We start from the raw sequence: 136,662 nt of genomic DNA, 5'->3' as shown, positions 1-136,662 counted from the left end.
CAGCCTCAGTGCCTGATAGGCCAGTGGCAGGCCAATGGCTGTTGGCTGTGCTTGTGAGGTCACAGCAGCCTCAGTGCCTCATAGACCAGTGGAAGTCCAATGGCTGCTAGCTGTGCTTGTGAGGTCACAGCAGCCTCAGTGCCTCATAGGCCAGTGGAAGGCCAATGGCTGCTGGCTGTGCTTGTGAGCTCACAGCAGCCTCCGTGCCTGATAGGCCAGTAGCAGGCCACTGGCTGCTGGCTGTGCTTGTCAGGTCACAGCAGCCCCAGTGCCTGATAGGTCAGTGGCAGGCCAATGGCTGCTGGCTGTCCTTGTGAGGTCACAGCAGTCACATTTCCTCATAGGCCAGTGGCAGGCCTCTGGGTGCTGGCTGTTTTTGTGAGGTGACAGCAGCCTCAGTGGCTCATCGGCTGGTTGGATGCCATGGCTGCTGGCTGCTGGCTGTGCTTGTGAGGTCACAGCAGTCCTGTTGCCTCATAGGCCAGTGACAGCTGCATGCCTGCTGGCTGCGTTATGAGGTCACGTTTGTCTCGGGGCCTCATAGGGCAGTTGAATGCCCATGCCTGCTGGCCGTGCTTGTGAGGTCACAGCAGTCCTGTTGCCTGATATGCCAATTCGAGGCCAATGACTGCTGGGTGGGCTTGTGAGGTCAGAGAAGCCTCAGTGTCCTATAGGGCAGTGGCAGGCCCATAGCTGCTGGATGGGCTTGTGAGATCACAGCAGCCTCCATGCCCTTTAGGGCAGTGGCAGGCCCCTGACTGTTTACTGTGATTCTGAGTTGACAGCAGCACCAGCACCTGATCGGGAAGTTGGAGGCCGATGGCTGCTGGCTGTGCTTGTCAGGTCACAGCAGCCTCAGTGCCTCATAGGCCAGTGGCAGACCCACAGCTGCTGGCTGTGCTTGTCAGGTCAGAGAAGCCTCAGTGTCTTATAGGGCAGTGGCAGGCCCCTGGCTGCTGGCCGCGTTTTCAGGTCACATTTGTCTCTGTACCTCATAGGGCAGTGGCAGGCCCCTGGCTGCTGGCTGTGCTTGTGAGGTCACAGCAGTCCTATTGCCTCATAGGTCAGTGGCAGGCCCCTGGCTGCTGGCTTTGCTTGTGAGGTCAGAGCAGCCTCAGTGCCTCATAGGCCAGTGGCAGACCCACAGCTGCTGGCTTTGCTTGTGACGTCACAGCAGCCTCAGTGTCTTATAGGGCAGTGGGAGGCCCCTGACTGCTGGCCGCGTTTTCAGGTCACATTTGTCTCTGTATCTCATAGGGCAGTGGCAGGCCCCTGGCTGCTGGCTGTGCTTGTGAGGTCACAGCAGTCCTATTGCCTGATAGGTCAGTGGCAGGCCCCTGGCTGCTGGCTGTCCTTTTGAGGTCACAGCAGTCCTGTTGCCTGACAGGCCAGTGGCAGGCCCTTGGCTGCTGGCTTTGCTTGTGAGGTCAGAGCAGCCTCAGTGTCTTACAGGGCAGTGGGAGGCCCCTGACTGCTGGCCGCGTTTTCAGGTCACATTTGTCTCTGTACCTCATAGGGCAGTGGCAGGCCACTGGCTGCTGGCTGTGCTTGTGAGCTCCCAGCAGTCCTTTTGCCTGACAGGTCAGTGGCAGGCCCATGGCTGCTGGCTGCGTTTTGAGGTCACCTTTGTCTCTGTGCCTCATTGGCCAGTGGGAGGCCAATGGCTGCTGGCTTTGCTTGTCATGTCACGGAAGTACCAGTGCCTGATGGGCCAGTGACAGCTCCATGCCTGCTGGCTGCGTTATGAGGTCACGTTCGTCTCGGGGCCTCATAGGGCAGTTGGACGCCCATGCCTACTGGCCATGCTTGTGAGGTCACAGCAGCCTCAGTGCCTCATAGGCCAGTGGCAGGCCCGTAGCTGCTGGCTGTGCTTGTGAGGTCACAGCAGTCCTATTTCCTGATAGGCCCGTGGGATGCCCCTGTCTGCTGGCTGCCTTTTGAGGTCACATTTGTCTCTGTACCTTCTAGGGCAATGGCAGGCCTCTGGCTCCTCGCTGTGCTTGTGAGGTCACAGCAGCCTCAGTGCCCTATAGGGCAGTGGCAGGCCCCTAGCTGCTGCCTGGGCTCGTGAGGTCACAGCAGCCTCAGTGTCTTACAGGCCAGTGGCAGGCCCCTGGCTGCTGGCTGTGCTTGTCAGGTCACAAGACTCCTACAGCCTGAGAGGCCAGTGGCAGACCCACAGCTGCTGGCTGTGCTTGTCAGGTCACAGCAGCCTCAGTGCCTGATAGGCCAGTGGCAGGCCAATGGCTGTTGGCTGTGCTTGTGAGGTCACAGCAGCCTCAGTGCCTCATAGACCAGTGGAAGTCCAATGGCTGCTAGCTGTGCTTGTGAGGTCACAGCAGCCTCAGTGCCTCATAGGCCAGTGGAAGGCCAATGGCTGCTGGCTGTGCTTGTGAGCTCACAGCAGCCTCCGTGCCTGATAGGCCAGTAGCAGGCCACTGGCTGCTGGCTGTGCTTGTCAGGTCACAGCAGCCCCAGTGCCTGATAGGTCAGTGGCAGGCCAATGGCTGCTGGCTGTCCTTGTGAGGTCACAGCAGTCACATTTCCTCATAGGCCAGTGGCAGGCCTCTTGGTGCTGGCTGTTTTTGTGAGGTGACAGCAGCCTCAGTGGCTCATCGGCTGGTTGGATGCCATGGCTGCTGGCTGCTGGCTGTGCTTGTGAGGTCACAGCAGTCCTGTTGCCTCATAGGCCAGTGACAGCTGCATGCCTGCTGGCTGCGTTATGAGGTCACGTTTGTCTCGGGGCCTCATAGGGCAGTTGAATGCCCATGCCTGCTGGCCGTGCTTGTGAGGTCACAGCAGTCCTGTTGCCTGATATGCCAATTCGAGGCCAATGACTGCTGGGTGGGCTTGTGAGGTCAGAGAAGCCTCAGTGTCCTATAGGGCAGTGGCAGGCCCATAGCTGCTGGATGGGCTTGTGAGATCACAGCAGCCTCCATGCCCTTTAGGGCAGTGGCAGGCCCCTGACTGTTTACTGTGATTCTGAGTTGACAGCAGCACCAGCACCTGATCGGGAAGTTGGAGGCCGATGGCTGCTGGCTGTGCTTGTCAGGTCACAGCAGCCTCAGTGCCTCATAGGCCAGTGGCAGACCCACAGCTGCTGGCTGTGCTTGTCAGGTCAGAGAAGCCTCAGTGTCTTATAGGGCAGTGGCAGGCCCCTGGCTGCTGGCCGCGTTTTCAGGTCACATTTGTCTCTGTACCTCATAGGGCAGTGGCAGGCCCCTGGCTGCTGGCTGTGCTTGTGAGGTCACAGCAGTCCTATTGCCTCATAGGTCAGTGGCAGGCCCCTGGCTGCTGGCTTTGCTTGTGAGGTCAGAGCAGCCTCAGTGCCTCATAGGCCAGTGGCAGACCCACAGCTGCTGGCTTTGCTTGTGACGTCACAGCAGCCTCAGTGTCTTATAGGGCAGTGGGAGGCCCCTGACTGCTGGCCGCGTTTTCAGGTCACATTTGTCTCTGTACCTCATAGGGCAGTGGCAGGCCCCTGGCTGCTGGCTGTGCTTGTGAGGTCACAGCAGTCCTATTGCCTGATAGGTCAGTGGCAGGCCCCTGGCTGCTGGCTGTCCTTTTGAGGTCACAGCAGTCCTGTTGCCTGACAGGCCAGTGGCAGGCCCTTGGCTGCTGGCTTTGCTTGTGAGGTCAGAGCAGCCTCAGTGTCTTATAGGGCAGTGGGAGGCCCCTGACTGCTGGCCGCGTTTTCAGGTCACATTGGTCTCTGTACCTCATAGGGCAGTGGCAGGCCACTGGCTGCTGGCTGTGCTTGTGAGCTCCCAGCAGTCCTTTTGCCTGACAGGTCAGTGGCAGGCCCATGGCTGCTGGCTGCGTTTTGAGGTCACCTTTGTCTCTGTGCCTCATTGGCCAGTGGGAGGCCAATGGCTGCTGGCTTTGCTTGTCATGTCACGGAAGTACCAGTGCCTGATGGGCCAGTGACAGCTCCATGCCTGCTGGCTGCGTTATGAGGTCACGTTCGTCTCGGGGCCTCATAGGGCAGTTGGACGCCCATGCCTACTGGCCATGCTTGTGAGGTCACAGCAGCCTCAGTGCCTCATAGGCCAGTGGCAGGCCCGTAGCTGCTGGCTGTGCTTGTGAGGTCACAGCAGTCCTATTTCCTGATAGGTCCGTGGCAGGCCTCTGTCTGCTGGCTGCCTTTTGAGGTCACATTTGTCTCTGTACCTCATAGGGCAATGGCAGGCCTCTGGCTGCTCGCTGTGCTTGTGAGGTCACAGCAGCCTCCCTGCCCTCTAGGGCAGTGGCAGGCCCATAGCTGCTGCCTGGGCTCGTGAGGTCACAGCAGCCTCAGTGTCTTACAGGCCAGTTTCAGGCCCCTGGCTGCTGGCTGTGCTTCTCAGGTCAGAGAAGCCTCAGTGCCCTTTATGGCAGTGGCAGGCCCGTGACAGTGTGCTGTGCTTGTGAGGTCAGAGCAGTGTCAGCGCCTCATTGGGCAGTGGAAAGCCAATGGCTGCTGGCTGTGTTTGTGAGGTAACATCAGCCTCCGTTCCCTATAGGCCAGTGGCAGGCCCTTCACTGCTGGCTGTGCTTGTGAGGTCACAGCAGCCTCAGTGCCTGATAGGCCAGTGGCAGGCCCCTGGCTGCTGGCTGTGCTTGTCAGGTCACAGCAGCCTCTGTGCCCTATAGGGCAGTGGCAGGCCCCTGGCTGTTTGCTGTGCTTGTGAGGTCACAGCAGTCTGAGTGCCTGATAGCCAGTGGGAGGTCCATACCTGCTGGCTGTGCTCATGAGGTCACAGCAGTCCTATTGCCTGATAGGCCAGTGCGAGGCCATTGGCTGCTGGCTGTCCTTTTGAGGTCACAGCAGTCCTATTGCCTGATAGGCCAGTGGCAGGCCTCTGCATGCTGGCTGCATTTTGAGGTCACCTTTGTCTCAGTGCCTCATCAGGCAGTGGGATGCCCATGGCTGCTGACTCTGCTTGTGAGCTCACAGAAGTACCAGTGCCTGACAGGCCACTGGCAGGCCCCTGGCGGCTTCCTGTCCTTGTGAGGTCACATGAGCCTCTGTGTCTGATAGGGCAGTGGAAGGTGTTGTAGAGGCCTCCAAGTGCCTTTTTTTGTGCTGCAGGGGCCACCGAGTGCCTTTTTTTGTGCTGCAGGGGCCACCGAGTGCCTTTTTTTGTGCTGCAGGGGCCACCGAGTGCCTTTTTTTGCGGTGCAGGGGCCTCAGGGTGCCTTTTTTTGCAGTGTAGTAGCCTCCAAGTGCCTTTTTTTGCAATGTGGGGGCTTCCGAGTGCCTTTTTTTGTGGTGCTGGGGCCTCCAAGTGCCTTTATTTCCAGTGTACAGGCCTGCAAGTGCCACTTTTTCCAGTGCAGGGGCCGCCAAGTGCCTTTATTTCCAGTGTACAGGCCTGCAAGTGGCTCTTTTCCCAGTGCAGGGGCCTCCGAGTGCCTTTTTTCGTGGTGCTGGGCCCTCAGAGTGCCTTGTTTCACATTGTAGCAGCCCCCGAGTGCCTTTTCTTGTGCTGTATAGGCCACTGAATGTCTTTTCTTGTGGTGCAGGGGCCTCCGAGTGCCTTCTTTAGTGGTGCAGGGCCCTCCGAGTTCCCTTCTTTCTGGTGCAGGGGCTTCCGAGTGCCTTATTTTGCAGTGTAGCAGCCCCCAAGTGCCCTTTTTTGTGCTGTAGGGGCCTCCGAGTGCCTTTTTTTGTGCTGTAGGGGCCTCCGAGTGCCTTTTTTGGTGGTGCTGGGCCCTCAGAGTGCCTTGTTTCACATTGTAGCAGCCCCCGAGTGCCTTTTCTTGTGCTGTATAGGCCACTGAATATCTTTTCTTGTGGTGCAGGGGCCTCCGAGTGCCTTCTTTAGTGGTGCAGGGCCCTCCGAGTTCCCTTCTTTCTGGTGCAGGGGCTTCCGAGTGCCTTATTTTGCAGTGTAGCAGCCCCCAAGTGCCCTTTTTTGTGCTGTAGGGGCCTCCGAGTGCCTTTCTTTTGTGCTGTAGGGGCCTCTGAGTGCATTTTTTTTTGCGGTGCACTGGCCTCCAAGTGCCCTGTTTTTCAGTGCACTGGTCTCCGAGTGCCTTTTTTTGCGGTGCAGGGGCCACCGAGTGCCTTTTTTTGCAGTGTAGGGGCCTCCGAGTGCCTTCTTTTGTGGTGCAGGGGCCTCCAAGTGCCTTTATTTCCGGTGTACAGGCCTGCAAGTGCCTCTTTTTCCAGTGCAGGAGCCTCCGAGTGCTTTTTTTTGTGGTGCAGGGCCCTCTGAGTGCCTTTTTTCGCGTTGTAGCAGCCTCCGAGTGCCTTTTTTTGCATTTTAGCAGCCACCAAGTGCCTTTTTTTGTGCTGTAGGGGCCACTGAGTACCTTATCTTGTGGTGTAGGGGCAGACGAGTGCCTTTTCTTGTGGGTCAGGGGCCTCCAAGTGCCTTCTTTTGTGGTGCAGGGGCCACCGAGGGCTTTTTTTTGCGGTGCAGGTGCCACCGAGTGCCTTTTTTTGTGGTGCAGGGGCCTCAGGGTGCCTTTTTTTGCAGTGTAGTAGCCTCCAAGTGCCTTTTTTTGCAATGTGGGGGCTTCCGAGTGCCTTTTTTTGTGGTGCTGGGGCCTCCAAGTGCCTTTATTTCCAGTGTACAGGCCTGCAAGTGCCACTTTTTCCAGTGCAGGGGCCGCCAAGTGCCTTTATTTCCAGTGTACAGGCCTGCAAGTGGCTCTTTTCCCAGTGCAGGGGCCTCTGAGTGCCTTTTTTGGTGGTGCTGGGCCCTCAGAGTGCCTTGTTTCACATTGTAGCAGCCCCCGAGTGCCTTTTCTTGTGCTGTATAGGCCACTGAATGTCTTTTCTTGTGGTGCAGGGGCCTCCGAGTGCCTTCTTTAGTGGTGCAGGGCCCTCCGAGTTCCCTTCTTTCTGGTGCAGGGGCTTCCGAGTGCCTTATTTTGCAGTGTAGCAGCCCCCAAGTGCCCTTTTTTGTGCTGTAGGGGCCTCCGAGTGCCTTTCTTTTGTGCTGTAGGGGCCACCGAGTGCCTTTCTTTTGTGCTGTAGGGGCCACCGAGTGCCTTTTTTTTCCAGTGTAGGGGCAGCCGAGTGCCTTTTTTTGCGGTGCAGGGGCCTCAGGGTGCATTTTTTTGCAGTGTAGCAGCCTCCAAGTGCCTTTTTTTGCAATGTATGGGCTTCCGAGTGCCTTTTTTTTGTGGTGCAGGGGCCTGCAAGTGCCTTTATTTCCAGTGTACAGGCCTGCAAGTGCCTCTTTTTCCAGTGCAGGAGCCTCCGAGTGCCTTTTTTGGTGGTGCAGGGCCCTCCGAGTGCCTTGTTTCACATTGTAGCAGCCCCCGAGTGCCTTTTATTTTGCTGTATAGGCCACTGAGTGCCTTTTCTTGTGGGTCAGGGGCCTCCGAGTGCTGTTATTTTGGGATGTGTGGTCCTCCATGTACCTTTTTTTTGCGGTGTAGTGGCCCCGAGTGCCTTCTCTTGTGGTGCAGGGGCCTCCGAGTGCCTTCTTTTGTGGTGCAGGGCCCTCCGAGTTCCTTTCTTTCTGGTGCAGGGGCCTCCGAGTGCCTTTTTTTGCATTGTAGCAGCCCCCAAGTGCCTTTTTTTGTGCTGTAGGGGCCTCCGAGTGCCTTTTTTGTGGTGTAGGGGCAGCCGAGTGCCTTTTTTTGTGGTGTGGTGCTCCAAGTGCCTTTCTTTTGTGCTGTAGGGGCCTCTGAGTGCATTTTTTTTTGCGGTGCACTGGCCTCCAAGTGCCCTGTTTTTCAGTGCACTGGCCTCCGAGTGCCTTTTTTTGCGGTGCGGGGGCTACTGAGTGCCTTTTTTTGCAGTGTAGTAGCCTCCAAGTGCCTTTTTTTGCGGTGAAGGGCCCTCCGAGTGCCTTTTTTTGCAGTGTAGGGGCCTCCAAGTGCCTTTATTTCCGCTGTACAGGCCTGCAAGTGCCTCTTTTTCCAGTGCAGGAGCCTCCGAGTGCTTTTTTTTGTGGTGCAGGGCCCTCTGAGTGCCTTTTGTCGCGTTGTAGCAGCCTCCGAGTGCCTTTTTTTTGCATTTTAGCAGCCACCAAGTGCCTTTTTTTGTGCTGTAGGGGCCACTGAGTACCTTATCTTGTGGTGTAGGGGCAGCCGAGTGCCTCTTTTTCCAGTGTAGGGGCAGCCGAGTGCCTTCTTTTGTGGTGTGGTCCTCCGAGTGCCTTTCTTTTGCGGTGTCGAGGCCTCTGGGTGCATTTTTTTTTTGCAGTGTGGAGGCCTCCGAGTGCCTTTTTTTGCGGTGTGGAGGCCTCCGAGTGCCTTTTTTGCGGTGTGGAGGCCTCTGAGTGCCTTTTTTTGCAATGCAGGGGCTACTGAGTGCCTTTTTTAGTGGTGCATGGGCCTCAGGGTGCATTTTTTTGCAGTGTAGTAGCCTCCAAGTGCCTTTTTTTGCAATGTGGGGGCCACCGAGTGCCTTTCTTGGTGGTGTAGGGGCCTCTGAGTGCCTTCTTTTGTGGTGCAGGAGCCTCCGAGTGCCTTTTTTGGTGGTGCTGGGCCCTCTGAGTGCCTTGTTTCACATTGTAGCAGCCCCCGAGTGCCTTTTATTGTGCTGTAGGGTCCACCGAGTGCCTTTTCTTGTGGTTCAGAGGCCACCGAGTGCCTTTTCTTGTGGTTCAGGGGCCTCTGAGTGCCTTTTTTCACATTGTAGCAGCCCCCGAGAGCATTTTTTTGTGCTGTAGGAGCCACCGAGTGCCTTTTCTTGTGGTTCAGCGGCCTCCGAGTGCCTTTTTTCACATTGTAGCAGCTGAGTGCCTTTTTTTGTGCTGTAGGAGCCACCGAGTGCCTTTTTTTCCAGCGTAGGGACAGCCCCCGAGTGCCTTTCTCTGCGGTGTAGCGGCCTCCAAGTGCCTTTTTTTCTGGTGTACAGGCCTGCAATGCCTCTTTTTCCATTGCAGGAGCCTCTGAGTGCTTCTTTTGGTGGTGCCGGGCCCTCCAAGTGCTTTGTTTCACATTGTAGTCACCCCCGAGTGCCTTTTTTTGAGGTGCACTGCTGTCTGAGTGCCTTTTTTTTGCAGAGAAGGGGCATCTAAGTGCCTTTTTTTCCGGCCTAGCGGCCTCCAAGTGCCTATTTTTGCGATGTAGGCTCCCAAAGTGCCTTTTTTTCCAGTATAGTGTCCTCCATGTGCATAGTTTTGCAGTGCATCGCCTCCTAGTGCCCTTTTTTCCCAGTGCTCATGCCTCCAAGTGCCTTTTTTTCTGTTATGGTCCTTCAACGTTCTGTGATATCACTTTACCCTCTGCCTGAAATGATATTGTCAGGTCCACCACTGCTGGATGAGATAGTCATGTCACTTCTGCCTCACGGCCTGGTAGGCCAGTCAGGCCCATCAGTCCTTGCTCTGCTTGTGAGGTTGCTTCTGCCTCTGTGCTTGATAGGCCAGTGGCAGGGCCATGCCTCCTGACTGGGCGTGTGAGGATACTTGTGTCTCCATGCCAAAAAGGGCAGTGGCAAGCCCATGGTTGCTGGTTGTGTCTTATGATGTCACTTTGACCTGCATGCCATTGCATGCATGGCATGCATGGGCATGCACTGCCACGCCCATGGCTGCTGGTCTGCTTGGGTGTTCCCTTCTTTCTCCGTGGTTGATGCGCCATGGCAGGCCCAGAGCTGCTGGCTGTGCTTGTGAGGTCACAGCAGCCTCCGTGCCTGATAGGCCAGTGGCAGGCCCCTGTCTGCTTGGCTGTGCTTGTGAGGTCACAGCAGCGTCAGGACCTGATAGGCCAGTGGGAGGCCCCTGTCTGCTGGCTGTGCTTGTGAGGTCACAGCAGCCTCCGTGCCTCATAGGCCAGTGGCAGACCCACAGCTGCTGGCTGTGCTTGTCAGGTCAGAGAAGCCTCAGTGTCTTATAGGGCAGTGGCAGGCCCCTGGCTGCTGGCCACGTTTTGAGGTCACATTTGTCTCTGTACCTCATAGGGCAGTGGCAGGCCCCTGGCTGCTGGCTGTGCTTGTGAGGTCACAGCAGTCCTATTGGCTGATAGGTCAGTGGCAGGCCAATGGCTGCTGGCTGTCCTTTTGAGGTCACAGCAGTCTGAGTTACCGATAGGCCAGTGGCAGGCCTCTGGGTGCTGGCTGTTTTTGTGGGGTGACAGCAGCCTCAGTGCGTCATAGGCCAGTGGGATGCCCTGGCTGCTGGCTGCTGGCTTTGCTTGTGAGGTCACAGCAGTCCTGTTGCCTGATAGGCCAGTGGGATGCCCATAGCTGCTGGCTGTGCTTGTCAGGTCATAACACTCCTACAGCCTGATAGGCCAGCAGCAGGCCCCTGGCTGCTGACTGTGCTTCTGAGGTCAGAGCAGCCTCAGTGCCTGATAGGCCCGTGGACGGCCCCTGTCTGCTGGCTGCCTTTTGAGGTCACATTTGTCTCTGTACCTTCTAGGGCAATGGCAGGCCTCTGGCTCCTCGCTGTGCTTGTGAGGTCACAGCAGCCTCAGTGCCCTATAGGGCAGTGGCAGGCCCCTAGCTGCTGCCTGGGCTCGTGAGGTCATAGCAGCCTCAGTGCTTCACAGGCAGTGGCAGGCCCCTGGCTGCTGGCTGTGCTTGTCAGGTCACAGCAGCCTCAGTGCTTCACAGGCCAATGGCAGGCCCCTGGCTGCTGGCTGTGATTGTGAGGTCACGGAAGTACCAGTGCCTGATTGGCCCGTGACAGTGTCAATGCCTGCTGGCTGCGTTATGAGGTCACGTTTGTCTCGGGGCCTCATAGGGCATTTGGATGCCCATGCCTGCTGGCCATGCTTGTTGAGGTCACAGCAGTCCTGTTGCCTCATAGGCCAGTTTGAGGCCAATGACTGCTGGGTGGGCTTGTGAGGTCAGAGAAGCCTCAGTGCCCTATAGGGCAGTGGCAGGCCCATAGCTGCTCGCTGGGCTTCTGAGGTCACAGCAACCTCCATGCCCTTTAGGGCAGTGGCAGGCCCCTAACTGTTTACTGTGCTTCTGAGTTGACAGCAGCGTCAGCACCTCATCGGGCAGTGGGAGGCCAATGGCTGCTGTCTGTGCTTGTCAGGTCAAAGCAGTCCTACTGCCTGATAGGCTAGTGGCAGGCCCCTGGCTGCTGGCTGTGCTTGTGAGGTCACAGCAGCCTCAGTGCCTCATAGGCCAGTGGCAGGCCCATAGCTGCTGGCTGTGCTTTTCAGGTCACAGCAGTCCTATTGCCTGATAGGCCCGTGGCATGCCTCTGTCTGCTGGCTGCCTTTTGAGGTCACATTTGTCTCTGTACCTTCTAGGGCAATGGCAGGCCCCTGGCTCCTCGCTGTGCTTGTGAGGTCACAGCAGTCTCCTTTTCCTGTAGGCCAGAGGGATGCCAATGGCTGCTTGGTGTGCTTTTGAGGTCACAGCAGCCTCTGTGCCTCATAGGCCAGTGGCAGGCCCCTGGCTGCTGGCTGTGCTTGTGAGGACACAGCAGCCTCCGTTCCCTATAGGGCAGTGGCAGGCCCATAGCTGCTGGATGTGCTTGTAAGTTCACAGCAGTCCTATGTCCTGATAGGCCCGTGGAAGGCCTCTGTCTGCTGGCTGCCTTTTGAGGTCACATTTGTCCCTGTACCTTCTAGGGCAATGGCAGGCCTCTGGCTCCTCGCTGTGCTTGTGAGGTCACAGCAGCCTCCTTTTCCTGTAGGCCAGAGGGATGCCAATGGCTGCTTGGTGTGCTTTTGAGGTCACAGCAGCCTCTGTGCCTCATAGGCCAGTGGCAGGCCCCTGGCTGCTGGCTGTGCTTGTGAGGTCACAGCAGCCTCCTTTTCCTGTAGGCCAGTGGCAGACCCATAGCTGCTGTCTGTACTTAGGTCACAACACTCCTACAGCCTGATAGGCCAGAAGCAGGCCCCTGGCTGCTCACTGTGCTTGTGAGGTAACAGCAGCCTCCGTGCCTCATAGGCCAGTGGCAGACCCACAGCTGCTGGCTTTACTTGTTAGGTGAAATCAGCCTCAGTGTCTTATAGGGCAGTGGCAGGGCCCTGGCTGCTGGGTGCGTTTTGAGTTCACATTTGTCTCTGTACCTCATAGGGCAGTGGCAGGCCCCTGGCTGCTGGCTGTGCTTGTGAGGTCACAGCAGTCCTATTGGCTGATAGCTCAGTGGCAGGGCAATGACTGCTGGCTGTCCTTTTGAGTTCACAGCAGTCTGAGTTACTGATAGGCAAGTGGCAGGCCTCTGGGTGCTGGCTGTTTTTGTGAGGTCACAGCAGCCTCAGTGCCTCATAGGCCAGTGCGATGCCCTGGCTGCTGGCTGTGCTTGTGAGGTCACAGGAGTCCTGTTGCCTGATAGGCCAGTGGGAGGCCCATGGCTGCTGGCTGCATTTTGAGGTCACCTTTGTCTTAGTGCCTCATTGGCCAGTGGGATGCCCATGGCTGCTGGTTGTACTTGTGAGGTCACAGCAGCCTCAGTGCCACATAGGCCAGTGGGATGCCCTGGCTGCTGGCTGCTGACTGTGCTTGTGAGGTCAGAGAAGCCTCAGTGCCCTATAGGGCAGTGGCAGGACAATAGCTGCTGGCTGTGCTTTTCAGGTCACAGCAGTCCTATTTCCTGATAGGCCCGTGGAAGGCCTCTGTCTGCTGGCTGCCTTTTGACGTCACATTTGTCTCTGTACCTTCTAGGGCAATGGCAGGCCTCTGGCTCCTCGCTGTGCTTGTGAGGTCACAGCAGCCTCCTTTTCCTGTAGGCCAGAGGGATGCCAATGGCTGCTTGGTGTGCTTTTGAGGTCACAGCAGCCTCTGTTCCTCATAGGCCAGTGACAGGCCCCTGGCTGCTGGCTGTGCTTGTGAGGTCACAGCAGCCTCCCTGCCCTCTAGTCAGTGGCAGGCCCATAGCTGCTGCCTGGGCTCGTGAGGTCACAGCAGCCTCAGTGCTTCACAGGCCAGTGGCAGGCCCCTGGCTGCTGGCTGTGCTTGTGAGGTTACAGAAGCCTCCCTGCCCTTGAGGGCAGTGGCAGGCCCATAGCTGCTGGCTGTGCTTGTCAGGTCACAACACTCCTACAGACTGGTAGGCCAGAGGCAGTCCCTTCACTGCTGGCTGTGCTTGTGAGGTCACAGCAGCCTCAGTGTCTTATAGGGCAGTGGCAGGCCCCTGGCTGCTGGCTGTGCTTGTCAGGTCAGAGAAGCCTCAGTGCTTCACAGGCCAGTGTCAGGCCCCTGGCTGCTGGCTGTGCTTGTGAGGTCACAGCAGCCTCCGTGCCCTTTATGGCAGTGGCAGGCCCGTGACAGTGTGCTGTGATTGTGAGGTCAGAGCAGTGTCAGCCCCTCATTGGGCAGTGGAAGGCCAATGGCTGCTGGCTGTTTTCGTGAGGTAACATCAGCCTCCGTTCCCTATAGACCAGTGGCAGGCCTCTGCGTGCTGGCTGCATTTTGAGGTCACCTTTGTCTCAGTGCCTCATCAGGCAGTGGGATGCCCATGGCTGCTGACTCTGCTTGTGAGCTCACAGAAGTACCAGTGCCTGACAGGCCACTGGCAGGCCCCTGGCGGCTTCCTGTCCTTGTGAGGTCACATGAGCCTCTGTGTCTGATAGGGCAGTGGAAGGTGTAGAGGCCACCGAGTGCCTTTTTATGCGGTGCAGGGGCCACCGAGTGCCTTTTTTTGCGGTGCAGGGGCCTCAGGGTGCCTTTTTTTGCAGTGTAGCAGCCTCCAAGTGCCTTTTTTTGCAATGTGGGGGCTTCCGAGTGCCTTTTTTTGTGGTGCAGGGGCCTCCAAGTGCCTTTATTTCCAGTGTACAGGCCTGCAAGTGCCTCTTTTCCCAGTGCAGGAGCCTCCGAGTGCCTTTTTTGGTAGTGCAGGGCCCTCCGAGTGCCTTGTTTCACATTGTAGCAGCCCCCGAGTGCCTTTTATTTTCTGTATAGGCCACTGAGTGCCTTTTCTTGTGGGTCAGGGGCCTCCGAGTGCTGTTATTTTGGGGTGTGTGGTCCTCCATGTACCTTTTTTTTGCGGTGTAGTGGCCCCGAGTGCCTTTTCTTGTGGTGCAGGGGCCTCCGAGTGCCTTCTTTTGTGGTGCAGGGCCCTCCGAGTTCCTTTCTTTCTGGTGCAGGGGCCTCCGAGTGCCTTTTTTTGCATTGTAGCAGCCCCCAAGTGCCTTTTTTTGTGGTGTGGTGCTCCAAGTGCCTTTCTTTTGTGCTGTAGGGGCCTCTGAGTGCATTTTTTTTTGCGGTGCACTGGCCTCCAAGTGCCCTGTTTTTCAGTGCACTGGCCTCCGAGTGCCTTTTTTTGCGGTGCAGCGGCTACTGAGTGCCTTTTTTTGCGGTGCAGGGGCTACTGAGTGCCTTTTTTTGCAGTGTAGTAGCCTCCAAGTGCCTTTTTTTGCAATGTGGGGGCTTCCGAGTGCCTTTTTTTGTGGTGCTGGGGCCTCCAAGTGCCTTTATTTCCAGTGCACAGGCCTGCAAGTGCCACTTTTTCCAGTGCAGGGGCCGCCAAGTGCCTTTATTTCCAGTGTACAGGCCTGCAAGTAGCTCTTTTCCCAGTGCAGGGGCCTCCGAGTGCCTTTTTTGGTGGTGCTGGGCCCTCAGAGTGCCTTGTTTCACATTGTAGCAGCCCCAGAGTGCCTTTTCTTGTGCTGTAGGGGCCACCGAGTGCCTTTTCTTGTGGGTCAGGGGCCTCCGAGTGCCTTCTTTTGTGGTGCAGGGCCCTCCAAGTGCCTTTTTTTGCGGTGCAGGGGCCTCAGGGTGCATTTTTTTGCAGTGTAGCAGCCTCCAAGTGCCTTTTTTTGCAATGTGGGGGCTTCCGAGTGCCTTTTTTTGTGGTGCAGGGGCCTGCAAGTGCCTTTATGTCCAGTGTACAGGCCTGCAAGTGCCTCTTTTTCCAGTGCAGGAGCCTCCGAGTGCCTTTTTTGGTGGTGCAGGGCCCTCCAAGTGCCTTGTTTCACATTGTAGCAGCCCCCGAGTGCCTTTTATTTTGCTGTATAGGCCACTGAGTGCCTTTTCTTGTGGGTCAGGGGCCTCCGAGTGCTGTTATTTTGGGGGGTGTGGTCCTCCATATACCTTTTTTTTGCAGTGTAGTGGCCCCGAGTGCCTTTTCTTGTGGTGCAGGGGCCTCCGAGTGCCTTCTTTAGTGGTGCAGGGCCCTCCGAGTTCCCTTCTTTCTGGTGCAGGGGCTTCCGAGTGCCTTTTTTTGCATTGTAGCAGCCCCCAAGTGCCTTTTTTGTGCTGTAGGGGCCTCCGAGTGCCTTTTTTGTGGTGTAGGGGCAGCCGAGTGCCTTTTTTTGTGGTGTGGTGCTCCAAGTGCCTTTCTTTTGTGCTGTAGGGGCCTCTGAGTGCATTTTTTTTTGTGGTGCACTGGCCTCCAAGTGCCCTGTTTTTCAGTGCACTGGCCTCCGAGTGCCTTTTTTTGCGGTGCAGGGGCTACTGAGTGCCTTTTTTTGCAGTGTAGTAGCCTCCAAGTGCCTTTTTTTGCGGTGCGGGGGCTACTGAGTGCCTTTTTTTGCAGTGTAGTAGCCTCCAAGTGCCTTTTTTTGCAGTGTAGTAGCCTCCAAGTGCCTTTTTTTGCAATGTGGGGGCCACCGAGTGCCTTTTTTTGCAGTGTAGGGGCCTCCGAGTGCCTTCTTTTGTGGTGCAGGGGCCTCCAAGTGCCTTTATTTCCGGTGTACAGGCCTGCAAGTGCCTCTTTTTCCAGTGCAGGAGCCTCCGAGTGCTTTTTTTTGTGGTGCAGGGCCCTCTGAGTGCCTTTTGTCGCGTTGTAGCAGCCTCCGAGTGCCTTTTTTTGCATTTTAGCAGCCACCAAGTGCCTTTTTTTGTGCTGTAGGGGCCACTGAGTACCTTATCTTGTGGTGTAGGGGCAGCCGAGTGCCTCTTTTTCCAGTGTAGGGGCAGCCGAGTGCCTTTTTCTGTGGTGTGGTCCTCCGAGTGCCTTTCTTTTGTGGTGTCGAGGCCTCTGGGTGCATTTTTTTTTTTGCGGTGTGGAGGCCTCCGAGTGCCTTTTTTTGCGGTGTGGAGGCCTCCGAGTGCCTTTTTTGCGGTGTGGAGGCCTCTGAGTGCCTTTTTTTGCAATGCAGGGGCTACTGAGTGCCTTTTTTAGTGGTGCATGGGCCTCAGGGTGCATTTTTTTGCAGTGTAGTAGCCTCCAAGTGCCTTTTTTTGCAATGTGGGGGCCACCGAGTGCCTTTCTTGGTGGTGTAGGGGCCTCTGAGTGCCTTCTTTTGTGGTGCAGGAGCCTCCGAGTGCTTTTTTTGGTGGTGCTGGGCCCTCTGAGTGCCTTGTTTCACGTTGTAGCAGCCCCCGAGTGCCTTTTATTGTGCTGTAGGGTCCACCGAGTGCCTTTTCTTGTGGTTCAGAGGCCACCGAGTGCCTTTTCTTGTGGTTCAGGGGCCTCTGAGTACCTTTTTTCACATTGTAGCAGCCCCCGAGTGCGTTTTTTTGTGCTGTAGGAGCCACCGAGTGCCTTTTCTTGTGGTTCAGCGGCCTCCGAGTGCCTTTTTTCACATTGTAGCAGCTGAGTGCCTTTTTTTGTGCTGTAGGAGCCACCGAGTGCCTTTTTTTCCAGCGTAGGGACAGCCCCCGAGTGCCTTTCTCTGCGGTGTAGCGGCCTCCAAGTGCCTTTTTTTGCGGTGTGGAGGCCTCCGAGTGCCTTTTTTTGTGGTGCAGGGGCCTCCAAGTGCCTTTATTTCCAGTGTACAGGCCTGCAAGTGCCTCTTTTTCCAGTGCAGGGGCCTCCAAGTGCCTTTTTTTCTGGTGTACAGGCCTGCAATGCCTCTTTTTCCAGTGCAGGAGCCTCTGAGTGCTTCTTTTGGTGGTGCCGGGCCCTCCAAGTGCCTTGTTTCACATTGTAGTCACCCCCGAGTGCCTTTTTTTGAGGTGCACTGCTGTCTGAGTGCCTTTTTTTTGCAGAGAAGGGGCATCTAAGTGCCTTTTTTTCCGGCCTAGCGGCCTCCAAGTGCCTATTTTTGCGATGCAGGCTCCCAAAGTGCCTTTTTTTCCAGTATAGTGTCCTCCATGTGCATATTTTTGCAGTGCATCGCCTCCTAGTGCCCTTTTTTCCCAGTGCTCATGCCTCCAAGTGCCTTTTTTCTGTTATGGTCCTTCAACGTTCTGTGATATCACTTTACCCTCTGCCTGAAATGATATTGTCAGGTCCACCACTGCTGGATGAGATAGTCATGTCACTTCTGCCTCACGGCCTGGTAGGCCAGTCAGGCCCATCAGTCCTTGCTCTGCTTGTGAGGTTGCTTCTGCCTCTGTGCTTGATAGGCCAGTGGCAGGGCCATGCCTCCTGACTGGGCGTGTGAGGATACTTGTGTCTCCATGCCAAAAAGGGCAGTGGCAGGCCCATGGTTGCTGGTTGTGTCTTATGATGTCACTTTGACCTGCATGCCATTGCATGCATGGCATGCATGGGCATGCACTGCCACGCCCATGGCTGCTGGTCTGCTTGGGTGTTCCCTTCTTTCTCCGTGGTTGATGCGCCATGGCAGGCCCAGAGCTGCTGGCTGTGCTTGTGAGGTCACAGCAGCCTCCGTGCCTGATAGGCCAGTGGCAGGCCCCTGTCTGCTGGCTGTGCTTGTGAGGTCACAGCAGTGTCAGGACCTGATAGGCCAGTGGGAGGCCAATGGCTGCTGGCTGTGCTTGTGAGGTCACAGCAGCCTCCGTGCCTCATAGGCCAGTGGCAGACCCACAGCTGCTGGCTATGCTTGTCAGGTCAGAGAAGCCTCAGTGTCTTATAGGGCAGTGGCAGGGCCCTGGCTGCTGGCCACGTTTTGAGGTCACATTTGTCTCTGTACCTCATAGGGCAGTGGCAGGCCCCTGGCTGCTGGCTGTGCTTGTGAGGTCACAGCAGTCCTATTGCCTGATAGGTCAGTGGCAGGCCAATGGCTGCTGGCTGTCCTTTTGAGGTCACAGCAGTCTGAGTTACCGATAGGCCAGTGGCAGGCCTCTGGGTGCTGGCTGTTTTTGTGGAGTGACAGCAGCCTCAGTGCGTCATAGGCCAGTGGGATGCCCTGGCTGCTGGCTGCTGGCTTTGCTTGTGAGGTCACAGCAGTCCTGTTGCCTGATAGGCCAGTGGGATGCCCATAGCTGCTGGCTGTGCTTGTCAGGTCATAACACTCCTACAGCCTGATAGGCCAGCAGCAGGCCCCTGGCTGCTGACTGTGCTTCTGAGGTCACAGCAGCCTCAGTGCCTGATAGGCCCGTGGACGGCCTCTGTCTGCTGGCTGCCTTTTGAGGTCACATTTGTCTCTGTACCTTATAGGGCAATGGTAGGCCTCTGGCTCCTCGCTGTGCTTGTGAGGTCACAGCAGCCTCAGTGCCCTATAGGGCAGTGGCAGGCCCCTAGCTGCTGCCTGGGCTCGTGAGGTCATAGCAGCCTCAGTGCTTCACAGGCCAGTGGCAGGCCCGTAGCTGCTGGCTGTGATTGTGAGGTCACGGAAGTACCAGTGCCTGATTGGCCCGTGACAGTGTCAATGCCTGCTGGCTGCGTTATGAGGTCACGTTTGTCTCGGGGCCTCATAGGGCATTTGGATGCCCATGCATGCTGGCCATGCTTGTTGAGGTCACAGCAGTCCTGTTGCCTCATAGGCCAGTTGAGGCCAATGACTGCTGGGTGGGCTTGTGAGGTCAGAGAAGCCTCAGTGCCCTATAGGGCAGTGGCAGGCCCATAGCTGCTCGCTGGGCTTCTGAGGTCACAGCAGCCCCCATGCCCTTTAGGGCAGTGGCCGGCCCCTAACTGTTTACTGTGCTTCTGAGTTGACAGCAGCGTCAGCGCCTCATCGGGCAGTGGGAGGCCAATGGCTGCTGGCTGTGCTTGTGAGGTCACATCAGCCTCCGTGCTGTATAGGCCAGTGGCAGGCCCTTGGCTGCTGTCTGTGCTTGTCAGGTCAAAGCAGTCCTACTGCCTGATAGGCTAGTGGCAGGCCCCTGGCTGCTGGCTGTGCTTGTGAGGTCACAGCAGCCTCAGTGCCTCATAGGCTAGTGGCAGGCCCATAGCTGCTGGCTGTGCTTTTCAGGTCACAGCAGTCCTGTTTCCTGATAGGCCCGTGGCATGCCTCTGTCTGCTGGCTGCCTTTTGAGGTCACATTTGTCTCTGTACCTTCCAGGGCAATGGCAGGCCTCTGGCTCCTCGCTGTGCTTGTGAGGTCACAGCAGCCTCCCTGCCCTATAGGGCAGTGGCAGGCCCATAGCTGCTGGCTGTGCTTGGGAGGTCACAGTAGTCTCAATGCGTCATAAGTGAGTGTCAAGCGCCCCCTGCTGCCTCTGCTTGTGAGGTCACAGCAGCCTCATTGCCTCATAGGCCAGTGGCAGGCCCCTGGCTGCTGGCTGTGCTTGTGAGGACACAGCAGCCTCCGTTCCCTATAGGGCAGTGGCAGGCCCATAGCTGCTGGCTGTGCTTGTAAGTTCACAGCAGTCCTATTGCCTGATAGGCCCGTGGAAGGCCTCTGTCTGCTGGCTGCCTTTTGAGGTCACATTTGTCTCTGTACCTTCTAGGGCAATGGCAGGCCCCTGGCTCCTCGCTGTGCTTGTGAGGTCACAGCAGCCTCCTTTTCCTGTAGGCCAGAGGGATGCCAATGGCTGCTTGGTGTGCTTTTGAGGTCACAGCAGCCTCTGTTCCTCATAGGCCAGTGACAGGCCCCTGGCTGCTGGCTGTGCTTGTGAGGTCACAGCAGCCTCCTTTTCCTGTAGGCCAGTGGCAGACCCATAGCTGCTGTCTGTACTTAGGTCACAACACTCCTACAGCCTGATAGGCCAGAAGCAGGCCCCTGGCTGCTCACTGTGCTTGTGAGGTAACAGCAGCCTCCGTGCCTCATAGGCCAGTGGCAGACCCACAGCTGCTGGCTTTACTTGTTAGGTGAAATCAGCCTCAGTGTCTTATGGGGCAGTGGCAGGGCCCTGGCTGCTGGGCGCCTTCTGAGGTCACATTTGTCTCTGTACCTCATAGGGCAGTGGCAGGCCCCTGGCTGCTAGCTGTGCTTGTGAGGTCACAGCAGTCCTATTGGCTGATAGGTCAGTGGCAGGGCAATGGCTGCTGGCTGTCCTTTTGAGTTCACAGCAGTCTGAGTTACTGATAGGCAAGTGGCAGGCCTCTGGGTGCTGGCTGTTTTTGTGAGGTCACAGCAGCCTCAGTGCCTCATAGGCCAGTGCGATGCCCTGGCTGCTGGTTGTACTTGTGAGGTCACAGCAGCCTCAGTGCCGCATAGGCCAGTGGGATGCCCTGGCTGCTGGCTGCTGACTGTGCTTGTGAGGTCAGAGAAGCCTCAGTGCCCTATAGGGCAGTGGCAGGCCCATAGCTGCTGGCTATGCTGGTGAGGTCACAGCAGTCCTATGTCCTGATAGGCCAGTGGCAGGCCCCTGTCTGCTGGCTGCCTTTTGAGGTCACATTTGTCTCTGTACCTTATAGGGCAATGGTAGGCCTCTGGCTCCTCGCTGTGCTTGTGAGGTCACAGCAGCCTCAGTGCCCTATAGGGCAGTGGCAGGCCCCTAGCTGCTGCCTGGGCTCGTGAGGTCATAGCAGCCTCAGTGCTTCACAGGCCAGTGGCAGGCCCGTAGCTGCTGGCTGTGATTGTGAGGTCACGGAAGTACCAGTGCCTGATTGGCCCGTGACAGTGTCAATGCCTGCTGGCTGCGTTATGAGGTCACGTTTGTCTCGGGGCCTCATAGGGCAGTTGGACGCCCATGCCTGCTGGCCATGCTTGTGAGGTCACAGCAGCCTCAGTGCCTCATAGGCCAGTGGCAGGCCCGTAGCTGCTGGCTGTGCTTGTGAGCTCACAGCAGTCCTATTTCCTGATAGGTCCGTGGCAGGCCTCTGTCTGCTGGCTGCCTTTTGAGGTCACATTTGTCTCTTTACCTTACAGGGCAGTGGGAGGCCCCTGGCTGTGCTTGTGAGGTCACAACACTCCTATAGCCTGATAGGCCAGCAGCAGGACCCTGGCTGCTGACTGTGCTTGTCAGGTCAAAGCAGTCTTACAGCCTGACAGGGCAGTGGCAGGCCCATAGCTGCTGGCTATGCTTGTGAGGTCACAGCAGTCCTATTTCCTGATAGGCCCGTGGCAGGCCCCTGGCTGCTGGCTGTGCTTGTCAGGTCAGAGAAGCCTCAGTGCCCTTTATGGCAGTGGCAGGCCCGTGACAGTGTGCTGTGCTTGTGAGGTCAGAGCAGTGTCAGCGCCTCATTGGGCAGTGGAAGGCCAATGGCTGCTGGCTGTGTTTGTGAGGTAACATCAGCCTCCGTTCCCTATAGGCCAGTGGCAGGCCCTTCACTGCTGGCTGTGCTTGTGAGGTCACAGCAGTCTGAATGCCTGATAGCCAGTGGGAGGTCCATACCTGCTGGCTGTGCTCGTGAGGTCACAGCAGTCCTATTGCCTGATAGGCCAATGCGAGGCCATTGGCTGCTGGCTGTCCTTTTGAGGTCACGGCAGTCCTATTGCCTGATAGGCCAGTGGCAGGCCTCTGCATGCTGGCTGCATTTTGAGGTCACCTTTGTCTCAGTGCCTCATCAGGCAGTGGGATGCCCATGGCTGCTGACTCTGCATGTGAGCTCACAGAAGTACCAGTGCCTGACAGGCCACTGGCAGGCCCCTGGCGGCTTCCTGTCCTTGTGAGGTCACATGAGCCTCTGTGTCTGATAGGGGAGTGGAAGGTGTTGTAGAGGCCACCGAGTGCCTTTTCTTGTGGTGCAGGGGCCTCCTAGTGCCTTTTTTCGCATTGTAGCAGCCCCGGAGTGCCTTTTTTTGTGCTGTAGGGGCCTCAGGGTGGCTTTTTTTCCATTGCAGGTGCCTCCAAATGCCTTTCTCTGCGGTGTAGCGGCTTCCGAGTGCCTTTTTTTACGGTGTACAGGCCTGCAAGTGCCACTTTTTCCAGTGCAGCAGCCTCCGAGTGCCTCTTTTGGTGGTGCCAGGCCCTCTAAGTGCCTTGTTTCACATTGTAGCAGCCCCCGCGTGCCTTTTTTTGCAGTGTAGGGGCCACTGTGTGCCTTTTTCTGGTGTGTAGAGGCCTCCGAGTGCCTGTTTTTCCAGTGTAAGGGCAGCTGAGTGCCTTTTTTTGTGCTGCAGGGCCCTCCAAGTGCCTTTCTTTCCGGTGTAGGGGCACCGGCGTGCCTGTTTTCGCATTGTAGCAGCCCCCGAGTGCCTTTTTTTGCAGTGCAGGGGCCTCAGGGTGCAATTTTTGCAGTGTAGTAACCTCCAACTGCCTTTTTTTGCAATGTAGGGGCTTCCGAGTGCCTTCTTTTGTGGTGCAGGGGCCTCCGAGTGCCTGTTTTGGTGGTGCAGGGACCTCCGAGTGCCTTGTTTTACATTGTAGCAGCCCCCGAGTGCCTTTTTTTGTGCTGTAGGAGCCTCCAAATGCCTTTTTTTCCAGTGTAGGGGCAGCCGAGTGCCTTTTTTTGTGGTGTGGTCCTCCAAGTGCCTTTCTTTTGTGGTGTCGGGGCCTCTGAGTGCATTTTCTTTTGTGGTGCACTGGCCTCCGAGTGCCTTTTTTGCGGTGTGGAGGCCTCTGTGTGCCTTTTTTTGCTGTGCGTGGACCTCAGGGTGCATTTTTTTGCAGTGTAGTAGCCTCCAAGTGCCTTTTTTTGCAATGTAGGGGCTTCCAAGTGCCTTTTTTTGTGGTGCAGGGGCCTCCAAGTGCCTTTATTTCCAGTGTACAGGCCTGCAAGTGCCTCTTTTTCCAGTGCAGGAGCCTCCGAGTGCCTTTTTTTTGTGGTGCTGGGCCCTCAGAGTGCCTTGTTTCACATTGTAGCAGCCCGCAAGTGCCTTTTTTTGTGCTGTAGGGGCCACTGAGTGCCTTTTCTTGTGGTTCAGGGGCCTTCGAGTGCTGTTATTTTGGGGTGTGTGGTCCTCCATGTATCTTTTTTTTTTGCGGTGTAGTGGCCCCGAGTGCCTTTTATTGTGCTGTAGAGGCCACCGAGTGCCTTTTCTTGTGGGTCAGGGGCCACCAAGTGCCTTTTTTTGCATTGTAGCAGCCCCCGAGTGCCTTTTTTTGTGCTGTAGTGGCCTCCTAGTGCCTTTTCTTTTGTGGTGTAAAGGCCGCCGAGTGCCTTTTTTTGGGGTGCACTGGCCTCCAAGTGCCTTTTATTCCAGTGTAGGAGCCACCGAGTGCCTTTTTTCCATTGTAGCAGCCTCCAAGTGCCTTTTTTGTGATGCAGGGGCCTCCAAGTGCTTTTTTTTCCAGTGCAGGGCCTCCAAGTGCCTGTTTTCGCATTGTAGCAGCCTCCGAGTGCCTTTTTTTTGTGCTGTAGGAGCCACCGAGTGCCTTTTTTTGCGGTGCATGGTCCTCCGAGTGCCTTTTTTTGCAGTGTAGAGGCCCCCAAGTTCCTTTTTTTGTGATGTAGGAGCTTCCGAGTGCCTTTTTTTGCAGTGTTGCGGCCTGTGAGTACCCTTTCTTGTGGTTCACTGTTCTCCGGGTGCCTTTTTTTTGCAGTGCAGGGGCCTCCAAGTGCCTTTGTTTGAGGTGCACTGCTGTCTGAGTGCCTTTTGTTTGCAGTGAAGGGGCATCTAAGTGCCTTTTTTCCGGCCTAGCGGCCTCCAAGTGCCTACTTTTGTGATGCAGGCTCCCAAAGTGCCTTTTTTCCAGTATAGTGTCCTCCATGTGCATATTTTTGCAGTGCATCACCTCCTAGTGCCCTTTTTTCCCAGTGCTCATGCCTCCAAGTGCCTTTTTTCTGTTATGGTCCTTCAACGTTCTGTGATATCACTTTACCCTCTGCCTGAAATGATATTGTCAGGCCCACCACTGCTGGATGAGATAGTCATGTCACTTCTGCCTCACGGCCTGGTAGGCCAGTCAGGCCCATCAGTCCTTGCTCTGCTTGTGAGGTTGCTTCTGCCTCTGTGCTTGATAGGCCAGTGGCAGGGCCATGCCTCCTGACTGGGCTTGTGAGGATACTTGTGTCTCCATGCCAAAAAGGGCAGTGGCAGGCCCATGGCTGCTGGTCTGCTTGGGTGTTCCCTTCTTTCTCCGTGCTTGATGCGCCATGGCAGGCCCAGAGCTGCTGGCTGTGCTTCTGAGGTCCCTTTGACCTCAGTGCCTGATGAGGCACTCAGAGCTCCATGAGTCCTGCCTGTGCTTCTGAGCTCACTTCTGCCTCAGTGCCTGATTGGCAAGTGGCAGGCCACTGGCTGCTTGCTGAGGTAGTGAGGTCATTTTTACCAGCAGCCCTAAACTTAGCGCTATGGGATGTTCAGCATCCTCCGTGACAGCCTCTAAGACTGTTGCCAGTGGAAATTCTTTTGGGGAGACCTTTAGCCACAGTGGGCAACTCAGGCTAAAAGCAACCGCTTGGGTGGAGATGAGCGAATTACACTTACAAAAGGTAGGGGAAAAGCTCAGTGGGCCCACTCAGTACCAGGTGACGTGCAAGCACACGCTAGCCAGCCTGGACATAAGGGTTGGTACAGATAGTCACCTGAAAGTCCGAAGTGCAACCAAATCTCGGGAGGCCCCTACACTGTACTGTTGAGTTCTTATTTCACTGTTAAACTTCCAGGTAAAGAAAATTGGCTCTAGTCAGATGTAAAGCGGCTGAGTGGACCGGAAGCTCTTGGAAGCACCACATGAGCTAAGCCGTCCGGGTCATTAAATGTTACAAAGTGTGGCGTGTAACACTTGCTTGTGTTGTTAGTTGTTGTCGTGACCTTTGTGCTCGCACTGGAGTATTCTTTAACGGCCCTAGCGAAAAACCAAGCTGCGAGTAAAATGTGTTGCAGCCAAAATCGAGGAGAAGCAATTTGGGAAGCAAATGAGGAATGCTCTTGTTCCTACTTGTATCAAGTAGCGCATCCACAGAGTTGACAGCATGTTGCAGTGCCTACCACGTTGAAGGTGAGGCAAAAGCCCTGGAGGAGCATCCCATACGGCTAGAAATGGGACCAAGACGTTACCCAAACTGAGAAGTCCAGTGTGTCACTAACTACAAATTGTAGTGACTCTCGCCTGGTGCCGGAGAGACGATTTCACTGAAAACTTCCGCCTTCCATTGCCCGGGTCCCGGCAGACCCCGGTGATGTGTTCTAACGACCGCTCTTGTAATGGGAGTGTAACTTGTAAGTCTACTCCATTAGTTCTACCCTGCACTCTCAGGAACGGGCTTTCAACACTCTCTCCTGCTTTAACCACTTCCCCAATGCTCTCCATTTTAACTTTCCCTGCGGTCACTGCAGGAACAGCCCGACCATCTCCGCAGCGCTCCCACGCAGTTAAATCAACCGGAACACAAAAGTTACTGTTGAACCCTTTGTGGTCTCTAAAACTTGTAGCGTTACTCAGGCAAGAGAACATGTCTATGATTAAACCATCCTGTCTGCCATTTTTAAATATAGCTTACACCGCATGGCTGGAATGGTTACGCAAGCGGACCTGAAGCGCCAAATGGCGAGAAAGAAAGGATGTCAGGGGTGTTACAGGGCCAGGATTAGGAGTTCTAAATAGCATCGATGCTGAGGCATTAGTGAACAAGTGCCACAAACAGAGATGTGTCTACATTAGCAAAGCAAAGCCATTACGATCATCTCTGTTACCTCTTGGAAGTAATCAACGGTGCTCCTCTCAGATTTCTACCTCAGTGGGAGTTCAAAGAAGGAAAGCTCATCAGCTTCCTTAGTTGCATCAGGAGGAGCTCAAACTAATGTTTCTTTGGCGGTCCATTGTATCCAAGCCAACTGGACACAATCCGGACCAGTTGCAACAACTCGGGCAGGTGAGAAAGGGCTCCTACCCAGTGAAATTCGCAAAGCAGGACTCCTTCCAAAGGAGTTCAATATGAAGGAATCTTGGACTGCCACCATCTAGAGTTAATCAGAGTCAGGCTAGGGCAGCCCCATGACATTGCCTCCCGTGCCTCACTTACACCACGTCCACGCACAGCTGCCTCCTAAGAATGCCCGCCTGCTCAGCTGCCTGTCTGAACAGCCCACGCTGACTGGCAAGAGCTGTTGCCAAGCAAGCTTGACCTGCATGCGTAGGGCAGCCCCACAGCACTTTCACAGCTGCCTTCCTCGCCGGTTGACACTTACAGCAGGGCTATTCCCTCCGAACGCCTAGGAGTGCCACACTGCTCCAACGCCGCCACTGACAGTCAGGGCTCACAGGCAGGAGCTAGTCCCAGCCAAGCTTCCCCTGCATGCCTACGGCAGTCCCACAACAGCATAACGGCTTGCCTTCCTTTCCTGTCGACATTAATAGCACCGCTATTCCCGCCTTCCTCCTAGCAATGCCACGTTGCTCAAATGCCTGTCCAACGAGCAAGGGCTGCTAGGCAAGAGCGCGGGTATGCGAAACTAGCCTTGGGCAGCCCCACAAGAGGTACCCATCTCGCCTTCCTCCCCCGTCAACAATTACAGCAGGCATACTCACAGCTTCCTCCTAAGAATGCCCAGCTGCTCAGACGCCTGTCCGAACAGCAAGGGCCGCTAGGCAAGAGCTCTGGGCATGCCAAGCTTGCCTCGGGCAGCCCACAGCATATTCCCTGCTCTCTTTCTAGGTGAGGGCCTTTTGGCCTTTACCCCCCTGGCTACTCCCAACTTAGTCCTAAGAATGCCAAAATGCTCAGACGCCTTTGCGAGCAAGCAGGGCTCAAAAGCAAGAGCTCGTCCCCACCACACAAGACCTGCTAAGCCACAGCAGGCCCACAACACGTTCACAGTTGCCTTCCTCTCCTGGCCACACTTAAAGGATGCGTACTCACGCCTTACTCCGAGGAGTGCCACATTGCGCAAACGCCTCTCTCTCCTGTCAGTCCTCACAGGCAAGAATTCTGGACACAAGTTGGAAAAGAGCTTCTGGCAGCCGCACAAGATAGGCGCAGCTCACCGTTCACTTGTGTCGCCGATCACACCAGGCGTACTCAGCGCTTCCTCCAATGAATGCCAGAATAGTCAGTGGCGCGTCCGAGCAGCCAGGGCTCACAGACAAGAGCCTTCATCCCTAAGGCCACCGCACAGTATGTTCCTGAGTGGCCATCCTCTCCTGGCAAAACAGAGGGGCTTGCTCGCTCTAAGTGTGGAGGGAAGAGGTGGGCAAACTGCGAACCTGTTGTAGAGCTGCCTTAGATATGCAGCTCAAGCCTGTGAGCGCTGGCTGTTCAGACAGCCATCGGAGCAGTCTGTCGGGCTTAGGAAGAAGCTGTGAGTACGCCTGGTGTAACTGTCGACAGGGGAGGCTGGTGAGCCCGGCTCGTTTTGTGGCCCTGCCAGAGACAATCTTCTCCTGCCCAGATCTCTTGCCTATGCGTGCCGCCTCTCCGGAGAAGCCTCTGAGCAGCCGAGCCCTCTTAAGAGTAAGCATGGTGTAATTGTTGATGGGGAGGATGGCGAAATGTGACTTCCTGTGGGGATGCCAGAGACAAGCTTGTTGTGCCAAGGACGCTCGCCTGTGAGTAATGAAAGGCAGAAAGGCATTTGAAGCAGTGTGCCACTCCTAGCAGTAGATTGCGAATCGGCGCGCTGTAACTGTCAGCAGGCGAAGGCGGCAAGTCATGAAGGTATTGTGGAGCTGCCCTAAGCATGCAGTGCAAGCTTGTTGGGGCAACACTTTTGCTCTGAGCTCTGGATGTTCGGACAGTCGTCTGAGTAGTCTGGCATTCTTAGGCAGAAGCTGTGAGTACGCCTGGTGTAATTGTCGATGGGGGAGGATGGCGAGACGGGCTCATTTTGCTGTGCTCCCAGAGACAAGCTTGTCGTGACCAGCACTCTTGCCCGTGAGTGCCGGCTGCCAGACAGGTGTCTGAGCAGGCCAGCTTTCTAAAGCGTAAGCCTGGTGTAATTGTCAACAGGTCTCACAGGAAAGAGTGCTGGACTCCCCCATGATTGCTCTGCGTGCATAGGGCAGCCCCGCAACGCGTTCACAGCTGCCTTCCTTGTCGGGCGACACTTACAGCAGGGCTATTCCTCCCGAACGCCTAGGCGTGCCACACTGCTCAAGCACCTCCACCGAGAGACAGGGCTCACAGGCAGGAGCTAGTCCCAGCCAAGCTTCCCCTGCATGCCTATGGCAGTCCCACAACAGGATAACGGCTTGCCTTCTTCTCCTGTCGACATTAAAAGCACGTCGGCTCCCACCTTCCTCCTAGGAATGCCACATTGCTCAAATGCCTGTCCAACGAGCAAGGGCTGCTGGGCATGCCAAGCTTGCCTCGGGCAGCCCCACAAGACGTACCCATCTCACCTTCCTCCCCCATCGACAAACACACCATGCGTACTCACAGCTTCCTGCTAAGAATGCCAGAGTGCTCAGATGCCTGAGCGAACGACAAGTGCAGAGATGTAATAGCTCTGGGCATGCCAAGCTTCCCTTTGGCAGCCCACAAAATATTCCCTTGCTCTCTTCCTAGGTGCGCGCCTTTTGGCCCTTTACACCACGGCTACTCACAAGCCTTATTCCCGAGAATGCCGGCCGGCTCCGACACCCGTCGTGGCAGAAGTGGATTCAGAGGGGAGAGCTCTGGGCACTACAGGCTTGCCTCGGGCAGCCTCACCAAAAAGACAAATCCAGGTCTCGCTTTCCTTCCCTGTGGACACTTACAGCAGGACTCTTCCCACCTCACTTCTGGCATAGGCACAGGTATCACATGCCTCTCCCACTTGTCAGCACTCACAGGCAAGAGTTCTAGGCACTCCAAACTGGCTTCCCGCAGTCTCGCAATAAGTCCCCCTCTCGCCATCCTCTCCCCTCGATAAGAAGACCAGGCCAACTCAAAGCTTCCTCCTATGCATGCCAGAAAACTCAGATACAGCCAAGGCTCACAGGCAAGAGCTCTTCCCAAGCAAGCAGGCCCTTCATCCCTAAGTCCACCGCACAGCACGTTCACAAGTGGCCTTCCTCTCCTGGCGCCGCTTACAGCGGGGCTTGCTTGCTCTAAGTGTGGCGAGACGACGTAGGCAAAGTATACATCTATTGTAGAGCCGCCTTAGATATGCAGCTCAGGTCTGTGAGCGCTGGCTATTCGGGAAGGTGTCAGAGCAGTCTGGCATTCTTAGGCGGAAGCTTTATCGATGGGAGGATGGCGAGACGGGCTCGTCTTGTAGGGCTGCCCGAGACAAGCTTGGCATGCCCAGAGCTCATGCCTGTGGGAAAAGACACAGGAGAGACGTTTAAACAATGTGACACTCCCAGCAGTAAGGTGCAACAGTTTCACACTTTGCCTACCTCCACACAGCGTAAGCAAGCCCCGCTGTAAGTGTCGCCAGGAGAGGAAAGGCCCCCCCGCCCGTGAATGGGCTGTGCGGCTGCCTGTGGGATAAAAGTCAAGCGTGCTTGGGAAGAGCTCTTGTCTGTGAACGCTGGCTGTTCGGGCAGGCGTCTGAGCATTTTGGCATTCATAGGAGGAAGCTTTGAGTTGGCCTGGTCTTGTAATCGAGGGGGAGGATGGCGAGAAAGGGGCGCTTCGCGAGGCTGCCGGAAGCACAATTGGCGTGCCCAGAGCTCTTGCCGCTGAACCCCTTTCTGTTCGGACAGGTGTCTGAGCAGGCTGGCATTCTCAGCAGTAAGGCTTGTATACCTGTCAAACAAGGGTAATATGGGAATTTGGCTCTTCTTCGGGGCTTCCGAATGGAAGCTTGTCCTGCCCAGAGGTCTTGCCTGTGAGCGCTGGCTGTTCGTACAGGCAGCAGAGCAGGCGGGCATTCTTTGGAGGAAGCTGTGAGTGGATGTGGTGTAAGTGTCCACGGGGAGGATGGCGAGATGGGCAGAGCTCCGAGAGACAAGCTTGTCGTGTCCAGAGCGCTTGACTTGAGTACTGACAGGGGCGAGATACACGTTTGAGCAGAGTTGCACTCCCAGCAGTACGATGCAACTGCAGTGTCGACAGCGTCTGCGAGGCCTCTGTGTTCGGAAGTTGTCTGAGTAGTCTGGCATTCTTAGGAGGAGGCTTTGAATACGCCTGCTGTTAAGTGTCGACGGAGAGCCGGGTCATCTCGCAGGGCTGCCAGAGACAAGCTTGGCGTGCCCAGACCTCTTGCCCATGAGTGGCGGCTCTCTGGACAGGCGTCCGAGAGGAAGGCTTTCTTAGGAGTCATCCTGGTGAGGTTGTCGACTGCACTCACAGGCAAGAGCTCTGGGCACGGCCAGCTTGCTTCGAGCTGTCTCGCAAAAAGTTCCCCGTCTCGCCTTTCTGCTGTGTGGACAATTACACAGGGCTATGCCCACCTTACTGCTAGGAGTGTCACATTGTTTAAACGTCTCTCCTGTGTCTTTTCCCACAGGCATGAGCTCTGGGCATGCCAAGCTTGTCTCGGGCAGCCCTACAAGACGAGCCCGTCTCGCCATCCTCCCATCGATAAAGCTTCCGCCTAAGAATGCCAGACTGCTCAGATGGCTGTCCGAACAACCAGAGCTCACAGCGTTGATCTGCGGCTCTCCAACAGGTTCGCAGTTTGCCTCCCTCTTCTCTCCCCACTTAGAACAAGCAAGCCCCACCTTACGTGCTGCCAGCAGAGAACGGCCACTCGGGAATGCGCTGTGCGGTGGCCAGAGCCCAGGCTGTTCGGAGAGGTGTGCAACCTTTGACCTCAGTGCCTGATGAGGCACTCAGAGCGCCATGAGTCCTGCCTGTGCTTCTGAGCTCACTTCTGCCTCAGTGCCTGATTGGCAAGTGGCAGGCCACTGGCTGCTTGCTGAGGTAGTGAGGTCATTTTTACCAGCAGCCCTAAACTTAGCGCTATGGGATGTTCAGAATCCTCCGTGACAGCCTCTAAGACTATTGCCAGTGGAAATTCTTTTGGGGAGACCTTTAGCCACAGTGGGCAACTCAGGCTAAAAGCAACCGCTTGGGTGGAGATGAGCGAATTACACTTACAAAAGGTAGGGGAAAAGCTCAGTGGGCCCACTCAGTACCAGGTGACGTGCAAGCACACGCTAGCCAGCCTGGACATAAGGGGTTGGTACAGATAGTCACCTGAAAGTCCGAAGTGCAACCAAATCTCGGGAGGCCCCTACACTGTACTGTTGAGTTCTTATTTCACTGTTAAACTTCCAGGTAAAGAAAATTGGCTCTAGTCAGATGTAAAGCGGCTGAGTGGACCGGAAGCTCTTGGAAGCACCACATGAGCTAAGCCCTCCGGGTCATTAAATGTTACAAAGTGTGGCGTGTAACACTTGCTTGTGTTGTTAGTTGTTGTCGTGACCTTTGTGCTCGCACTGGAGTATTCTTTAACGGCCCTAGCAAAAAAAAAACCAAGCTGCGAGTAAAATGTGTTGCAGCCAAAATCGAGGAGAAGCAATTTGGGAAGCAAATGAGGAACGCTCTTGTTCCTACTTGTATCAAATAGCGCATCCACAGAGTTGACAGCATGTTGCAGTGCCTACCACGTTGAAGGTGAGGCAAAAGCCCTGGAGGAGCTCTTGTAATGGGAGTGTAACTTGTAAGTCTACTCCATTAGTTCTACCCTGCACTCTCAGGAACGGGCTTTCAACACTCTCTCCTGCTTTAACCACTTCCCCAATGCTCTCCATTTTAACTTTCCCTGCGGTCACTGCAGGAACAGCCCGACCATCTCCGCAGCGCTCCCACGTAGTTAAATCAACCGGAACACAAAAGTTACTCTTGAACCTACTGTTGTAGAGCTGCCTTCGATATGCAACTCAAGCCTGTGAGCTCTGGCTGTTCAGACTGGCAGCTGAGCAGGCTGGCATTCTTAGGAGGAAGCTGTGAGAACGGCTGGTGCAATTGTCGACGAGGGAAGATGGAGACTCAGGCTTGCCCATGGGCCCTCCCGAGACAAGCTTGTTGTGTCCAGAGCTCTTGCCCATGAGTGCCGGCTCTCCGGACAGGCGTCCGAGCAAGCTTACTTTCTTAGGAGTCAGCCTGGTGTAACTGTCGACTGCGCTCACAGGCAAGAGAGCTGCCCCCAAGCAAGCTTGCGCCTCATGCTCAGGGCAGCCCAACAGCACGTTCCCGGCTCCCCTTCTTTGCCTGTCGGCACGTACAGCAGGCCTATTCCACCTTACTGCTAGGAGTGCCACACTGCTCAAACGCTTCTCTCCTCGTCAGTACTCACAGGCGAGCGCTCTGAAAATGACAAGCTTGTCTCGGGCCGCTCCACAAGACGAGCCCGTCTCGCCATCCTCCCCATCGACAATTACACCAGGCGTACTCACAACTTCCTCCTGAGAGTGCCACACTGCTCATCTGCCTGTCCGAATAGCCAGCGCTCACAGACCCGAGCTGCATATCTAAGCCAGCTCTCCAACAGTGTCGGAGTTTGCCTGCCTCTTCTCCCAACACAGAGCAAGCAAGTCCCTCTGTAAGTACCGCCAGGAGAGGACGGCCACTCCTGGTTATGTTGTGCGGCTGCCTTAGGGATGAAAGTCAAGCGTGCTTGGGAAGAGCTCTTGCCTGTGAGCCCTGGCTGTATCTGAGTCTTCTGGCATTCTTAGGAGGAAGCTTTGAGTTGGCCTGGTCTTCTTATCGTGGGGGGGGGATGGCGAGAGGGGGGCTTTTTGTGAGGCTGTCAGAAGCCAGTTTGGTGTGCCCAGAGCTCTTGCCTGTGAGTGCTGACAAGTGGGAGAGGCGGGTGATACTTGTGGCACGCCTAGGAGTGAGGTGGGAAGAGTCCTGCTGTAAGTGTCCACAGGGACGGAAAGCGAGACCTGGACTTTTTGTGAGGCTGCCGGAAGCAAGCCTGTCGTGCCCAGCACACTCGCCTCTGAACCCATTTCTGCTCTTTGGACAGGCGTCTGAGCAGGCTGGCATTCTTAGGAGCAAGCCTTGTGTAATTGTTGACTGGGGAGGATGGTGCGATGGTATATCTTCTGGAGCTGCCAGAAGCTCTTTTCCAGCTGGTGTCCAGAATTCTTCCTGGTGCGTACTGACGTGGAGAGACGCATTGGAGCAGTGTGGCACTCCGAGCAGTAAGGTGGGAGTAGGCCTGCTCTAAGTGTGGACAGCCAAAGAAGGCGAGCCGTGGACGCATTGTGGGCTGCCATAAGCATGAAAATACGCTTGGTTGGCATATCTCTTGCCTGTGAGCCCTGCTGACAATTACATCAGTTTTACGCCTTAGAAAGGTCGCCGGCTCGGAACCTGTCCGGAAGTGGGCACGCACAGGCAAGAAGGCTGGGCACGACAAGCTTGTCTCTGGGAGCACAACAAAATGAGCTCGTCTTGCCATCTTCCCCTGTTTCCACCAGGCGCACTCATGCTTCCAGATTGCTCAGCTGGCGCTCCAAACAGCAAGGGTGCACAGGCAAGGAACCTGCCCCACCAAGCTTGCTTTTCATGCTTATGGCAGTTCCGCAACACGATCACAGTTTGCCGACATCGCCTGCTGACACTTACAGCCTGCCTCTTCCAACCTACTGCTAGGAATGCCACACTGTTCAAATGCTTTTCTCTTCATCAGTATTCACAGGCGAGCGTTCTGGGCACAGGAAAAGCCTGTCTCTGGCATCCCCACAGGACGTCCACATTTCGCCATCCTCCCCATGAACAATTACACCAGACTAACTCTTTAGAAACGTCGCCTAATCAGAACCTGCTCCAGAGAGCGAGCACTCGCAGGCAAGAGCGCTGGGCACGACAAACTTGTCTCTGGCGGTGCCACAAGATGAGCCCGTCTCGCCATCCTCCCTCGTCGACAACTACACCAGGCGTACTCACAGCTTCTTCCTAAGCACGACAGACTGCTCAGTGGCCCGGTCGAACAGCCAGAGCTCACAGGTTCGATCAGCATAGCTAAGGCAGCCCTACCAGAATTTTGCAGTTTGCCTGCCTCTCCTCGCCACAATTAGAGCAAGCCCGCCCCCGGTGTAAGTCATGCCGGGAGAGGAAGGCCTTCCTCGTGAATATGCTGTGCCGCGGCCTTAGGGATGAAGATCAAGCTTGCTTGGGAAGAGCACTTGCCTGTGAGCATTGGCTGTTCGGACAGGCGTCTGAGTCTTCTGGCATTCATAGGAGGAAGCTTTGAGTTGGCCTGGTCTTCTTATCGGGGGGGATGGAGAGAGGGGGACTTTTTGCGAGGCTGTCAGAAGCCAGTTTGGTGTGCTCACAGCTCTTGCCTGTGAGTGCTGACAAGTGGGAGAGGCATGTGATACCTGTGCCTATCCCAGGAGTAAGGTGGGAAGAGTCCTGCTGTAAGTGTCCACAGGGAAGGAAAGCGAGACCTGTACTTTTTGTGAGGCTGCCCGAGGCAAGCCTGTAGTACCCAGAGCTCTCCCCTCTGAATCCACTTCTGCCACGACGGGTGTCGGAGCCAGCCGGCATTCTCGGGAATAAGGCTTGTGAGTAGCCGTGGTGTAAAGGGCCAAAAGGCGCGCACCTAGGAAGAGAGCAAGGGAATATGCTGTGGGCTGCCCGAGGCAAGCTTGGCATGCCCAGAGCTAGTAACTCTCTGCACTTGTCGTTCGCTCAGGCATCTGAGCACTCTGGCATTCTTAGGAGGAAGCTGTGAGTATGCCTGCTGTAATTGTTGACGGGGGAGGAAGGCGAGATGGGTACCTCTTGTGGGGCTGCCCAAGGCTAGTTTCGCATACCCGCGCTCTTGCCTAGCAGCCCTTGCTCGTTGGACAGGCATTTGAGCAACGTGGCATTGCTAGGAGGAAGGCGGGAATAGCGGTGCTATTAATGTCGACAGGAAAGGAAGGCAAGCCGTTATGCTGTTGTGGGACTGCCGTAGGCATGCAGGGGAAGCTTGGCTGGGACTAGCTCCTGCCTGTGAGCCCTGACTGTCAGTGGCGGCGTTGGAGCAGTGTGGCACTCCTAGGCGTTCGGAGGGAATAGCCCTGCTGTAAGTGTCAACCGGCGAGGAAGGCAGCTGTGAAAGTGCTGTGGGGCTGCCCTGCGCATGCAGGTCAAGCTTGCTTGGCAACAGCTCTTGCCAGTCAAGCGTGGGCTGTTCAGACAGGCAGCTGAGCAGGCGGGCATTCTTAGGAGGCAGCTGTGAGTGGACGTGGTGTAAGTGAGGCAAGGGAGGCAATGTCATGGGGCTGCCCTAGCCTGACTCTGATTAACTCTAGATGGTGGCAGTCCAAGATTCCTTCATACTGAACTCCTTTGGAAGGAGTCCTGCTTTGCGAATTTCACTGGGTAGGAGCCCTTTCTCACCTGCCCGAGTTGTTGCAACTGGTCCGGATTGTGTCCAGTTGGCTTGGATACAATGCACCGCCAAAGAAACATTAGTTTGAGCTCCTCCTGATGCAACTAAGGAAGCTGATGAGCTTTCCTTCTTTGAACTCCCACTGAGGTAGAAATCTGAGAGGAGCACCGTTGATTACTTCCAAGAGGTAACAGAGATGATCGTAACGGCTTTGCTTTGCTAATGTAGACACATCTCTGTTTGTGGCACTTGTTCACTAATGCCTCAGCATCGATGCTATTTAGAACTCCTAATCCTGGCCCTGTAACACCCCTGACATCCTTTCTTTCTCGCCATTTGGCGCTTCAGGTCCGCTTGCGTAACCATTCCAGCCATGCGGTGTAAGCTATATTTAAAAATGGCAGACAGGATGGTTTAATCATAGACATGTTCTCTTGCCTGAGTAACGCTACAAGTTTTAGAGACCACAAAGGGTTCAAGAGTAACTTTTGTGTTCCGGTTGATTTAACTGCGTGGGAGCGCTGCGGAGATGGTCGGGCTGTTCCTGCAGTGACCGCAGGGAAAGTTAAAATGGAGAGCATTGGGGAAGTGGTTAAAGCAGGAGAGAGTGCTGAAAGCCCGTTCCTGAGAGTGCAGGGTAGAACTAATGGAGTAGACTTACAAGTTACACTCCCATTACAAGAGCCGTCGTTAGAACACATCACCGGGGTCTGCCGGGACCCGGGCAATGGAAGGCGGAAGTTTTCAGTGAAATCGTCTCTCCGGCACCAGGCGAGAGTCACTACAATTTGTAGTTAGTGACACACTGGACTTCTCAGTTTGGGTAACGTCTTGGTCCCATTTCTAGCCGTATGGGATGCTCCTCCAGGGCTTTTGCCTCACCTTCAACGTGGTAGGCACTGCAACATGCTGTCAACTCTGTGGATGCGCTATTTGATACAAGTAGGAACAAGAGCGTTCCTCATTTGCTTCCCAAATTGCTTCTCCTCGATTTTGGCTGCAACACATTTTACTCGCAGCTTGTTTTTTTGCTAGGGCCGTTAAAGAATACTCCAGTGCGAGCACAAAGGTCACGACAACAACTAACACCACAAGCAAGTGTTACACACCACACTTTGTAACATTTAATGACCCGGACGGCTTAGCTCATGTGGTGCTTCCAAGAGCTTCCGGTCCACTCAGCCGCTTTACATCTGACTAGAGCCAATTTTCTTTACCTGGAAGTTTAACAGTGAAATAAGAACTCAACAGTACAGTGTAGGGGCCTCCCGAGATTTGGTTGCACTTCGGACTTTCAGGTGACTATCTGTACCAACCCCTTATGTCCAGGCTGGCTAGCGTGTGCTTGCACGTCACCTGGTACTGAGTGGGCCCACTGAGCTTTTCCCCTACCTTTTGTAAGTGTAATTCGCTCATCTCCACCCAAGCGGTTGCTTTTAGCCTGAGTTGCCCACTGTGGCTAAAGGTCTCCCCAAAAGAATTTCCACTGGCAATAGTCTTAGAGGCTGTCACGGAGGATTCTGAACATCCCATAGCGCTAAGTTTAGGGCTGCTGGTAAAAATGACCTCACTACCTCAGCAAGCAGCCAGTGGCCTGCCACTTGCCAATCAGGCACTGAGGCAGAAGTGAGCTCAGAAGCACAGGCAGGACTCATGGAGCTCTGAGTGCCTCATCAGGCACTGAGGTCAAAGGGACCTCACAAGCACAGCCAGCAGCTCTGGGCCTGCCATGGCGCATCAAGCACGGAGAAAGAAGGGAACACCCAAGCAGACCAGCAACCATGGGCCTGCCACTGCCCTTTTTGGCATGGAGACACAAGTATCCTCACAAGCCCAGTCAGGAGGCATGGCCCTGCCACTGGCCTATCAAGCACAGAGGCAGAAGCAACCTCACAAGCAGAGCAAGGACTGATGGGCCTGACTGGCCTACCAGGCCGTGAGGCAGAAGTGACATGACTATCTCATCCAGCAGTGGTGGGCCTGACAATATCATTTCAGGCAGAGGGTAAAGTGATACCACAGAACGTTGAAGGACCATAACAGAAAAAAAGGCACTTGGAGGCATGAGCACTGGGAAAAAAGGGCACTAGGAGGCGATGCACTGCAAAAATATGCACATGGAGGACACTATACTGGAAAAAAAGGCACTTTGGGAGCCTGCATGGCAAAAATAGGCACTTGAAGGCGGCTAGACCGGAAAAAAAGGCACTCGGAGGCCCCTGCACTGCAAAAAAAAGGAACCCAGAGAACAGTGAACCACAAGAAAAGGTACTCGCAGGCCGCTACACTGCAAAAAAAAGGCACTCGGAAGCTCCTACATCACAAAAAAAGGCACTTGGAGGCCTCTACACTGCAAAAAAAGGCACTCGGAGGGCCCTGCACCACAAAAAAGGCACTCGGAGGCTGCTACACTGGATAAAATGGCACTCGGAGGCTACTACACTGGAATAAAAGGCACTTGGAGGCCAGTACACCCCAAAAAAAGGCACTTGGAGGCCTCTACACCAAAAAGAAAAGGCACTAGGAGGGCCTTACACTGGAAAAAAAGGCACTCAGAGGCCAGTGCACTGCAAAAACAGGGCACTCGGAGGCCACTACACTGGAACAAAAGGCACTCGGAGGCCAGTGCACCACAAGAAAAGGCACTTGGAGGCCCCTACAGCACAAAAAAAGGCACTCGGGGGCTGCTACAATGCAAAAAAAGGCACTCGGAGGCCCCTGCACCAGAAAGAAAGGAACTCGGAAGCCCCTACATTGCAAAAAAAGGCACTTGGAGGCTACTACACTGCAAAAATTGCACCCTGAGGCCCCTGCACCGCAAAAAAAGGCACTTGGTGGCCCAGACACCACAAAAAAAGGCACTCGGGGGCTGCTACAATGCGAAAAAAGGCACTCGGAGTGCCCCTACACCAGAAAGAAAGGCACTCAGAGGGCCCTGCAGCACAAAAAAAGGCACTCAGCTGCCTTTACACTGGAAAAACAGGCACTCGGAGGCCTCTACACCCCAGAAAAAGGCACTCAGTGGCCCCTACACTGCAAAAAAAGGCACTCGGGGGCTGCTACAATGTGAAACAAGGCACTTGGAGGGCCCGGCACCACCAAAAGAGGCACTCGGAGGCACCTGCAATGGAAGAAAAGGCACTCGGAGGCCCCTACACCACAAAAAAAGGTACTCGGAGGCCCCTACACTGGAAAAAAAGGCACTTGGAGGGCCCTGCACCACAAAAGAAGGCACTCGGAGGCCCCTGAATCACAAGAAGAGGCACTCGGGGCCACTACACCGCAAAAAAAAGATACATGGAGGACCACGCACCCCAAAATAACAGCACTCGGAGGCCCCTGAACCGCAAAAAAGGCACTCGGTGGCTCCTACAGCACAAAAAAGGCACTCGGGGGCTGCTACAATGTGAAATAAAGGTGCTCAGAGGGCCCAGCACCACCAAAAAGGCACTCAGATGCCCCTGCACTGGAAAAAGAGGCACTTGCAGGCCTGTACACTGGAAATAAAGGCACTTGGAGGCTCCAGCACCACAAAAAAAGGCACTCGGTGACCCCTGCACCGCAAAAAAAGGCACTCGGTGACCCCTGCACCGCAAAAAAAAGGCACTCCGGCGCTGCTACAATGCGAAAAAGGCACTCGGAGGCCCCTGCACCACAAAAAAAGGCACTTGGAGGCCAGTGCACTGAAAAACAGGGCACTTGGAGGCCAGTGCACCGCAAAAAACAAGGCACTCAGAGGCCCCGACACCGCAAAGGAAAGGCACTTGGAGGACCACACCACAAAAAAAGGCACTCAGCTGCCCTTACACTGGAAAAAAAAGGCACTCAGAGGGCGCTACACCCCAGAGAAAGGCACTCGGAGGCACCTGCAACGGAAAAATATGCACTCGGAGGCCCCCAGACCACAACAAAAGGCACTCGGGGGCTGCCCCTACACTGGGAAAAAAGGCACTCGGAGGCCCCTACAGCACAAAAAAAGGCACTTGCGGGCTGCTACAAAGCAAAAAAAGGCACTCGGAGTCCCCTGCACCACCAAAAAAGGCACTCGGAAGCCCCTACATTGCAAAAAAAGGCACTCGGTGGCCCCGATACCACAAAAAAGGCACTTGGGGGCTGCTACACCGCCAAAAAAAGGCAAAAGGCACTCCGAGGCTGCTAAACCGCAAAAAAAGCCACTCAGGGGCTGCTACAATGCGAAAAAAGGCACTTGGAGGCCCCTGCAGTGGAAAAAAAGGCACTCGGAGGCATCTACACCACAAAAAAAAGGCACTCAGAGGACCACACCACAAAAAAAAGGTACTGGGTGGCCCCTACAGCACAATAAAAGGCACTTGGGGGGCTGCTACAATGTGAAACAAGACACCCGGAGGGCCCGGAACTACCAAGAAAGGCACTTGGAAGCCCCTACATTGCAAAAAAAGGTAGTTGGAGACTACTACACTGCAAAAAAATGCACCCTTAGGGCCCTGAACCGCAAAAAAAGGCACTCGGTGGCCCCGACACTGGAAAAGAAAGGCACTCAGAGGGCCCTGCAGCATAAAAAAAGGCACTCGGAGGCCCCTACACTGGGAAAAAAGGCACTCGGAGGCCTCTACACCCCAGAAAAAAGGCACTCGGAGGCCCCTACACTGCAAAAAAAGGCACTCAGGGACTGCTACAATGCGAAACAAAGCACTCTGAAGCCCCTGCACCACCAAAAGAGGCACTCGGAGGCTCCTGCACAGGAAAAAGAGGCACTTGCAGGCCTGTACACTGGAAATAAAGGCACTCGGAGGCACCTGCAATGGAAAAAAAGGCACTCGGAGGCGTCTACACCACAAAAAAAAGGCATTCGGAGGACCACACCACAAAAAAAGGTACTGGGTGGCCCCGACAGCACAAACAAATGCACTCGGGGGCTGCTACAATGTGAAACAAGGCATTCGGGGGGCCCGGCACGACCAAAAAGGCACTCGGAAGCCCCTACATTGCAAAAAAAGGCACTTGGAAGCTACTACACTGCAAAAAAATGCACCCTGAGGCCCCTGCACCGCAAAAAAAGGCACTCGGTGGCCCCAACACCACAAAGAAAGGCACTCGGGGGCTGCTACAATGCAAAAACAGGCACTACGATGCCCTACAGCGGAAAGAAAGGCACTCAGAGGGCCCTGCAGCACAAAAAAAGGCACTCAGCTGCCCTTACACTGGAAAAACAGGCACTTGGAGGCCTCTACACCCCAGAAAAAGGCACTCAGTGGCCCCTACATGACCAAGAAAGGCACTCGGTGGCCCCACATTGCAAAAAAAGGCACTTGGAGGCTACTACACTGCAAAGAAATGCACCCTGAGGCCCCTGCACCACGAAAAAAGGCACTTGGTGGCCCCTACAGCACAAAAAAAGGCACTCGGGGGCTGCTACAACGCGACAAAAGGCACTCGGAGGGCCCTGCACCACAAAAAACAGCACTCAGAGGCTCCTGCACAGGAAAAAGAGGCACTTGCAGGCCTGTACACCGGATAGAAAGGCACTCGGAGGCCCCTGCACCACAAAAAAAAAGCACTCGGAGGCCCCTACACTACAAAAAAAGGCACTCGGAGGCCCCTGCACCACAAAAAAAGGTACTCGGAGGCCCCTACACTGGAAAAAAAGGCACTCGGAGGCCCCTACACTGGAAAAAAAGGCACTCGGAGGCCCCTACACTGGAAAAAAAAGGCACTCGGAGGGCCCTGCACCACAAAAGAAGGCACTCGGAGGCCACTACACCGCAAAAAAAAGGTACATGGAGGACCACACACCCCCAAAATAACAGCACTCGGAGGCCCCTGACCCACAAGAAAAGGCACTCGGTGGCTCCTACAGCACAAAAAAAGGCACTCGGGGCTGCTACAATGTGAAATAAAGGCACTCAGAGGGCCCAGCACCACCAAAAAAGGCACTCGGAGGCTCCTGCACTGGAAAAAGAGGCACTTGCAGGCCTGTACACTGGAAATAAAGGCACTTGGAGGCTCCAGCACCACAAAAAAAGGCACTTAGGGACCTGCCAGTGGCCTATCAGGCACTGGTACTTCTGTGAGCTCACAAGCAGAGTCAGCAGCCATGGGCATCCCACTGCCTGATGAGGCACTGAGACAAAGGTGACCTCAAAATGCAGCCAGCACGCAGAGGCCTGCCACTGGCCTATCAGGCAATAGGACTGCTGTGACCTCACGAGCACAGCCAGCAGGTATGGACCTCCCACTGGCTATCAGGCACTCAGACTGCTGTGACCTCACAAGCACAGCAAACAGCCAGGGTCCTGCCACTGCCCTATAGGGCACAGAGGCTGCTGTGACCTCATGAATACAGCCAGCAGCCAGGGGCTTGCACTGGCCTGTGAAGCACTGAGGCTGCTGTGACCTCAGAAGCACAGCAAACAGCCTTGGGCATCCCACTGGCATATCAGGCAATGGGACTGCTCTCACCTCACAAAAAAAGCTGTCTCACAGGATCCTGCACTGGCCTATCAGGCACTGAGGCTGCTGTTGTTGTCCAAAAAGCGGATTCGTTGCCCGGTGTGCAATAAGCCAATAATTACACACTCAGGAGAGACATTTGCTTATTTATTTCAGAGTTGCACAAGCCTGGGTGCTCGGTGGTTTCCCACAAATCAAGCACACCCCCCAACTTTTCAAGTAGCATTTATACAAACAAATTGCCAGATTTGCAGTTTTCCCTTTTACACTGATTGGTTAGTGATTTCTTCATTCCCGGGTCCCACCCCTGTCTCTCAAGGTCCTGATGAGGGGAGATCATTTAACACTGCCCCAGCAGGGACAGTAGGTGTTATCTCCCAAAGTCCTGACAAGGGGGAGATAGTCCAGACCACTTAATTAACTTTGTTTCAGCAATGAGAGGAGGTTTTGCTCCCCAAGGTCCTGGTGCCCAAGCAGGCCTTATTTCAAAGCCTTGATATCCTCCCTTTCGGAGTGTGGGGCACCGGAATGCAGACTGCTTGTAACTCCCTTATCTTTCCAGCCTGCACCAGCTCTGGGGCCCTTTCTTACTGAACTAGGAGGGCGGCCTAAGGCTTCAGCAAATTTAGCTGCTCATGAAGCAAGTTTTATCTAAGTGGCTACCTCTAGACCACTTCAGGCTTAATGTTAGAAGTTATCCTAATCTACCTAGTTCAAACATTCTTTCTGAGCTTCCCAGGGTTGTCTTGTAACAATTCCCCCCCCCTTTGAGACTTATATGATCATTTTCATATTAGTCTCACTCTTTTAAAATCTTTCCCATATTAATTTTGTACAACATCTACAAATGCATTGAATCACTACATAAACGCATACAAAAACTACTAACACCATTCCCAAAATTGTTCAACACTTTTTAACCCATGAGCTCACGTCAGGGAACCAGGGAGTCAACCATTTCCATGTTTCTTCAAATCCAAAAGAGGTATCATCTTTCTGAACCCCATGTAAGATTTCAGTCTGCTTCCAGATTTCATTTAGATCGGTAGAAATTCTCCCGCTTTGATCCACATATACACAGCAACTAGTATTTATTATTGTACATACTCCTCCCTGAGATGCCAATAACATATCTAGAGCCATCCTGTTTTGGGTAGTTATTTTCGCAGTTTCTGAAACCTCCTCTTGCAAAGCTGCAGTGGCATCAGAGGTTTTATTCCCTATTTTTTTCAATAACTGCTGAAATATTTACTATTGCTTTTTCAAGTTCACTCACTCCCAGTTGTGGAAACAGCCACCTTACGAATGACTGCAACCTAGTAGGTCGATCTATTAAAGGATTATTGACCCTCTTTTGTCTCCTCATGAATGTTCTTAGCCAGGATTTTTGGTATTTATTACTCAATTCTTTTCTTATAGTAACATTAGGGATTATTGCCCCTAAAGTACATGTCCCTGACCAATTAGGAGGTAGCACTTTTCGTGCCTTGTTTCCACACAACCAATACCATCCACTACCTTTTGGAACATGCCACCCATTTAGTTCCTTACTTGGCCACTTATAACCTATTCAGGTATCTGAGAGCAATCTTTATAACCTCCTACCTTAATGGCTCCAGTATAGTTGATCGGTTGCTTTCCATAAAGTATAGTTTTCTCCCACCATTTATTACTATTATTACATCTTTGGATACATTGATAATAATCTCCTGTCACACTCTGGACTTCCCATTCCTGTTTGGTTGTTTCATAGGCACTCCAATTAGCGGGAAGCCCTTGTTGGAATGTTCAGGGAAGTGGGTACACACCCAGCAATCCCTCTGGTTAACTATCTTCATAGATTTCGTAATTACTTCCAAATGGAGATTGTGACTCCAAAATCCTTCCTGATTCCCTTTAATTGTTTGGCTCAGGTAACCTAGAAAAACTAACCACCACATTTCTCCCCTGGTTGTTAAGGAGAACATCATTTTTACACAGATACCATAACAACAATATTAACCCTATTCCTAAAAAACAGATTAAAGTATTTTTTCCCTGAATACAATCTAAATTTAAAACTGATTCGCTTCTAATACAACTCATATATCTTTATATATTTTTAACTTTAGAGGTTGAACTTGTTCAGCTTTCCACGTCTCTCGAGGTACTGCTTTCACTCGGGTGTAACCTAAAAGTATAACTGGATGTACCTATGGAGAGAAGAACCTTTGCCATAGACAAGAGATAATCACTTAAAATTTGATCACCCTTAACGTGCATTTGAATTTCATTTCCAGTTAAATTTACAGTGTAAGGTTTACCATACAGAATCTCAAATGGACTAACTTTCTCCCTAACCCTTGGGGTTATTCTGATTCTTAATAATGCCAGAGGTAAAACATCAGTCCATTTCATCTGAGTCTCCTGACACAATTTTCCTACCTGTCTCTTGTTTGATTCACTCTTTCCACTTTTCCACTGGATTGTGGCCTCCAGGGGGTATGTAAGTCCCATTTAATTTGTAGTATTTTTGAGATTTGCTGTACTATTTCTGCTATAAAATGAGGTCCCCTATCTGAAGAAAACCCTTCTGGTACCCTAAATCTTGGTATGATTGCTTTTAATAACATTTTCACTACCTCCCTTGCTTTAGTGGTACGACACGGGAAAGCCTCAGGCCATCCTGAAAAGGTGTCAACAATTACCAACAAATATTTCTATCCATTACAGCTTGGTAATTCAGAAAAATCAATTTGCCAGTAATCCCCAGGCATGAAGCCCCTTTTTACTTCCCCTGGGGGGCTTCTTCTGAATCTTGGGATTATTTCTAAGACAGATTTCACATTTTTGTGTAATACCCTTTGCAATTATTAACATACTAACTCCCACAGCAAATCTTTTAACTGTTTCAACCAATGCCTCAGCTCCCATATGGGTACTATCATGTATTTGCTTCATCAGCTTCTTCATTATCAGCAAAGTTACCACACATTGTCCAGTAGATGTCACCCACCATCCTTCAGGAGTTGTTATGCATTTCAGTATTTCTGCTAATTTATTTTCTTTTTCAGTGTATACTGGAATTTCCATTTTTAACATTCTCTCTGGAACTAATGCTGCCACTGACACGGAGAATGCTGCCCTTTTTGCAGCCTCATCGGCCTGTTATGGAAATTAGGCTTGTCAGCCACCGTAACAGAGTTCGACCCTAGGTTCCCGCAAGTAAAGTTCAGAGCCAAATCAAAACAAATTAAATTTTAATCACACGCGTGCCGTAATCACAGCTCGAGCTGGGTGCCTCTAAAGAGGGACCCTAACATAAACAAATCCTGGGTAATTATAGTCTTTTCGACTTCCATTTCCCACCCCTCACGCAATAGTTAGACCAATAGTAATTTTTTGGTCTGGGGTCTCCTGCTCCTCATTGGGTCTCATCGTCATTCTGACGCAAGCTGTTTTTCTCCTTATTCTTGTTTTTTACAGTCTCTGATGACGGTTGTACTTCTGTTTTTGTTGGGTCTGGCGGTTGCCTCCCAAGGTCTTATTTTTCCCCATTGTTTTGGCGTCTTCCCTCTCGGAGTCGGTGACACAGGTGTGCCGACTGCATGTGGCTCCCTTATCTTCCCAGCCTGAACGAGCTCTGAGGCACTATTTTTTATTAAACTAAGTAAAGATTCGTTACTTTTCCCATGCTCGGCCTAAGGCTTCAGCAAATCTAGCCACTCATGCTAAGCAAGTTTTATGTAAGTTGTGCCAAGCAGCTATTTCTAGACAGTTTCAATTCACTATTCTTTAACAGTTTCCCCCCTTTGTTTTTATGAAGCATCCCTGCTAATATTTTAAACAGAGTTCTCGAAGCCTTTCGAGGCGTACTATCACTTTCCATACTCATATATAATATGATCGTAAGCAATAGGCATAACACAGTTAAACTGAACACAGCTACTACCGGGTGCAATACATGATTATAAATCCCTGTTGCAGTTGGTGACCACCCTAGAAGAGTTTCCCAGCCGTGATGTTCTCCGTCCCTTTTTACCCTTTCTAAGATATGATGTATCTCTTTTGCATCATGGGGAACAGTGATTAGAGTTTTCTGTCCACTCTTCTGGATGTGCTCTAACAGTCGATGCAAATCATCATGTTGTAGTAGTTTCCTTACCAGGGTGAGATTCATCCCAATGGGGGTAGGTAGTAAATTTTGAATTAATGTATAATTACATTGTAACAATTGATAAGACGTGATAGGAGCTGAATAATTGAAATCACATCCCATGATTTTGGTAAAGCTACAAATACAAATATTTGAATGATTACTCATATCTACTACAATGCCATCTATAACTATAAGACTACAAAAGGTTCTCATACATATACACCCTCTCCCAATATATACAAGTATAGTTTCAGGTGTTTCATCAGGGTGTATTTCAAAATGACAAACATTTTGCTCAGTGTCAAGACAAATGTCTCGGGCTTTGATAGTATTACTTTCACAAATAAACCCTTGCTGTTCCCGTACAATGCATGCGCTAACGTCCACAGCTTGCCATTTATTTCCATTTCGTTGGGCCCATACTCTATGTTCCAATGGATAGAGTATAGCTCCATTGTGATTTAATCCTAACGCAATGATTGGATATATTGTATATGTTGAAGCATTACGTATTGTTGAAACAAAGGCTGTGGCCTTAGTGTTGATAGGATCATAAGTAAAATTGACCAGATACCACCAGGATTGGAATTCCTTTTCAAATTCGGTCGCAGGAGGCAATCCCCCCTTTGTTTTTATCGAGACTGGACTGGCTGATTTCAGTAGTCCCACATCCATTCCTGAAGAGCTCCATATTTTTTTAGAAACTGATTCTAAACCTGTTGGAATTTGCAGATTAGTTGACTCTGGTTCTGGTGTCTTAGCCAGAACACACGAACCCATAATTATTAGCTTTATCCCTTCCGGCTGTAAGCAGATCTGAGTATCCAAGGCTTGCAGGAGATCCCTCCCCAAAAGGCATATAGGTGCGTCTGTGGAAATTATAAAACGTCCCCACACTGTTTTACCCCCAATAGTGAGTAATAAGGGCTTAGATAACTTCGTTCGCCCTTTCCCATCACTCCTTGCATCACTATTTTATCTGATGATTTGCATCCTTTAGGCTCAAAATTTAAAAGGGAAAGGGTGGCTCCAGTATCCACTAGAAAGGGAACGTCTAAACCTTCTGTATTTGCCATTACGTGACCCTCAAAATCCAAATCTACATCCCATAAATTTACTCCAATTTCCACAGTATTTTCTGAGTCTCCTGTTTCCTCTCATTGTGGATTGACTGGGAATCGCCTGGTCTCCTCCTTAGTGTTTGATTGTCTCATGCCGGTTCCTCTGTTCCTAACTACACGGGGCCTCACTGGGCACTCCCGCTGCCAGTGTCCTTGTTCCCCACAATAATAACAAACATCATTAACTCCTGACTGTACAGCACGTTCACTTTGACTCCATCTATCTCTCCTGGCTCTTTCACGTCCCCTCCCCCTGGGTCCTCTAAATCCATCTCTTAACACAGCTGCTAACACACTAACTTCCTCTCTTTTTTGCTGTCTCTTTTCTTTTGCCCTCTCCTCCTCTCGACTGTTATACACAAATGTGGCTAAACGTAATATTTCATCCATTCGCTTTCCTGGCCAGTCAGGGACATGTTTGGAAAACTACTTTTTAATGTCCGGGGCTGCTTGGTCTACAAATGTGGAAATCATTAGCGGCCTGTTAGCCTCAGCTTCTGGGTCTAGTCCTCCCCCATACATTCTGACTTGCTTAATTAGCCTAGCAAAGTAAGCCGAGGGGTGTTCCTCTGCCTGTTGCTGACACTCCCTCACTTTAGACCAATTTGCAGTCTTTTGTCCTGCCAAAGGTATAGCTTCTTCTAAGCCCTCTCTGGCTAATTGCAACTGCCTGTAATCTGCATCTACATTATGATTCCATCCGGGGTCCACAGCTGGCCAGGCTGTTTGAGCAGTCCCGACACCCCCCTCTGCTGCCCAACGGCGGTTTGCATCCAAAATTGAGCACCTTTCATCTGGAGTGAACACAGATTCAAGGCGTGTTTATACATCTCCCCAGGTAGGGCCATACGCCCGCATAATTCCCCTTATGATTTGTAACACTCTTTCTGGATCATCCCTAAGTCTGGGGAGCCGTTGACTCCATATAATTAAATCTTGGGGTCTCCAGGGTCAGTAAACTCGTGTAGTGGCGACCCGAGGTACCCCTTCCAGATCGGGTGGGGGCACTCCTGGCACAGGAAGGCCTTCCAGAGGAGCTTGAAAGGCGGGGGCGGAAGGCAAGCGGGGGTATAGGGAAGCTGAAGCAGAGGGTAGCGCATAGGGTGGAATAGTTTCCACAAGCGTTTCAGCAGCTGCGGTACTTACAGCATTCTGAGGAAAGATTCTCTCTTTCCTAGGCGCCTCTTTTCGTCTAGCAAATGCCCAGTTGTCCCATAGATACCAGTAATCCATTTGTCTGGGGAACCTATTCTCCAAATGATGACGCAGGAAAGTTAGTTCCTGGTAACTGAAGGTCCCCTGGGGCGGCCATCGCTCTGCCAGATTACCTTCCTTAGTCAGGAACGGCCAATCCTCCTGACATAGTTGGAGTAACCTTTTTCTCCCTAAAGTTTTGGTACCATCAATCTTACTCCAGTTTACCAAAATTTCGGCTAAGGGCGTCCCCTTTTCTATGCCGAAATTATTTCCCATATTGAGTTCCTGAAAAGCGCATCTTAAGCAAATCAGGCAGTGCACTTCCTTACCGGTAACACCAGATGCTGTAGCTGGTGTGATCACACGCACTATTTCTCTCTTTCTCTTTCTCTCGCTCCCTGGGAACCGCACTCACACCACCCGAGTCTTTAACTGCTAGGACTGCTGTCCCTTCGCAGCGGGCGGCTTCTCAGCCGACGGGTGCCCCAATCGGTTCCCAGGCTACACGCACTCACACACACACACGCAAACACACAGTACTGTTTACACTCACACCAGTCACAGTGACTCTAGATTTCGGTCTTATAGTTTTGCAGTGCGCCTTATGCTGATCAGGCTGCACACCCCTCCTCTGGCCGAACCGAGCTGGGACTTAAAACCCACTCTGACCCTGGGGATGGGACTCCTACCTGTCCCCCTGGTATGCCTTACAGTGGCCAGCCCGCGTACCCCCCCACACACCTGGTACGCCTTACGGTGATCAGCCCGCGTACCCCTTCAGTGCACTGTTACCAGACTAGATTTTAGAATTTAGGCGGGAGTTTAAGACTCACCTTCTCGGTGCCTCTCGTTGCCAAAGATCCCAGGTGAACTCACCCGATGGCGCCAGATGATTGTTTGGAGATGAGAGGCCCCGACAGTGGTCGCCTAGGGTCCCATCTGGGGTGCCAAACTGTTATGGAAAATAGGCTTGTCGGCCACCATAACAGGGCTCGACCCTAGGTTCCTGCAAGTAAAGTTCAGAGTCAAATCAAAACAAATTAGATAATATTAATCACGCGCGTGCAGTAATTACAGCTCGAGCTGGGTGCCTCCGAAGATGGACCCTAACATAAACAAATCCTGGGTAATTATAGTCTTTTCGACTTCCAGTTCCCACCCTTCACGCGATAGTTAGACCAATAGTAATTTTTTGGTCTGGGGTCTCCTGCTCCTCATTGGGTCTCATCGTCTTTCTGAGGCAAGCTGTTTTTCTCCTTATTCTTGTTTGGCTACTGGCTGTACTTGTGATGTCTCAGCAGCCTCAGTGTCTCATAGGCCAGTTGCAGGCCCATGGCTGCTGGCTGCGTTTTGAGGTCAGCTTTGTCTCAGTGCCTCATACTCCAGTGGGATGCCCATGGCTGCTGGCTGTACTTTTGAGGTCACAGAAGGACCCTTTCCTGATAGCTCAGTGGCAGGCCCCCGGCTGCTGGCTGTCCTTGTGAGATCACAGCAGCCTCAGTGCTTCACAGGCCAGTGGCAGGCCAATGGCTGCTGACTGTACTTGTAAGGTCACATAAGCCTCCGTGCCATATAGGGCAGTGGAAGGCCCATAGCTGCTGGCTGTGCTTGTGAGGTCACAGAAGTACCAGTGCCTGATAGGCCAGTGGCAGGCCTCTGGGTGCTGGCTGTGCTTGTTAGGTCACAGCAGCCTCCGTTCCCTATAGGCCAGTGGCAGGACCCTGGCTGGTGGCTGTGCTTGTGAGGTCACAGCAGTCCCATTGCATGATAGGCCAGGGGCAGGCCAATGGCTGCTGGCTGTTTCTGTGAGGTCACAGCAGCCTCAGTGCCACATAGGCCAGTGGGATGCCCTGGCTGCTGGCTGTGCTTGTGAGGTCACAGCAGTCCTGTTGCCTGACAGGCCAGTGGCAGGCCCATGGCTGCTGACTGTGCTTGTGAGGTCAGAGAAGCCTCAGTGCCCTATAGGGCAGTGGCAGGCCCATAGCTGCTGGCTCGGCTTGTGAGGTCAGAGCAGTCCTATGTCCTGATAGGCCCGTGGCAGGCCCCTGTCTGCTGGCTGCCTTTTGAGGTCACATTTGTCTCTGTACCTTATAGGGCAGTGGGAGGCCCCTGGCTGCTCGCTGTGCGTGTGAGGTCACATCAGCCTCCTTCTCCTGTAGGCCAGTGGCAGACCCATAGCTGCTGGCTGTGCTTGTGAGGTCACAGCAGTCCTATTTCCTGATAGGCCCGTGGAAGGCCCCTGTCTGCTGGCTGCCTTTTGACGTCACATTTGTCTCTGTACCTTCTAGGGCAATGGCAGGCCTCTGGCTCCTCACTGTGCTTATGAGGTCACAGCAGCATCAGTGCCCTATAGGGCAGTGGCAGGCCCATAGCTGCTGTCTGTGCTTGTGAGGTCACAGCAGCCTCAGTGCTTCACAGGCCAGTGGCAGGCCCCTGGCTGCTGGCTGTGCTTGTGAGGTTACAGAAGCCTCCCTGACCTTGAGGGCAGTGTCAGGCCCCTGACTGCTGGCTGTGCTTGTCAGGTCACAGCACTCCTACAGACTGGTAGGCCAGTGGCAGACCCATAGCTGCTGGCTTTGCTTGTGAGGTCACAGCAGCCTCAGTGTCTTATAGGGCAGTGGCAGGCCCCTGGCTGCTGGCTGTGCTTGTGAGGTCACAGCAGCCTCAGTGCCCTTTATGGCAGTGGCAGTCCCATGACAGTGTGCTGTGCTTGTGAGGTCAGAGCAGTGTCAGCGCCTCATTGGGCAGTGGAAGGCCAATGGCTGCTGGCTGTGTTTGTGAGGTAACATCAGCCTCCGTTCCCTATAGGCCAGTGGCAGGCCCTTCACTGCTGGCTGTGCTTGTGAGGTCACAGCAGCCTCAGTGCCTGATAGGCCAGTGGCAGGCCCCTGTCTGCTTGGCTGTGCTTGTCAGGTCACAGCAGCCTCTGTGCCCTATAGGGCAGTGGCAGGCCCCTGGCTGTTTGCTGTGCTTGTGAGGTCACAGCAGTCTGAGTGCCTGATAGCCAGTGGGAGGTCCATACCTGCTGGCTGTGCTCGTGAGGTCACAGCAGTCCTATTGCCTGATAGGCCAGTGCGAGGCCATTGGCTACTGGCTGTCCTTTTGAGGTCACGGCAGTCCTATTGCCTGATAGGCCAGTGGCAGGCCTCTGTGTGCTGGCTGCATTTTGAGGTCACCTTTGTCTCAGTGCCTCATCAGGCAGTGGGATGCCCATGGCTGCTGACTCTGCTTGTGAGCTCACAGAAGTACCAGTGCCTGACAGGCCACTGGCAGGCCCCGGCGGCTTCCTGTCCTTGTGGGGTCACATGAGCCTCTGTGTCTGATAGGGCATTGGAAGGTGTCGTAGAGGCCTCCAAGTGCCTTTTTTTGCGGTGCAGGGGCCACCGAGTGCCTTTTTTTGCGGTGCAGGGGCCTCAGGGTGCCTTTTTTTGCATTGTAGCAGCCCCCAAGTGCCTTTTTTTGTGCTGTAGGGGCCTCCGAGTGCCTTTTTTTCCAGTGTAGGGGCAGCCAAGTGCCTTTTTTTGCGGTGCAGGGGCCTCCAAGTGCCTTTATTTCCAGTGTACAGGCCTGCAAGTGCCTCTTTTTCCAGTGCAGGAGCCCCGAGTGCCTTTTTTGGTGGTGCAGGGCCCTCCGAGTGCCTTGTTTCACATTGTAGCAGCCCCCGAGTGCCTTTTATTTTGCTGTATAGGCCACTGAATGCCTTTTCTTGTGGTTCAGGGGCCTCCGAGTGCTGTTATTTTGGGGGGTGTGGTCCTCCATGTACCTTTTTTTTGCGGTGTAGTGGCCCCGAGTGCCTTTTCTTGTGGTTCAGAGGCCTCCGAGTGCCTTTTCTTGTGGTTCAGGGTCCTCCGAGTGCCTTTTTTTGCATTGTAGCAGCCCCCAAGAGCCTTTTTTTGTGCTGTAGGGGCCACTGAGTGCCTTTTCTTGTGGTGCACTGGCCTCCGAGTGCCTTTTGTTCCAGCGTAGTGGCCACCTAGTGCCTTTTTTTTGTGGTGTAGAGGCCTCCGAGTGCCTTTTTTTGCGGTGCACTGGCCTCCGAGTGCCTTTTATTCCAGTGTAGGGGCCTCCGAGTGCTTTTTTTATGGTGCACTGGCCTCCAAGTGCCTTTTTTTCCAGTGCAGGGGCCTCCGAGTGCCTTTGTTTGAGGTGCACTGCTGTCTGAGTGCCTTTTGTTTGCAGTGAAGGGGCATCTAAGTGCCTTTTTTTCCGGCCCAGCAGCCTCCAAGTGCCTATTTTTGCAATGTAGGGGCTTCCGAGTGCCTTCTTTTGTGGTGCAGGGGCCTCCGAGTGCCTGTTTTGGTGGTGCAGGGACCTCCGAGTGCCTTGTTTCACATTGTAGCAGCCCCGGAGTGCCTTTTTTTGTGCTGTAGGAGCCACTGAGTGCCTTTTCTTGTGGTTCAGGGGCCTCCGAGTGCTATTGTTTTGTGGTGTAGGGCCCTCCAAGTGCCTTTGTTTCTGGTGCAGGGGCCTCCGAGTGCCTTTTTTGCATTGTAGCAGCCCCCAAGTGCCTTTTTTTGTGCTGTAGGGGCCTCCAAATGCCTTTTTTTCCAGTGTAGAGGCAGCCGAGTGCCTTTTTTTGTGGTGTGGTCCTCCAAGTGCCTTTCTTTTGTGCTGTAGGGGCCTCTGAGTGCATTTTTTTTTGCGGTGCACTGGCCTCCAAGTGCCCTGTTTTTCAGTGCACTGGCCTCCAAGTGCCTTTTTTTGCGGTGTGGAGGCCTCTCAGTGCCTTTTTTTGCGGTGCAGGGCCTACTAAGTGCCTTTTTTTGCTGTGCGTGGGCCTCAGGGTGCATTTCTTTGCAGTGTAGTAGCCTCCAAGTGCCTTTTTTTGCAATGTGGGGGCCACCGAGTGCCGTTCTTGGTGGTGTAGGGGCCTCTGAGTGCCTTCTTTTGTGGTGCAGGAGCCTCCGAGTGCTTTTTTTGGTGGTGCTGGGCCCTCTGAGTGCCTTGTTTCACGTTGTAGCAGCCCCCGAGTGCCTTTTATTGTGCTGTAGGGTCCACCGAGTGCCTTTTCTTGTGGTTCAGAGGCCACCGAGTGCCTTTTCTTGTGGTTCAGGGGCCTCTGAGTGCCTTTTTTCACATTGTAGCAGGCCCCGAGTGCGTTTTTTTGTGCTGTAGGAGCCACCGAGTGCCTTTTCTTGTGGTTCAGTGGCCTCTGAGTGCCTTTTTTCACATTGTAGCAGCCCCCAAGTGCCTTTTTTTGTGCTGTAGGAGCCACCGAGTGCCTTTTCTTGTGGTTCAGCGGCCTCCGAGTGCCATTTTTTGCATTGTAGCAGCCCCCAAGTGCCTTTTTTTGTGCTGTAGGGGCCTCCGAGTGCCTTTTTTTCCAGCGTAAGGGCAGCCGAGTGCCTTTCTCTGCGGTGTAGCGGCCTCCAAGTGCCTTTTTTTCTGGTGTACAGGCCTGCAATGCCTCTTTTTCCAGTGCAGGAGCCTCTGAGTGCTTCTTTTGGTGGTGCCGGGCCCTCCAAGTGCCTTGTTTCACATTGTAGTCCCCCCCGAGTGCCTTTTTTGCAGTGTAGGGGCCACTGAGTGCCTTTTTCTGGGGTGTAGAGGCCTCCGAGTGCCTGTTTTTCCAGTGTAAGGGCAGCTGAGTGCCTTTTTTTGTGCTGCAGGGCCCTCTGAGTGCCTTTCTTTCTGGTGTAGGGGCATCGGAGTGCCTGTTTTCGCATTGTAGCAGCCCCCGAGTGCCTTTTTTTGTGGTGTTGGGGCCACCGAGTGCCTTTTTTTGCCGTGCATGGTCCTCCGAGTGCCTTTTTTGCAGTGTATTAGCCTCCAAGTGCCTTTTTTTGTGATGCAGCGGCCTCCGAGTGCCTTTTCTTGTGGTTCACTGTTCTCCGGGTGCCTGTTTTTGTGGTGCAGGGGCTTCCGAGTGCCTTTGTTTGAGGTGCACTGCTGTCTGAGTGCCTTTTTTTTGCAGTGAAGGGGCATCTAAGTGCCTTTTTTTCCGGCCTAGCAGCCTCCAAGTGCCTATTTTTGCGATGCAGGCTCCCAAAGTGCCTTTTTTTCCAGTATAGTGTCCTCCATGTGCATATTTTTGCAGTGCATCGCCTCCTAGTGCCCTTTTTTCCCAGTGCTCATGCCTCCAAGTGCCTTTTTTTCTGTTATGGTCCTTCAACGTTCTGTGATATCACTTTACCCTCTGCCTGAAATGATATTGTCAGGTCCACCACTGCTGGATGAGATAGTCATGTCACTTCTGCCTCACGGCCTGGTAGGCCAGTCAGGCCCATCAATCCTTGCTCTGCTTGTGAGGTTGCTTCTGCCTCTGTGCTTGATAGGCCAGTGGCAGGGCCATGCCTCCTGACTGGGCTTGTGAGGATACTTGTGTCTCCATGCCAAAAAGGGCAGTGGCAGGCCCATGGTTGCTGGTTGTGTCTTATGATGTCACTTTGACCTGCATGCCATTGCATGCATGGCATGCATGGGCATGCACTGCCACGCCCATGGCTGCTGGTCTGCTTGGGTGTTCCCTTCTTTCTCCGTGCTTGATGTGCCATGGCAGGCCCAGAGCTGCTGGCTGTGCTTGTGAGGTCACAGCAGCCTCCATGCCTGATAGGCCAGTGGCAGGCCCCTGTCTGCTGGCTGTGCTTGTGAGGTCACAGCAGCGTCAGGACCTGATAGGCCAGTGGGAGGCCAATGGCTGCTGGCTGTGCTTGTGAGGTCACAGCAGCCTCCGTGCCTCATAGGCCAGTGGCAGACCCACAGCTGCTGGCTGTGCTTGTCAGGTCAGAGAAGCCTCAGTGTCTTATAGGGCAGTGGCAGGCCCCTGGCTGCTGGCCGCGTTTTGAGGTCACATTTGTCTCTGTACCTCATAGGTCAGTGGCAGGCCCCTGGCTGCTGGCTGTGCTTGTGAGGTCACAGCAGTCCTATTGGCTGATAGGTCAGTGGCAGGCCAATGGCTGCTGGCTGTCCTTTTGAGGTCACAGCAGTCTGAGTGACTGATAGGCCAGTGGCAGGCCTCTGGGTGCTGGCTGTTTTTGTGGGGTGACAGCAGCCTCAGTGCGTCGTAGGCCAGTGGGATGCCCTGGCTGCTGGCTGCTGGCTTTGCTTGTGAGGTCACAGCAGTCCTGTTGCCTGATAGGCCAGTGGGATGCCCATAGCTGCTGGCTGTGCTTGTCAGGTCATAACACTCCTACAGCCTGATAGGCCAGCAGCAGGCCCCTGGCTGCTGACTGTGCTTCTGAGGTCAGAGCAGCCTCAGTGCCTCATAGGCCAGTGGCAGGCCCCTGTCTGCTGGCTGCCTTTTGAGGTCACATATGTCTCTGTACCTTATAGGGCAATGGTAGGCCTCTGGCTCCTCGCTGTGCTTGTGAGGTCACAGCAGCCTCCCTGCCCTCTAGGGCAGTGGCAGGCCCATAGCTGCTGGATGTGCTTGTCAGGTCACAACACTCCTACAGCCTGATAGGCCAGTGGCAGACCCATAGCTGCTGGCTTTGCTTGTGACGTCACAGCAGCCTCAGTGTCTTATAGGGCAGTGGCAGGCCTCTGGCTCCTCGCTGTGCTTGTCAGGTCACAGCAGCCTCCGTGCCCTTTATGGCAGTGGCAGGCCCGTGACAGTGTGCTGTGCTTGTGAGGTCAGAGCAGTGTCAGCCCCTCATTGGGCAGTGGAAGGCCAATGGCTGCTGGCTGTTTTCGTGAGGTAACATCAGCCTCCGTTCCCTACAGGCCAGTGGCAGGCCTCTGCGTGCTGGCTGCATTTTGAGGTCACCTTTGTCTCAGTGCCTCATCAGGCAGTGGGATGCCCATGGCTGCTGACTCTGCTTGTGAGCTCACAGAAGTACCAGCGCCTGACAGGCCACTGGCAGGCCCCTGGTGGCTTCCTGTCCTTGTGAGGTCACATGAGCCTCTGTGTCTGATAGGGCAGTGGAAGGTGTTGTAGAGGCCTCCAAGTGCCTTTTTTTGCGGTGCAGGGGCAGCCGAGTGCCCTTTTTTGCGGTGCAGGGGCCTCAGGGTGCATTTTTTTGCAGTGTAGCAGCCTCCAAGTGCCTTTTTTTGCAATGTAGGGGCTTCGGAGTGCCTTTTTTTGTGGTGCAGGGGCCTCCAAGTGCCTTTATTTCCAGTGTACAGGCCTGCAAGTGCCTCTTTTTCCAGCGCAGGAGCCACGAGTGCCTTTTTTGGTGGTGCAGGGCCCTCCGAGTGCCTTGTTTCACATTGTAGCAGCCCCCGAGTGCCTTTTATTTTGCTGTATAGGCCACTGAATGCCTTTTCTTGTGGTTCAGGGGCCTCTGAGTGCTGTTATTTTGGGGTGTGTGGTCCTCCATGTACCTTTTTTTTGCGGTGTAGTGGCCCCGAGTGCCTTTTCTTGTGGTGCAGGGGCCTCCGAGTGCCTTCTTTAGTGGTGCAGGGCCCTCCGAGTTCCTTTCTTTCTGGTGCAGGGGCCTCCGAGTGCCTTGTTTCACATTGTAGCAGCCCCCAAGTGCCTTTTTTTGTGGTGTAGGGGCAGCCGAGTGCCTTTTTTTGTGGTGTGGTGCTCCAAGTGCCTTTCTTTTGTGCTGTAGGGGCCTCTGAGTGCATTTTTTTTTGCGGTGCACTGGCCTCCAAGTGCCCTGTTTTTCAGTGCACTGGCCTCCGAGTGCCTTTTTTTGCGGTGCAGGGGCTACTGAGTGCCTTTTTTTGCAGTGTAGTAGCCTCCAAGTGCCTTTTTTTGCGGTGAAGGGCCCTCCGAGTGCCTTTTTTTGCAGTGTAGGGGCCTCCGAGTGCCTTCTTTTGTGGTGCAGGGGCCTCCGAGTGCCTTTATATCCGGTGTACAGGCCTGCAAGTGCCTCTTTTTCCAGTGCAGGAGCCTCCGAGTGCTTTTTTTTGTGGTGCAGGGCCCTCTGAGTGCCTTTTGTCGCGTTGTAGCAGCCTCCGAGTGCCTTTTTTTGCATTTTAGCAGCCACCAAGTGCCTTTTTTTGTGCTGTAGGGGCCACTGAGTACCTTATCTTTTTCCAGTGTAGGGGCAGCCGAGTGCCTTTATTTGTGGTGTGGTCCTCCGAGTGCCTTTCTTTTGTGGTGTCAAGGCCTCTGGGTGCATTTTCTTTTTGCAGTGTGGAGGCCTCCGAGTGCCTTTTTTTGCGGTGTGGAGGCCTCCGAGTGCCTTTTTTTGCGGTGTGGAGGCCTCTGAGTGCCTTTTTTTGCAATGCAGGGGCTACTGAGTGCCTTTTTTTGCTGTGCGTGGGCCTCAGGGTGCATTTCTTTGCAGTGTAGTAGCCTCCAAGTGCCTTTTTTTGCAATGTGGGGGCCACCGAGTGCCTTTCTTGGTGGTGTAGGGGCCTCTGAGTGCCTTCTTTTGTGGTGCAGGAGCCTCCGAGTGCTTTTTTTGGTGGTGCTGGGCCCTCAGAGTGCCTTGTTTCACGTTGTAGCAGCCCCCGAGTGCCTTTTCTTGTGGTTCAGGGGCCTCTGAGTGCCTTTTTTCACATTGTAGCAGGCCCCGAGTGCGTTTTTTTGTGCTGTAGGAGCCACCGAGTGCCTTTTCTTGTGGTTCAGTGGCCTCTGAGTGCCTTTTTTCACATTGTAGCAGCCCCCAAGTGCCTTTTTTTGTGCTGTAGGAGCCACCGAGTGCCTTTTCTTGTGGTTCAGCGGCCTCCGAGTGCCATTTTTTGCATTGTAGCAGCCCCCAAGTGCCTTTTTTTGTGCTGTAGGGGCCTCCGAGTGCCTTTTTTTCCAGCGTAGGGGCAGCCGAGTGCCTTTCTCTGCGGTGTAGCGGCCTCCAAGTGCCTTTTTTTCTGGTGTACAGGCCTGCAATGCCTCTTTTTCCAGTGCAGGAGCCTCTGAGTGCTTCTTTTGGTGGTGCCGGGCCCTCCAAGTGCCTTGTTTCACATTGTAGTCCCCCCCGAGTGCCTTTTTTTGCAGTGTAGGGGCCACTGAGTGCCTTTTTCTGGGGTGTAGAGGCCTCCGAGTGCCTGTTTTTCCAGTGTAAGGGCAGCTGAGTGCCTTTTTTTGTGCTGCAGGGCCCTCTGAGTGCCTTTCTTTCTGGTGTAGGGGCATCGGAGTGCCTGTTTTCGCATTGTAGCAGCCCCCGAGTGCCTTTTTTTGTGGTGTTGGGGCCACCGAGTGCCTTTTTTTGCCGTGCATGGTCCTCCGAGTGCCTTTTTTGCAGTGTATTAGCCTCCAAGTGCCTTTTTTTGTGATGCAGCGGCCTCCGAGAGCCTTTTCTTGTGGTTCACTGTTCTCCGGGTGCCTGTTTTTGTGGTGCAGGGGCTTCCGAGTGCCTTTGTTTGAGGTGCACTGCTGTCTGAGTGCCTTTTGTTTGCAGTGAAGGGGCATCTAAGTGCCTTTTTTTCCGGCCTAGCGGCCTCCAAGTGCCTATTTTTGCGATGCAGGCTCCCAAAGTGCCTTTTTTTCCAGTATAGTGTCCTCCATGTGCATATTTTTGCAGTGCATCGCCTCCTAGTGCCCTTTTTTCCCAGTGCTCATGCCTCCAAGTGCCTTTTTTTCTGTTATGGTCCTAAAACGTTCTGTGATATCACTTTACCCTCTGCCTGAAATGATATTGTCAGGTCCACCACTGCTGGATGAGATAGTCATGTCACTTCTGCCTCACGGCCTGGTAGGCCAGTCAGGCCCATCAGTCCTTGCTCTGCTTGTGAGGTTGCTTCTGCCTCTGTGCTTGATAGGCCAGTGGCAGGGCCATGCCTCCTGACTGGGCTTGTGAGGATACTTGTGTCTCCATGCCAAAAAGGGCAGTGGCAGGCCCATGGTTGCTGGTTGTGTCTTATGATGTCACTTTGACCTGCATGCCATTGCATGCATGGCATGCATGGGCATGCACTGCCACGCCCATGGCTGCTGGTCTGCTTGGGTGTTCCCTTCTTTCTCCGTGCTTGATGTGCCATGGCAGGCCCAGAGCTGCTGCCTGTGCTTGTGAGGTCACAGCAACCTCCGTGCCTGATAGGCCAGTGGGAGGCCAATGGCTGCTGGCTGTGCTTGTGAGGTCACAGCAGCGTCAGGACCTGATAGGCCAGTGGGAGGCCAATGGCTGCTGGCTGTGCTTGTGAGGTCACAGCAGCCTCCGTGCCTCATAGGCCAGTGGCAGACCCACAGCTGCTGGCTGTGCTTGTCAGGTCAGAGAAGCCTCAGTGTCTTATAGGGCAGTGGCAGGCCCCTGGCTGCTGGCCGCGTTTTGAGGTCACATTTGTCTCTGTACCTCATAGGTCAGTGGCAGGCCCCTGGCTGCTGGCTGTGCTTGTGAGGTCACAGCAGTCCTATTGGCTGATAGGTCAGTGGCAGGCCAATGGCTGCTGGCTGTCCTTTCGAGGTCACAGCAGTCTGAGTGACTGATAGGCCAGTGGCAGGCCTCTGGGTGCTGGCTGTTTTTGTGGGGTGACAGCAGCCTCAGTGCGTCATAGGCCAGTGGGATGCCCTGGCTGCTGGCTGCTGGCTTTGCTTGTGAGGTCACAGCAGTCCTGTTGCCTGATAGGCCAGTGGGATGCCCATAGCTGCTGGCTGTGCTTGTCAGGTCATAACACTCCTACAGCCTGATAGGCCAGCAGCAGGCCCCTGGCTGCTGACTGTGCTTCTGAGGTCAGAGCAGCCTCAGTGCCTCATAGGCCAGTGGAAGGCCCCTGTCTGCTGGCTGCCTTTTGAGGTCACATTTGTCTCTGTACCTTCTAGGGCAATGGCAGGCCTCTGGCTCCTCGCTGTGCTTGTGAGGTCACAGCAGCCTCAGTGCCCTATAGGGCAGTGGAAGGCCCATAGCTGCTGCCTGGGCTCGTGAGGTCATAGCAGCCTCAGTGCTTCACAGGCCAGTGGCAGGCCCCTGGCTGCTGGCTGTGCTTGTCAGGTCACAAGACTCCTACAGCCTGATAGGCCAGTGGGAGACCCACAGCTGCTGGCTTTGCTTGTGAGGTCACAGCAGCCTCAGTGTCTTATAGGGCCGTGGCAGGCCCCTGGCTGCTGGCTGTGCTTGTCAGGTCACAGCAGCCTCAGTGCTTCACAGGCCAATGGCAGGCCCCTGGCTGCTGGCTGTGATTGTGAGGTCACGGGAGTACCAGTGCCTGATTGGCCCGTGACAGTGTCAATGCCTGCTGGCTGCGTTATGAGGTCACGTTTGTCTTGGGGCCTCATAGGGCATTTGGATGCCCATGCCTGCTGGCCATGCTTGTGAGGTCACAGCAGTCCCGTTGCCTCATAGGCCAGTTTGAGGCCAATGACTGCTGGGTGGGCTTGTGAGGTCAGAGAAGCCTCAGTGCCCTATAGGGCAGTGGCAGGCCCATAGCTGCTCGCTGGGCTTCTGAGGTCACAGCAGCCCCCATGGCCTTTAGGGCAGTGGCAGGCCCCTGACTGTTTACTGTGCCTCTGAGTTGACAGCAGCGTCAGCTCCTCATCGGGCAGTGGGAGGCCAATGGCTGCTGGCTGTGCTTGTGAGGTCACATCAGCCTCCGTGCTGTATAGGCCAGTGGCAGGCCCTTGGCTGCTGTCTGTGCTTGTCAGGTCAAAGCAGTCCTACTGCCTGATAGGCTAGTGGCAGGCCCCTGGCTGCTGGCTGTGCTTGTGAGGTCACAGCAGCCTCCGTGCCTCATAGGCCAGTGGCAGGCCCATAGCTGCTGGCTGTGCTTTTCAGGTCACAGCAGTCCTGTTTCCTGATAGGCCCGTGGCATGCCTCTGTCTGCTGGCTGCCTTTTGAAGTCACATTTGTCTCTGTACCTTCTAGGGCAATGGCAGGCCTCTGGCTCCTCGCTGTGCTTGTGAGGTCACAGCAGCCTCCCTGCCCTCTAGGGCAGTGGCAGGCCCATAGCTGCTGTCTGTGCTTGTGAGGTCACAGCAGCCTCCGTACCCTTTATGGCAGTGGCAGGCCTGTGACAGTGTGCTGTGCTTGTGAGGTCAGAGCAGTGTCAGCGCCTCATTGGGCAGTGGAAGGCCAATGGCTGCTGGCTGTTTTCGTGAGGTAACATCAGCCTCCGTTCCCTATAGGCCAGTGGCAGGCCTCTGCGTGCTGGCTGCATTTTGAGGTCACCTTTGTCTCAGTGCCTCATCAGGCAGTGGGATGCCCATGGCTGCTGACTCTGCTTGTGAGCTCACAGAAGTACCAGTGCCTGACAGGCCACTGGCAGGCCCCTGGTGGCTTCCTGTCCTTGTGAGGTCACATGAGCCTCTGTGTCTGATAGGGCAGTGGAAGGTGTTGTAGAGGCCTCCAAGTGCCCTTTTTTGCGGTGCAGGGGCAGCCGAGTGCCCTTTTTTGCGGTGCAGGGGCCTCAGGGTGCATTTTTTTGCAGTGTAGCAGCCTCCAAGTGCCTTTTTTTGCAATGTAGGGGCTTCGGAGTGCCTTTTTTTGTGGTGCAGGGGCCTCCAAGTGCCTTTATTTCCAGTGTACAGGCCTGCAAGTGCCTCTTTTTCCAGTGCAGGAGCCTCCGAGTGCCTTTTTTGGTGGTGCAGGGCCCTCCGAGTGCCTTGTTTCACATTGTAGCAGCCCCCGAGTGCCTTTTATTTTGCTGTATAGGCCACTGAATGCCTTTTCTTGTGGTACAGGGGCCTCCGAGTGCTGTTATTTTGGGGTGTGTGGTCCTCCATGTACCTTTTTTTTGCGGTGTAGTGGCCCCGAGTGCCTTTTCTTGTGGTGCAGGGGCCTCCGAGTGCCTTCTTTAGTGGTGCAGGGCCCTCCGAGTTCCTTTCTTTCTGGTGCAGGGGCCTCCGAGTGCCTTTTTTTGCATTGTAGCAGCCCCCAAGTGCCTTTTTTTGTGCTGTAGGGGCCTCCGAGTGCCTTTTTTTGTGGTGTAGGGGCAGCCGAGTGCCTTTTTTTGTGGTGTGGTGCTCCAAGTGCCTTTCTTTTGTGCTGTAGGGGCCTCTGAGTGCATTTTTTTTTGCGGTGCACTGGCCTCCGAGTGCCTTTTTTTGCAGTGCAGGGGCTACTGAGTGCCTTTTTTTGAGGTGCAGGGGCTACTGAGTGCCTTTTTTTGCAGTGTAGTAGCCTCCAAGTGCCTTTTTTGCGGTGAAGGGCCCTCCGAGTGCCTTTTTTTGCAGTGTAGGGGCCTCCGAGTGCCTTCTTTTGTGGTGCAGGAGCCTCCGAGTGCCTTTATATCCGGTGTACAGGCCTGCAAGTGCCTCTTTTTCCAGTGCAGGAGCCTCCGAGTGCTTTTTTTTGTGGTGCAGGGCCCTCTGAGTGCCTTTTGTCGCGTTGTAGCAGCCTCCGAGTGCCTTTTTTTGCATTTTAGCAGCCACCAAGTGCCTTTTTTTGTGCTGTAGGGGCCACTGAGTACCTTATCTTTTTCCAGTGTAGGGGCAGCCGAGTGCCTTTATTTGTGGTGTGGTCCTCCGAGTGCCTTTCTTTTGTGGTGTCGAGGCCTCTGGGTGCATTTTCTTTTTGCAGTGTGGAGGCCTCCGAGTGCCTTTTTTTGCGGTGTGGAGGCCTCCGAGTGCCTTTTTTTGCGGTGTGGAGGCCTCTGAGTGCCTTTTTTTGCAATGCAGGGGCTACTGAGTGCCTTTTTTTGCTGTGCGTGGGCCTCAGGGTGCATTTCTTTGCAGTGTAGTAGCCTCCAAGTGCCTTTTTTTGCAATGTGGGGGCCACCGAGTGCCTTTCTTGGTGGTGTAGGGGCCTCTGAGTGCCTTCTTTTGTGGTGCAGGAGCCTCCGAGTGCTTTTTTTGGTGGTGCTGGGCCATCTGAGTACCTTGTTTCACATTGTAGCAGCCCCCGAGTGGCTTTTATTGTGCTGTAGGGTCCACCAAGTGCCTTTTCTTGTGGTTCAGAGGCCACCGAGTGCCTTTTCTTGTGGTTCAGGGGCCTCTGAGTGCCTTTTTTCACATTGTAGCAGCCCCCAAGTGCCTTTTTATGTGCTGTAGGAGCCACCGAGTGCCTTTTCTTGTGGTTCAGCGGCCTCCGAGTGCCTTTTTTTGCATTGTAGCAGCCCCCAAGTGCCTTTTTTTGTGCTGTAGGGGCCTCCGAGTGCCTTTTTTTCCAGCGTAGGGGCAGCCGAGTGACTTTCTCTGCGGTGTAGCGGCCTCCAAGTGCCTTTTTTTCTGGTGTACAGGCCTGCAATGCCTCTTTTTCCAGTGCAGGAGCCTCTGAGTGCTTCTTTTGGTGGTGCTGGGCCCTCCGAGTGCCTTGTTTCACATTGTAGTCCCCCCCGAGTGCCTTTTTTTGCAGTGTAGGGGCCACTGAGTGCCTTTTTCTGGGGTGTAGAGGCCTCCGAGTGCCTGTTTTTCCAGTGTAAGGGCAGCTGAGTGCCTTTTTTTGTGCTGCAGGGCCCTCTGAGTGCCTTTCTTTCTGGTGTAGGGGCATCGGAGTGCCTGTTTTCGCATTGTAGCAGCCCCCGAGTGCCTTTTTTTGTGGTGTTGGGGCCACCGAGTGCCTTTTTTTGCCGTGCATGGTCCTCCGAGTGCCTTTTTTGCAGTGTATTAGCCTCCAAGTGCCTTTTTTTGTGATGCAGCGGCCTCCGAGTGCCTTTTCTTGTGGTTCACTGTTCTCCGGGTGCCTGTTTTTGTGGTGCAGGGGCTTCCGAGTGCCTTTGTTTGAGGTGCACTGCTGTCTGAGTGCCTTTTGTTTGCAGTGAAGGGGCATCTAAGTGCCTTTTTTTCCGGCCTAGCGGCCTCCAAGTGCCTATTTTTGCGATGCAGGCTCCCAAAGTGCCTTTTTTTCCAGTATAGTGTCCTCCATGTGCATATTTTTGCAGTGCATCGCCTCCTAGTGCCCTTTTTTCCCAGTGCTCATGCCTCCAAGTGCCTTTTTTTCTGTTATGGTCCTAAAACGTTCTGTGATATCACTTTACCCTCTGCCTGAAATGATATTGTCAGGTCCACCACTGCTGGATGAGATAGTCATGTCACTTCTGCCTCACGGCCTGGTAGGCCAGTCAGGCCCATCAGTCCTTGCTCTGCTTGTGAGGTTGCTTCTGCCTCTGTGCTTGATAGGCCAGTGGCAGGGCCATGCCTCCTGACTGGGCTTGTGAGGATACTTGTGTCTCCATGCCAAAAAGGGCAGTGGCAGGCCCATGGTTGCTGGTTGTGTCTTATGATGTCACTTTGACCTGCATGCCATTGCATGCATGGCATGCATGGGCATGCACTGCCACGCCCATGGCTGCTGGTCTGCTTGGGTGTTCCCTTCTTTCTCCGTGCTTGATGTGCCATGGCAGGCCCAGAGCTGCTGCCTGTGCTTGTGAGGTCACAGCAACCTCCGTGCCTGATAGGCCAGTGGGAGGCCAATGGCTGCTGGCTGTGCTTGTGAGGTCACAGCAGCGTCAGGACCTGATAGGCCAGTGGGAGGCCAATGGCTGCTGGCTGTGCTTGTGAGGTCACAGCAGCCTCCGTGCCTCATAGGCCAGTGGCAGACCCACAGCTGCTGGCTGTGCTTGTCAGGTCAGAGAAGCCTCAGTGTCTTATAGGGCAGTGGCAGGCCCCTGGCTGCTGGCCGCGTTTTGAGGTCACATTTGTCTCTGTACCTCATAGGTCAGTGGCAGGCCCCTGGCTGCTGGCTGTGCTTGTGAGGTCACAGCAGTCCTATTGGCTGATAGGTCAGTGGCAGGCCAATGGCTGCTGGCTGTCCTTTTGAGGTCACAGCAGTCTGAGTGACTGATAGGCCAGTGGCAGGCCTCTGGGTGCTGGCTGTTTTTGTGGGGTGACAGCAGCCTCAGTGCGTCATAGGCCAGTGGGATGCCCTGGCTGCTGGCTGCTGGCTTTGCTTGTGAGGTCACAGCAGTCCTGTTGCCTGATAGGCCAGTGGGATGCCCATAGCTGCTGGCTGTGCTTGTCAGGTCATAACACTCCTACAGCCTGATAGGCCAGCAGCAGGCCCCTGGCTGCTGACTGTGCTTCTGAGGTCAGAGCAGCCTCAGTGCCTCATAGGCCAGTGGAAGGCCCCTGTCTGCTGGCTGCCTTTTGAGGTCACATTTGTCTCTGTACCTTCTAGGGCAATGGCAGGCCTCTGGCTCCTCGCTGTGCTTGTGAGGTCACAGCAGCCTCAGTGCCCTATAGGGCAGTGGAAGGCCCATAGCTGCTGCCTGGGCTCGTGAGGTCATAGCAGCCTCAGTGCTTCACAGGCCAGTGGCAGGCCCCTGGCTGCTGGCTGTGCTTGTCAGGTCACAAGACTCCTACAGCCTGATAGGCCAGTGGGAGACCCACAGCTGCTGGCTTTGCTTGTGAGGTCACAGCAGCCTCAGTGTCTTATAGGGCCGTGGCAGGCCCCTGGCTGCTGGCTGTGCTTGTCAGGTCACAGCAGCCTCAGTGCTTCACAGGCCAATGGCAGGCCCCTGGCTGCTGGCTGTGATTGTGAGGTCACGGGAGTACCAGTGCCTGATTGGCCCGTGACAGTGTCAATGCCTGCTGGCTGCGTTATGAGGTCACGTTTGTCTTGGGGCCTCATAGGGCATTTGGATGCCCATGCCTGCTGGCCATGCTTGTGAGGTCACAGCAGTCCCGTTGCCTCATAGGCCAGTTTGAGGCCAATGACTGCTGGGTGGGCTTGTGAGGTCAGAGAAGCCTCAGTGCCCTATAGGGCAGTGGCAGGCCCATAGCTGCTCGCTGGGCTTCTGAGGTCACAGCAGCCCCCATGGCCTTTAGGGCAGTGGCAGGCCCCTGACTGTTTACTGTGCCTCTGAGTTGACAGCAGCGTCAGCTCCTCATCGGGCAGTGGGAGGCCAATGGCTGCTGGCTGTGCTTGTGAGGTCACATCAGCCTCCGTGCTGTATAGGCCAGTGGCAGGCCCTTGGCTGCTGTCTGTGCTTGTCAGGTCAAAGCAGTCCTACTGCCTGATAGGCTAGTGGCAGGCCCCTGGCTGCTGGCTGTGCTTGTGAGGTCACAGCAGCCTCCGTGCCTCATAGGCCAGTGGCAGGCCCATAGCTGCTGGCTGTGCTTTTCAGGTCACAGCAGTCCTGTTTCCTGATAGGCCCGTGGCATGCCTCTGTCTGCTGGCTGCCTTTTGAAGTCACATTTGTCTCTGTACCTTCTAGGGCAATGGCAGGCCTCTGGCTCCTCGCTGTGCTTGTGAGGTCACAGCAGCCTCCCTGCCCTCTAGGGCAGTGGCAGGCCCATAGCTGCTGTCTGTGCTTGTGAGGTCACAGCAGCCTCCGTACCCTTTATGGCAGTGGCAGGCCCGTGACAGTGTGCTGTGCTTGTGAGGTCAGAGCAGTGTCAGCGCCTCATTGGGCAGTGGAAGGCCAATGGCTGCTGGCTGTTTTCGTGAGGTAACATCAGCCTCCGTTCCCTATAGGCCAGTGGCAGGCCTCTGCGTGCTGGCTGCATTTTGAGGTCACCTTTGTCTCAGTGCCTCATCAGGCAGTGGGATGCCCATGGCTGCTGATTCTGCTTGTGAGCTCACAGAAGTACCAGTGCCTGACAGGCCACTGGCAGGCCCCTGGTGGCTTCCTGTCCTTGTGAGGTCACATGAGCCTCTGTGTCTGATAGGGCAGTGGAAGGTGTTGTAGAGGCCTCCAAGTGCCCTTTTTTGCGGTGCAGGGGCAGCCGAGTGCCCTTTTTTGCGGTGCAGGGGCCTCAGGGTGCATTTTTTTGCAGTGTAGCAGCCTCCAAGTGCCTTTTTTTGCAATGTAGGGGCTTCGGAGTGCCTTTTTTTGTGGTGCAGGGGCCTCCAAGTGCCTTTATTTCCAGTGTACAGGCCTGCAAGTGCCTCTTTTTCCAGTGCAGGAGCCTCCGAGTGCCTTTTTTGGTGGTGCAGGGCCCTCTGAGTGCCTTGTTTCACATTGTAGCAGCCCCCGAGTGCCTTTTATTTTGCTGTATAGGCCACTGAATGCCTTTTCTTGTGGTACAGGGGCCTCCGAGTGCTGTTATTTTGGGGTGTGTGGTCCTCCATGTACCTTTTTTTTGCGGTGTAGTGGCCCCGAGTGCCTTTTCTTGTGGTGCAGGGGCCTCCGAGTGCCTTCTTTAGTGGTGCAGGGCCCTCCGAGTTCCTTTCTTTCTGGTGCAGGGGCCTCCGAGTGCCTTTTTTTGCATTGTAGCAGCCCCCAAGTGCCTTTTTTTGTGCTGTAGGGGCCTCCGAGTGCCTTTTTTTGTGGTGTAGGGGCAGCCGAGTGCCTTTTTTTGTGGTGTGGTGCTCCAAGTGCCTTTCTTTTGTGCTGTAGGGGCCTCTGAGTGCATTTTTTTTTGCGGTGCACTGGCCTCCGAGTGCCTTTTTTTGCAGTGCAGGGGCTACTGAGTGCCTTTTTTTGAGGTGCAGGGGCTACTGAGTGCCTTTTTTTGCAGTGTAGTAGCCTCCAAGTGCCTTTTTTGCGGTGAAGGGCCCTCCGAGTGCCTTTTTTTGCAGTGTAGGGGCCTCCGAGTGCCTTCTTTTGTGGTGCAGGAGCCTCCGAGTGCCTTTATATCCGGTGTACAGGCCTGCAAGTGCCTCTTTTTCCAGTGCAGGAGCCTCCGAGTGCTTTTTTTTGTGGTGCAGGGCCCTCTGAGTGCCTTTTGTCGCGTTGTAGCAGCCTCCGAGTGCCTTTTTTTGCATTTTAGCAGCCACCAAGTGCCTTTTTTTGTGCTGTAGGGGCCACTGAGTACCTTATCTTTTTCCAGTGTAGGGGCAGCCGAGTGCCTTTATTTGTGGTGTGGTCCTCCGAGTGCCTTTCTTTTGTGGTGTCGAGGCCTCTGGGTGCATTTTCTTTTTGCAGTGTGGAGGCCTCCGAGTGCCTTTTTTTGCGGTGTGGAGGCCTCCGAGTGCCTTTTTTTGCGGTGTGGAGGCCTCTGAGTGCCTTTTTTTGCAATGCAGGGGCTACTGAGTGCCTTTTTTTGCTGTGCGTGGGCCTCAGGGTGCATTTCTTTGCAGTGTAGTAGCCTCCAAGTGCCTTTTTTTGCAATGTGGGGGCCACCGAGTGCCTTTCTTGGTGGTGTAGGGGCCTCTGAGTGCCTTCTTTTGTGGTGCAGGAGCCTCCGAGTGCTTTTTTTGGTGGTGCTGGGCCATCTGAGTACCTTGTTTCACATTGTAGCAGCCCCCGAGTGGCTTTTATTGTGCTGTAGGGTCCACCAAGTGCCTTTTCTTGTGGTTCAGAGGCCACCGAGTGCCTTTTCTTGTGGTTCAGGGGCCTCTGAGTGCCTTTTTTCACATTGTAGCAGCCCCCAAGTGCCTTTTTATGTGCTGTAGGAGCCACCGAGTGCCTTTTCTTGTGGTTCAGCGGCCTCCGAGTGCCTTTTTTTGCATTGTAGCAGCCCCCAAGTGCCTTTTTTTGTGCTGTAGGGGCCTCCGAGTGCCTTTTTTTCCAGCGTAGGGGCAGCCGAGTGACTTTCTCTGCGGTGTAGCGGCCTCCAAGTGCCTTTTTTTCTGGTGTACAGGCCTGCAATGCCTCTTTTTCCAGTGCAGGAGCCTCTGAGTGCTTCTTTTGGTGGTGCTGGGCCCTCCGAGTGCCTTGTTTCACATTGTAGTCCCCCCCGAGTGCCTTTTTTTGCAGTGTAGGGGCCACTGAGTGCCTTTTTCTGGGGTGTAGAGGCCTCCGAGTGCCTGTTTTTCCAGTGTAAGGGCAGCTGAGTGCCTTTTTTTGTGCTGCAGGGCCCTCTGAGTGCCTTTCTTTCTGGTGTAGGGGCATCGGAGTGCCTGTTTTCGCATTGTAGCAGCCCCCGAGTGCCTTTTTTTGTGGTGTTGGGGCCACCGAGTGCCTTTTTTTGCCGTGCATGGTCCTCCAAGTGCCTTTTTTGCAGTGTATTAGCCTCCAAGTGCCTTTTTTTGTGATGCAGCGGCCTCCGAGTGCCTTTTCTTGTGGTTCACTGTTCTCCGGGTGCCTGTTTTTGTGGTGCAGGGGCTTCCGAGTGCCTTTGTTTGAGGTGCACTGCTGTCTGAGTGCCTTTTGTTTGCAGTGAAGGGGCATCTAAGTGCCTTTTTTTCCGGCCTAGCGGCCTCCAAGTGCCTATTTTTGCGATGCAGGCTCCCAAAGTGCCTTTTTTTCCAGTATAGTGTCCTCCATGTGCATATTTTTGCAGTGCATCGCCTCCTAGTGCCCTTTTTTCCCAGTGCTCATGCCTCCAAGTGCCTTTTTTTCTGTTATGGTCCTAAAACGTTCTGTGATATCACTTTACCCTCTGCCTGAAATGATATTGTCAGGTCCACCACTGCTGGATGAGATAGTCATGTCACTTCTGCCTCACGGCCTGGTAGGCCAGTCAGGCCCATCAGTCCTTGCTCTGCTTGTGAGGTTGCTTCTGCCTCTGTGCTTGATAGGCCAGTGGCAGGGCCATGCCTCCTGACTGGGCTTGTGAGGATACTTGTGTCTCCATGCCAAAAAGGGCAGTGGCAGGCCCATGGTTGCTGGTTGTGTCTTATGATGTCACTTTGACCTGCATGCCATTGCATGCATGGCATGCATGGGCATGCACTGCCACGCCCATGGCTGCTGGTCTGCTTGGGTGTTCCCTTCTTTCTCCGTGCTTGATGTGCCATGGCAGGCCCAGAGCTGCTGCCTGTGCTTGTGAGGTCACAGCAACCTCCGTGCCTGATAGGCCAGTGGGAGGCCAATGGCTGCTGGCTGTGCTTGTGAGGTCACAGCAGCGTCAGGACCTGATAGGCCAGTGGGAGGCCAATGGCTGCTGGCTGTGCTTGTGAGGTCACAGCAGCCTCCGTGCCTCATAGGCCAGTGGCAGACCCACAGCTGCTGGCTGTGCTTGTCAGGTCAGAGAAGCCTCAGTGTCTTATAGGGCAGTGGCAGGCCCCTGGCTGCTGGCCGCGTTTTGAGGTCACATTTGTCTCTGTACCTCATAGGTCAGTGGCAGGCCCCTGGCTGCTGGCTGTGCTTGTGAGGTCACAGCAGTCCTATTGGCTGATAGGTCAGTGGCAGGCCAATGGCTGCTGGCTGTCCTTTCGAGGTCACAGCAGTCTGAGTGACTGATAGGCCAGTGGCAGGCCTCTGGGTGCTGGCTGTTTTTGTGGGGTGACAGCAGCCTCAGTGCGTCATAGGCCAGTGGGATGCCCTGGCTGCTGGCTGCTGGCTTTGCTTGTGAGGTCACAGCAGTCCTGTTGCCTGATAGGCCAGTGGGATGCCCATAGCTGCTGGCTGTGCTTGTCAGGTCATAACACTCCTACAGCCTGATAGGCCAGCAGCAGGCCCCTGGCTGCTGACTGTGCTTCTGAGGTCAGAGCAGCCTCAGTGCCTCATAGGCCAGTGGAAGGCCCCTGTCTGCTGGCTGCCTTTTGACGTCACATTTGTCTCTGTACCTTCTAGGGCAATGGCAGGCCTCTGGCTCCTCGCTGTGCTTGTGAGGTCACAGCAGCCTCAGTGCCCTATAGGGCAGTGGAAGGCCCATAGCTGCTGCCTGGGCTCGTGAGGTCATAGCAGCCTCAGTGCTTCACAGGCCAGTGGCAGGCCCCTGGCTGCTGGCTGTGCTTGTCAGGTCACAAGACTCCTACAGCCTGATAGGCCAGTGGGAGACCCACAGCTGCTGGCTTTGCTTGTGAGGTCACAGCAGCCTCAGTGTCTTATAGGGCCGTGGCAGGCCCCTGGCTGCTGGCTGTGCTTGTCAGGTCACAGCAGCCTCAGTGCTTCACAGGCCAATGGCAGGCCCCTGGCTGCTGGCTGTGATTGTGAGGTCACGGGAGTACCAGTGCCTGATTGGCCCGTGACAGTGTCAATGCCTGCTGGCTGCGTTATGAGGTCACGTTTGTCTTGGGGCCTCATAGGGCATTTGGATGCCCATGCCTGCTGGCCATGCTTGTGAGGTCACAGCAGTCCCGTTGCCTCATAGGCCAGTTTGAGGCCAATGACTGCTGGGTGGGCTTGTGAGGTCAGAGAAGCCTCAGTGCCCTATAGGGCCGTGGCAGGCCCATAGCTGCTCGCTGGGCTTCTGAGGTCACAGCAGCCCCCATGGCCTTTAGGGCAGTGGCAGGCCCCTGACTGTTTACTGTGCCTCTGAGTTGACAGCAGCGTCAGCTCCTCATCGGGCAGTGGGAGGCCAATGGCTGCTGGCTGTGCTTGTGAGGTCACATCAGCCTCCGTGCTGTATAGGCCAGTGGCAGGCCCTTGGCTGCTGTCTGTGCTTGTCAGGTCAAAGCAGTCCTACTGCCTGATAGGCTAGTGGCAGGCCCCTGGCTGCTGGCTGTGCTTGTGAGGTCACAGCAGCCTCCGTGCCTCATAGGCCAGTGGCAGGCCCATAGCTGCTGGCTGTGCTTTTCAGGTCACAGCAGTCCTGTTTCCTGATAGGCCCGTGGCATGCCTCTGTCTGCTGGCTGCCTTTTGAAGTCACATTTGTCTCTGTACCTTCTAGGGCAATGGCAGGCCTCTGGCTCCTCGCTGTGCTTGTGAGGTCACAGCAGCCTCCCTGCCCTCTAGGGCAGTGGCAGGCCCATAGCTGCTGTCTGTGCTTGTGAGGTCACAGCAGCCTCAGTGCTTCACAGGCCAGTGGCAGGCCCCTGGCTGCTGGCTGTGCTTGTGAGGTTACAGAAGCCTCCCTGCCCTTGAGGGTGGTGGCAGGCCCATACCTGCTGGCTGTGCTTGTCAGGTCACAACACTCCTACAGCCTGATAGGCCAGGGGCAGACCCACAGCTGCTGGCTTTGCTTGTGAGGTCACAGCAGCCTCAGTGTCTTATAGGGCAGTGGCAGGCCTCTGGCTCCTCGCTGTGCTTGTCAGGTCACAGCAGCCTCTGTGCCCTTTATGGCAGTGGCAGGCCCATGACAGTGTGCTGTGCTTGTGAGGTCAGAGCAGTGTCAGCTCCTCATCGGGCAGTGGAAGGCCAATGGCTGCTGGCTGTGCTTCTGAGGTCACAGCAGCCTCCATTCCCTACAGGCCAGTGGCAGGCCCTTGGCTGCTGGCTGTGCTTGTGAGGTCACAGCAGCCTCAGTGCCTCATAGGCCAGTGGCAGGCCCTTGGCTGCTGGCTGTGCTTGTGAGGTCACAGCAGCCTCAGTGCCTCATAGGCCAGTGGGAGGCCAATGGCTGCTGGCTGTGCTTGTGAGGTCACAGCAGCCTCAGTGCCTCATAGGCCAGTGAGAGGCCCCTGGCTGCTGGCTGTGCTTGTGAGATCACAGCAGCTTCAGTGCCTCATAGGCCAGTGGGAGGCCAATGGCTGCTGGCTGTGCTTGTCAGGTCACAGCAGTCACATTGCCTCATAGGCCAGTGGGAGGCCAATGGCTGCTGGCTGTGCTTGTGAGGTCACAGCAGCCTCAGTGCCTCATAGGCCAGTGGCAGGCCTCTGGGTGCTGGCTGTTTTTGTGAGGTGACAGCAGCCTCAGTGGCTCAACGGCTGGTTGGATGCCATGGCTGCTGGCTGCTGGCTGTGCTTGTGAGGTCACAGCAGTCCTGTTGCCTCATAGGCCAGTTCGAGGCCAATGACTGCTGGGTGGGCTTGTGTGGTCAGAGAAGCCTCAGTGCCCTATAGGGCAGTGGCAGGCCCATAGCTGCTGGGTGGGCTTGTGAGATCACAGCAGCCTCCATGCCCTTTAGGGCATTGGCAGGCCCCTGACTGTTTACTGTGCCTCTGAGTTGACAGCAGCATCAGCACCTGATCGGGAAGTTGGAGGCCAATGGCTGCTGTCTGTGCTTGTCAGGTCACAGCAGCCTCAGTGCCTCATAGGCCAGTGGCAGACCCACAGCTGCTGGCTGTGCTTGTGAGGTCACAGCAGCCTCAGTGTCTTATAGGGCAGTGGCAGGCCCCTGGCTGCTGGCCGCGTTTTGAGGTCACATTTGTCTCTGTACCTCATAGGCCAGTGGCAGGCCCATAGCTGCTGGGTGTGCTTGTGAGGTCACAGTAGCCTCCGTGCCTCATAGGCCAGTGGAGGCCCGTAGCGGCTGGCTGTGCTTGTCAGGTCACAGCAGCCTCAGTGCCACACAGGGCAGTGGCAGGCTCCTGGCTGCTGGCTGCATTTGTGAGGTCACAGCAGCCTCAGTGCCTCATAGGCCAGTGGCAGGCTCATGGCTGCTGGCTGTGCTTGTGAAGTAACAGCAGCCACCGTGCCTCCTAGGCCAGTGGCAGGCTCATGGCTGCTGGCTGTGCTTGTGAGGTCACAGCACCCTCAGTGCCTCAAAGGGCAGTGGCAGGCTTCTGGCTGCTGGCTGTGCTTGTGAGGTCATAGCACCCTCCGTGCCTCCTAGGCCAGTGGCAGACTAATGGCCGCTGGCTGTGCTTGTGCGGTCACAGCAGCCTCACTGCCTCATAGGGCGGTACCAGGCTCATGGCTGCTGGCTGTGCTTGTGAGGTCACAGCAGCCTCCGTGCCTCATAAGCCAGTGGCAGGCTCATGGCTGCTGGCTGTGCTTGTGAGGTCACAGCAGCCTCCGTGCTTCCTAGGCCAGTGGCAGGCCCATAGCTGCTGGCTGTGCTTTTCAGGTCACAGCAGTCCTGTTTCCTGATAGGCCCGTGGCATGCCTCTGTCTGCTGGCTGCCTTTTGAAGTCACATTTGTCTCTGTACCTTCTAGGGCAATGGCAGGCCTCTGGCTCCTCGCTGTGCTTGTGAGGTCACAGCAGCCTCCCTGCCCTATAGGGCAGTGGCAGGCCCATAGCTGCTGTCTGTGCTTGTGAGGTCACAGCAGCCTCAGTGCTTCACAGGCCAGTGGCAGGCCCCTGGCTGCTGGCTGTGCTTGTGAGGTTACAGAAGCCTCCCTGCCCTTGAGGGTGGTGGCAGGCCCATACCTGCTGGCTGTGCTTGTCAGGTCACAACACTCCTACAGCCTGATAGGCCAGTGGCAGACCCACAGCTGCTGGCTTTGCTTGTGAGGTCACAGCAGCCTCAGTGTCTTATAGGGCAGTGGCAGGCCTCTGGCTCCTCGCTGTGCTTGTCAGGTCACAGCAGCCTCTGTGCCCTTTATGGCAGTGGCAGGCCCATGACAGTGTGCTGTGCTTGTGAGGTCAGAGCAGTGTCAGCTCCTCATCGGGCAGTGGAAGGCCAATGGCTGCTGGCTGTGTTTGTGAGGTCACAGCAGCCTCCATTCCCTACAGGCCAGTGGCAGGCCCTTGGCTGCTGGCTGTGCTTGTGAGGTCACAGCAGCCTCAGTGCCTCATAGGCCAGTGGCAGGCCCTTGGCTGCTGGCTGTGCTTGTGAGGTCACAGCAGCCTCAGTGCCTCATAGGCCAGTGGGAGGCCAATGGCTGCTGGCTGTGCTTGTGAGGTCACAGCAGCCTCAGTGCCTCATAGGCCAGTGAGAGGCCCCTGGCTGCTGGCTGTGCTTGTGAGATCACAGCAGCTTCAGTGCCTCATAGGCCAGTAGGAGGCCAATGGCTGCTGGCTGTGCTTGTCAGGTCACAGCAGTCACATTGCCTCATAGGCCAGTGGGAGGCCAATGGCTGCTGGCTGTGCTTGTGAGGTCACAGCAGCCTCAGTGCCTCATAGGCCAGTGGCAGGCCTCTGGGTGCTGGCTGTTTTTGTGAGGTGACAGCAGCCTCAGTGGCTCAACGGCTGGTTGGATGCCATGGCTGCTGGCTGCTGGCTGTGCTTGTGAGGTCACAGCAGTCCTGTTGCCTCATAGGCCAGTTCGAGGCCAATGACTGCTGGGTGGGCTTGTGTGGTCAGAGAAGCCTCAGTGCCCTATAGGGCAGTGGCAGGCCCATAGCTGCTGGGTGGGCTTGTGAGATCACAGCAGCCTCCATGCCCTTTAGGGCAGTGGCAGGCCCCTGACTGTTTACTGTGCCTCTGAGTTGACAGCAGCATCAGCACCTGATCGGGAAGTTGGAGGCCAATGGCTGCTGTCTGTGCTTGTCAGGTCACAGCAGCCTCAGTGCCTCATAGGCCAGTGGCAGACCCACAGCTGCTGGCTGTGCTTGTGAGGTCACAGCAGCCTCAGTGTCTTATAGGGCAGTGGCAGGCCCCTGGCTGCTGGCCGCGTTTTGAGGTCACATTTGTCTCTGTACCTCATAGGCCAGTGGCAGGCCCATAGCTGCTGGGTGTGCTTGTGAGGTCACAGTAGCCTCCGTGCCTCATAGGCCAGTGGAGGCCCGTAGCGGCTGGCTGTGCTTGTCAGGTCACAGCAGCCTCAGTGCCACACAGGGCAGTGGCAGGCTCCTGGCTGCTGGCTGCATTTGTGAGGTCACAGCAGCCTCAGTGCCTCATAGGCCAGTGGCAGGCTCATGGCTGCTGGCTGTGCTTGTGAAGTAACAGCAGCCACCGTGCCTCCTAGGCCAGTGGCAGGCTCATGGCTGCTGGCTGTGTTTGTGAGGTCACAGCACCCTCAGTGCCTCAAAGGGCAGTGGCAGGCTTCTGGCTGCTGGCTGTGCTTGTGAGGTCATAGCACCCTCCGTGCCTCCTAGGCCAGTGGCAGACTAATGGCCGCTGGCTGTGCTTGTGCGGTCACAGCAGCCTCACTGCCTCATAGGGCGGTACCAGGCTCATGGCTGCTGGCTGTGCTTGTGAGGTCACAGCAGCCTCCGTGCCTCATAAGCCAGTGGCAGGCTCATGGCTGCTGGCTGTGCTTGTGAGGTCACAGCAGCCTCCGTGCTTCCTAGGCCAGTTGCAGGCTGATGGCTGCTTTCTGGGCTTCTGAAGTCAGAGCAACCTTAGTGTCTCATTGGTTACTGGCAAGCGCCCCCTGCTGCCTGTGCTTGTGAGGTCACAGTAGCCTCAATGCGTCATAAGTGAGTGGCAAGCGCCCCCTGCTGCCTCTGCTTGTGAGGTCACAGCAGCCTCATTGCCTCATAGGCCAGTGGCAGGCCCCTGGCTGCTGGCTGTGCTTGTGAGGACACAGCAGCCTCCATTCCCTATAGGGCAGTGGCAGGCCCATAGCTGCTGGATGTGCTTGTAAGTTCACAGCAGTCCTATTTCCTGATAGGCCCGTGGAAGGCCTCTGTCTGCTGGCTGCCTTTTGAGGTCACATTTGTCTCTGTACCTTCTAGGGCAATGGCAGGCCTCTGGCTCCTCGCTGTGCTTGTGAGGTCACAGCAGCCTCCTTTTCCTGTAGGCCAGAGGGATACCAATGGCTGCTTGGTGTGCTTTTGAGGTCACAGTAGCCTCTGTGCCTCATAGGCCAGTGGCGGGCCCCTGGCTGCTGGCTGTGCTTGTGAGGTCACAGCAGCCTCCTTTTCCTTTAGGCCAGTGGCAGACCCATAGCTGCTGTCTGTACTTAGGTCACAACACTCCTACAGCCTGATAGGCCAGAAGCAGGCCCCTGGCTGCTCACTGTGCTTGTGAGGTAACAGCAGCCTCCGTGCCTCATAGGCCAGTGGCAGACCCACAGCTGCTGGCTTTACTTGTTAGGTGAAATCAGCCTCAGTGTCTTATAGGGCAGTGGCAGGGCCCTGGCTGCTGGGTGCATTTTGAGGTCACATTTCTCTCTGTACCTCATAGGGCAGTGGCAGGCCCCTGGCTGCTGGCTGTGCTTGTGAGGTCACAGCAGTCCTATTGCCTGATAGCTCAGTGGCAGGGCAATGGCTGCTGGCTGTCCTTTTGAGTTCACAGCAGTCTGAGTTACCGATAGGCAAGTGGCAGGCCTCTGGGTGCTGGCTGTTTTTGTGAGGTCACAGCAGCCTCAGTGCCTCATAGGCCAGTGCGATGCCCTGGCTGCTGGCTGTGCTTGTGAGGTCACAGGAGTCCTGTTGCCTGACAGGCCAGTGGGAGGCCCCTGTCTGCTGGCTGCATTTTGAGGTCACCTTTGTATTAGTGCCTCATTGGCCAGTGGGATGCCCATGGCTGCTGGCTGTGTTTGTGAGGTCACAGCAGCCTCAGTGCCGCATAGGCCAGTGGCAGGCCCTTGGCTGCTGGCTGCTGGCGGTGCTTGTGAGGTCACAGCAGTCCTGTTGCCTGATAGGGCAGTGGCAGGCCCTTGGCTGCTGGCTGTGCTTGTGAGGTCACAGCAACCTCAGTGCCTCATAGGCCAGTGGGAGGCCCCTGGCTGCTGGCTGTGCTTGTGAGGTCACAGCAGCCTCAGTGCCGCATAGGCCAGTGGGATGCCCTGGCTGCTGGCTGCTGGCGGTGCTTGTGAGGTCACAGCAGTCCTGTTGCCTGATAGGCCAGTGGCAGGCCCATAGCTGCTGGCTATGCTTGTGAGGTCACAGCAGTCCTATGTCCTGATAGGCCCGTGGAAGGCCTCTGTCTGCTGGCTGCCTTTTGAGGTCACATTTGTCTCTGTACCTTATAGGGCAATGGTAGGCCTCTGGCTCCTCGCTGTGCTTGTGAGGTCACAGCAGCCTCCCTGCCCTCTAGGGCAGTGGCAGGCCCATAGCTGCTGGATGTGCTTGTCAGGTCACAACACTCCTACAGACTGGTAGGCCAGTGGCAGACCCATAGCTGCTGGCTTTGCTTGTGACGTCACAGCAGCCTCAGTGTCTTATAGGGCAGTAGCAGGCCCCTGGCTGCTGGCTGTGCTTGTGAGGTCACAGCAGCCTCCGTGCCCTTTATGGCAGTGGCAGGCCCATGACAGTGTGCTGTGCTTGTGAGGTCAGAGCAGTGTCAGCCCCTCATTGGGCAGTGGAAGGCCAATGGCTGCTGGCTGTTTTCGTGAGGTAACATCAGCCTCCGTTCCCTATAGGCCAGTGGCAGGCCTCTGCGTGCTGGCTGCATTTTGAGGTCACCTTTGTCTCAGTGCCTCATCAGGCAGTGGGATGCCCATGGCTGCTGACTCTGCTTGTGAGCTCACAGAAGTACCAGCGCCTGACAGGCCACTGGCAGGCCCCTGGTGGCTTCCTGTCCTTGTGAGGTCACATGAGCCTCTGTGTCTGATAGGGCAGTGGAAGGTGTTGTAGAGGCCTCCAAGTGCCCTTTTTTGCGGTGCAGGGGCAGCCGAGTGCCCTTTTTTGCGGTGCAGGGGCCTCAGGGTGCCTTTTTTGCAGTGTAGCAGCCTCCAAGTGCCTTTTTTTTGCAATGTAGGGGCTTCGGAGTGCCTTTTTTTGTGGTGCAGGGGCCTCCAAGTGCCTTTATTTCCAGTGTACAGGCCTGCAAGTGCCTCTTTTTCCAGTGCAGGAGCCTCCGAGTGCCTTTTTTGGTGGTGCAGGGCCCTCCGAGTGCCTTGTTTCACATTGTAGCAGCCCCCGAGTGCCTTTTATTGTGCTGTTGGAGCCACTGAGTGCCTTTCCTTCTGGTTCAGGGGCCTCCGAGTGCTGTTATTTTGGGGTGTGTGGTCCTCCATGTACCTTTTTTTTGCGGTGTAGTGGCCCCGAGTGCCTTTTCTTGTGGTGCAGGGGCCTCCGAGTGCCTTCTTTAGTGGTGCAGGGCCCTCCGAGTTCCTTTCTTTCTGGTGCAGGGGCCTCCGAGTGCCTTTTTTTGCATTGTAGCAGCCCCCAAGTGCCTTTTTTTGTGCTGTAGGGGCCTCCGAGTGCCTTTTTTTGTGGTGTCGGGGCAGCCGAGTGCCTTTTTTTGTGGTGTGGTGCTCCAAGTGCCTTTCTTTTGTGCTGTAGGGGCCTCTGAGTGCATTTTTTTTTGCGGTGCACTGGCCTCCAAGTGCCCTGTTTTTCAGTGCACTGGCCTCCGAGTGCCTTTTTTTGCGGTGCAGGGGCAGCCGAGTGCCTTTTTTTGCAGTGTAGTAGCCTCCAAGTGCCTTTTTTTGCGGTGAAGGGCCCTCCGAGTGCCTTTTTTTGCAGTGTAGGGGCCTCTGAGTGCCTTCTTTTGTGGTGCAGGGGCCTCCGAGTGCCTTTATATCCGGTGTACAGGCCTGCAAGTGCCTCTTTTTCCAGTGCAGGAGCCTCCGAGTGCTTTTTTTTGTGGTGCAGGGCCCTCTGAGTGCCTTTTGTCGCGTTGTAGCAGCCTCCGAGTGCCTTTTTTTGCATTTTAGCAGCCACCAAGTGCCTTTTTTTGTGCTGTAGGGGCCACTGAGTACCTTATCTTTTTCCAGTGTAGGGGCAGCCGAGTGCCTTTATTTGTGGTGTGGTCCTCTGAGTGCCTTTCTTTTGTGGTGTGGAGGCCTCTGGGTGCATTTTTTTTTTGCAGTGTGGAGGCCTCCGAGTGCCTTTTTTTGCGGTGTGGAGGCCTCCGAGTGCCTTTTTTTGCGGTGTGGAGGCCTCTGAGTGCCTTTTTTTGCAATGCAGGGGCTACTGAGTGCCTTTTTTTGCTGTGCATGGGCCTCAGGGTGCATTTCTTTGCAGTGTAGTAGCCTCCAAGTGCCTTTTTTTGCAATGTGGGGGCCACCGAGTGCCTTTCTTGGTGGTGTAGGGGCCTCCGAGTGCTTTTTTTGGTGGTGCTGGGCCATCTGAGTGCCTTGTTTCACATTGTAGCAGCCCCCGAGTGCCTTTTATTGTGCTGTAGGGTCCACCGAGTGCCTTTTCTTGTGGTTCAGAGGCCACCGAGTGCCTTTTCTTGTGGTTCAGGGGCCTCCGAGTGCCTTTTTTCACATTGTAGCAGCCCCCAAGTGCCTTTTTTGTGCTGTAGGAGCCACCGAGTGCCTTTTCTTGTGGTTCAGCGGCCTCCGAGTGCCTTTTTTTGCGGTGTGGAGGCCTCCGAGTGCCTTTTTTTGCGGTGTGGAGGCCTCTGAGTGCCTTTTTTTGCAATGCAGGGGCTACTGAGTGCCTTTTTTTGCTGTGCATGGGCCTCAGGGTGCATTTCTTTGCAGTGTAGTAGCCTCCAAGTGCCTTTTTTTGCAATGTGGGGGCCACCGAGTGCCTTTCTTGGTGGTGTAGGGGCCTCTGAGTACCTTCTTTTGTGGTGCAGGAGCCTCCGAGTTCTTTTTTGGTGGTGCTGGGCCCTCTGAGTGCCTTTTTTCACATTGTAGCAGGCCCCGAGTGCGTTTTTTTGTGCTGTAGGAGCCACCGAGTGCCTTTTCTTGTGGTTCAGTGGCCTCTGAGTGCCTTTTTTCACATTGTAGCAGCCCCCAAGTGCCTTTTTTTGTGCTGTAGGAGCCACCGAGTGCCTTTTCTTGTGGTTCAGCGGCCTCCGAGTGCCATTTTTTGCATTGTAGCAGCCCCCAAGTGCCTTTTTTTGTGCTGTAGGGGCCTCCGAGTGCCTTTTTTTCCAGCGTAGGGGCAGCCGAGTGCCTTTCTCTGCGGTGTAGCGGCCTCCAAGTGCCTTTTTTTCTGGTGTACAGGCCTGCAATGTCTCTTTTTCCAGTGCAGGAGCCTCTGAGTGCTTCTTTTGGTGGTGCTGGGCCCTCCGAGTGCCTTGTTTCACATTGTAGTCCCCCCCGAGTGCCTTTTTTTGCAGTGTAGGGGCCACTGAGTGCCTTTTTCTGGGGTGTAGAGGCCTCCGAGTGCCTGTTTTTCCAGTGTAAGGGCAGCTGAGTGCCTTTTTTTGTGCTGCAGGGCCCTCTGAGTGCCTTTCTTTCTGGTGTAGGGGCATCGGAGTGCCTGTTTTCGCATTGTAGCAGCCCCCGAGTGCCTTTTTTTGTGGTGTTGGGGCGAACGAGTGCCTTTTTTTGCCGTGCATGGTCCTCCGAGTGCCTTTTTTGCAGTGTATTAGCCTCCAAGTGCCTTTTTTTGTGATGCAGCGGCCTCCGAGTGCCTTTTCTTGTGGTTCACTGTTCTCTGGGTGCCTGTTTTTGTGGTGCAGGGGCTTCCGAGTGCCTTTGTTTGAGGTGCACTGCTGTCTGAGTGCCTTTTTTTTGCAGTGAAGGGACATCTAAGTGCCTTTTTTTCCGGCCTAGCGGCCTCCAAGTGCCTATTTTTGCGATGCAGGCTCCCAAAGTGCCTTTTTTTCCAGTATAGTGTCCTCCATGTGCATATTTTTGCAGTGCATCGCCTCCTAGTGCCCTTTTTTCCCAGTGCTCATGCCTCCAAGTGCCTTTTTTTCTGTTATGGTCCTTCAACGTTCTGTGATATCACTTTACCCTCTGCCTGAAATGATATTGTCAGGTCCACCACTGCTGGATGAGATAGTCATGTCACTTCTGCCTCACGGCCTGGTAGGCCAGTCAGGCCCATCAGTCCTTGCTCTGCTTGTGAGGTTGCTTCTGCCTCTGTGCTTGATAGGCCAGTGGCAGGGCCATGCCTCCTGACTGGGCTTGTGAGGATACTTGTGTCTCCATGCCAAAAAGGGCAGTGGCAGGCCCATGGTTGCTGGTTGTGTCTTATGATGTCACTTTGACCTGCATGCCATTGCATGCATGGCATGCATGGGCATGCACTGCCACGCCCATGGCTGCTGGTCTGCTTGGGTGTTCCCTTCTTTCTCCGTGCTTGATGCGCCATGGCAGGCCCAGAGCTGCTGGCTGTGCTTGTGAGGTCACAGCAGCCTCCGTGCCTGATAGGCCAGTGGCAGGCCCCTGTCTGCTGGCTGTGCTTGTGAGGTCACAGCAGCGTCAGGACCTGATAGGCCAGTGGGAGGCCAATGGCTGCTGGCTGTGCTTGTGAGGTCAAGGCAGCCTCCGTGCCTCATAGGCCAGTGGCAGACCCACAGCTGCTGGCTGTGCTTGTCAGGTCAGAGAAGCCTCAGTGTCTTACAGGGCAGTGGCAGGCCCCTGGCTGCTGGCCGCGTTTTGAGGTCACATTTGTCTCTGTACCTCATAGGTCAGTGGCAGGCCCCTGGCTGCTGGCTGTGCTTGTGAGGTCACAGCAGTCCTATTTGCTGATAGGTCAGTGGCAGGCCAATGGCTGCTGGCTGTCCTTTTGAGGTCACAGCAGTCTGAGTGACTGATAGGCCAGTGGCAGGCCTCTGGGTGCTGGCTGTTTTTGTGGGGTGACAGCAGCCTCAGTGCGTCATAGGCCAGTGGGATGCCCTGGCTGCTGGCTGCTGGCTTTGCTTGTGAGGTCACAGCAGTCCTGTTGCCTGATAGGCCAGTGGGATGCCCATAGCTGCTGGCTGTGCTTGTCAGGTCATAACACTCCTACAGCCTGATAGGCCAGCAGCAGGCCCCTGGCTGCTGACTGTGCTTCTGAGGTCAGAGCAGCCTCAGTGCCTGATAGGCCAGTGGAAGGCCCCTGTCTGCTGGCTGCCTTTTGAGGTCACATTTGTCTCTGTACCTTATAGGGCAATGGCAGGCCTCTGGCTCCTCGCTGTGCTTGTGAGGTCACAGCAGCCTCAGTGCCCTATAGGGCAGTGGAAGGCCCATAGCTGCTGCCTGGGCTCGTGAGGTCATAGCAGTCTCAGTGCTTCACAGGCCAGTGGCAGGCCCCTGGCTGCTGGCTGTGCTTGTCAGGTCACAAGACTCCTACAGCCTGATAGGCCAGTGGGAGACCCACAGCTGCTGGCTTTGCTTGTGAGGTCACAGCAGCCTCAGTGTCTTATAGGGCCGTGGCAGGCCCCTGGCTGCTGGCTGTGCTTGTCAGGTCACAGCAGCCTCAGTGCTTCACAGGCCAATGGCAGGCCCCTGGCTGCTGGCTGTGATTGTGAGGTCACGGAAGTACCAGTGCCTGATTGGCCCGTGACAGTGTCAATGCCTGCTGGCTGCGTTATGAGGTCACGTTTGTCTCGGGGCCTCATAGGGCATTTGGATGCCCATGCCTGCTGGCCATGCTTGTGAGGTCACAGCAGTCCCGTTGCCTCATAGGCCAGTTTGAGGCCAATGACTGCTGGGTGGGCTTGTGAGGTCAGAGAAGCCTCAGTGCCCTATAGGGCAGTGGCAGGCCCATAGCTGCTCGCTGGGCTTCTGAGGTCACAGCAGCCCCCATGCCCTTTAGGGCAGTGGCAGGCCCCTGACTGTTTACTGTGCTTCTGAGTTGACAGCAGTGTCAGCTCCTCATCGGGCAGTGGGAGGCCAATGGCTGCGGGCTGTGCTTGTGAGGTCACATCAGCCTCCGTGCTGTATAGGCCAGTGGCAGGCCCTTGGCTGCTGTCTGTGCTTGTCAGGTCAAAGCAGTCCTACTGCCTGATAGGCTAGTGGCAGGCCCCTGGCTGCTGGCTGTGCTTGTGAGGTCACAGCAGCCTCCGTGCCTCATAGGCCAGTGGCAGGCCCATAGCTGCTGGCTGTGCTTTTCAGGTCACAGCAGTCCTGTTTCCTGATAGGCCCGTGGCATGCCTCTGTCTGCTGGCTGCCTTTTGAGGTCACATTTGTCTCTGTACCTTCTAGGGCAATGGCAGGCCTCTGGCTCCTCGCTGTGCTTGTGAGGTCACAGCAGCCTCCCTGCCCTATAGGGCAGTGGCAGGCCCATAGCTGCTGTCTGTGCTTGTGAGGTCACAGCAGCCTCAGTGCTTCACAGGCCAGTGGCAGGCCCCTGGCTGCTGGCTGTGCTTGTGAGGTTACAGAAGCCTCCCTGCCCTTGAGGGTGGTGGCAGGCCCATACCTGCTGGCTGTGCTTGTCAGGTCACAACACTCCTACAGCCTGATAGGCCAGTGGCAGACCCACAGCTGCTGGCTTTGCTTGTGAGGTCACAGCAGCCTCAGTGTCTTATAGGGCAGTGGCAGGCCTCTGGCTCCTCGCTGTGCTTGTCAGGTCACAGCAGCCTCTGTGCCCTTTATGGCAGTGGCAGGCCCATGACAGTGTGCTGTGCTTGTGAGGTCAGAGCAGTGTCAGCTCCTCATCGGGCAGTGGAAGGCGAATGGCTGCTGGCTGTGCTTCTGAGGTCACAGCAGCCTCCATTCCCTACAGGCCAGTGGCAGGCCCTTGGCTGCTGGCTGTGCTTGTGAGGTCACAGCAGCCTCAGTGCCTCATAGGCCAGTGGCAGGCCCTTGGCTGCTGGCTGTGCTTGTGAGGTCACAGCAGCCTCAGTGCCTCATAGGCCAGTGGGAGGCCAATGGCTGCTGGCTGTGCTTGTGAGGTCACAGCAGCCTCAGTGCCTCATAGGCCAGTGAGAGGCCCCTGGCTGCTGGCTGTGCTTGTGAGATCACAGCAGCTTCAGTGCCTCATAGGCCAGTGGGAGGCCAATGGCTGCTGGCTGTGCTTGTGAGGTCACAGCAGCCTCCGTGCCTGATAGGCCAGTAGCAGGCCCCTGTCTGCTGGCTGTGCTTGTCAGGTCACAGCAGCCTCAGTGCCTCATAGGCCAGTGGGAGGCCAATGGCTGCTGGCTGTGCTTGTGAGGTCACAGCAGCCTCAGTGCCTCATAGGCCAGTGGCAGGCCTCTGGGTGCTGGCTGTTTTTGTGAGGTGACAGCAGCCTCAGTGGCTCAACGGCTGGTTGGATGCCATGGCTGCTGGCTGCTGGCTGTGCTTGTGAGGTCACAGCAGTCCTGTTGCCTCATAGGCCAGTTCGAGGCCAATGACTGCTGGGTGGGCTTGTGTGGTCAGAGAAGCCTCAGTGCCCTATAGGGCAGTGGCAGGCCCGTAGCTGCTGGGTGGGCTTGTGAGATCACAGCAGCCTCCATGCCCTTTAGGGCAGTGGCAGGCCCCTGACTGTTTACTGTGCCTCTGAGTTGACAGCAGCATCAGCACCTGATCGGGAAGTTGGAGGCCAATGGCTGCTCTCTGTGCTTGTCAGGTCACAGCAGCCTCAGTGCCTCATAGGCCAGTGGCAGACCCACAGCTGCTGGCTGTGCTTGTGAGGTCACAGCAGCCTCAGTGTCTTATAGGGCAGTGGCAGGCCCCTGGCTGCTGGCCGCGTTTTGAGGTCACATTTGTCTCTGTACCTCATAGGCCAGTGGCAGGCCCATAGCTGCTGGGTGTGCTTGTGAGGTCACAGTAGCCTCCGTGCCTCATAGGCCAGTGGAGGCCCGTAGCGGCTGGCTGTGCTTGTCAGGTCACAGCAGCCTCAGTGCCACACAGGGCAGTGGCAGGCTCCTGGCTGCTGGCTGCATTTGTGAGGTCACAGCAGCCTCAGTGCCTCATAGGCCAGTGGCAGGCTCATGGCTGCTGGCTGTGCTTGTGAAGTAACAGCAGCCACCGTGCCTCCTAGGCCAGTGGCAGACTAATGGCCGCTGGCTGTGCTTGTGCGGTCACAGTAGCCTCACTGCCTCATAGGGCGGTACCAGGCTCATGGCTGCTGGCTGTGCTTGTGAGGTCACAGCAGCCTCCGTGCCTCATAAGCCAGTGGCAGGCTCATGGCTGCTGGCTGTGCTTGTGAGGTCACAGCAGCCTCTGTGCTTCCTAGGCCAGTTGCAGGCCCCTGGCTGCTGGCTGTGCTTGTGAGGTCACAGGAGTCCTGTTGCCTGACAGGCCAGTGGGAGGCCCATGGCTGCTGGCTGCATTTTGAGGTCACCTTTGTATTAGTGCCTCATTGGCCATTCTGAAGTCAGAGCAACGTTAGTGTCTCATTGGTTACTGGCAAGCGCCCCCTGCTGCCTGTGCTTGTGAGGTCACATTAGCCTCAATGCGTCATAAGTGAGTGGCAAGCGCCCCCTGCTGCCTCTGCTTGTGAGGTCACAGCAGCCTCATTGCCTCATAGGCCAGTGGCAGGCCCCTGGCTGCTGGCTGTGCTTGTGAGGACACAGCAGCCTCCATTCCCTATAGGGCAGTGGCAGGCCCATAGCTGCTGGATGTGCTTGTAAGTTCACAGCAGTCCTATTTCCTGATAGGCCCGTGGAAGGCCTCTGTCTGCTGGCTGCCTTTTGAGGTCACATTTGTCTCTGTACCTTCTAGGGCAATGGCAGGCCTCTGGCTCCTCGCTGTGCTTGTGAGGTCACAGCAGCCTCCTTTTCCTGTAGGCCAGAGGGATACCAATGGCTGCTTGGTGTGCTTTTGAGGTCACAGTAGCCTCTGTGCCTCATAGGCCAGTGGCGGGCCTCTGGCTGCTGGCTGTGCTTGTGAGGTCACAGCAGCCTCCTTTTCCTGTAGGCCAGTGGCAGACCCATAGCTGCTGTCTGTACTTAGGTCACAACACTCCTACAGCCTGATAGGCCAGAAGCAGGCCCCTGGCTGCTCACTGTGCTTGTGAGGTAACAGCAGCCTCCGTGCCCTCTAGGGCAGTGGCAGGCCCACAGCTGCTGGCTTTACTTGTTAGGTGAAATCAGCCTCAGTGTCTTATAGGGCAGTGGCAGGGCCCTGGCTGCTGGGTGCATTTTGAGGTCACATTTGTCTCTGTACCTCATAGGGCAGTGGCAGGCCCCTGGCTGCTGGCTGTGCTTGTGAGGTCACAGCAGTCCTATTGCCTGATAGCTCAGTGGCAGGGCAATGGCTGCTGGCTGTCCTTTTGAGTTCACAGCAGTCTGAGTTACCGATAGGCAAGTGGCAGGCCTCTGTGTGCTGGCTGTTTTTGTGAGGTCACAGCAGCCTCAGTGCCTCATAGGCCAGTGCGATGCCCTGGCTGCTGGCTTTGCTTGTGAGGTCACAGGAGTCCTGTTGCCTGACAGGCCAGTGGGAGGCCCCTGTCTGCTGGCTGCATTTTGAGGTCACCTTTGTATTAGTGCCTCATTGGCCAGTGGGATGCCCATGGCTGCTGGCTGTGTTTGTGAGGTCACAGCAGCCTCAGTGCCGCATAGGCCAGTGGCAGGCCCTTGGCTGCTGGCTGCTGGCGGTGCTTGTGAGGTCACAGCAGTCCTGTTGCCTGATAGGGCAGTGGCAGGCCCTTGGCTGCTGGCTGTGCTTGTGAGGTCACAGCAACCTCAGTGCCTCATAGGCCAGTGGGAGGCCAATGGCTGCTGGCTGTGCTTGTGAGGTCACAGCAGCCTCAGTGCCTCATAGGCCAGTGAGAGGCCCCTGGCTGCTGGCTGTGCTTGTGAGGTCACAGCAGCCTCAGTGCCGCATAGGCCAGTGGGATGCCCTGGCTGCTGGCTGCTGGCTGTGCTTGTGAGGTCACAGCAGTCCTGTTGCCTGATAGGCCAGTGGCAGGCCCATAGCTGCTGGCTATGCTTTTGAGGTCACAGCAGTCCTATGTCCTGATAGGCCCGTGGCAGGCCCCTGTCTGCTGGCTGCCTTTTGAGGTCACATTTGTCTCTGTACCTTATAGGGCAATGGTAGGCCTCTGGCTCCTCGCTGTGCTTGTGAGGTCACAGCAGCCTCCCTGCCCTCTAGGGCAGTGGCAGGCCCATAGCTGCTGGATGTGCTTGTCAGGTCACAACACTCCTACAGACTGGTAGGCCAGTGGCAGACCCATAGCTGCTGGCTTTGCTTGTGACGTCACAGCAGCCTCAGTGTCTTATAGGGCAGTAGCAGGCCCCTGGCTGCTGGCCGTGCTTGTGAGGTCACAGCAGCCTCCGTGCCCTTTATGGCAGTGGCAGGCCCGTGACAGTGTGCTGTGCTTGTGAGGTCAGAGCAGTGTCAGCGCCTCATTGGGCAGTGGAAGGCCAATGGCTGCTGGCTGTTTTCGTGAGGTAACATCAGCCTCCGTTCCCTATAGGCCAGTGGCAGGCCTCTGCGTGCTGGCTGCATTTTGAGGTCACCTTTGTCTCAGTGCCTCATCAGGCAGTGGGATGCCCATGGCTGCTGACTCTGCTTGTGAGCTCACAGAAGTACCAGCGCCTGACAGGCCACTGGCAGGCCCCTGGTGGCTTCCTGTCCTTGTGAGGTCACATGAGCCTCTGTGTCTGATAGGGCAGTGGAAGGTGTTGTAGAGGCCTCCAAGTGCCCTTTTTTGCGGTGCAGGGGCAGCCGAGTGCCCTTTTTTGCGGTGCAGGGGCCTCAGGGTGCCTTTTTTGCAGTGTAGCAGCCTCCAAGTGCCTTTTTTTGCAATGTAGGGGCTTCGGAGTGCCTTTTTTTGTGGTGCAGGGGCCTCCAAGTGCCTTTATTTCCAGTGTACAGGCCTGCAAGTGCCTCTTTTTCCAGTGCAGGAGCCTCCGAGTGCCTTTTTTGGTGGTGCTGGGCCCTCCGAGTGCCTTGTTTCACATTGTAGCAGCCCCCGAGTGCCTTTTATTTTGCTGTATAGGCCACTGAATGCCTTTTCTTGTGGTTCAGGGGCCTCCGAGTGCTGTTATTTTGGGGGGTGTGGTCCTCCATGTACCTTTTTTTTGCGGTGTAGTGGCCCCGAGTGCCTTTTCTTGTGGTGCAGGGGCCTCCGAGTGCCTTCTTTAGTGGTGCAGGGCCCTCCGAGTTCCTTTCTTTCTGGTGCAGGGGCCTCCGAGTGCCTTTTTTTGCATTGTAGCAGCCCCCAAGTGCCTTTTTTTGTGCTGTAGGGGCCTCCGAGTGCCTTTTTTGTGGTGTAGGGGCAGCCGAGTGCCTTTTTTTGTGGTGTGGTGCTCCAAGTGCCTTTCTTTTGTGCTGTAGGGGCCTCTGAGTGCATTTTTTTTTGCGGTGCACTGGCCTCCAAGTGCCCTGTTTTTCAGTGCACTGGCCTCCGAGTGCCTTTTTTTGCGGTGCAGGGGCTACTGAGTGCCTTTTTTTGCAGTGTAGTAGCCTCCAAGTGCCTTTTTTTGCGGTGAAGGGCCCTCCGAGTGCCTTTTTTTGCAGTGTAGGGGCCTCCGAGTGCCTTCTTTTGTGGTGCAGGGGCCTCCAAGTGCCTTTATATCCGGTGTACAGGCCTGCAAGTGCCTCTTTTTCCAGTGCAGGAGCCTCCGAGTGCTTTTTTTTGTGGTGCAGGGCCCTCTGAGTGCCTTTTGTCGTGTTGTAGCAGCCTCCGAGTGCCTTTTTTTGCATTTTAGCAGCCACCAAGTGCCTTTTTTTGTGCTGTAGGGGCCACTGAGTACCTTATCTTTTTCCAGTGTAGGGGCAGCCGAGGGCCTTTTTTTGTGGTGTGGTCCTCTGAGTGCCTTTCTTTTGTGGTGTGGAGGCCTCTGGGTGCATTTTTTTTTTGCAGTGTGGAGGCCTCCGAGTGCCTTTTTTGCGGTGTGGAGGCCTCCGAGTGCCTTTTTTTGCGGTGTGGAGGCCTCTGAGTGCCTTTTTTTGCAATGCAGGGGCTACTGAGTGCCTTTTTTTGCTGTGCATGGGCCTCAGGGTGCATTTCTTTGCAGTGTAGTAGCCTCCAAGTGCCTTTTTTTGCAATGTGGGGGCCACCGAGTGCCTTTCTTGGTGGTGTAGGGGCCTCCGAGTGCTTTTTTTGGTGGTGCTGGGCCATCTGAGTGCCTTGTTTCACATTGTAGCAGCCCCCGAGTGCCTTTTATTGTGCTGTAGGGTCCACCGAGTGCCTTTTCTTGTGGTTCAGAGGCCACCGAGTGCCTTTTCTTGTGGTTCAGGGGCCTCCGAGTGCCTTTTTTCACATTGTAGCAGCCCCCAAGTGCCTTTTTTTGTGCTGTAGGAGCCACCGAGTGCCTTTTCTTGTGGTTCAGCGGCCTCCGAGTGCCTTTTTTTGCATTGTAGCAGCCCCCAAGTGCCTTTTTTTGTGCTGTAGGGGCCTCCGAGTGCCTTTTTTTCCAGCGTAGGGGCAGCCGAGTGCCTTTCTCTGCGGTGTAGCGGCCTCCAAGTGCCTTTTTTCTGGTGTACAGGCCTGCAATGTCTCTTTTTCCAGTGCAGGAGCCTCTGAGTGCTTCTTTTGGTGGTGCTGGGCCCTCCGAGTGCCTTGTTTCACATTGTAGTCCCCCCCGAGTGCCTTTTTTTGCAGTGTAGGGGCCACTGAGTGCCTTTTTCTGGGGTGTAGAGGCCTCCGAGTGCCTGTTTTTCCAGTGTAAGGGCAGCTGAGTGCCTTTTTTTGTGCTGCAGGGCCCTCTGAGTGCCTTTCTTTCTGGTGTAGGGGCATCGGAGTGCCTGTTTTCGCATTGTAGCAGCCCCCGAGTGCCTTTTTTTGTGGTGTTGGGGCCACCGAGTGCCTTTTTTTGCCGTGCATGGTCCTCCGAGTGCCTTTTTTGCAGTGTATTAGCCTCCAAGTGCCTTTTTTTGTGATGCAGCGGCCTCCGAGTGCCTTTTCTTGTGGTTCACTGTTCTCCGGGTGCCTGTTTTTGTGGTGCAGGGGCTTCCGAGTGCCTTTGTTTGAGGTGCACTGCTGTCTGAGTGCCTTTTTTTTGCAGTGAAGGGGCATCTAAGTGCCTTTTTTTCCGGCCTAGCGGCCTCCAAGTGCCTATTTTTGCGATGCAGGCTCCCAAAGTGCCTTTTTTTCCAGTATAGTGTCCTCCATGTGCATATTTTTGCAGTGCATCGCCTCCTAGTGCCCTTTTTTCCCAGTGCTCATGCCTCCAAGTGCCTTTTTTTCTGTTATGGTCCTTCAACGTTCTGTGATATCACTTTACCCTCTGCCTGAAATGATATTGTCAGGTCCACCACTGCTGGATGAGATAGTCATGTCACTTCTGCCTCACGGCCTGGTAGGCCAGTCAGGCCCATCAGTCCTTGCTCTGCTTGTGAGGTTGCTTCTGCCTCTGTGCTTGATAGGCCAGTGGCAGGGCCATGCCTCCTGACTGGGCTTGTGAGGATACTTGTGTCTCCATGCCAAAAAGGGCAGTGGCAGGCCCATGGTTGCTGGTTGTGTCTTATGATGTCACTTTGACCTGCATGCCATTGCATGCATGGCATGCATGGGCATGCACTGCCATGCCCATGGCTGCTGGTCTGCTTGGGTGTTCCCTTCTTTCTCCGTGCTTGATGTGCCATGGCAGGCCCAGAGCTGCTGGCTGTGCTTGTGAGGTCACAGCAGCCTCCGTGCCTGATAGGCCAGTGGCAGGCCCCTGTCTGCTTGGCTGTGCTTGTGAGGTCACAGCAGCGTCAGGACCTGATAGGCCAGTGGGAGGCCAATGGCTGCTGGCTGTGCTTGTGAGGTCACAGCAGCCTCCGTGCCTCATAGGCCAGTGGCAGACCCACAGCTGCTGGCTGTGCTTGTCAGGTCAGAGAAGCCTCAGTGTCTTATAGGGCAGTGGCAGGCCCCTGGCTGCTGGCCGCGTTTTGAGGTCACATTTGTCTCTGTACCTCATAGGTCAGTGGCAGGCCCCTGGCTGCTGGCTGTGCTTGTGAGGTCACAGCAGTCCTATTGGCTGATAGGTCAGTGGCAGGCCAATGGCTGCTGGCTGTCCTTTTGAGGTCACAGCAGTCTGAGTGACTGATAGGCCAGTGGCAGGCCTCTGGGTGCTGGCTGTTTTTGTGGGGTGACAGCAGCCTCAGTGCGTCATAGGCCAGTGGGATGCCCTGGCTGCTGGCTGCTGGCTTTGCTTGTGAGGTCACAGCAGTCCTGTTGCCTGATAGGCCAGTGGGATGCCCATAGCTGCTGGCTGTGCTTGTCAGGTCATAACACTCCTACAGCCTGATAGGCCAGCAGCAGGCCCCTGGCTGCTGACTGTGCTTCTGAGGTCAGAGCAGCCTCAGTGCCTCATAGGCCAGTGGAAGGCCCCTGGCTGCTGGCTGCCTTTTGAGGTCACATTTGTCTCTGTACCTTCTAGGGCAATGGCAGGCCTCTGGCTCCTCGCTGTGCTTGTGAGGTCACAGCAGCCTCAGTGCCCTATAGGGCAGTGGAAGGCCCATAGCTGCTGCCTGGGCTCGTGAGGTCATAGCAGCCTCAGTGCTTCACAGGCCAGTGGCAGGCCACTGGCTGCTGGCTGTGCTTGTCAGGTCACAAGACTCCTACAGCCTGATAGGCCAGTGGCAGACCCACAGCTGCTGGCTTTGCTTGTGAGGTCACAGCAGCCTCAGTGTCTTATAGGGCCGTGGCAGGCCCCTGGCTGCTGGCTGTGCTTGTCAGGTCACAGCAGCCTCAGTGCTTCACAGGCCAATGGCAGGCCCCTGGCTGCTGGTTGTGTCTTATGATGTCACTTTGACCTGCATGCCATTGCATGCATGGCATGCATGGGCATGCACTGCCACGCCCATGGCTGCTGGTCTGCTTGGGTGTTCCCTTCTTTCTCCGTGCTTGATGTGCCATGGCAGGCCCAGAGCTGCTGGCTGTGCTTGTGAGGTCACAGCAGCCTCCGTGCCTGATAGGCCAGTGGCAGGCCCCTGTCTGCTTGGCTGTGCTTGTGAGGTCACAGCAGCGTCAGGACCTGATAGGCCAGTGGGAGGCCAATGGCTGCTGGCTGTGCTTGTGAGGTCACAGCAGCCTCCGTGCCTCATAGGCCAGTGGCAGACCCACCGCTGCTGGCTTTGCTTGTGAGGTCACAGCAGCCTCAGTGTCTTATAGGGCCGTGGCAGGCCCCTGGCTGCTGGCTGTGCTTGTCAGGTCACAGCAGCCTCAGTGCTTCACAGGCCAATGGCAGGCCCCTGGCTGCTGGCTGTGATTGTGAGGTCACAGGAGTACCAGTGCCTGATTGGCCCGTGACAGTGTCAATGCCTGCTGGCTGCGTTATGAGGTCACGTTTGTCTCGGGGCCTCATAGGGCAGTTGGATGCCCATGCCTGCTGGCCATGCTTGTGAGGTCACAGCAGTCCCATTGCCTCATAGGCCAGTTTGAGGCCAATGACTGCTGGGTGGGCTTGTGAGGTCAGAGAAGCCTCAGTGCCCTATAGGGCAGTGGCAGGCCCATAGCTGCTCGCTGGGCTTCTGAGGTCACAGCAGCCCCCATGCCCTTTAGGGCAGTGGCAGGCCCCTGACTGTTTACTGTGCTTCTGAGTTGACAGCAGCGTCAGCTCCTCATCGGGCAGTGGGAGGCCAATGGCTGCGGGCTGTGCTTGTGAGGTCACATCAGCCTCCGTGCTGTATAGGCCAGTGGCAGGCCCTTGGCTGCTGTCTGTGCTTGTCAGGTCAAAGCAGTCCTACTGCCTGATAGGCTAGTGGCAGGCCCCTGGCTGCTGGCTGTGCTTGTGAGGTCACAGCAGCCTCCGTGCCTCATAGGCCAGTGGCAGGCCCATAGCTGCTGGCTGTGCTTTTCAGGTCACAGCAGTCCTGTTTCCTGATAGGCCCGTGGCATGCCTCTGTCTGCTGGCTGCCTTTTGAGGTCACATTTGTCTCTGTACCTTCTAGGGCAATGGCAGGCCTCTGGCTCCTCGCTGTGCTTGTGAGGTCACAGCAGCCTCCCTGCCCTATAGGGCAGTGGCAGGCCCATAGCTGCTGTCTGTGCTTGTGAGGTCACAGCAGCCTCAGTGCTTCACAGGCCAGTGGCAGGCCCCTGGCTGCTGGCTGTGCTTGTGAGGTTACAGAAGCCTCCCTGCCCTTGAGGGTGGTGGCAGGCCCATACCTGCTGGCTGTGCTTGTCAGGTCACAACACTCCTACAGCCTGATAGGCCAGTGGCAGACCCACAGCTGCTGGCTTTGCTTGTGAGGTCACAGCAGCCTCAGTGTCTTATAGGGCAGTGGCAGGCCTCTGGCTCCTCGCTGTGCTTGTCAGGTCACAGCAGCCTCTGTGCCCTTTATGGCAGTGGCAGGCCCATGACAGTGTGCTGTGTTTGTGAGGTCAGAGCAGTGTCAGGTCCTCATCGGGCAGTGGAAGGCCAATGGCTGCTGGCTGTGTTTGTGAGGTCACAGCAGCCTCCATTCCCTACAGGCCAGTGGCAGGCCCTTGGCTGCTGGCTGTGCTTGTGAGGTCACAGCAGCCTCCGTGCCTCATAGGCCAGTGGCAGGCCCTTGGCTGCTGGCTGTGCTTGTGAGGTCACAGCAGCCTCAGTGCCTCATAGGCCAGTGGGAGGCCAATGGCTGCTGGCTGTGCTTGTGAGGTCACAGCAGCCTCAGTGCCTCATAGGCCAGTGAGAGGCCCCTGGCTGCTGGCTGTGCTTGTGAGATCACAGCAGCTTCAGTGCCTCATAGGCCAGTGGGAGGCCAATGGCTGCTGGCTGTGCTTGTGAGGTCACAGCAGCCTCCGTGCCTGATAGGCCAGTAGCAGGCCCCTGTCTGCTGGCTGTGCTTGTCAGGTCACAGCAGCCTCAGTGCCTCATAGGCCAGTGGGAGGCCAATGGCTGCTGGCTGTGCTTGTGAGGTCACAGCAGCCTCAGTGCCTCATAGACCAGTGGCAGGCCTCTGGGTGCTGGCTGTTTTTGTGAGGTGACAGCAGCCTCAGTGGCTCATCGGCTGGTTGGATGCCATGGCTGCTGGCTGCTGGCTGTGCTTGTGAGGTCACAGCAGTCCTGTTGCCTCATAGGCCAGTTCGAGGCCAATGACTGCTGGGTGGGCTTGTGTGGTCAGAGAAGCCTCAGTGCCCTATAGGGCAGTGGCAGGCCCGTAGCTGCTGGGTGGGCTTGTGAGATCACAGCAGCCTCCATGCCCTTTAGGGCAGTGGCAGGCCCCTGACTGTTTACTGTGCCTCTGAGTTGACAGCAGCATCAGCACCTGATCGGGAAGTTGGAGGCCAATGGCTGCTGTCTGTGCTTGTCAGGTCACAGCAGCCTCAGTGCCTCATAGGCCAGTGGCAGACCCACAGCTGCTGGCTGTGCTTGTGAGGTCACAGCAGCCTCAGTGTCTTATAGGGCAGTGGCAGGCCCCTGGCTGCTGGCCGCGTTTTGAGGTCACATTTGTCTCTGTACCTCATAGGCCAGTGGCAGGCCCATAGCTGCTGGGTGTGCTTGTGAGGTCACAGTAGCCTCCGTGCCTCATAGGCCAGTGGAGGCCCGTAGTGGCTGGCTGTGCTTGTCAGGTCACAGCAGCCTCAGTGCCACACAGGGCAGTGGCAGGCTCCTGGCTGCTGGCTGCATTTGTGAGGTCACAGCAGCCTCAGTGCCTCATAGGCCAGTGGCAGGCTCATGGCTGCTGGCTGTGCTTGTGAAGTAACAGCAGCCACCGTGCCTCCTAGGCCAGTGGCAGGCTCATGGCTGCTGGCTGTGCTTGTGAGGTCACAGCACCCTCAGTGCCTCAAAGGGCAGTGGCAGGCTTCTGGCTGCTGGCTGTGCTTGTGAGGTCATAGCACCCTCCGTGCCTGCTAGGCCAGTGGCAAACTAATGGCCGCTGGCTGTGCTTGTGCGGTCACAGCAGCCTCACTGCCTCATAGGGCGGTACCAGGCTCATGGCTGCTGCGTGTGCTTGTGAGGTCACAGCAGCCTCCGTGCCTCATAGGCCAGTGGCAGGCTCATGGCTGCTGGCTGTGCTTGTGAGGTCACAGCAGCCTCCATTCCCTACAGGCCAGTGGCAGGCCCTTGGCTGCTGGCTGTGCTTGTGAGGTCACAGCAGCCTCCGTGCCTCATAGGCCAGTGGCAGGCCCTTGGCTGCTGGCTGTGTTTGTGAGGTCACAGCAGCCTCAGTGCCTCATAGGCCAGTGGGAGGCCAATGGCTGCTGGCTGTGCTTGTGAGGTCACAGCAGCCTCCGTGCCTGATAGGCCAGTAGCAGGCCCCTGTCTGCTGGCTGTGCTTGTCAGGTCACAGCAGCCTCAGTGCCTCATAGGCCAGTGGGAGGCCAATGGCTGCTGGCTGTGCTTGTGAGGTCACAGCAGCCTCCGTGCCCTCTAGGGCAGTGGCAGGCCCACAGCTGCTGGCTTTACTTGTTAGGTGAAATCAGCCTCAGTGTCTTATAGGGCAGTGGCAGGGCCCTGGCTGCTGGGTGCATTTTGAGGTCACATTTGTCTCTGTACCTCATAGGGCAGTGGCAGGCCCCTGGCTGCTGGCTGTGCTTGTGAGGTCACAGCAGTCCTATTGCCTGATAGCTCAGTGGCAGGGCAATGGCTGCTGGCTGTCCTTTTGAGTTCACAGCAGTCTGAGTTACCGATAGGCAAGTGGCAGGCCTCTGTGTGCTGGCTGTTTTTGTGAGGTCACAGCAGCCTCAGTGCCTCATAGGCCAGTGCGATGCCCTGGCTGCTGGCTTTGCTTGTGAGGTCACAGGAGTCCTGTTGCCTGACAGGCCAGTGGGAGGCCCCTGTCTGCTGGCTGCATTTTGAGGTCACCTTTGTATTAGTGCCTCATTGGCCAGTGGGATGCCCATGGCTGCTGGCTGTGTTTGTGAGGTCACAGCAGCCTCAGTGCCGCATAGGCCAGTGGCAGGCCCTTGGCTGCTGGCTGCTGGCGGTGCTTGTGAGGTCACAGCAGTCCTGTTGCCTGATAGGGCAGTGGCAGGCCCTTGGCTGCTGGCTGTGCTTGTGAGGTCACAGCAACCTCAGTGCCTCATAGGCCAGTGGGAGGCCAATGGCTGCTGGCTGTGCTTGTGAGGTCACAGCAGCCTCAGTGCCTCATAGGCCAGTGAGAGGCCCCTGGCTGCTGGCTGTGCTTGTGAGGTCACAGCAGCCTCAGTGCCGCATAGGCCAGTGGGATGCCCTGGCTGCTGGCTGCTGGCTGTGCTTGTGAGGTCACAGCAGTCCTGTTGCCTGATAGGCCAGTGGCAGGCCCATAGCTGCTGGCTATGCTTTTGAGGTCACAGCAGTCCTATGTCCTGATAGGCCCGTGGCAGGCCCCTGTCTGCTGGCTGCCTTTTGAGGTCACATTTGTCTCTGTACCTTATAGGGCAATGGTAGGCCTCTGGCTCCTCGCTGTGCTTGTGAGGTCACAGCAGCCTCCCTGCCCTCTAGGGCAGTGGCAGGCCCATAGCTGCTGGATGTGCTTGTCAGGTCACAACACTCCTACAGACTGGTAGGCCAGTGGCAGACCCATAGCTGCTGGCTTTGCTTGTGACGTCACAGCAGCCTCAGTGTCTTATAGGGCAGTAGCAGGCCCCTGGCTGCTGGCCGTGCTTGTGAGGTCACAGCAGCCTCCGTGCCCTTTATGGCAGTGGCAGGCCCGTGACAGTGTGCTGTGCTTGTGAGGTCAGAGCAGTGTCAGCGCCTCATTGGGCAGTGGAAGGCCAATGGCTGCTGGCTGTTTTCGTGAGGTAACATCAGCCTCCGTTCCCTATAGGCCAGTGGCAGGCCTCTGCGTGCTGGCTGCATTTTGAGGTCACCTTTGTCTCAGTGCCTCATCAGGCAGTGGGATGCCCATGGCTGCTGACTCTGCTTGTGAGCTCACAGAAGTACCAGCGCCTGACAGGCCACTGGCAGGCCCCTGGTGGCTTCCTGTCCTTGTGAGGTCACATGAGCCTCTGTGTCTGATAGGGCAGTGGAAGGTGTTGTAGAGGCCTCCAAGTGCCCTTTTTTGCGGTGCAGGGGCAGCCGAGTGCCCTTTTTTGCGGTGCAGGGGCCTCAGGGTGCCTTTTTTGCAGTGTAGCAGCCTCCAAGTGCCTTTTTTTGCAATGTAGGGGCTTCGGAGTGCCTTTTTTTGTGGTGCAGGGGCCTCCAAGTGCCTTTATTTCCAGTGTACAGGCCTGCAAGTGCCTCTTTTTCCAGTGCAGGAGCCTCCGAGTGCCTTTTTTGGTGGTGCTGGGCCCTCCGAGTGCCTTGTTTCACATTGTAGCAGCCCCCGAGTGCCTTTTATTTTGCTGTATAGGCCACTGAATGCCTTTTCTTGTGGTTCAGGGGCCTCCGAGTGCTGTTATTTTGGGGGGTGTGGTCCTCCATGTACCTTTTTTTTGCGGTGTAGTGGCCCCGAGTGCCTTTTCTTGTGGTGCAGGGGCCTCCGAGTGCCTTCTTTAGTGGTGCAGGGCCCTCCGAGTTCCTTTCTTTCTGGTGCAGGGGCCTCCGAGTGCCTTTTTTTGCATTGTAGCAGCCCCCAAGTGCCTTTTTTTGTGCTGTAGGGGCCTCCGAGTGCCTTTTTTGTGGTGTAGGGGCAGCCGAGTGCCTTTTTTTGTGGTGTGGTGCTCCAAGTGCCTTTCTTTTGTGCTGTAGGGGCCTCTGAGTGCATTTTTTTTTGCGGTGCACTGGCCTCCAAGTGCCCTGTTTTTCAGTGCACTGGCCTCCGAGTGCCTTTTTTTGCGGTGCAGGGGCTACTGAGTGCCTTTTTTTGCAGTGTAGTAGCCTCCAAGTGCCTTTTTTTGCGGTGAAGGGCCCTCCGAGTGCCTTTTTTTGCAGTGTAGGGGCCTCCGAGTGCCTTCTTTTGTGGTGCAGGGGCCTCCAAGTGCCTTTATATCCGGTGTACAGGCCTGCAAGTGCCTCTTTTTCCAGTGCAGGAGCCTCCGAGTGCTTTTTTTTGTGGTGCAGGGCCCTCTGAGTGCCTTTTGTCGTGTTGTAGCAGCCTCCGAGTGCCTTTTTTTGCATTTTAGCAGCCACCAAGTGCCTTTTTTTGTGCTGTAGGGGCCACTGAGTACCTTATCTTTTTCCAGTGTAGGGGCAGCCGAGGGCCTTTTTTTGTGGTGTGGTCCTCTGAGTGCCTTTCTTTTGTGGTGTGGAGGCCTCTGGGTGCATTTTTTTTTTGCAGTGTGGAGGCCTCCGAGTGCCTTTTTTGCGGTGTGGAGGCCTCCGAGTGCCTTTTTTTGCGGTGTGGAGGCCTCTGAGTGCCTTTTTTTGCAATGCAGGGGCTACTGAGTGCCTTTTTTTGCTGTGCATGGGCCTCAGGGTGCATTTCTTTGCAGTGTAGTAGCCTCCAAGTGCCTTTTTTTGCAATGTGGGGGCCACCGAGTGCCTTTCTTGGTGGTGTAGGGGCCTCCGAGTGCTTTTTTTGGTGGTGCTGGGCCATCTGAGTGCCTTGTTTCACATTGTAGCAGCCCCCGAGTGCCTTTTATTGTGCTGTAGGGTCCACCGAGTGCCTTTTCTTGTGGTTCAGAGGCCACCGAGTGCCTTTTCTTGTGGTTCAGGGGCCTCCGAGTGCCTTTTTTCACATTGTAGCAGCCCCCAAGTGCCTTTTTTTGTGCTGTAGGAGCCACCGAGTGCCTTTTCTTGTGGTTCAGCGGCCTCCGAGTGCCTTTTTTTGCATTGTAGCAGCCCCCAAGTGCCTTTTTTTGTGCTGTAGGGGCCTCCGAGTGCCTTTTTTTCCAGCGTAGGGGCAGCCGAGTGCCTTTCTCTGCGGTGTAGCGGCCTCCAAGTGCCTTTTTTCTGGTGTACAGGCCTGCAATGTCTCTTTTTCCAGTGCAGGAGCCTCTGAGTGCTTCTTTTGGTGGTGCTGGGCCCTCCGAGTGCCTTGTTTCACATTGTAGTCCCCCCCGAGTGCCTTTTTTTGCAGTGTAGGGGCCACTGAGTGCCTTTTTCTGGGGTGTAGAGGCCTCCGAGTGCCTGTTTTTCCAGTGTAAGGGCAGCTGAGTGCCTTTTTTTGTGCTGCAGGGCCCTCTGAGTGCCTTTCTTTCTGGTGTAGGGGCATCGGAGTGCCTGTTTTCGCATTGTAGCAGCCCCCGAGTGCCTTTTTTTGTGGTGTTGGGGCCACCGAGTGCCTTTTTTTGCCGTGCATGGTCCTCCGAGTGCCTTTTTTGCAGTGTATTAGCCTCCAAGTGCCTTTTTTTGTGATGCAGCGGCCTCCGAGTGCCTTTTCTTGTGGTTCACTGTTCTCCGGGTGCCTGTTTTTGTGGTGCAGGGGCTTCCGAGTGCCTTTGTTTGAGGTGCACTGCTGTCTGAGTGCCTTTTTTTTGCAGTGAAGGGGCATCTAAGTGCCTTTTTTTCCGGCCTAGCGGCCTCCAAGTGCCTATTTTTGCGATGCAGGCTCCCAAAGTGCCTTTTTTTCCAGTATAGTGTCCTCCATGTGCATATTTTTGCAGTGCATCGCCTCCTAGTGCCCTTTTTTCCCAGTGCTCATGCCTCCAAGTGCCTTTTTTTCTGTTATGGTCCTTCAACGTTCTGTGATATCACTTTACCCTCTGCCTGAAATGATATTGTCAGGTCCACCACTGCTGGATGAGATAGTCATGTCACTTCTGCCTCACGGCCTGGTAGGCCAGTCAGGCCCATCAGTCCTTGCTCTGCTTGTGAGGTTGCTTCTGCCTCTGTGCTTGATAGGCCAGTGGCAGGGCCATGCCTCCTGACTGGGCTTGTGAGGATACTTGTGTCTCCATGCCAAAAAGGGCAGTGGCAGGCCCATGGTTGCTGGTTGTGTCTTATGATGTCACTTTGACCTGCATGCCATTGCATGCATGGCATGCATGGGCATGCACTGCCATGCCCATGGCTGCTGGTCTGCTTGGGTGTTCCCTTCTTTCTCCGTGCTTGATGTGCCATGGCAGGCCCAGAGCTGCTGGCTGTGCTTGTGAGGTCACAGCAGCCTCCGTGCCTGATAGGCCAGTGGCAGGCCCCTGTCTGCTTGGCTGTGCTTGTGAGGTCACAGCAGCGTCAGGACCTGATAGGCCAGTGGGAGGCCAATGGCTGCTGGCTGTGCTTGTGAGGTCACAGCAGCCTCCGTGCCTCATAGGCCAGTGGCAGACCCACAGCTGCTGGCTGTGCTTGTCAGGTCAGAGAAGCCTCAGTGTCTTATAGGGCAGTGGCAGGCCCCTGGCTGCTGGCCGCGTTTTGAGGTCACATTTGTCTCTGTACCTCATAGGTCAGTGGCAGGCCCCTGGCTGCTGGCTGTGCTTGTGAGGTCACAGCAGTCCTATTGGCTGATAGGTCAGTGGCAGGCCAATGGCTGCTGGCTGTCCTTTTGAGGTCACAGCAGTCTGAGTGACTGATAGGCCAGTGGCAGGCCTCTGGGTGCTGGCTGTTTTTGTGGGGTGACAGCAGCCTCAGTGCGTCATAGGCCAGTGGGATGCCCTGGCTGCTGGCTGCTGGCTTTGCTTGTGAGGTCACAGCAGTCCTGTTGCCTGATAGGCCAGTGGGATGCCCATAGCTGCTGGCTGTGCTTGTCAGGTCATAACACTCCTACAGCCTGATAGGCCAGCAGCAGGCCCCTGGCTGCTGACTGTGCTTCTGAGGTCAGAGCAGCCTCAGTGCCTCATAGGCCAGTGGAAGGCCCCTGGCTGCTGGCTGCCTTTTGAGGTCACATTTGTCTCTGTACCTTCTAGGGCAATGGCAGGCCTCTGGCTCCTCGCTGTGCTTGTGAGGTCACAGCAGCCTCAGTGCCCTATAGGGCAGTGGAAGGCCCATAGCTGCTGCCTGGGCTCGTGAGGTCATAGCAGCCTCAGTGCTTCACAGGCCAGTGGCAGGCCACTGGCTGCTGGCTGTGCTTGTCAGGTCACAAGACTCCTACAGCCTGATAGGCCAGTGGCAGACCCACAGCTGCTGGCTTTGCTTGTGAGGTCACAGCAGCCTCAGTGTCTTATAGGGCCGTGGCAGGCCCCTGGCTGCTGGCTGTGCTTGTCAGGTCACAGCAGCCTCAGTGCTTCACAGGCCAATGGCAGGCCCCTGGCTGCTGGTTGTGTCTTATGATGTCACTTTGACCTGCATGCCATTGCATGCATGGCATGCATGGGCATGCACTGCCACGCCCATGGCTGCTGGTCTGCTTGGGTGTTCCCTTCTTTCTCCGTGCTTGATGTGCCATGGCAGGCCCAGAGCTGCTGGCTGTGCTTGTGAGGTCACAGCAGCCTCCGTGCCTGATAGGCCAGTGGCAGGCCCCTGTCTGCTTGGCTGTGCTTGTGAGGTCACAGCAGCGTCAGGACCTGATAGGCCAGTGGGAGGCCAATGGCTGCTGGCTGTGCTTGTGAGGTCACAGCAGCCTCCGTGCCTCATAGGCCAGTGGCAGACCCACCGCTGCTGGCTTTGCTTGTGAGGTCACAGCAGCCTCAGTGTCTTATAGGGCCGTGGCAGGCCCCTGGCTGCTGGCTGTGCTTGTCAGGTCACAGCAGCCTCAGTGCTTCACAGGCCAATGGCAGGCCCCTGGCTGCTGGCTGTGATTGTGAGGTCACAGGAGTACCAGTGCCTGATTGGCCCGTGACAGTGTCAATGCCTGCTGGCTGCGTTATGAGGTCACGTTTGTCTCGGGGCCTCATAGGGCAGTTGGATGCCCATGCCTGCTGGCCATGCTTGTGAGGTCACAGCAGTCCCATTGCCTCATAGGCCAGTTTGAGGCCAATGACTGCTGGGTGGGCTTGTGAGGTCAGAGAAGCCTCAGTGCCCTATAGGGCAGTGGCAGGCCCATAGCTGCTCGCTGGGCTTCTGAGGTCACAGCAGCCCCCATGCCCTTTAGGGCAGTGGCAGGCCCCTGACTGTTTACTGTGCTTCTGAGTTGACAGCAGCGTCAGCTCCTCATCGGGCAGTGGGAGGCCAATGGCTGCGGGCTGTGCTTGTGAGGTCACATCAGCCTCCGTGCTGTATAGGCCAGTGGCAGGCCCTTGGCTGCTGTCTGTGCTTGTCAGGTCAAAGCAGTCCTACTGCCTGATAGGCTAGTGGCAGGCCCCTGGCTGCTGGCTGTGCTTGTGAGGTCACAGCAGCCTCCGTGCCTCATAGGCCAGTGGCAGGCCCATAGCTGCTGGCTGTGCTTTTCAGGTCACAGCAGTCCTGTTTCCTGATAGGCCCGTGGCATGCCTCTGTCTGCTGGCTGCCTTTTGAGGTCACATTTGTCTCTGTACCTTCTAGGGCAATGGCAGGCCTCTGGCTCCTCGCTGTGCTTGTGAGGTCACAGCAGCCTCCCTGCCCTATAGGGCAGTGGCAGGCCCATAGCTGCTGTCTGTGCTTGTGAGGTCACAGCAGCCTCAGTGCTTCACAGGCCAGTGGCAGGCCCCTGGCTGCTGGCTGTGCTTGTGAGGTTACAGAAGCCTCCCTGCCCTTGAGGGTGGTGGCAGGCCCATACCTGCTGGCTGTGCTTGTCAGGTCACAACACTCCTACAGCCTGATAGGCCAGTGGCAGACCCACAGCTGCTGGCTTTGCTTGTGAGGTCACAGCAGCCTCAGTGTCTTATAGGGCAGTGGCAGGCCTCTGGCTCCTCGCTGTGCTTGTCAGGTCACAGCAGCCTCTGTGCCCTTTATGGCAGTGGCAGGCCCATGACAGTGTGCTGTGTTTGTGAGGTCAGAGCAGTGTCAGGTCCTCATCGGGCAGTGGAAGGCCAATGGCTGCTGGCTGTGTTTGTGAGGTCACAGCAGCCTCCATTCCCTACAGGCCAGTGGCAGGCCCTTGGCTGCTGGCTGTGCTTGTGAGGTCACAGCAGCCTCCGTGCCTCATAGGCCAGTGGCAGGCCCTTGGCTGCTGGCTGTGCTTGTGAGGTCACAGCAGCCTCAGTGCCTCATAGGCCAGTGGGAGGCCAATGGCTGCTGGCTGTGCTTGTGAGGTCACAGCAGCCTCAGTGCCTCATAGGCCAGTGAGAGGCCCCTGGCTGCTGGCTGTGCTTGTGAGATCACAGCAGCTTCAGTGCCTCATAGGCCAGTGGGAGGCCAATGGCTGCTGGCTGTGCTTGTGAGGTCACAGCAGCCTCCGTGCCTGATAGGCCAGTAGCAGGCCCCTGTCTGCTGGCTGTGCTTGTCAGGTCACAGCAGCCTCAGTGCCTCATAGGCCAGTGGGAGGCCAATGGCTGCTGGCTGTGCTTGTGAGGTCACAGCAGCCTCAGTGCCTCATAGACCAGTGGCAGGCCTCTGGGTGCTGGCTGTTTTTGTGAGGTGACAGCAGCCTCAGTGGCTCATCGGCTGGTTGGATGCCATGGCTGCTGGCTGCTGGCTGTGCTTGTGAGGTCACAGCAGTCCTGTTGCCTCATAGGCCAGTTCGAGGCCAATGACTGCTGGGTGGGCTTGTGTGGTCAGAGAAGCCTCAGTGCCCTATAGGGCAGTGGCAGGCCCGTAGCTGCTGGGTGGGCTTGTGAGATCACAGCAGCCTCCATGCCCTTTAGGGCAGTGGCAGGCCCCTGACTGTTTACTGTGCCTCTGAGTTGACAGCAGCATCAGCACCTGATCGGGAAGTTGGAGGCCAATGGCTGCTGTCTGTGCTTGTCAGGTCACAGCAGCCTCAGTGCCTCATAGGCCAGTGGCAGACCCACAGCTGCTGGCTGTGCTTGTGAGGTCACAGCAGCCTCAGTGTCTTATAGGGCAGTGGCAGGCCCCTGGCTGCTGGCCGCGTTTTGAGGTCACATTTGTCTCTGTACCTCATAGGCCAGTGGCAGGCCCATAGCTGCTGGGTGTGCTTGTGAGGTCACAGTAGCCTCCGTGCCTCATAGGCCAGTGGAGGCCCGTAGTGGCTGGCTGTGCTTGTCAGGTCACAGCAGCCTCAGTGCCACACAGGGCAGTGGCAGGCTCCTGGCTGCTGGCTGCATTTGTGAGGTCACAGCAGCCTCAGTGCCTCATAGGCCAGTGGCAGGCTCATGGCTGCTGGCTGTGCTTGTGAAGTAACAGCAGCCACCGTGCCTCCTAGGCCAGTGGCAGGCTCATGGCTGCTGGCTGTGCTTGTGAGGTCACAGCACCCTCAGTGCCTCAAAGGGCAGTGGCAGGCTTCTGGCTGCTGGCTGTGCTTGTGAGGTCATAGCACCCTCCGTGCCTGCTAGGCCAGTGGCAAACTAATGGCCGCTGGCTGTGCTTGTGCGGTCACAGCAGCCTCACTGCCTCATAGGGCGGTACCAGGCTCATGGCTGCTGCGTGTGCTTGTGAGGTCACAGCAGCCTCCGTGCCTCATAGGCCAGTGGCAGGCTCATGGCTGCTGGCTGTGCTTGTGAGGTCACAGCAGCCTCCATTCCCTACAGGCCAGTGGCAGGCCCTTGGCTGCTGGCTGTGCTTGTGAGGTCACAGCAGCCTCCGTGCCTCATAGGCCAGTGGCAGGCCCTTGGCTGCTGGCTGTGTTTGTGAGGTCACAGCAGCCTCAGTGCCTCATAGGCCAGTGGGAGGCCAATGGCTGCTGGCTGTGCTTGTGAGGTCACAGCAGCCTCCGTGCCTGATAGGCCAGTAGCAGGCCCCTGTCTGCTGGCTGTGCTTGTCAGGTCACAGCAGCCTCAGTGCCTCATAGGCCAGTGGGAGGCCAATGGCTGCTGGCTGTGCTTGTGAGGTCACAGCAGCCTCAGTGCCTCATAGGCCAGTGGGAGGCCAATGGCTGCTGGCTGTGCTTGTGAGGTCACAGCAGCCTCAGTGCCTCATAGACCAGTGGCAGGCCTCTGGGTGCTGGCTGTTTTTGTGAGGTGACAGCAGCCTCAGTGGCTCATCGGCTGGTTGGATGCCATGGCTGCTGGCTGCTGGCTGTGCTTGTGAGGTCACAGCAGTCCTGTTGCCTCATAGGCCAGTTCGAGGCCAATGACTGCTGGGTGGGCTTGTGTGGTCAGAGAAGCCTCAGTGCCCTATAGGGCAGTGGCAGGCCCGTAGCTGCTGGGTGGGCTTGTGAGATCACAGCAGCCTCCATGCCCTTTAGGGCAGTGGCAGGCCCCTGACTGTTTACTGTGCCTCTGAGTTGACAGCAGCATCAGCACCTGATCGGGAAGTTGGAGGCCAATGGCTGCTCTCTGTGCTTGTCAGGTCACAGCAGCCTCAGTGCCTCATAGGCCAGTGGCAGACCCACAGCTGCTGGCTGTGCTTGTGAGGTCACAGCAGCCTCAGTGTCTTATAGGGCAGTGGCAGGCCCCTGGCTGCTGGCCGCGTTTTGAGGTCACATTTGTCTCTGTACCTCATAGGCCAGTGGCAGGCCCATAGCTGCTGGGTGTGCTTGTGAGGTCACAGTAGCCTCCGTGCCTCATAGGCCAGTGGAGGCCCGTAGTGGCTGGCTGTGCTTGTCAGGTCACAGCAGCCTCAGTGCCACACAGGGCAGTGGCAGGCTCCTGGCTGCTGGCTGCATTTGTGAGGTCACAGCAGCCTCAGTGCCTCATAGGCCAGTGGCAGGCTCATGGCTGCTGGCTGTGCTTGTGAAGTAACAGCAGCCACCGTGCCTCCTAGGCCAGTGGCAGGCTCATGGCTACTGGCTGTGCTTGTGAGGTCACAGCACCCTCAGTGCCTCAAAGGGCAGTGGCAGGCTTCTGGCTGCTGGCTGTGCTTGTGAGGTCATAGCACCCTCCGTGCCTGCTAGGCCAGTGGCAGACTAATGGCCGCTGGCTGTGCTTGTGCGGTCACAGCAGCCTCACTGCCTCATAGGGCGGTACCAGGCTCATGGCTGCTGCGTGTGCTTGTGAGGTCACAGCAGCCTCCGTGCCTCATAGGCCAGTGGCAGGCTCATGGCTGCTGGCTGTGCTTGTGAGGTCACAGCAGCCTCCATTCCCTACAGGCCAGTGGCAGGCCCTTGGCTGCTGGCTGTGCTTGTGAGGTCACAGCAGCCTCCGTGCCTCATAGGCCAGTGGCAGGCCCTTGGCTGCTGGCTGTGCTTGTGAGGTCACAGCAGCCTCAGTGCCTCATAGGCCAGTGGGAGGCCAATGGCTGCTGGCTGTGCTTGTGAGGTCACAGCAGCCTCAGTGCCTCATAGGCCAGTGAGAGGCCCCTGGCTGCTGGCTGTGCTTGTGAGATCACAGCAGCTTCAGTGCCTCATAGGCCAGTGGGAGGCCAATGGCTGCTGGCTGTGCTTATGAGGTCACAGCAGCCTCCGTGCCTGATAGGCCAGTAGCAGGCCCCTGTCTGCTGGCTGTGCTTGTCAGGTCACAGCAGCCTCAGTGCCTCATAGGCCAGTGGGAGGCCAATGGCTGCTGGCTGTGCTTGTGAGGTCACAGCAGCCTCAGTGCCTCATAGACCAGTGGCAGGCCTCTGGGTGCTGGCTGTTTTTGTGAGGTGACAGCAGCCTCAGTGGCTCATCGGCTGGTTGGATGCCATGGCTGCTGGCTGCTGGCTGTGCTTGTGAGGTCACAGCAGTCCTGTTGCCTCATAGGCCAGTTCGAGGCCAATGACTGCTGGGTGGGCTTGTGTGGTCAGAGAAGCCTCAGTGCCCTATAGGGCAGTGGCAGGCCCATAGCTGCTGGGTGGGCTTGTGAGATCACAGCAGCCTCCATGCCCTTTAGGGCAGTGGCAGGCCCCTGACTGTTTACTGTGCCTCTGAGTTGACAGCAGCATCAGCACCTGATCGGGAAGTTGGAGGCCAATGGCTGCTGTCTGTGCTTGTCAGGTCACAGCAGCCTCAGTGCCTCATAGGCCAGTGGCAGACCCACAGCTGCTGGCTGTGCTTGTGAGGTCACAGCAGCCTCAGTGTCTTATAGGGCAGTGGCAGGCCCCTGGCTGCTGGCCGCGTTTTGAGGTCACATTTGTCTCTGTACCTCATAGGCCAGTGGCAGGCCCATAGCTGCTGGGTGTGCTTGTGAGGTCACAGTAGCCTCCGTGCCTCATAGGCCAGTGGAGGCCCGTAGCGGCTGGCTGTGCTTGTCAGGTCACAGCAGCCTCAGTGCCACACAGGGCAGTGGCAGGCTCCTGGCTGCTGGCTGCATTTGTGAGGTCACAGCAGCCTCAGTGCCTCATAGGCCAGTGGCAGGCTCATGGCTGCTGGCTGTGCTTGTGAAGTAACAGCAGCCACCGTGCCTCCTAGGCCAGTGGCAGGCTCATGGCTGCTGTCTGTGCTTGTCAGGTCAAAGCAGTCCTACTGCCTGATAGGCTAGTGGCAGGCCCCTGGCTGCTGGCTGTGCTTGTGAGGTCACAGCAGCCTCCGTGCCTCATAGGCCAGTGGGAGGCCCATAGCTGCTGGCTGTGCTTTTCAGGTCACAGCAGTCCTGTTTCCTGATAGGCCCGTGGCATGCCTCTGTCTGCTGGCTGCCTTTTGAAGTCACATTTGTCTCTGTACCTTCTAGGGCAATGGCAGGCCTCTGGCTCCTCGCTGTGCTTGTGAGGTCACAGCAGCCTCCCTGCCCTATAGGGCAGTGGCAGGCCCATAGCTGCTGTCTGTGCTTGTGAGGTCACAGCAGCCTCAGTGCTTCACAGGCCAGTGGCAGGCCCCTGGCTGCTGGCTGTGCTTGTGAGGTTACAGAAGCCTCCCTGCCCTTGAGGGTGGTGGCAGGCCCATACCTGCTGGCTGTGCTTGTCAGGTCACAACACTCCTACAGCCTGATAGGCCAGTGGCAGACCCACAGCTGCTGGCTTTGCTTGTGAGGTCACAGCAGCCTCAGTGTCTTATAGGGCAGTGGCAGGCCTCTGGCTCCTCGCTGTGCTTGTCAGGTCACAGCAGCCTCTGTGCCCTTTATGGCAGTGGCAGGCCCATGACAGTGTGCTGTGCTTGTGAGGTCAGAGCAGTGTGAGCTCCTCATCGGGCAGTGGAAGGCCAATGGCTGCTGGCTGTGCTTCTGAGGTCACAGCAGCCTCCATTCCCTACAGGCCAGTGGCAGGCCCTTGGCTGCTGGCTGTGCTTGTGAGGTGACAGCAGCCTCAGTGCCTCATAGGCCAGTGGGAGGCCAATGGCTGCTGGCTGTGCTTGTGAGGTCACAGCAGCCTCAGTGCCTCATAGGCCAGTGAGAGGCCCCTGGCTGCTGGCTGTTTTTGTGAGGTGACAGCAGCCTCAGTGGCTCATAGGCCAGTGGCAGACCCACAGCTGCTGGCTGTGCTTGTGAGGTCACAGCAGCCTCAGTGTCTTATAGGGCAGTGGCAGGCCCCTGGCTGCTGGCCGCATTTTGAGGTCACATTTGTCTCTGTACCTCATAGGCCAGTTGCAGGCCCATAGCTGCTGGGTGTGCTTGTGAGGTCACAGTAGCCTCCGTGCCTCATAGGCCAGTGGAGGCCCGTAGTGGCTGGCTGTGCTTGTCAGGTCACAGCAGCCTCAGTGCCACACAGGGCAGTGGCAGGCTCCTGGCTGGCTGCATTTGTGAGGTCACAGCAGCCTCAGTGCCTCATAGGCCAGTGGCAGGCTCATGGCTGCTGGCTGTGCTTGTGAAGTAACAGCAGCCACCGTGCCTCCTAGGCCAGTGGCAGGCTCATGGCTGCTGGCTGTGCTTGTGAGGTCACAGCACCCTCAGTGCCTCAAAGGGCAGTGGCAGGCTTCTGGCTGCTGGCTGTGCTTGTGAGGTCATAGCACCCTCCGTGCCTGCTAGGCCAGTGGCAGACTAATGGCCGCTGGCTGTGCTTGTGCGGTCACAGCAGCCTCACTGCCTCATAGGGCGGTACCAGGCTCATGGCTGCTGCGTGTGCTTGTGAGGTCACAGCAGCCTCCGTGCCTCATAGGCCAGTGGCAGGCTCATGGCTGCTGGCTGTGCTTGTGAGGTCACAGCAGCCTCCATTCCCTACAGGCCAGTGGCAGGCCCTTGGCTGCTGGCTGTGCTTGTGAGGTCACAGCAGCCTCCGTGCCTCATAGGCCAGTGGCAGGCCCTTGGCTGCTGGCTGTGTTTGTGAGGTCACAGCAGCCTCAGTGCCTCATAGGCCAGTGGGAGGCCAATGGCTGCTGGCTGTGCTTGTGAGGTCACAGCAGCCTCCGTGCCTGATAGGCCAGTAGCAGGCCCCTGTCTGCTGGCTGTGCTTGTCAGGTCACAGCAGCCTCAGTGCCTCATAGGCCAGTGGGAGGCCAATGGCTGCTGGCTGTGCTTGTGAGGTCACAGCAGCCTCAGTGCCTCATAGGCCAGTGGCAGGCCTCTGGGTGCTGGCTGTTTTTGTGAGGTGACAGCAGCCTCAGTGGCTCATCGGCTGGTTGGATGCCATGGCTGCTGGCTGCTGGCTGTGCTTGTGAGGTCACAGCAGTCCTGTTGCCTCATAGGCCAGTTCGAGGCCAATGACTGCTGGGTGGGCTTGTGTGGTCAGAGAAGCCTCAGTGCCCTATAGGGCAGTGGCAGGCCCGTAGCTGCTGGGTGGGCTTGTGAGATCACAGCAGCCTCCATGCCCTTTAGGGCAGTGGCAGGCCCCTGACTGTTTACTGTGCCTCTGAGTTGACAGCAGCATCAGCACCTGATCGGGAAGTTGGAGGCCAATGGCTGCTCTCTGTGCTTGTCAGGTCACAGCAGCCTCAGTGCCTCATAGGCCAGTGGCAGACCCACAGCTGCTGGCTGTGCTTGTGAGGTCACAGCAGCCTCAGTGTCTTATAGGGCAGTGGCAGGCCCCTGGCTGCTGGCCGCGTTTTGAGGTCACATTTGTCTCTGTACCTCATAGGCCAGTGGCAGGCCCATAGCTGCTGGGTGTGCTTGTGAGGTCACAGTAGCCTCCGTGCCTCATAGGCCAGTGGAGGCCCGTAGTGGCTGGCTGTGCTTGTCAGGTCACAGCAGCCTCAGTGCCACACAGGGCAGTGGCAGGCTCCTGGCTGCTGGCTGCATTTGTGAGGTCACAGCAGCCTCAGTGCCTCATAGGCCAGTGGCAGGCTCATGGCTGCTGGCTGTGCTTGTGAAGTAACAGCAGCCACCGTGCCTCCTAGGCCAGTGGCAGGCTCATGGCTGCTGGCTGTGCTTGTGAGGTCACAGCACCCTCAGTGCCTCAAAGGGCAGTGGCAGGCTTCTGGCTGCTGGCTGTGCTTGTGAGGTCATAGCACCCTCCGTGCCTGCTAGGCCAGTGGCAGACTAATGGCCGCTGGCTGTGCTTGTGCGGTCACAGCAGCCTCACTGCCTCATAGGGCGGTACCAGGCTCATGGCTGCTGCGTGTGCTTGTGAGGTCACAGCAGCCTCCGTGCCTCATAGGCCAGTGGCAGGCTCATGGCTGCTGGCTGTGCTTGTGAGGTCACAGCAGCCTCCATTCCCTACAGGCCAGTGGCAGGCCCTTGGCTGCTGGCTGTGCTTGTGAGGTCACAGCAGCCTCCGTGCCTCATAGGCCAGTGGCAGGCCCTTGGCTGCTGGCTGTGCTTGTGAGGTCACAGCAGCCTCAGTGCCTCATAGGCCAGTGGGAGGCCAATGGCTGCTGGCTGTGCTTGTGAGGTCACAGCAGCCTCAGTGCCTCATAGGCCAGTGAGAGGCCCCTGGCTGCTGGCTGTGCTTGTCAGATCACAGCAGCTTCAGTGCCTCATAGGCCAGTGGGAGGCCAATGGCTGCTGGCTGTGCTTGTGAGGTCACAGCAGCCTCCGTGCCTGATAGGCCAGTAGCAGGCCCCTGTCTGCTGGCTGTGCTTGTCAGGTCACAGCAGCCTCAGTGCCTCATAGGCCAGTGGGAGGCCAATGGCTGCTGGCTGTGCTTGTGAGGTCACAGCAGCCTCAGTGCCTCATAGACCAGTGGCAGGCCTCTGGGTGCTGGCTGTTTTTGTGAGGTGACAGCAGCCTCAGTGGCTCATCGGCTGGTTGGATGCCATGGCTGCTGGCTGCTGGCTGTGCTTGTGAGGTCACAGCAGTCCTGTTGCCTCATAGGCCAGTTCGAGGCCAATGACTGCTGGGTGGGCTTGTGTGGTCAGAGAAGCCTCAGTGCCCTATAGGGCAGTGGCAGGCCCATAGCTGCTGGGTGGGCTTGTGAGATCACAGCAGCCTCCATGCCCTTTAGGGCAGTGGCAGGCCCCTGACTGTTTACTGTGCCTCTGAGTTGACAGCAGCATCAGCACCTGATCGGGAAGTTGGAGGCCAATGGCTGCTGTCTGTGCTTGTCAGGTCACAGCAGCCTCAGTGCCTCATAGGCCAGTGGCAGACCCACAGCTGCTGGCTGTGCTTGTGAGGTCACAGCAGCCTCAGTGTCTTATAGGGCAGTGGCAGGCCCCTGGCTGCTGGCCGCGTTTTGAGGTCACATTTGTCTCTGTACCTCATAGGCCAGTGGCAGGCCCATAGCTGCTGGGTGTGCTTGTGAGGTCACAGTAGCCTCCGTGCCTCATAGGCCAGTGGAGGCCCGTAGCGGCTGGCTGTGCTTGTCAGGTCACAGCAGCCTCAGTGCCACACAGGGCAGTGGCAGGCTCCTGGCTGCTGGCTGCATTTGTGAGGTCACAGCAGCCTCAGTGCCTCATAGGCCAGTGGCAGGCTCATGGCTGCTGGCTGTGCTTGTGAAGTAACAGCAGCCACCGTGCCTCCTAGGCCAGTGGCAGGCTCATGGCTGCTGTCTGTGCTTGTCAGGTCAAAGCAGTCCTACTGCCTGATAGGCTAGTGGCAGGCCCCTGGCTGCTGGCTGTGCTTGTGAGGTCACAGCAGCCTCCGTGCCTCATAGGCCAGTGGGAGGCCCATAGCTGCTGGCTGTGCTTTTCAGGTCACAGCAGTCCTGTTTCCTGATAGGCCCGTGGCATGCCTCTGTCTGCTGGCTGCCTTTTGAAGTCACATTTGTCTCTGTACCTTATAGGGCAATGGCAGGCCTCTGGCTCCTCGCTGTGCTTGTGAGGTCACAGCAGCCTCCCTGCCCTATAGGGCAGTGGCAGGCCCATAGCTGCTGTCTGTGCTTGTGAGGTCACAGCAGCCTCAGTGCTTCACAGGCCAGTGGCAGGCCCCTGGCTGCTGGCTTTGCTTGTGAGGTTACAGAAGCCTCCCTGCCCTTGAGGGTGGTGGCAGGCCCATACCTGCTGGCTGTGCTTGTCAGGTCACAACACTCCTACAGCCTGATAGGCCAGTGGCAGACCCACAGCTGCTGGCTTTGCTTGTGAGGTCACAGCAGCCTCAGTGTCTTATAGGGCAGTGGCAGGCCTCTGGCTCCTCGCTGTGCTTGTCAGGTCACAGCAGCCTCTGTGCCCTTTATGGCAGTGGCAGGCCCATGACAGTGTGCTGTGCTTGTGAGGTCAGAGCAGTGTCAGCTCCTCATCGGGCAGTGGAAGGCCAATGGCTGCTGGCTGTGCTTCTGACGTCACAGCAGCCTCCATTCCCTACAGGCCAGTGGCAGGCCCTTGGCTGCTGGCTGTGCTTGTGAGGTGACAGCAGCCTCAGTGCCTCATAGGCCAGTGGGAGGCCAATGGCTGCTGGCTGTGCTTGTGAGGTCACAGCAGCCTCAGTGCCTCATAGGCCAGTGCGAGGCTCCTGGCTGCTGGCTGTGCTTGTGAGATCACAGCAGCTTCAGTGCCTCATAGGCCAGTGGGAGGCCAATGGCTGCTGGCTGTGCTTGTGAGGTCACAGCAGCCTCCGTGCCCGATAGGCCAGTAGCAGGCCCCTGTCTGCTGGCTGTGCTTGTCAGGTCACAGCAGTCACATTGCCTCATAGGCCAGTGGGAGGCCAATGGCTGCTGGCTGTGCTTGTGAGGTCACAGCAGCCTCAGTGCCTCATAGGCCAGTGGCAGGCCTCTGGGTGCTGGCTGTTTTTGTGAGGTGTCAGCAGCCTCAGTGGCTCATCGGCTGGTTGGATGCCATGGCTGCTGGCTGCTGGCTGTGCTTGTGAGGTCACAGCAGTCCTGTTGCCTCATAGGCCAGTTCGAGGCCAATGACTGCTGGGTGGGCTTGTGTGGTCAGAGAAGCCTCAGTGCCCTATAGGGCAGTGGCAGGCCCATAGCTGCTGGGTGGGCTTGTGAGATCACAGCAGCCTCCATGCCCTTTAGGGCAGTGGCAGGCCCCTGACTGTTTACTGTGCCTCTGAGTTGACAGCAGCATCAGCACCTGATCGGGAAGTTGGAGGCCAATGGCTGCTGTCTGTGCTTGTCAGGTCACAGCAGCCTCAGTGCCTCATAGGCCAGTGGCAGACCCACAGCTGCTGGCTGTGCTTGTGAGGTCACAGCAGCCTCAGTGTCTTATAGGGCAGTGGCAGGCCCCTGGCTGCTGGCCGCGTTTTGAGGTCACATTTGTCTCTGTACCTCATAGGCCAGTGGGAGGCCAATGGCTGCTGGGTGTGCTTGTGAGGTCACAGTAGCCTCCGTGCCTCATAGGCCAGTGGAGGCCCGTAGTGGCTGGCTGTGCTTGTCAGGTCACAGCAGCCTCAGTGCCACACAGGGCAGTGGCAGGCTCCTGGCTGCTGGCTGCATTTGTGAGGTCACAGCAGCCTCAGTGCCTCATAGGCCAGTGGCAGGCTCATGGCTGCTGGCTGTGCTTGTGAAGTAACAGCAGCCACCGTGCCTCCTAGGCCAGTGGCAGGCTCATGGCTGCTGGCTGTGCTTGTGCGGTCACAGCAGCCTCACTGCCTCATAGGGCGGTACCAGGCTCATGGCTGCTGGCTGTGCTTGTGAGGTCACAGCAGCCTCCGTGCCTCATAAGCCAGTGGCAGGCTCATGGCTGCTGGCTGTGCTTGTGAGGTCACAGCAGCCTCCGTGCTTCCTAGGCCAGTTGCAGGCTGATGGCTGCTTTCTGGGCTTCTGAAGTCAGAGCAACCTTAGTGTCTCATTGGTTACTGGCAAGCGCCCCCTGCTGCCTGTGCTTGTGAGGTCACAGTAGCCTCAATGCGTCATAAGTGAGTGGCAAGCGCCCCCTGCTGCCTCTGCTTGTGAGGTCACAGCAGCCTCATTGCCTCATAGGCCAGTGGCAGGCCCCTGGCTGCTGGCTGTGCTTGTGAGGACACAGCAGCCTCCATTCCCTATAGGGCAGTGGCAGGCCCATAGCTGCTGGATGTGCTTGTAAGTTCACAGCAGTCCTATTTCCTGATAGGCCCGTGGAAGGCCTCTGTCTGCTGGCTGCCTTTTGAGGTCACATTTGTCTCTGTACCTTCTAGGGCAATGGCAGGCCTCTGGCTCCTCGCTGTGCTTGTGAGGTCACAGCAGCCTCCTTTTCCTGTAGGCCAGAGGGATACCAATGGCTGCTTGGTGTGCTTTTGAGGTCACAGCAGCCTCTGTGCCTCATAGGCCAGTGGCGGGCCCCTGGCTGCTGGCTGTGCTTGTGAGGTCACAGCAGCCTCCTTTTCCTGTAGGCCAGTGGCAGACCCATAGCTGCTGTCTGTACTTAGGTCACAACACTCCTACAGCCTGATAGGCCAGAAGCAGGCCCCTGGCTGCTCACTGTGCTTGTGAGGTAACAGCAGCCTCCGTGCCTCATAGGCCAGTGGCAGACCCACAGCTGCTGGCTTTACTTGTTAGGTGAAATCAGCCTCAGTGTCTTATAGGGCAGTGGCAGGGCCCTGGCTGCTGGGTGCGTTTTGAGGTCACATTTGTCTCTGTACCTCATAGGGCAGTGGCAGGCCCCTGGCTGCTGGCTGTGCTTGTGACGTCACAGCAGTCCTATTGCCTGATAGCTCAGTGGCAGGGCAATGGCTGCTGGCTGTCCTTTTGAGTTCACAGCAGTCTGAGTTACCGATAGGCAAGTGGCAGGCCTCTGGGTGCTGGCTGTTTTTGTGAGGTCACAGCAGCCTCAGTGCCTCATAGGCCAGTGCGATGCCCTGGCTGCTGGCTGTGCTTGTGAGGTCACAGGAGTCCTGTTGCCTGACAGGCCAGTGGGAGGCCCATGGCTGCTGGCTGCATTTTGAGGTCACCTTTGTCTTAGTGCCTCATTGGCCAGTGGGATGCCCATGGCTGCTGGTTGTACTTGTGAGGTCACAGCAGCCTCAGTGCCGCATAGGCCAGTGGCAGGCCCTTGGCTGCTGGCTGCTGGCTGTGCTTGTGAGGTCACAGCAACCCCAGTGCCTCATAGGCCAGTGGGAGGCCAATGGCTGCTGGCTGTGCTTGTGAGGTCACAGCAGCCTCAGTGCCTCATAGGCCAGTGAGAGGCCCCTGGCTGCTGGCTGTGCTTGTGAGGTCACAGCAGCCTCAGTGCCGCATAGGCCAGTGGGATGCCCTGGCTGCTGGCTGCTGGCGGTGCTTGTGAGGTCACAGCAGTCCTGTTGCCTGATAGGCCAGTGGCAGGCCCATAGCTGCTGGCTATGCTTGTGAGGTCACAGCAGTCCTATGTCCTGACAGGCCCGTGGCAGGCCCCTGTCTGCTGGCTGCCTTTTGAGGTCACATTTGTCTCTGTACCTTATAGGGCAATGGTAGGCCTCTGGCTCCTCGCTGTGCTTGTGAGGTCACAGCAGCCTCCCTGCCCTCTAGGGCAGTGGCAGGCCCATAGCTGCTGGATGTGCTTGTCAGGTCACAACACTCCTACAGACTGGTAGGCCAGTGGCAGACCCATAGCTGCTGGCTTTGCTTGTGAGGTCACAGCAGCCTCAGTGTCTTATAGGGCAGTGGCAGGCCTCTGGCTCCTCGCTGTGCTTGTCAGGTCACAGCAGCCTCCGTGCCCTTTATGGCAGTGGCAGGCCCGTGACAGTGTGCTGTGCTTGTGAGGTCAGAGCAGTGTCAGCGCCTCATTGGGCAGTGGAAGGCCAATGGCTGCTGGCTGTTTTCGTGAGGTAACATCAGCCTCCGTTCCCTATAGGCCAGTGGCAGGCCTCTGCGTGCTGGCTGCATTTTGAGGTCACCTTTGTCTCAGTGCCTCATCAGGCAGTGGGATGCCCATGGCTGCTGACTCTGCTTGTGAGCTCACAGAAGTACCAGCGCCTGACAGGCCACTGGCAGGCCCCTGGTGGCTTCCTGTCCTTGTGAGGTCACATGAGCCTCTGTGTCTGATAGGGCAGTGGAAGGTGTTGTAGAGGCCTCCAAGTGCCTTTTTTTGCGGTGCAGGGGCAGCCGAGTGCCCTTTTTTGCGGTGCAGGGGCCTCAGGGTGCATTTTTTTGCAGTGTAGCAGCCTCCAAGTGCCTTTTTTTGCAATGTAGGGGCTTCGGAGTGCCTTTTTTTGTGGTGCAGGGGCCTCCAAGTGCCTTTATTTCCAGTGTACAGGCCTGCAAGTGCCTCTTTTTCCAGCGCAGGAGCCACGAGTGCCTTTTTTGGTGGTGCAGGGCCCTCCGAGTGCCTTGTTTCACATTGTAGCAGCCCCCGAGTGCCTTTTATTTTGCTGTATAGGCCACTGAATGCCTTTTCTTGTGGTTCAGGGGCCTCCGAGTGCTGTTATTTTGGGGGGTGTGGTCCTCCATGTACCTTTTTTTTGCGGTGTAGTGGCCCCGAGTGCCTTTTCTTGTGATGCAGGGGCCTCCGAGTGCCTTCTTTAGTGGTGCAGGGCCCTCCGAGTTCCTTTCTTTCTGGTGCAGGGGCCTCCAAGTGCCTTTTTTTGCATTGTAGCAGCCCCCAAGTGCCTTTTTTTGTGCTGTAGGGGCCTCCGAGTGCCTTTTTTTGTGGTGTAGGGGCAGCCGAGTGCCTTTTTTTGTGGTGTGGTGCTCCAAGTGCCTTTCTTTTGTGCTGTAGGGGCCTCTGAGTGCATTTTTTTTTGCGGTGCACTGGCCTCCAAGTGCCCTGTTTTTCAGTGCACTGGCCTCCGAGTGCCTTTTTTTGCGGTGCAGGGGCTACTGAGTGCCTTTTTTTGCAGTGTAGTAGCCTCCAAGTGCCTTTTTTTGCGGTGAAGGGCCCTCCGAGTGCCTTTTTTTGCAGTGTAGGGGCCTCCGAGTGCCTTCTTTTGTGGTGCAGGGGCCTCCGAGTGCCTTTATATCCGGTGTACAGGCCTGCAAGTGCCTCTTTTTCCAGTGCAGGAGCCTCCGAGTGCTTTTTTTTGTGGTGCAGGGCCCTCTGAGTGCCTTTTGTCGCGTTGTAGCAGCCTCCGAGTGCCTTTTTTTGCATTTTAGCAGCCACCAAGTGCCTTCTTTTGTGCTGTAGGGGCCACTGAGTACCTTATCTTTTTCCAGTGTAGGGGCAGCCGAGTGCCTTTTTTTGTGGTGTGGTCCTCCGAGTGCCTTTCTTTTGTGGTGTCGAGGCCTCTGGGTGCATTTTTTTTTTGCAGTGTGGAGTCCTCCGAGTGCCTTTTTTTGCGGTGTGGAGGCCTCCGAGTGCCTTTTTTTGCAGTGTGGAGGCCTCTGAGTGCCTTTTTTTGCAATGCAGGGGCTACTGAGTGCCTTTTTTTGCTGTGCATGGGCCTCAGGGTGCATTTCTTTGCAGTGTAGTAGCCTCCAAGTGCCTTTTTTTGCAATGTGGGGGCCACCGAGTGCCGTTCTTGGTGGTGTAGGGGCCTCTGAGTGCCTTCTTTTGTGGTGCAGGAGCCTCCGAGTGCTTTTTTTGGTGGTGCTGGGCCCTCTGAGTGCCTTGTTTCACGTTGTAGCAGCCCCCGAGTGCCTTTTATTGTGCTGTAGGGTCCACCGAGTGCCTTTTCTTGTGGTTCAGAGGCCACCGAGTGCCTTTTCTTGTGGTTCAGGGGCCTCTGAGTGCCTTTTTTCACATTGTAGCAGGCCCCGAGTGCGTTTTTTTGTGCTGTAGGAGCCACCGAGTGCCTTTTCTTGTGGTTCAGTGGCCTCTGAGTGCCTTTTTTCACATTGTAGCAGCCCCCAAGTGCCTTTTTTTGTGCTGTAGGAGCCACCGAGTGCCTTTTCTTGTGGTTCAGCGGCCTCCGAGTGCCATTTTTTGCATTGTAGCAGCCCCCAAGTGCCTTTTTTTGTGCTGTAGGGGCCTCCGAGTGCCTTTTTTTCCAGCGTAGGGGCAGCCGAGTGCCTTTCTCTGCGGTGTAGCGGCCTCCAAGTGCCTTTTTTTCTGGTGTACAGGCCTGCAATGCCTCTTTTTCCAGTGCAGGAGCCTCTGAGTGCTTCTTTTGGTGGTGCCGGGCCCTCCAAGTGCCTTGTTTCACATTGTAGTCCCCCCCGAGTGCCTTTTTTTGCAGTGTAGGGGCCACTGAGTGCCTTTTTCTGGGGTGTAGAGGCCTCCGAGTGCCTGTTTTTCCAGTGTAAGGGCAGCTGAGTGCCTTTTTTTGTGCTGCAGGGCCCTCTGAGTGCCTTTCTTTCTGGTGTAGGGGCATCGGAGTGCCTGTTTTCGCATTGTAGCAGCCCCCGAGTGCCTTTTTTTGTGGTGTTGGGGCCACCGAGTGCCTTTTTTTGCCGTGCATGGTCCTCCGAGTGCCTTTTTTGCAGTGTATTAGCCTCCAAGTGCCTTTTTTTGTGATGCAGCGGCCTCCGAGTGCCTTTTCTTGTGGTTCACTGTTCTCCGGGTGCCTGTTTTTGTGGTGCAGGGGCTTCCGAGTGCCTTTGTTTGAGGTGCACTGCTGTCTGAGTGCCTTTTTTTTGCAGTGAAGGGGCATCTAAGTGCCTTTTTTTCCGGCCTAGCGGCCTCCAAGTGCCTATTTTTGCGATGCAGGCTCCCAAAGTGCCTTTTTTTCCAGTATAGTGTCCTCCATGTGCATATTTTTGCAGTGCATCGCCTCCTAGTGCCCTTTTTTCCCAGTGCTTATGCCTCCAAGTGCCTTTTTTTCTGTTATGGTCCTTCAACGTTCTGTGATATCACTTTACCCTCTGCCTGAAATGATATTGTCAGGTCCACCACTGCTGGATGAGATAGTCATGTCACTTCTGCCTCACGGCCTGGTAGGCCAGTCAGGCCCATCAGTCCTTGCTCTGCTTGTGAGGTTGCTTCTGCCTCTGTGCTTGATAGGCCAGTGGCAGGGCCATGCCTCCTGACTGGGCTTGTGAGGATACTTGTGTCTCCATGCCAAAAAGGGCAGTGGCAGGCCCATGGTTGCTGGTTGTGTCTTATGATGTCACTTTGACCTGCATGCCATTGCATGCATGGCATGCATGGGCATGCACTGCCACGCCCATGGCTGCTGGTCTGCTTGGGTGTTCCCTTCTTTCTCCGTGCTTGATGCGCCATGGCAGGCCCAGAGCTGCTGGCTGTGCTTGTGAGGTCACAGCAGCCTCCGTGCCTGATAGGCCAGTGGCAGGCCCCTGTCTGCTTGGCTGTGCTTGTGAGGTCACAGCAGCGTCAGGACCTGATAGGCCAGTGGGAGGCCAATGGCTGCTGGCTGTGCTTGTTAGGTCACAGCAGCCTCAGTGCCTCATAGGCCAGTGGGAGGCCAATGGCTGTTGGCTGTGCTTCTGAGGTAACAGCAGCCTCCGTGCCTGATAGGCCAGTAGCAGGCCCCTGTCTGCTGGCTGTGCTTGTCAGGTCACAGCAGCCTCAGTGCCTCATAGGCCAGTGGGAGGCCAATGGCTGCTGGCTGTGCTTGTGAGGTCACAGCAGCCTCAGTGCCTCATAGACCAGTGGCAGGCCTCTGGGTGCTGGCTGTTTTTGTGAGGTGACAGCAGCCTCAGTGGCTCATCGGCTGGTTGGATGCCATGGCTGCTGGCTGCTGGCTGTGCTTGTGAGGTCACAGCAGTCCTGTTGCCTCATAGGCCAGTTCGAGGCCAATGACTGCTGGGTGGGCTTGTGTGGTCAGAGAAGCCTCAGTGCCCTATAGGGCAGTGGCAGGCCCGTAGCTGCTGGGTGGGCTTGTGAGATCACAGCAGCCTCCATGCCCTTTAGGGCAGTGGCAGGCCCCTGACTGTTTACTGTGCCTCTGAGTTGACAGCAGCATCAGCACCTGATCGGGAAGTTGGAGGCCAATGGCTGCTCGCTGTGCTTGTCAGGTCACAGCAGCCTCCGTGCCTCATAGGCCAGTGGCAGACCCACAGCTGCTGGCTGTGCTTGTGAGGTCACAGCAGCCTCAGTGTCTTATAGGGCAGTGGCAGGCCCCTGGCTGCTGGCCGCGTTTTGAGGTCACATTTGTCTCTGTACCTCATAGGCCAGTGGCAGGCCCATAGCTGCTGGGTGTGCTTGTGAGGTCACAGTAGCCTCCGTGCCTCATAGGCCAGTGAAGGCCCGTAGCGGCTGGCTGTGCTTGTCAGGTCACAGCAGCCTCAGTGCCACACAGGGCAGTGGCAGGCTCCTGGCTGCTGGCTGCATTTGTGAGGTCACAGCAGCCTCCGTGCCTCATAAGCCAGTGGCAGGCTCATGGCTGCTGGCTGTGCTTGTGAGGTCACAGCAGCCTCCGTGCTTCCTAGGCCAGTTGCAGGCCCCTGGCTGCTGGCTGTGCTTGTGAGGTCACAGGAGTCCTGTTGCCTGACAGGCCAGTGGGAGGCCCATGGCTGCTGGCTGCATTTTGAGGTCACCTTTGTATTAGTGCCTCATTGGCCATTCTGAAGTCAGAGCAACCTTAGTGTCTCATTGGTTACTGGCAAGCGCCCCCTGCTGCCTGTGCTTGTAAGGTCACATTAGCCTCAATGCGTCATAAGTGAGTGGCAAGCGCCCCCTGCTGCCTCTGCTTGTGAGGTCACAGCAGCCTCAGTGCCTCATAGGCCAGTGGCAGGCCCCTGGCTGCTGGCTGTGCTTGTGAGGACACAGCAGCCTCCGTTCCCTATAGGGCAGTGGCAGGCCCATAGCTGCTGGATGTGCTTGTAAGTTCACAGCAGTCCTATTTCCTGATAGGCCCGTGGAAGGCCTCTGTCTGCTGGCTGCCTTTTGAGGTCACATTTGTCCCTGTACCTTCTAGGGCAATGGCAGGCCTCTGGCTCCTCGCTGTGCTTGTGAGGTCACAGCAGCCTCCTTTTCCTGTAGGCCAGAGGGATGCCAATGGCTGCTTGGTGTGCTTTTGAGGTCACAGCAGCCTCTGTGCCTCATAGGCCAGTGGCAGGCCCCTGGCTGCTGGCTGTGCTTGTGAGGTCACAGCAGCCTCCTTTTCCTGTAGGCCAGTGGCAGACCCATAGCTGCTGTCTGTACTTAGGTCACAACACTCCTACAGCCTGATAGGCCAGAAGCAGGACCCTGGCTGCTCACTGTGCTTGTGAGGTAACAGCAGCCTCCGTGCCTCATAGGCCAGTGGCAGACCCACAGCTGCTGGCTTTACTTGTTAGGTGAAATCAGCCTCAGTGTCTTATAGGGCAGTGGCAGGCCCCTGGCTGCTGGCTGTCCTTTTGAGGTCACAGCAGTCTGAGTGACTGATAGGCCAGTGGCAGGCCTCTGGGTGCTGGCTGTTTTTGTGGGGTGACAGCAGCCTCAGTGCGTCGTAGGCCAGTGGGATGCCCTGGCTGCTGGCTGCTGGCTTTGCTTGTGAGGTCACAGCAGTCCTGTTGCCTGATAGGCCAGTGGGATGCCCATAGCTGCTGGCTGTGCTTGTCAGGTCATAACACTCCTACAGCCTGATAGGCCAGCAGCAGGCCCCTGGCTGCTGACTGTGCTTCTGAGGTCAGAGCAGCCTCAGTGCCTGATAGGCCCGTGGCAGGCCCCTGTCTGCTGGCTGCCTTTTGAGGTCACATTTGTCTCTGTACCTTATAGGGCAATGGTAGGCCTCTGGCTCCTCACTGTGCTTGTGAGGTCACAGCAGCCTCCCTGCCCTCTAGGGCAGTGGCAGGCCCATAGCTGCTGGATGTGCTTGTCAGGTCACAACACTCCTACAGCCTGATAGGCCAGTGGCAGACCCATAGCTGCTGGCTTTGCTTGTGACGTCACAGCAGCCTCAGTGTCTTATAGGGCAGTGGCAGGCCTCTGGCTCCTCGCTGTGCTTGTCAGGTCACAGCAGCCTCCGTGCCCTTTATGGCAGTGGCAGGCCCGTGACAGTGTGCTGTGCTTGTGAGGTCAGAGCAGTGTCAGTGCCTCATTGGGCAGTGGAAGGCCAATGGCTGCTGGCTGTTTTCGTGAGGTAACATCAGCCTCCGTTCCCTATAGGCCAGTGGCAGGCATCTGCGTGCTGGCTGCATTTTGAGGTCACCTTTGTCTCAGTGCCTCATCAGGCAGTGGGATGCCCATGGCTGCTGACTCTGCTTGTGAGCTCACAGAAGTACCAGCGCCTGACAGGCCACTGGCAGGCCCCTGGTGGCTTCCTGTCCTTGTGAGGTCACATGAGCCTCTGTGTCTGATAGGGCAGTGGAAGGTGTTGTAGAGGCCTCCAAGTGCCCTTTTTTGCGGTGCAGGGGCAGCCGAGTGCCCTTTTTTGCGGTGCAGGGGCCTCAGGGTGCATTTTTTTGCAGTGTAGCAGCCTCCAAGTGCCTTTTTTTGCAATGTAGGGGCTTCGGAGTGCCTTTTTTTGTGGTGCAGGGGCCTCCAAGTGCCTTTATTTCCAGTGTACAGGCCTGCAAGTGCCTCTTTTTCCAGCGCAGGAGCCTCCGAGTGCCTTGTTTCACATTGTAGCAGCCCCCGAGTGCCTTTTATTTTGCTGTATAGGCCACTGAATGCCTTTTCTTGTGGTTCAGGGGCCTCCGAGTGCTGTTATTTTGGGGGGTGTGGTCCTCCATGTACCTTTTTTTTGCGGTGTAGTGGCCCCGAGTGCCTTTTCTTGTGGTGCAGGGGCCTCCGAGTGCCTTCTTTAGTGGTGCAGGGCCCTCCGAGTTCCTTTCTTTCTGGTGCAGGGGCCTCCGAGTGCCTTTTTTTGCATTGTAGCAGCCCCCAAGTGCCTTTTTTTGTGCTGTAGGGGCCTCCGAGTGCCTTTTTTTGTGGTGTAGGGGCAGCCGAGTGCCTTTTTTGTGGTGTGGTGCTCCAAGTGCCTTTCTTTTGTGCTGTAGGGGCCTCTGAGTGCATTTTTTTTTGCGGTGCACTGGCCTCCAAGTGCCCTGTTTTTCAGTGCACTGGCCTCCGAGTGCCTTTTTTGGCGGTGCAGGGGCTACTGAGTGCCTTTTTTTGCAGTGTAGTAGCCTCCAAGTGCCTTTTTTTGCGGTGAAGGGCCCTCCGAGTGCCTTTTTTTGCAGTGTAGGGGCCTCCGAGTGCCTTCTTTTGTGGTGCAGGGGCCTCCGAGTGCCTTTATATCCGGTGTACAGGCCTGCAAGTGCCTCTTTTTCCAGTGCAGGAGCCTCCGAGTGCTTTTTTTTGTGGTGCAGGGCCCTCTGAGTGCCTTTTGTCGCGTTGTAGCAGCCTCCGAGTGCCTTTTTTTGCATTTTAGCAGCCACCAAGTGCCTTTTTTTGTGCTGTAGGGGCCTCCGAGTGCCTTTTTTTCCAGCGTAGGGGCAGCCGAGTGCCTTTATTTGTGGTGTGGTCCTCCGAGTGCCTTTCTTTTGTGGTGTCGAGGCCTCTGGGTGCATTTTTTTTTTTGCAGTGTGGAGGCCTCCGAGTGCCTTTTTTTGCGGTGTGGAGGCCTCCGAGTGCCTTTTTTTGCGGTGTGGAGGCCTCTGAGTGCCTTTTTTTGCAATGCAGGGGCTACTGAGTGCCTTTTTTTGCTGTGCATGGGCCTCAGGGTGCATTTCTTTGCAGTGTAGTAGCCTCCAAGTGCCTTTTTTTGCAATGTAGGGGCTTCGGAGTGCCTTTTTTTGTGGTGCAGGGGCCTCCAAGTGCCTTTATTTCCAGTGTACAGGCCTGCAAGTGCCTCTTTTTCCAGTGCAGGAGCCTCCGAGTGCCTTTTTTGGTGGTGCTGGGCCCTCCGAGTGCCTTGTTTCACATTGTAGCAGCCCCCGAGTGCCTTTTATTTTGCTGTATAGGCCACTGAATGCCTTTTCTTGTGGTTCAGGGGCCTCCGAGTGCTGTTATTTTGGGGGGTGTGGTCCTCCATGTACCTTTTTTTTGCGGTGTAGTGGCCCCGAGTGCCTTTTCTTGTGGTGCAGGGGCCTCCGAGTGCCTTCTTTAGTGGTGCAGGGCCCTCCGAGTTCCTTTCTTTCTGGTGCAGGGGCCTCCGAGTGCCTTTTTTTGCATTGTAGCAGCCCCCAAGTGCCTTTTTTTGTGCTGTAGGGGCCTCCGAGTGCCTTTTTTTGTGGTGTAGGGGCAGCCGAGTGCCTTTTTTGTGGTGTGGTGCTCCAAGTGCCTTTCTTTTGTGCTGTAGGGGCCTCTGAGTGCATTTTTTTTTGCGGTGCACTGGCCTCCAAGTGCCCTGTTTTTCAGTGCACTGGCCTCCGAGTGCCTTTTTTGGCGGTGCAGGGGCTACTGAGTGCCTTTTTTTGCAGTGTAGTAGCCTCCAAGTGCCTTTTTTTGCGGTGAAGGGCCCTCCGAGTGCCTTTTTTTGCAGTGTAGGGGCCTCCGAGTGCCTTCTTTTGTGGTGCAGGGGCCTCCGAGTGCCTTTATATCCGGTGTACAGGCCTGCAAGTGCCTCTTTTTCCAGTGCAGGAGCCTCCGAGTGCTTTTTTTTGTGGTGCAGGGCCCTCTGAGTGCCTTTTGTCGCGTTGTAGCAGCCTCCGAGTGCCTTTTTTTGCATTTTAGCAGCCACCAAGTGCCTTTTTTTGTGCTGTAGGGGCCACTGAGTACCTTATCTTTTTCCAGTGTAGGGGCAGCCGAGTGCCTTTATTTGTGGTGTGGTCCTCCGAGTGCCTTTCTTTTGTGGTGTCGAGGCCTCTGGGTGCATTTTTTTTTTTGCAGTGTGGAGGCCTCCGAGTGCCTTTTTTTGCGGTGTGGAGGCCTCCGAGTGCCTTTTTTTGCGGTGTGGAGGCCTCTGAGTGCCTTTTTTTGCAATGCAGGGGCTACTGAGTGCCTTTTTTTGCTGTGCATGGGCCTCAGGGTGCATTTCTTTGCAGTGTAGTAGCCTCCAAGTGCCTTTTTTTGCAATGTGGGGGCCACCGAGTGCCTTTCTTGGTGGTGTAGGGGCCTCTGAGTGCCTTCTTTTGTGGTGCAGGAGCCTCCGAGTGCTTTTTTTGGTGGTGCTGGGCCCTCTGAGTGCCTTGTTTCACGTTGTAGCAGCCCCCGAGTGCCTTTTATTGTGCTGTAGGGTCCACCGAGTGCCTTTTCTTGTGGTTCAGAGGCCACCGAGTGCCTTTTCTTGTGGTTCAGGGGCCTCCGAGTGCCTTTTTTCACATTGTAGCAGGCCCCGAGTGCGTTTTTTTGTGCTGTAGGAGCCACCGAGTGCCTTTTCTTGTGGTTCAGTGGCCTCTGAGTGCCTTTTTTCACATTGTAGCAGCCCCCAAGTGCCTTTTTTTGTGCTGTAGGAGCCACCGAGTGCCTTTTCTTGTGGTTCAGCGGCCTCCGAGTGCCTTTTTTTGCATTGTAGCAGCCCCCAAGTGCCTTTTTTTGTGCTGTAGGGGCCTCCGAGTGCCTTTTTTTCCAGCGTAGGGGCAGCCGAGTGCCTTTCTCTGCGGTGTAGCGGCCTCCAAGTGCCTTTTTTTCTGGTGTACAGGCCTGCAATGCCTCTTTTTCCAGTGCAGGAGCCTCTGAGTGCTTCTTTTGGTGGTGCCGGGCCCTCCAAGTGCCTTGTTTCACATTGTAGTCCCCCCCGAGTGCCTTTTTTTGCAGTGTAGGGGCCACTGAGTGCCTTTTTCTGGGGTGTAGAGGCCTCCGAGTGCCTGTTTTTCCAGTGTAAGGGCAGCTGAGTGCCTTTTTTTGTGCTGCAGGGCCCTCTGAGTGCCTTTCTTTCTGGTGTAGGGGCATCGGAGTGCCTGTTTTCGCATTGTAGCAGCCCCCGAGTGCCTTTTTTTGTGGTGTTGGGGCCACCGAGTGCCTTTTTTTGCCGTGCATGGTCCTCCGAGTGCCTTTTTTGCAGTGTATTAGCCTCCAAGTGCCTTTTTTTGTGATGCAGCGGCCTCCGAGTGCCTTTTCTTGTGGTTCACTGTTCTCCGGGTGCCTGTTTTTGTGGTGCAGGGGCTTCCGAGTGCCTTTGTTTGAGGTGCACTGCTGTCTGAGTGCCTTTTTTTTGCAGTGAAGGGGCATCTAAGTGCCTTTTTTTCCGGCCTAGCGGCCTCCAAGTGCCTATTTTTGCGATGCAGGCTCCCAAAGTGCCTTTTTTTCCAGTATAGTGTCCTCCATGTGCATATTTTTGCAGTGCATCGCCTCCTAGTGCCCTTTTTTCCCAGTGCTTATGCCTCCAAGTGCCTTTTTTTCTGTTATGGTCCTTCAACGTTCTGTGATATCACTTTACCCTCTGCCTGAAATGATATTGTCAGGTCCACCACTGCTGGATGAGATAGTCATGTCACTTCTGCCTCACGGCCTGGTAGGCCAGTCAGGCCCATCAGTCCTTGCTCTGCTTGTGAGGTTGCTTCTGCCTCTGTGCTTGATAGGCCAGTGGCAGGGCCATGCCTCCTGACTGGGCTTGTGAGGATACTTGTGTCTCCATGCCAAAAAGGGCAGTGGCAGGCCCATGGTTGCTGGTTGTGTCTTATGATGTCACTTTGACCTGCATGCCATTGCATGCATGGCATGCATGGGCATGCACTGCCACGCCCATGGCTGCTGGTCTGCTTGGGTGTTCCCTTCTTTCTCCGTGCTTGATGCGCCATGGCAGGCCCAGAGCTGCTGGCTGTGCTTGTGAGGTCACAGCAGCCTCCGTGCCTGATAGGCCAGTGGCAGGCCCCTGTCTGCTTGGCTGTGCTTGTGAGGTCACAGCAGCGTCAGGACCTGATAGGCCAGTGGGAGGCCAATGGCTGCTGGCTGTGCTTGTTAGGTCACAGCAGCCTCAGTGCCTCATAGGCCAGTGGGAGGCCAATGGCTGTTGGCTGTGCTTCTGAGGTAACAGCAGCCTCCGTGCCTGATAGGCCGGTAGCAGGCCCCTGTCTGCTGGCTGTGCTTGTCAGGTCACAGCAGCCTCAGTGCCTCATAGGCCAGTGGGAGGCCAATGGCTGCTGGCTGTGCTTGTGAGGTCACAGCAGCCTCAGTGCCTCATAGACCAGTGGCAGGCCTCTGGGTGCTGGCTGTTTTTGTGAGGTGACAGCAGCCTCAGTGGCTCATCGGCTGGTTGGATGCCATGGCTGCTGGCTGCTGGCTGTGCTTGTGAGGTCACAGCAGTCCTGTTGCCTCATAGGCCAGTTCGAGGCCAATGACTGCTGGGTGGGCTTGTGTGGTCAGAGAAGCCTCAGTGCCCTATAGGGCAGTGGCAGGCCCGTAGCTGCTGGGTGGGCTTGTGAGATCACAGCAGCCTCCATGCCCTTTAGGGCAGTGGCAGGCCCTTGACTGTTTACTGTGCCTCTGAGTTGACAGCAGCATCAGCACCTGATCGGGAAGTTGGAGGCCAATGGCTGCTCGCTGTGCTTGTCAGGTCACAGCAGCCTCAGTGCCTCATAGGCCAGTGGCAGACCCACAGCTGCTGGCTGTGCTTGTGAGGTCACAGCAGCGTCAGGAACTGATAGGCCAGTGGGAGGCCAATGGCTGCTGGCTGTGCTTGTGAGGTCATAGCAGCCTCCGTGCCTCATAGGCCAGTGGCAGACCCACAGCTGCTGGCTGTGCTTGTGAGGTCACAGCAGCGTCAGGACCTGATAGGCCAGTGGGAGGCCAATGGCTGCTGGCTGTGCTTGTGAGGTCACAGCAGCCTCCGTGCCTCATAGGCCAGTGGCAGACCCACAGCTGCTGGCTGTGCTTGTCAGGTCAGAGAAGCCTCAGTGTCTTATAGGGCAGTGGCAGGCCCCTGGCTGCTGGCCGCGTTTTGAGGTCACATTTGTCTCTGTACCTCATAGGTCAGTGGCAGGCCCCTGGCTGCTGGCTGTGCTTGTGAGGTCACAGCAGTCCTATTGGCTGATAGGTCAGTGGCAGGCCAATGGCTGCTGGCTGTCCTTTTGAGGTCACAGCAGTCTGAGTGACTGATAGGCCAGTGGCAGGCCTCTGGGTGCTGGCTGTTTTTGTGGGGTGACAGCAGCCTCAGTGCGTCATAGGCCAGTGGGATGCCCTGGCTGCTGGCTGCTGGCTTTGCTTATGAGGTCACAGCAGTCCTGTTGCCTGATAGGCCGGTGGGATGCCCATAGCTGCTGGCTGTGCTTGTCAGGTCATAACACTCCTACAGCCTGATAGGCCAGCAGCAGGCCCCTGGCTGCTGACTGTGCTTCTGAGGTCACAGCAGCCTCAGTGCCTCATAGGCCAGTGGAAGGCCCCTGTCTGCTGGCTGCCTTTTGAGGTCACATTTGTCTCTGTACCTTATAGGGCAATGGCAGGCCTCTGGCTCCTCGCTGTGCTTGTCAGGTCACAGCAGCCTCAGTGCCCTATAGGGCAGTGGAAGGCCCATAGCTGCTGCCTGGGCTCGTGAGGTCATAGCAGCCTCAGTGCTTCACAGGCCAGTGGCAGGCCCCTGGCTGCTGGCTGTGCTTGTCAGGTCACAAGACTCCTACAGCCTGATAGGCCAGTGGCAGACCCACAGCTGCTGGCTTTGCTTGTGAGGTCACAGCAGCCTCAGTGTCTTATAGGGCCGTGGCAGGCCCCTGGCTGCTGGCTGTGCTTGTCAGGTCACAGCAGCCTCAGTGCTTCACAGGCCAATGGCAGGCCCCTGGCTGCTGGCTGTGATTGTGAGGTCACGGAAGTACCAGTGCCTGATTGGCCCGTGACAGTGTCAATGCCTGCTGGCTGCGTTATGAGGTCACGTTTGTCTCGGGGCCTCATAGGGCATTTGGATGCCCATGCCTGCTGGCCATGCTTGTGAGGTCACAGCAGTCCCGTTGCCTCATAGGCCAGTTTGAGGCCAGTGACTGCTGGGTGGGCTTGTGAGGTCAGAGAAGCCTCAGTGCCCTATAGGGCAGTGGCAGGCCCATAGCTGCTCGCTGGGCTTCTGAGGTCACAGCAGCCCCCATGCCCTTTAGGGCAGTGGCAGGCCCCTGACTGTTTACTGTGCTTCTGAGTTGACAGCAGCGTCAGCTCCTCATCGGGCAGTGGGAGGCCAATGGCTGCTGGCTGTGCTTGTGAGGTCACATCAGCCTCCGTGCTGTATAGGCCAGTGGCAGGCCCTTGGCTGCTGTCTGTGCTTGTCAGGTCAAAGCAGTCCTACTGCCTGATAGGCTAGTGGCAGGCCCCTGGCTGCTGGCTGTGCTTGTGAGGTCACAGCAGCCTCCGTGCCTCATAGGCCAGTGGCAGGCCCATAGCTGCTGGCTGTGCTTTTCAGGTCACAGCAGTCCTGTTTCCTGATAGGCCCGTGGCATGCCTCTGTCTGCTGGCTGCCTTTTGAGGTCACATTTGTCTCTGTACCTTCTAGGGCAATGGCAGGCCTCTGGCTCCTCGCTGTGCTTGTGAGGTCACAGCAGCCTCCCTGCCCTATAGGGCAGTGGCAGGCCCATAGCTGCTGTCTGTGCTTGTGAGGTCACAGCAGCCTCAGTGCTTCACAGGCCAGTGGCAGGCCCCTGGCTGCTGGCTGTGCTTGTGAGGTTACAGAAGCCTCCCTGCCCTTGAGGGTGGTGGCAGGCCCATACCTGCTGGCTGTGCTTGTCAGGTCACAACACTCCTACAGCCTGATAGGCCAGTGGCAGACCCACAGCTGCTGGCTTTGCTTGTGAGGTCACAGCAGCCTCAGTGTCTTATAGGGCAGTGGCAGGCCTCTGGCTCCTCGCTGTGCTTGTCAGGTCACAGCAGCCTCTGTGCCCTTTATGGCAGTGGCAGGCCCATGACAGTGTGCTGTGCTTGTGAGGTCAGAGCAGTGTCAGCTCCTCATCGGGCAGTGGAAGGCCAATGGCTGCTGGCTGTGCTTCTGAGGTCACAGCAGCCTCCATTCCCTACAGGCCAGTGGCAGGCCCTTGGCTGCTGGCTGTGCTTGTCAGGTCACAGCAGCCTCCGTGCCTCATAGGCCAGTGGCAGGCCCTTGGCTGCTGGCTGTGCTTGTGAGGTCACAGCAGCCTCAGTGCCTCATAGGCCAGTGGGAGGCCAACGGCTGCTGGCTGTGCTTGTGAGGTCACAGCAGCCTCAGTGCCTCATAGGCCAGTGAGAGGCCCCTGGCTGCTGGCTGTGCTTGTGAGATCACAGCAGCTTCAGTGCCTCATAGGCCAGTGGGAGGCCAATGGCTGCTGGCTGTGCTTGTTAGGTCACAGCAGCCTCCGTGCCTGATAGGCCAGTAGCAGGCCCCTGTCTGCTGGCTGTGCTTGTCAGGTCACAGCAGCCTCAGTGCCTCATAGGCCAGTGGGAGGCCAATGGCTGCTGGCTGTGCTTGTGAGGTCACAGCAACCTCAGTGCCTCATAGACCAGTGGCAGGCCTCTGGGTGCTGACTGTTTTTGTGAGGTGACAGCAGCCTCAGTGGCTCATCGGCTGGTTGGATGCCATGGCTGCTGGCTGCTGGCTGTGCTTGTGAGGTCACAGCAGTCCTGTTGCCTCATAGGCCAGTTCGAGGCCAATGACTGCTGGGTGGGCTTGTGTGGTCAGAGAAGCCTCAGTGCCCTATAGGGCAGTGGCAGGCCCGTAGCTGCTGGGTGGGCTTGTGAGATCACAGCAGCCTCCATGCCCTTTAGGGCAGTGGCAGGCCCCTGACTGTTTACTGTGCCTCTGAGTTGACAGCAGCATCAGCACCTGATCGGGAAGTTGGAGGCCAATGGCTGCTCGCTGTGCTTGTCAGGTCACAGCAGCCTCAGTGCCTCATAGGCCAGTGGCAGACCCACAGCTGCTGGCTGTGCTTGTGAGGTCACAGCAGCCTCAGTGTCTTATAGGGCAGTGGCAGGCCCCTGGCTGCTGGCCGCATTTTGAGGTCACATTTGTCTCTGTACCTCATAGGCCAGTGGCAGGCCCATAGCTGCTGGGTGTGCTTGTGAGGTCACAGTAGCCTCCGTGCCTCATAGGCCAGTGGAGGCCCGTAGCGGGTGGCTGTGCTTGTCAGGTCACAGCAGCCTCAGTGCCACACAGGGCAGTGGCAGGCTCCTGGCTGCTGGCTGCATTTGTGAGGTCAAAGCAGCCTCAGTGCCTCATAGGCCAGTGGCAGGCTCATGGCTGCTGGCTGTGCTTGTGAAGTAACAGCAGCCACCGTGCCTCCTAGGCCAGTGGCAGGCTCATGGCTGCTGGCTGTGCTTGTGAAGTAACAGCAGCCACCGTGCCTCCTAGGCCAGTGGCAGGCTCATGGCTGCTGGCTGTGCTTGTGAGGTCACAGCACCCTCAGTGCCTCAAAGGGCAGTGGCAGGCTTCTGGCTGCTGGCTGTGCTTGTGAAGTAACAGCAGCCACCGTGCCTCCTAGGCCAGTGGCAGGCTCATGGCTGCTGGCTGTGCTTGTGAGGTCACAGCACCCTCAGTGCCTCAAAGGGCAGTGGCAGGCTTCTGGCTGCTGGCTGTGCTTGTGAGGTCATAGCACCCTCCGTGCCTGCTAGGCCAGTGGCAGACTAATGGCCGCTGGCTGAGCTTGTGCGGTCACAGCAGCCTCACTGCCTCATAGGGCGGTACCAGGCTCATGGCTGCTGGCTGTGCTTGTGAGGTCACAGCAGCCTCCGTGCCTCATAAGCCAGTGGCAGGCTCATGGCTGCTGGCTGTGCTTGTGAGGTCACAGCAGCCTCCGTGCTTCCTAGGCCAGTTGCAGGCTGATGGCTGCTTTCTGGGCTTCTGAAGTCAGAGCAACCTTAGTGTCTCATTGGTTACTGGCAAGCGCCCCCTGCTGCCTGTGCTTGTGAGGTCACAGTAGCCTCAATGCGTCATAAGTGAGTGGCAAGCGCCCCCTGCTGCCTCTGCTTGTGAGGTCACAGCAGCCTCAGTGCCTCATAGGCCAGTGGCAGGCCCCTGGCTGCTGGCTGTGCTTGTGAGGACACAGCAGCCTCCGTTCCCTATAGGGCAGTGGCAGGCCCATAGCTGCTGGATGTGCTTGTAAGTTCACAGCAGTCCTATTTCCTGATAGGCCCGTGGAAGGCCTCTGTCTGCTGGCTGCCTTTTGAGGTCACATTTGTCTCTGTACCTTCTAGGGCAATGGCAGGCCTCTGGCTCCTCGCTGTGCTTGTGAAGTCACCGCAGCCTCCTTTTCCTGTAGGCCAGAGGGATGCCAATGGCTGCTTGGTGTGCTTTTGAGGTCACAGCAGCCTCTGTGCCTCATAGGCCAGTGGCAGGCCCCTGGCTGCTGGCTGTGCTTGTGAGGTCACAGCAGCCTCCTTTTCCTGTAGGCCAGTGGCAGACCCATAGCTGCTGTCTGTACTTAGGTCACAACACTCCTACAGCCTGATAGGCCAGAAGCAGGCCCCTGGCTGCTCACTGTGCTTGTGAGGTAACAGCAGCCTCCGTGCCTCATAGGCCAGTGGCAGACCCACAGCTGCTGGCTTTACTTGTTAGGTGAAATCAGCCTCAGTGTCTTATAGGGCAGTGGCAGGGCCCTGGCTGCTGGGTGCGTTTTGAGGTCATATTTGTCTCTGTACCTCATAGGGCAGTGGCAGGCCCCTGGCTGCTGGCTGTGCTTCTGAGGTCACAGCAGTCTGAGTGACTGATAGGCCAGTGGCAGGCCTCTGGGTGCTGGCTGTTTTTGTGGGGTGACAGCAGCCTCAGTGCGTCGTAGGCCAGTGGGATGCCCTGGCTGCTGGCTGCTGGCTTTGCTTGTGAGGTCACAGCAGTCCTGTTGCCTGATAGGCCAGTGGGATGCCCATAGCTGCTGGCTGTGCTTGTCAGGTCATAACACTCCTACAGCCTGATAGGCCAGCAGCAGGCCCCTGGCTGCTGACTGTGCTTCTGAGGTCAGAGCAGCCTCAGTGCCTGATAGGCCCGTGGCAGGCCCCTGTCTGCTGGCTGCCTTTTGAGGTCACATTTGTCTCTGTACCTTATAGGGCAATGGTAGGCCTCTGGCTCCTCGCTGTGCTTGTGAGGTCACAGCAGCCTCCCTGCCCTCTAGGGCAGTGGCAGGCCCATAGCTGCTGGATGTGCTTGTCAGGTCACAACACTCCTACAGCCTGATAGGCCAGTGGCAGACCCATAGCTGCTGGCTTTGCTTGTGACGTCACAGCAGCCTCAGTGTCTTATAGGGCAGTGGCAGGCCTCTGGCTCCTCGCTGTGCTTGTCAGGTCACAGCAGCCTCCGTGCCCTTTATGGCAGTGGCAGGCCCGTGACAGTGTGCTGTGCTTGTGAGGTCAGAGCAGTGTCAGCGCCTCATTGGGCAGTGGAAGGCCAATGGCTGCTGGCTGTTTTCGTGAGGTAACATCAGCCTCCGTTCCCTATAGGCCAGTGGCAGGCCTCTGTGTGCTGGCTGCATTTTGAGGTCACCTTTGTCTCAGTGCCTCATCAGGCAGTGGGATGCCCATGGCTGCTGACTCTGCTTGTGAGCTCACAGAAGTACCAGCGCCTGACAGGCCACTGGCAGGCCCCTGGTGGCTTCCTGTCCTTGTGAGGTCACATGAGCCTCTGTGTCTGATAGGGCAGTGGAAGGTGTTGTAGAGGCCTCCAAGTGCCCTTTTTTGCGGTGCAGGGGCAGCCGAGTGCCCTTTTTTGCGGTGCAGGGGCCTCAGGGTGCATTTTTTTGCAGTGTAGCAGCCTCCAAGTGCCTTTTTTTGCAATGTAGGGGCTTCGGAGTGCCTTTTTTTGTGGTGCAGGGGCCTCCAAGTGCCTTTATTTCCAGTGTACAGGCCTGCAAGTGCCTCTTTTTCCAGTGCAGGAGCCTCCGAGTGCCTTGTTTCACATTGTAGCAGCCCCCGAGTGCCTTTTATTTTGCTGTATAGGCCACTGAATGCCTTTTCTTGTGGTTCAGGGGCCTCCGAGTGCTGTTATTTTGGGGGGTGTGGTCCTCCATGTACCTTTTTTTTGCGGTGTAGTGGCCCCGAGTGCCTTTTCTTGTGGTGCAGGGGCCTCCGAGTGCCTTCTTTAGTGGTGCAGGGCCCTCCGAGTTCCTTTCTTTCTGGTGCAGGGGCCTCCGAGTGCCTTTTTTTGCATTGTAGCAGCCCCCAAGTGCCTTTTTTTGTGCTGTAGGGGCCTCCGAGTGCCTTTTTTTGTGGTGTCGGGGCAGCCGAGTGCCTTTTTTTGTGGTGTGGTGCTCCAAGTGCCTTTCTTTTGTGCTGTAGGGGCCTCTGAGTGCATTTTTTTTTGCGGTGCACTGGCCTCCAAGTGCCCTGTTTTTCAGTGCACTGGCCTCCGAGTGCCTTTTTTGGCGGTGCAGGGGCTACTGAGTGCCTTTTTTTGCAGTGTAGTAGCCTCCAAGTGCCTTTTTTTGCGGTGAAGGGCCCTCCGAGTGCCTTTTTTTGCAGTGTAGGGGCCTCCGAGTGCCTTCTTTTGTGGTGCAGGGGCCTCCAAGTGCCTTTATATCCGGTGTACAGGCCTGCAAGTGCCTCTTTTTCCAGTGCAGGAGCCTCCGAGTGCTTTTTTTTGTGGTGCAGGGCCCTCTGAGTGCCTTTTGTCGCGTTGTAGCAGCCTCCGAGTGCCTTTTTTTGCATTTTAGCAGCCACCAAGTGCCTTTTTTTGTGCTGTAGGGGCCACTGAGTACCTTATCTTTTTCCAGTGTAGGGGCAGCCGAGTGCCTTTTTTTGTGGTGTGGTCCTCCGAGTGCCTTTCTTTTGTGGTGTCGAGGCCTCTGGGTGCATTTTTTTTTTGCAGTGTGGAGTCCTCCGAGTGCCTTTTTTTGCGGTGTGGAGGCCTCCGAGTGCCTTTTTTTGCAGTGTGGAGGCCTCTGAGTGCCTTTTTTTGCAATGCAGGGGCTACTGAGTGCCTTTTTTTGCTGTGCATGGGCCTCAGGGTGCATTTCTTTGCAGTGTAGTAGCCTCCAAGTGCCTTGTTTTGCAATGTGGGGGCCACCGAGTGCCTTTCTTGGTGGTGTAGGGGCCTCTGAGTGCCTTCTTTTGTGGTGCAGGAGCCTCCGAGTGCTTTTTTTGGTGGTGCTGGGCCCTCTGAGTGCCTTGTTTCACGTTGTAGCAGCCCCCGAGTGCCTTTTATTGTGCTGTAGAGTCCACCGAGTGCCTTTTCTTGTGGTTCAGAGGCCACCGAGTGCCTTTTCTTGTGGTTCAGGGGCCTCTGAGTGCCTTTTTTCACATTGTAGCAGGCCCCGAGTGCGTTTTTTTGTGCTGTAGGAGCCACCGAGTGCCTTTTCTTGTGGTTCAGTGGCCTCTGAGTGCCTTTTTTCACATTGTAGCAGCCCCCAAGTGCCTTTTTTTGTGCTGTAGGAGCCACCGAGTGCCTTTTCTTGTGGTTCAGCGGCCTCCGAGTGCCTTTTTTTGCATTGTAGCAGCCCCCAAGTGCCTTTTTTTGTGCTGTAGGGGCCTCCGAGTGCCTTTTTTTCCAGCGTAGGGGCAGCCGAGTGCCTTTCTCTGCGGTGTAGCGGCCTCCAAGTGCCTTTTTTTCTGGTGTACAGGCCTGCAATGCCTCTTTTTCCAGTGCAGGAGCCTCTGAGTGCTTCTTTTGGTGGTGCCGGGCCCTCCAAGTGCCTTGTTTCACATTGTAGTCCCCCCCGAGTGCCTTTTTTTGCAGTGTAGGGGCCACTGAGTGCCTTTTTCTGGGGTGTAGAGGCCTCCGAGTGCCTGTTTTTCCAGTGTAAGGGCAGCTGAGTGCCTTTTTTTGTGCTGCAGGGCCCTCTGAGTGCCTTTCTTTCTGGTGTAGGGGCATCGGAGTGCCTGTTTTCGCATTGTAGCAGCCCCCGAGTGCCTTTTTTTGTGGTGTTGGGGCCACCGAGTGCCTTTTTTTGTGGTGTTGGGGCCACCGAGTGCCTTTTTTTGCCGTGCATGGTCCTCCGAGTGCCTTTTTTGCAGTGTATTAGCCTCCAAGTGCCTTTTTTTGTGATGCAGCGGCCTCCGAGAGCCTTTTCTTGTGGTTCACTGTTCTCCGGGTGCCTGTTTTTGTGGTGCAGGGGCTTCCGAGTGCCTTTGTTTGAGGTGCACTGCTGTCTGAGTGCCTTTTTTTTGCAGTGAAGGGGCATCTAAGTGCCTTTTTTTCCGGCCTAGCGGCCTCCAAGTGCCTATTTTTGCGATGCAGGCTCCCAAAGTGCCTTTTTTTCCAGTATAGTGTCCTCCATGTGCATATTTTTGCAGTGCATCGCCTCCTAGTGCCCTTTTTTCCCAGTGCTCATGCCTCCAAGTGCCTTTTTTTCTGTTATGGTCCTTCAACGTTCTGTGATATCACTTTACCCTCTGCCTGAAATGATATTGTCAGGTCCACCACTGCTGGATGAGATAGTCATGTCACTTCTGCCTCACGGCCTGGTAGGCCAGTCAGGCCCATCAGTCCTTGCTCTGCTTGTGAGGTTGCTTCTGCCTCTGTGCTTGATAGGCCAGTGGCAGGGCCATGCCTCCTGACTGGGCTTGTGAGGATACTTGTGTCTCCATGCCAAAAAGGGCAGTGGCAGGCCCATGGTTGCTGGTTGTGTCTTATGATGTCACTTTGACCTGCATGCCATTGCATGCATGGCATGCATGGGCATGCACTGCCACGCCCATGGCTGCTGGTCTGCTTGGGTGTTCCCTTCTTTCTCCGTGCTTGATGCGCCATGGCAGGCCCAGAGCTGCTGGCTGTGCTTGTGAGGTCACAGCAGCCTCCGTGCCTGATAGGCCAGTGGCAGGCCCCTGTCTGCTTGGCTGTGCTTGTGAGGTCACAGCAGCGTCAGGACCTGATAGGCCAGTGGGAGGCCAATGGCTGCTGGCTGTGCTTGTGAGGTCACAGCAGCCTCCGTGCCTCATAGGCCAGTGGCAGACCCACAGCTGCTGGCTGTGCTTGTCAGGTCAGAGAAGCCTCAGTGTCTTATAGGGCAGTGGCAGGCCCCTGGCTGCTGGCCGCGTTTTGAGGTCACATTTGTCTCTGTACCTCATAGGTCAGTGGCAGGCCCCTGGCTGCTGGCTGTGCTTGTGAGGTCACAGCAGTCCTATTGGCTGATAGGTCAGTGGCAGGCCAATGGCTGCTGGCTGTCCTTTTGAGGTCACAGCAGTCTGAGTGACTGATAGGCCAGTGGCAGGCCTCTGGGTGCTGGCTGTTTTTGTGGGGTGACAGCAGCCTCAGTGCGTCATAGGCCAGTGGGATGCCCTGGCTGCTGGCTGCTGGCTTTGCTTATGAGGTCACAGCAGTCCTGTTGCCTGATAGGCCGGTGGGATGCCCATAGCTGCTGGCTGTGCTTGTCAGGTCATAACACTCCTACAGCCTGATAGGCCAGCAGCAGGCCCCTGGCTGCTGACTGTGCTTCTGAGGTCACAGCAGCCTCAGTGCCTCATAGGCCAGTGGAAGGCCCCTGTCTGCTGGCTGCCTTTTGAGGTCACATTTGTCTCTGTACCTTCTAGGGCAATGGCAGGCCTCTGGCTCCTCGCTGTGCTTGTGAGGTCACAGCAGCCTCAGTGCCCTATAGGGCAGTGGAAGGCCCATAGCTGCTGCCTGGGCTCGTGAGGTCATAGCAGCCTCAGTGCTTCACAGGCCAGTGGCAGGCCCCTGGCTGCTGGCTGTGCTTGTCAGGTCACAAGACTCCTACAGCCTGATAGGCCAGTGGCAGACCCACAGCTGCTGGCTTTGCTTGTGAGGTCACAGCAGCCTCAGTGTCTTATAGGGCCGTGGCAGGCCCCTGGCTGCTGGCTGTGCTTGTCAGGTCACAGCAGCCTCAGTGCTTCACAGGCCAATGGCAGGCCCCTGGCTGCTGGCTGTGATTGTGAGGTCACGGAAGTACCAGTGCCTGATTGGCCCGTGACAGTGTCAATGCCTGCTGGCTGCGTTATGAGGTCACGTTTGTCTCGGGGCCTCATAGGGCATTTGGATGCCCATGCCTGCTGCCCATGCTTGTGAGGTCACAGCAGTCCCGTTGCCTCATAGGCCAGTTTGAGGCCAATGACTGCTGGGTGGGCTTGTGAGGTCAGAGAAGCCTCAGTGCCCTATAGGGCAGTGGCAGGCCCATAGCTGCTCGCTGGGCTTCTGAGATCACAGCAGCCCCCATGCCCTTTAGGGCAGTGGCAGGCCCCTGACTGTTTACTGTGCTTCTGAGTTGACAGCAGCGTCAGCGCCTCATCGGGCAGTGGGAGGCCAATGGCTGCTGGCTGTGCTTGTGAGGTCACATCAGCCTCCGTGCTGTATAGGCCAGTGGCAGGCCCTTGGCTGCTGTCTGTGCTTGTCAGGTCAAAGCAGTCCTACTGCCTGACAGGCTAGTGGCAGGCCCCTGGCTGCTGGCTGTGCTTGTGAGGTCACAGCAGCCTCCATGCCTCATAGGCCAGTGGCAGGCCCATAGCTGCTGGCTGTGCTTTTCAGGTCACAGCAGTCCTGTTTCCTGATAGGCCCGTGGCATGCCTCTGTCTGCTGGCTGCCTTTTGAGGTCACATTTGTCTCTGTACCTTATAGGGCAATGGCAGGCCTCTGGC

The sequence above is a fragment of the Dromaius novaehollandiae genome, chromosome 14 (genome assembly GCF_036370855.1).
Source record: "Dromaius novaehollandiae isolate bDroNov1 chromosome 14, bDroNov1.hap1, whole genome shotgun sequence".
In the NCBI taxonomy this organism is placed as follows: domain Eukaryota; kingdom Metazoa; phylum Chordata; class Aves; order Casuariiformes; family Dromaiidae; genus Dromaius; species Dromaius novaehollandiae.
This window is presented reverse-complemented; position numbering follows the sequence as displayed.